At 32.5% G+C, this 144179-nt stretch overlaps 2 protein-coding genes across 11 annotated transcripts; one reads left to right on the forward strand and one right to left on the reverse strand.

The window, feature by feature from the left end:
- The first annotated feature begins 20824 nt into the window (after positions 1-20824).
- LOC120200583 lies at positions 20825-87989 on the forward strand. Of its 10 annotated transcripts, XM_039201380.1 has the most exons (11): positions 20825-20908; positions 21766-21913; positions 22008-22085; positions 22182-22259; positions 22356-22433; positions 22530-22607; positions 22704-22781; positions 22878-22955; positions 23052-23129; positions 23226-23303; positions 23421-23571. In XM_039201380.1, exons 1-11 carry the CDS (start codon positions 20864-20866, stop codon positions 23429-23431), a joined length of 828 nt encoding a protein of 275 aa, XP_039057311.1. In that variant the 5' UTR covers positions 20825-20863; the 3' UTR covers positions 23432-23571. The 10 variants fall into 10 exon arrangements, 9 of the variants coding, with proteins under 9 accessions (XP_039057311.1, XP_039057312.1, XP_039057318.1 ...); XM_039201381.1 differs by lacking the exon at positions 23052-23129; XM_039201387.1 differs by lacking the exon at positions 22878-22955.
- A 36775-nt stretch (positions 87990-124764) lies between these two features.
- LOC120200582 (BURP domain-containing protein 3-like) lies at positions 124765-126135 on the reverse strand. Its single transcript, XM_039201379.1, has 2 exons — positions 126046-126135; positions 124765-125775 (listed from the first exon to the last, which is right to left on the reverse strand). Exons 1-2 carry the CDS (start codon positions 126091-126093, stop codon positions 124987-124989), a joined length of 837 nt encoding a protein of 278 aa, XP_039057310.1. The 5' UTR covers positions 126094-126135; the 3' UTR covers positions 124765-124986.
- Positions 126136-144179: the final 18044 nt, after the last annotated feature.

A 144179-nucleotide genomic window follows, 5' to 3' on the forward strand; every position in this document is an offset into this window, starting at 1 on the left:
TTATGATATATGTTATATATTGTTTAAGAATTGTTTGGGAAAGTATTAGTTATTACATCTTGAAGACGTAACTGTTCAAATATAGAATTTCAAAAGAGAACAACACTGCCTCAACCCCTGAGGCCACTCAATATGTTCAATTGCCATATAATATATTTCTTTAATAGTTTGGGGTGATTACAAGATAATATATGTTTATAACTTTTTTAATATATTTGATTATACATTGCAAATGCAACTGCTTAAATCTAAAAATCTCTAGAAATAACGACCTTTTACTATTGAGTTCACTTAATAAATTAATTATCATCTAATACTTCAGTTACTATTAAAATTCTCACTTGTATAATAAGTAGTCCTATATATAACTATGTATTAATGGTGCATCATATATATAATCTTATATTTTATTTAATCTTGTTTGATATTACACATTGTATACCATCACAAGTGATAACTACAATTTTAATGATTGAAGAGTTTATATCATAATTACAAGATTAGATAATAGATAATAATTGCCGCCTAATACTTAAGTTATTGTTAAAAATTGTCACTTGTATCATATTATTTAATAAATAAAAGTATTTATATTTTACCCCACAATCATTAAAATAACTTGTCAAATATTCAAGAAAGATTTCATTTTGATTTTTTTCTCTATTAGACTAAAACTGTATCATATTACTTTTATGCTTAGTATTATTATTGTTGTTGTAATATAAAGGAGGATACGGATTTTAGACATTTATGAACGATATATGAATATTTTAGACATTGCATGAAAATATATTTTATTTAATTTATTTAAATATTGTATAAATATATTTTGAATCAAATTTAATAGGAATAAAATATGCTTAGAATATGTACCCAAAAAAAACTGCTTCGACTTATTTCCATCCCTATGCTTGAAAACCTACCTTAATCAAACATTTCTTGAGGATATATTTTTGGTTTGAATTTAAAAAAAATGATAAGACATTTATAGTTGGTATAGCTTTTGAGGTGATGACAACACCAGTCCATGTAAAGAAACACAAAATGATCTCATCCCTTGATTAGTTTTCATCCAAGAGCCATCATCTCTTCAATCCTTGTCAAACAAACACAACCCATGTGAGCCATTGATGGAGGGTTAGATCCAAGGGCTAGGAACTTGCCACGTCACCCATCCATGTGAAGAAGCACAAATGAATCTAAACCTGCCTTAATCAAACATGCTCATATTTAAATTTCCAAATTTAATTAACTTGTCAAGCAATATCACATTTGAATTCTTTGATTTCTTTATTTGGAAAAAATGTCAAGACTTTAGTTAATTTTTAGTTAAAATGTTTTTATCTGATCAATTTTATGATATATGTTATATATTGTTTAAGAATTGTTTGGGAAACTATTAGTTATAATTTAAGTAGTAGGTGTTAGTTGCTATTATTTTAACCTTATAAAAAAGGTTCATGACTTGTTAATTGAGTTGGATTTTATAATCACCATTCTTCAACCATTAAATATTATTATTATTATTATTATATTATTATTATTATTATAAATTATTATTATTATTATTATTTACATACAAAACCGAGCCCAATGTTCAAACCCTAGTGTACCATTTCCTGGGTAGCCACTGATTTTTTTGTGAGAGAGATATTTTTAGTTTGAATCTAAAAAAAGGATAAGGCATTTATTGTTAGTGTAGCTTTTGAGGTGATGACATCACCAATCCATGTAAAGAAACAAAAAATGATTTCATCCCATGATTAGCTTTTATTCAAGGGCCATCATCTCTTCAATCATTGTCAAACAAACACAACCCATGTGAGCCATTGATGAAGGGTTAGATCCAAGGGTAAGGAGCTTACCAAGTCACCCATCAAAGTGTATAAGCACAAATGAATCTAAACCCGCCCTAATCAAACATGTCCATATTTAAATTTTCAAATTTAATTAACTTGTCAAACAAGTTAGCTTTTGGATTTTTTGATTTCTTTATATGGAAAAATGTCAAGATTTTTGTTAATTTTTAATTAAAATGTCTATATTTGATCAATTTTATGATATATGTTATATATTGTATAAGAATTGTTTGGAAAACTATTAGTTATAATTTAAGTATTAGGTGTTAGTTATTGTTATTTTAAGGTTCTTGACTTGTGAATTAAGTTGGATTCGATATCCAAAGATTTTTTTATATTAATTTGATATAAAATGTATATATTTTAATTAAACGTTTTAAATGCTAATATTTTTTTAATTTAGAGTGTATTATTTTTATGTAATGAAAGATTATTCAAGTAATCTAAATTTTGAAATGACTTTATTTTATTTGATTGGGCAACATTATTGTATGATAACAGGAATATAAAATTAAACTCATTCAATGGCCTCGATGGTCGAAGTGTGTTATTTTCCTTTGAGAATTTGTGTTCATGTAGCTTAGTTTGCAGAGTGCACATGCATTATCAATAACTAAAAAAAATATTAAACATATATTATTTTATAATTACTCTAGACTATTAAAATAATAGTAATATAAAATTTTTAATAGTTGACCAAGTTTAGGGATAGATAGATAATCTATTACCTCTAATTTATTGGATAATGTTAGATTCTATGAAAATACTACTGATATTTAGATAAATTTATCCTTCAAAATTATAAATTTTATTAACCTAATCATTTAAGCCAAATGAAATATTAAATTAAAAATTTTGGATCACGAATTACACACATATATGCATAAAATATGTTGACAATATAGCTTAATTATATTAATGGTTTTTGAAATTATTTTTAAATATTTTTATATTAATTACATTAATAACATGATAAATTTAAAATTTAGGTTGAGTCCAATAAAAAGAGTTTTATGAATGGTCTATCATATATTTTAATTTAGGATTTGTTGGTTTCACTAGAAATAAATTTTGAAAAATAACTTTTGAACCATGATTTAGATATTTTGAAAAATAACCTTTGAAAATTATTTTTTGGTGCTTAGTTGATGTTGTATAAAATATTTGTTGTTCTTTGGTAAATTTTTTAAATAGATATTAGGGATTATGGTTTGATTTTAGGTTGTCTACGATGACTCCTCTTGTATTATTCTTCTCTTGACATTGGTGAATTTTCTCATCTTCTGCCTGTGGGTTTTCCTGAAAGGGGTTTCCACGTAAAAACTTGGTGTCTCTTTTACTAAGTGTTCATTATGCATATCGTTATCTTCTAACAAATTGGATTTGTAACACCTTCAGACCGATGTGGGTGACCTGATCCGATCCGAGGTGTCACATTAGGGCCACTGGAGCGACCCACAATAAAAATCCAAGATAAATTTAAAATTTTTGTTAATCCATTTAACCGTAAAATAATTTATAATTAAAATATAAGTTCATAAAATCATTTATATATTTAAATAAAATCCTCCAATATCAGTAGTAAAACAAGTTTCAAACTCAAATATAAACATAACACAACCTACATGCCCCCAATTACATGCACCGTACTCCGCAAGCAACACCGGTGGAACTCCTTTACTGATGTCGGTATAAGAACATAATCAAACTCTTTAACTTGAAATGACAAGTAACATAACGAGCTTTGGAAAACTCAATAATACATAACAACCAGATGAATACAATAAGTCATCGGTAAATGGTAAAACATAGATTTCCTGGACATCATTAGATTCTATCGATGATTTCAGATTTCATTAGCTAAGTCTTCAGTTACAAGTAGGGATTCACGGTCCGAAGGAAGTTTTTAGAGAGACATATTTAGAAGATTAAATTGAGGATTCTAGTGTGTTCCAACAAAACAGAGAAATGTATACAAATCCTTTAAAAACATTAGTAGTTTAAAATATATTTCAAAACCACAATAATACCCTCGAACCAAACACCGATATGCAGTTCCCCAGAACTGCATACATAAGGACTTACCCTAAGCACACAACAAATGAACCACCCTAAGGGAGTACCTTGGGGCCTGTGGGCCTACCCAAGGGTCTCCTTAGGTCCAAAAAGAATTACCAGCTTGATCAGAGCTGAACCTCCATACTCTTGAATCCTACCCATACAATATCCAGTAGAAATCAGATTGAGCAGTAACTTTAATATCAAAATCATGATACAATATAATGTTGTAAAATGACAATGTGGTTATTTAAATCACATGAATGCCCTCCATCCATACATCAAAATGTTCCGCCTAAGTCAATTCATATACACACACAATCCACAAAAGCCCTTTCTCCTCAGCAGCATCTGTAAAACCAAATAAATTTTTCCTAGGCAAAACTTATTCACCATATGCAATTATAACCTAAATGAAACAAAATGCAACTTATATGCTATGACAACATTGTTTAGACGAGCAATAACTTAAGTAAAAAGACTAAAAATAGAGTCTTTTTTTATAGAGTTATCAGGTATCGATACTTAGGGTAAGTATTGATACATTAGGTTTGGTATCAATACCAAAATGTAGGTATCGATACCAACTTGGAGGAATGGCTAGAAAACTTTGTTTCAATGAAAGACTTGAGTAAGAAGTTTAGAGATGTCTTGAACACTATTAAAAGCTTGAAAGTGGAAACATTGATTAAATGTATGCGATTAAAAATAAGAATATTATGAGGTAAGATTCTATTAGACTTATGCATTTGTTTAACACTCGTGAAACGTTAAGGAAACCCAAGTTACTTGTGTATGAAAATCGTCTTGTTTGTATGATAAATATTTGAATATATCCAAATTAGTATTATGGTATATATAATGCTAGTCGGATGTTACTCCAATGTTCAGGTTACCCAAACTTATCTAGAATACTCTAGAGAAATAGACTACTCACGTATTAGATGTTGATGCTATGTGACCTAGATCTTATCTAGAGTACCTTTATCATAAGCTAGAGGGGTGTGAGTCTCATTATGTTGAATGACCTCGGACTACATCATGATGCTTAGTTATGTTTTGTACGCGTGAAGCATATATATTGTTAACAACAATACTTGTTGGCATGCTAATATGATGAATGCATGTAGTATAGTAGAGTTATTTGTGCGACACTAAGCTCGTTAGTCAAAGTTTGAAATGTGTTTCTGTCCACGTGTTCTTAGGTGGACATTCGATGAACTTATTGTTGGATTCGAGATTTCATATTGATCGAGCTATTAGAATACGTCTTGGATATTGTCATAGGGCATGTATTATTCATTGACTTTATGTATATTTGAGTGGTAACTTTGTTTTGATATATTTATTATTATATTTTGGGATGTAATGTTTGGAGCTTCCCTTTCAAAACTTAGTGCTTGTGGATATTAAACTTATTATTTTACTTATGATTATGGTTATGACTATTATATTGAGTAAATGGTTTAAAAATGATTAATCACTTTGATGGTTTCACGTGACACTTAATCCTTCAGATTTGGGGTGGATCATATTAGATTATTTTATATATTCATAAAGAATGTTTGAAAGTAGAACATAGATGATCAGTGATGAAGAAGATGAAGAGATAGCTAACACAAGGGGTTAGAGTTTAGGCAAAGATGAAGAAAAACATATTAAAAAAGATAAATTAAAAACTTGTCTCACTACAAGAAAATATACCTTTAATGACTCACAAACGATGACACACGCTAATTTATGACTTGCAAAAAATGTGTGTCATAAAAAAATGTCATGTTTTTTAAAATCTGAACGATTTATGACTTACAATAATGTGTGTCATATTTAATAGTCATAATCTAAAAAATTTACAAAAACATGGAGTACACTTTTTAATTGTGTGTCATCTGTAAAAGTCGTTTTTTAATTTCCCCATTATTTTCATCCTTTCCCCTTCTTCTTCCTCCACCAATTTCAATTACTTCCATTACGCATCTGCTATCTCAATTTTCACTCCAAACGCGGTTGTAGACCAAACATTTTCTCCTTCTCATCAGCGTTTCTACTCTTCATCGGTGGCGCCCTCTCCTTTTCCCTCATCAGACTCCGTTTTAAAGCTAGGTTTCTCGCTAACAAATCTGATGCCTTTCGGCCTTTAACTTTCACAGCTAGTGATGCGATCCAACTGGCTCGTCACTACGGTCAGTGTTACTGGGAGCTCTCCAAGGCTCGTCTCAGGTTAAACCTCAATTAAGTTTTTTAGGCAAATTTTGAAGGTTTGATTAAAAAAGTTGACTTTTTTGGGTGGTTCGATTTACTAGTATACTGGTGGTGACGACTTCGGGGACTGGATATGTGCTAGGGAGTGGAGACGCCGTTGATTTGGCGGGTCTTTGTTGTTCTTGTGCTGGAACCATGATGGTTGCTGCTTCGGCTAATTCGTTGAATTAGTTTATCTTTTAAATATTTGATTGTTTTCATTGAATGCTTTGTCATGCATAATTTTATAATGCTAACTAATAGGTTATTTGTCATGCACGATCTTTTAAATCTTTTCTTGAGGAGTTAAGGGTTCTTAGATATTTGATAAAATTATTCTTTCTTAGATATTCGGAAGTATGTTTTGTAAAGAAATGTGAAAAAAATTGGAGAAAAGCATTATTATTCTTGAGGTTTGCCTTTCATGTAATTCTTTCATAACAAAAGATGCACCTTTTAGGTGCAAAAGCTTACACTTTTGTAAAGGCCCTTATGTTTTGACATTCTTTTTTCTTTCCTTTTTATTAACCTTGGTATAAACTAGGACCGGGACGGATGTACAGACATAGCTTTTAGGTGCAAAAGCTCATTGGTTATGATTTAAATCCATCGACATAGCTTTATTGATAGAAGTGATAGATAAGTACCCTGGTAAAAGGGGATAGGGAAAGAAACAATTATAAATTATTTGATATTCTAGGAATCGAATTCATGACTTGCAAATTGTAATTTCTTCTTACCTTTTTTCTTGAACACTATGTTTTTCTTACATTTGAGTTGGTCAATGTTGCAAGGATGTGACAACATGGTGGTTGTATTTTAAGTTACTTTCATGAATTAACTAGATAGACTGACATTTTAGTTAACCAATGGTATTCATGCCTCCAGGTTTTTGAGATAAATAATGATGCAAAAATGAAGCGAACAAAGCTAAGACCTCTACCTTCAGGACGCATTAGGAAAATTAAAAATTAGTTTCGGCCGCTATTGCTTTGAAAGAACTCGGTGCTATTCTATTTGTATTTGGCTATGGCTTTGGAGTCTTCCTCCTGGTGAGATTTTTGTTTCTTAAGAGTGATTATTTTGGTTCCGTTTGAACTATGAAGTTATATGTTAATTCCACCGAGCAGTTACGTTTGATTCTACTTTTGTGTCCCATCTAATTGTTATTTCCTTTGCCGTAGTTTGTGTATTTGCTAGTTAGCACTCATCTTCTCTATGACTTCTACAACTATCGACCTGAAGAGCCCCAGTACGCTGCTCTGCTCGGTGATTTTCTGCAGGTATTTGCATGTCCATGTCTGAAGTGTTTCCCTATGCATTATGAAATACAACGTGCAAACTTCATTGATTCTTTCATTAATGACAGTCTGTTGCGCAATGCGGTGCATTATTGTTCTTCTGGGGGATGAAGAGCTTGATCACAAAGAGGCAACTAAGGAAGAAAGTCGTGAAGCCGAAAACTGCTTAGATATATCGAAGTGGTAGCAGGTGAAGATTGTTGATTTGCAGTGCCGGGTAATATTTTGCAAGATTATCCGTTACCGAACCGAACTTAATTTTACTCCAACCCTTTACATTTCAATTCCCTCTCGTTCAGCGAACAACGGATTTAAAGACTTCTTACTGTGGAACGTCTCCGAAAGAATTATTCGTGGAAACCGTATGTACTTAACATATTTGTTTGTTTTCTTTTAGTTTTCTTTTATTTATTATTTATGTTGATTTAAAGACTAGTTCAGGTATCTTGATATGCTTCCCACCACTTTTGGGAATCCGTTATGGTTTACCGATGATGAATCCTGGAATTGAGAGGAACAATCTTGTATAGAGCAATTGAATTGCGAGTAAATATAAGCATATAGTTTAACGTTTCTCTTAAAGATGAAATGCATGTAATTTTACTACCCATGATGATGAAAGTTAGTGTAATTGCTTTATAGAAAAAGGATTTGATTTCCGTGTACGAAGATAAAGTGAAGGGTTTGGTGAAGAAACTTCTTGCTCTTGATGGAGTTTTAGAAAGGTCGGTATTAATTACATCGAATAAAATAGGAATCAAGTGTGTTTATGTTCCTTTTTCCCAATTATGAATTGTTGTTAATGCTTCTTTTGCAGTGAGGTATGCTTTGAAGATTTCCTTTGGTAGGGATCTCCTCAAAATGAACTCTTTCTTATTCTCTCTCAAAATGGGGTGGGTGGAGACAATGAAGGAGATTGACTATGATATGATGACATTCCTTGCACTTCGAACTTTGGTGGTTAATACTGCATAATTTCTGTAATGCTAGGGCAAATTATATATTTTGGTCTCGTGCTCTGAACCTTCCTCTTCCACATTCTTATGTATTTCCCCAAATTCAAGAAGATATCGAGACAACCTGTCCAGTTGAAAGAAGTTCTGAGGTGACCATCAGTCATAGTGGACTAAGTGGAGAGCATGTTAATGAAATTGATGGAAAAAGTGAGGTTACACTTTAGTTCTTACCACTTTTGTGCCTGGGTCTTTCCTCTTATTTGCTTTCACAGGTGAAAGTTTACTGTATTAACATGGAGCTGAGGTTAAATATTTTTATTTATTTTGGGTTTATATCAGGATTTGAGGGTCATGAGAATGATAACAAAGTCAATGGAGCAACTTCCACATCGAAACAAGAATAAACTGTCTGGGTGGAGGGTCTTCTCCCTGACATTGACTTTTACAACCATGGTATGTTAGTTTTTATTAGTCAGTGGCTCTCTAGTCAATTGGTTAGAGTCTATTCTCATTGAATTTTTTGGTTGTTAATTTTATTTTTAGACTTGAAGGCAATGGCAATATGGGAAGTTCCTGTCCCAAAGGTAAGCATTAATGCATTATTATTTGTAATCAATAAGCTTAATTCTTAGTATTATTGGAAACGTTCTTTAATAAAATGTAAGTTCCACTGTCAATATGCCTTTTGTTCCTAATATTTTATGTGTTGTTAATTAGTTCCCTTTGTTTGGGGCTCTGCTGCTATGCTTTTAACTTATCTATTAATTTCTTGTTTTTTCCTTTATGATATCCTTTGTATATTCTATTTTTCATGCATATAGCATCGCAAGCCTATTTCAAAGTTAAATTACTATTAATAGTCTATTCCCGAGGACATTTAACTTATATGTGACTTCTGTGGTTACCAGCTGATCGATATATAATTTAGTAATCTAATTTGCTAAATCAGTGCGATTGAGTAATTCATGTTTCCATACTTTATGCATTATTGTTCGTCTTTCCCACCTTAGATGTAACCCCCTCAGACCGATGTGGATAACCCGATCCGATCCGGAGTGTCACATTAGGGCCATCGGAGCGACCCATTGTAAAGTATTACGAAAAATTTAAAACTTTTTTATCAAAACATAAACTTATAAAATTATTTATCATTATTCAGAAATAAAATAGATTTTCAGACTCGTATATAAAACAAAATACCATCTACATGCCCCCTAATCACATGTACCATACTTTGTAAACAACGCCGGAAGAACTCCCTTACTGATGTTGATAGTTGTACTGGTACAATTCTTTTAACCTGCAATGGTGAGTAATAGAGTGAGCTTCGGAAAGCTCAGTAATACAAAACTACCAAGTGATGCTAAAGGACATGCAGATAAATGTGAAGCCATAAATTCCTTATTGAATCAAATGTATACCAGTTTGCAAGATAATTTGGGATTCCATTAGCAGTTCATCGAGTAGAAACCATGAAGATCACAGTTCATAGGAATCATTTATAATATGATGTTTTCAGGAGATCAAATATGATGTCTAGTGTGTTCCAATCAAAACCAGTGAAAATATATAATTCTTTTAAAACCATAGCGGAACCCTCCAACCAAACTCCATTATGCAGTTCCCTAGAACTGCGTCCATAGGGCTTACCCTAAGCACACAACAAAGGGAGCCAACCTAAGGATATGCCTTGGGGCCCAAGGGTATTCTTATGTCCGTAAGGTCTTACCAACTAGATCAAGGTTGTGCCTCTATACTCCAGAATCCTATCCATATGAAAATCTGGTAGAAATCAGTTTTAGCCATAAATCGTAAATATGAAATAAATCGTATAATTGATTTCCACCTGTACAGCATAAATAGTCCAATGATTAACCCAAGGGAGTGCCTTAGGTCTGAGAGCCTATCCAAGGATCACCTTAGGTCTGTAAGGAATTTCCAGCCTGATCAGAGATGTACTTCCAGTCTACCCATATAATTTCCCAATAAACAATTCCATTAATAACCAGTATTTTTCATGGTCCATAAAACAATAACCATCATTTCATTCCAGTGAAACAAGAAACCTGATAACACATTTCAAGTACCATAATTCATAAACCAATAGTTTCCATGATTCCATAAATTAGTAAAAAATCATATTTTTCGGTGAAAACCATAATTGGAGATCACATACAATGTTGCCATAGTTCGTAAACCAGTAAATCAATACTTTCGTTAAAACTTATTTTAAAACATATAAAACCGTCATATAGTACATATGGAACACACTAGAGGATCCAATTATTTTTCAGAGGTGGTTTGTAGTTATCAGAATGTATAACAAGAAACTTGTACAATTTGATCGGATTCCAAGAACGAGGTTCTATTGAAGAGAATCGATTAATAATCGATCTAGTTAGACATTTAAGGTTGATACTTTAGAATCCCACTATGATTTCATGTACATCAGGAATAACCGGAGTGATTTGAGTTGATAAAGAAGAAACGAATATTCAGGGCAATTACCATCCATGTCAATTGATCGGATTATCGAACAACTTGAGCTAAACAACTCTTAGAACTAATGTCTGTTGACTGATCAATTCATTTCCCTTCCTGGTATTCACTCTATAATACCAAAAATCCTTGTCCATAGATCATATTCAGAATCATCACTGAATAGATCTTAAGGAGACGAACATATATTCTAACGGTTTTTAATTCATTTCCATGTTTCAACTATATCAGAAAATACTGACGTACATAATTTATGGTTCATAACCCATAAGGATGATACGTCATGTAAGTTTATTCGAGTTTCCAGACTCATCCCAATCACTTACTTAATCTTCAGTCCTTGAGGTTATTTAGTTCATTTAGCATTCAAGTCCATTCTAGTTACTTCGGGGTTTTTAAGGTAATCCAGACGTTTCTGAATTTCGGATACTTATTGTACTTTCGTTCAATTAAATTTGGCCTTCGAGATTGATTTGTCTAACAAATATCAAATTCTTAGTACTGAATGCGATCTAGAGTTGAGCTGAGCTAAGTACTTTCAGAATTATTATCGATCCAAACTTGTGAAGACGAACACGCATTCAAGTGATATCTATTCCATTCAAGTACTGACATAGTATTATCATTGATCGGCCCACATAATGTGTTTTCCATAACTTAGGGCAATGTCACATTCATATTTATTTGAATTTCTTAATGAATCCAAGACATTTATTTAGTCTAGACCATAAGAGTATTTTGGTCATTTTAGTGCTCAGTGTTTTCTATTCATTTCAAAACTTAAGGATAACCATTCATTCCTGGGCTTGGTGATATTCTTGGGTCATTCTCATTCCAGGGGTATTTTAGTCATTTTACATATTTCGAGTATTTAAATATTTTCCTTCCGTCCAATCTTATTACTTAATTTAAACTTATCATCCATTCCAATCCTTTCTAACAATTCTTATAAAGGAGCACCATTAATAATTTATTCTTCAAGTATATGCTCTTAACTCGGAGATTTTCAGGTCAACTGCCTTCTTAGATGTTACAAACAGGTTATCCGAAATTTTCTGTACAAAGACGGATCTTAACCATTACATCTGTAATTTATTGAGTTAAGTACGAATCCTTAAAGTACTCTCTCATTTAGGGTTAGGTCAGACTATTTTACCTCTCAAGGGCATTTTCATAATTTCTTAACCAGACAATTTCAGTTATTAACTCTTAACCAAATAATATAATTTAGAGATCCCATGATTAATTTCTTTCCTGAACATTCTCTGATATTGAAATGATTCCCTTAACAGACTCTTAGATTCTTGATCAAATCTTCTTGGGTTAAAAACCGATTATCTATATTTTCTAAGCAAAACTAGCGTTTCTTATGCACATCAGTAGTTTCATCAGATCAACATGTCTTTAAAACCTCTTATCCAACTTTCATAGTCAAATCTTGTCTTTTTATAACATAAGGGTATTTTCGTAATTTTACCCTATCGGAGTATTCTCATAATTTCTCATCCAAGTACCTTTAACATTTGACCTTTGATGGAATAAATTATAAGATACAAATCCAGATTGATTTCTTTATTACCAAACACAAAACTTGAAATTTAATTCTAACAATTCCTCAATTTCTTATAAAAGTCCTCTGAACCATAATCAATTACCAAATCTCTACCGTATTCGAATCGAGTGTAGAAATTAATTAACTACACAAATGAGACCAACATTATCTTATTCATGTATTTATCAATATTCACATGTTCCATAAAGCATAAAGAGGTAGTAAAGTATTACCTCGATTTTCGTGCAATACTGCTCGACCATAAAAATTCCATTTGAACGCCTTTGTTCTTGAAATCATCTTCTAATATTTCCTTCGATCCATATCAACAGAAATTACATAAAAAACGGAGCTTAATTCTGAAAAAACGGATCGAATCAGATGATAAATCAGTCAAAAACATCTTACCGGGTTTGAATTTGGCGAAACGGACTTCGGATTCGGATTTAGGACATCGAAAGCATAAAATATAACTTTTTGAAAATTTGGAATTTTCGGTCAAAATCAAAGTCAACGAGTTTGATTGGCAATTTTGAGGCCTTCGGGTTCGAATTTTGAAAAACGGACTGCGGAATCGGATTTGGAACGTCGAAAAATGTTAGGATAGGTATACTCGGTCAAAGTCAAAGGTCGTTTAATGCCCGATCAAAGCCAGTCAAAGTTTTGGTCAAATGTGGTCAATGCCAGTCAACAGTTAATGGGTCGGTCAAAGGTTTGGGTCGGTTCAACGGGTCAGGTTGGAATCGGTCAAACCGGTCAAAACTGTTTCAAAACCGGTCAAACCGGTCATTTTGTCCTTCCCCATGAGCAGTGGCGGCGCATGGGGGCACGTGGGACCCCTTCCGACAGCCTATAAATCACGAAAAGATTCTTAAAAATTATTTTAAGCAATTTTGAGGCACTTACAAAGCTTGGTTCACAATTTTGAACGGTGGAGTGTTTGATTTCAACAAATCGGAAACTTTGACCGCTTCACCTCCTCACGCGCCGTTGTCTACGGAGACCAAGGATGATACCGGTGAACTCGGAACGACACAAGGAACTCGATGGTGCAGGAGGTGTCGTAAACAGATGATCGGATCGTTGTGAATCAACGAAAAACCAACTGAAATCGAGTTATTACCGACGATACTTTCGACTGAAATTAACGACGATAGGCGATGATTCACGATGAAAGGTTTGAGGGGTTTTGTTCCTCGATCAACAACGAACATGATGGTGGTTTCGGTTCATCGATCGGACGTCGGACAGTGAGTAAATCGGAGTTGGAAGGAAGGTTGAGGGAGAAGAGAAACTGGAAATCTGCAGAAAAACATACCGGAATGGGTGTTATAATTCATCCCAAAAGAAAAATGGTCAAATCATGAATCTAGCCACTAAATTTCTTGCACTTCTTAAAACGGTCTGCCAACTTTGAAATCTTATAATTTAATCCTCAATTTTCTTCCAAAATACCAATTAAATCCAGTACTTTATAATTTCTTAAAATTTATCCCCTAAATTGGGGTGTTACATTAGAGGGATTGTAATTGGAGTTCTATGTGCCAAGGTGGGTATTTGAGTTGTACTATATTTTCCGTTTAGAAGTTGTGAATTAAGCATGTTGATAAACATAATTGAATTATTTTGATTCTTAGTTTTGACATAGTTGGACTGCTTAGCGTTGTACTATTCTTGTTCCTTATCACTTCATTTTCAATTTTCTTTTGCAGATATACAATGAGCAAATAACAGATTTATTGGATTCAAATCAAAGAAACCTGTTTCAACAGTTCTCGACTCTGAAGAAGCAACTTCAAAATTGCAGAAGAAGCTAGAGGAGTTGCATCTAAGATCTTATAATATGTTAGTATCATATTAGATTATTTTATATATTCATAAAGAATGCTTGAAAGTAGAACATAGATGATCGGTGACGAAGAAGTTGAAGAGAGAGCCAACACAAGGGGTTAGAGTTTAGGTAAAGATGAAGAAAAACATATTAAAAAAGATAAATTAAAAACTTGTCTCTATGTTGTTTTAGTTTTACAAAAAGGCTCATAATTAGTATTTTATCTAAAATTCGGAAGTCAAAATAAAAATTAAACCATTTTATTAATGTGCCACATCACATCGTAACGACATTCAACATTCAAGTGACCAAAATTTAATAAAATGATAATGTAAGTGATCAAAATTTAATAAATGATAACGTAAGTGACCAAAATTTAATAAAATGATAATGTAAGTGACCAAAACTTGTTAAACAAGATTTCATTTTGATTTTTTTTCATTTCTCCATTTGACTAAAATAGTTTCAAGTTTCTTAGTCCCATATTTTATTTAATCTCGGTTGGTGGTGCAGGGGTGAGGTAGCAGCATGGGTTGCTGTGAAGCTGCAACCGCGGATATTGAGGGATTTACTTCCCTCATTTTTTTGGTCTTAAATATATTAGTAAATTGGTGATGACATATTCCGTATGCCATAATCAGTAATAATTAAATTTTAATTTTAATGAATGAAGATTGTATATCACATTTATAAGATTAAATAATAGATAATAATTTCCATCTAATACTTAATTTATTATTATAAATCGTCACTTGTCTAATATATTATTTAATAAATAAAAAGATTTATCTTTTACTCCAAAGTCATATACTAATATAATGGGTCAAACATTGTACACGTGAGGTAATATAAGATTTCTAATAGTGGACAAAGTTCAGGAATACAATGATAATCTTTTTACCTCTTATTACCGCAGAAAATGAAGAGCTTCAAGACTGTCAACTTCAAGAATGACGTTTTTAAAACCAGCTTCCCAAGCCAATAAGAGACCAATGGAAGCACCCCAATGTTCAAGATTGTCAAATATTCAAGCAAGATTTCATTTTGATATTTTAAATAGGAATTTCATATATTTTTAATTGAAAGCGGCTTCGAATCGCGGGATTAATATCGAACTGTTTTATAATAAGGACCTGATTTATCACAAGTAACAAGCGAAAGAACATTCAATGGCTTCGAATCAATCATGGTAACTCGGCAGTGATCAAGGGATAACAATTTCGCTAAACAGTCGACTATTATATTGAGTAAATGGTTTAAAAAATGATTAATCACTTTGATGGTTTCAAGTGACACTTAATCCTTCAGATTCGAGGTGGATCATATTAGATTATTTTATATATTCATAAAGGATGCTTGAAAGTAGAACATAGATGATCGGTGACGAAGAAGGTGAAGAGAGAGCCAACACAAGGGGTTAGAGTTTCTGCAAAGATGAAGAAAAACATATTGCAAAAGATAAATTAAAAACTTGTCTCTATGTTGTTTTAGATTTACAAAAAGGTTCCTAATTAGTATTTTATCTAAAATTTGGAGGTTAAATTAAAAATTAAACCATTTTATTAATGTGCCACATCACATCCTAACGACATTCAACGTTCAAGTGACCAAAATTTAAGAAAATGATAATGTAAGTTATCAAAATTTAATAAATGATAACGTAAGTGACCAAAATTTAAGAAAATAATAATGTAAGTGACCAAAACTTGTCAAACAAGATTTCATTTTGATATTTTTTCATTTCTTCATTTGACTAAAATAGTTTCAAGTTTCTTAGTCCCATATTTTATTTAATCTCGGTTGGTGGTGCAGGGGTGAGGTAGCAGCATGGGCTGCTGTGAAGCTGCAACCGGCGGATATTGAGGGATTTACTTCCCTCATTTTTTTGGTCTTAAATATATTAGTAAAATTGGTGATGACATATTCCATATGCCATAATCAGTAATAATTAAATTTTAATTTTAATGCTTGAAGATTGTATATCATATTTATAAGATTAAATAATAGATAATAATTTCCATCTAATACTTAATTTATTATTATAAATCGTCACTTGTCTAATATATTATTTAATAAATAAAAAGATTTATCTTTTACTCCAAAGTCATATACTAATATAATGGGTCAAACATTATACACGTGAGGTAATATAAGATTTCTAATAGTGGACAAAGTTCTAGAATACAATGATAATCTTATTACCTCTTATTACCGCAGAAAATGAAGAGCTTCAAGACTGTCAACTTCAAGAATGACGTTTTTAAAACCAGCTTCCCAAGCCAATAAGAGACCAATGTAAGCACCCCAATGTTCAAGATTGTCAAATATTCAAGCAATATTTCATTTTGATTTTTTAAATAGGAATTTCATTTTTTTTAATTGAAAGCGGCATCGAACTGTTTTGTAATAAGGACCTGATTTATCTCGAGTAACAAGCGAAAGAACATTCAATGGCTTCGAATCAATCATGGTAACTCGGTAGTGATCAAGGGATAACAATTTCGCTAAACAGTCGACCACCATATTGCATTAACGTGGAATCTAAATAAACACATTTTGATTCTTTTATTACTATTAATGTTAAAATATAACTTAAATCATATAACTTTTTTATACATTGTTATTAGAAAACATTATCAGTCAGATAATATAAGATTTTTTTAATAGATGGGGTGATTACAAAACTGTATCTGATCAGAATTTTCTTAACTAATTAATAATACAACAACTCGAACTCAAAACCTATAAGGAGAACAACATTTTATTTTACCACTGAAATCGCTGAATGACTTCAGATAATATAAGATTCCTAATTGTTAACAAAGTTTTTTAGGAATACAATAGTAATCTCATTACCTCTTATTTTCTTAGATAATATTACAACCTCTTATTTTCTTAGGTATTATTACATTTTATGAGAGTAACAATAATTAGACAATTTCATCCAACAATTTTATTGATTTTATCAATTCAATCATTTAAACCAAATAAAACTAAATTTAAGAATTTAAACTATAAAATATTGAGACATTTAATAAACCTAATAAAAAATATCAAATAATAAAAAAAGTAGTAAAAACATAGAGTAAAAATAAAATAAACATAAAATAAGGACCTAATTGCATATATGTGAAATTACTAAACTAAATGGGAACAAAATAAACATAAAATAGGACTAAATTAAAACAAATCAAATTTTGAAGGGTAAATCGAAATAAAATAAAAATAAACAGATTTAGGGATTAAAATGTAAAAAACACACATAAGTTACAGGAACTAAAAGGCAATTATACCATTTATTTAGGCATAAAAATATTATGTTAAATTAAAAGGAAAAATTACAAAATCAGTCTACTCAATTTTAAAAAATTTAAAAGGCCACTACACATGACTAAAGTGTAAAAACACGCTAAAAGTAGGGGACTAAAAGAAAATTGTTCCAAAAATTATAAAGCATTGATAGAAATGGTAAAATCACAAAATCAGTCCCTTCCAGTGACAAGAATGCAAAAACGCGCGAATTGTTAGGGGCACCTAAAAGCAAATTTCCCCTAAAACATTTTATAAATACAACTTTTGGCTTTTTTTTCTTTTGCAACGTGCTTTTAGAAAAAAATGAGAGAGATTCTCTCCTCTCTCGCCTGGTTTCGGCCGGCCCACTGTCGGACACCGCTCCACCTCCGGCCACCAAAAACCCCAAAGTTACCCAAAATGCTCCATAAATGTATATCTACAATGTTAGGTCCTTTTTAGGGGTTAAAACCACCTAAAAATAACCTGAAACCCCCCGAAACCCTTCGGGTTTTGCTGACTCCGGTGACACCTATGATGACTCAGGTAAGCCCCGATCTAACCCCCTTTTATTTTTAGTTTATTTTATTATGAAACTGGTTATTATGGTGATTATTCGATAAAAAAACTTTATTATTATTTTATTTCATTTTCAAAATGTTGTTAGTATTAGAAACAAAACTAGAAAAAAGGGTAGTGTTTTATTTTGAAAACAAAAAACTATCCCTTTTTTACTGATATTTAGAACCAAAAATAGTACAAAAAAATAAAAGGGCTAAAAGCGATTCGAACTAAAACAACAGAAAAAAGTAACCTTGACTGCTTGTGGTTTTATTGCTTTGAAAAAAGAAAATTACAGTGTGCTTGACCCCTCTTCCTTTACAGTTACATGCATGGGTCTTTATACTTATCTTTTACATAATGAAATGATTCAAAACTTTGTTTTTTTCTTGCTTGTTTCTGCAGGTGATGGAGTGTTGGCAAAAGTGGCATGCGTGGAGGTCTCGACTGGGATTAGGGAAGAGGAGGGCAACTGCTGATTGGTGAATGAGGCGGCTACCCTAGGGTTAGGGTAGACCCGGGTCGGGTCTAGTTTTGGGCCCTAGGTCATGTATTAAATCTGGGTTCTGGTTGGGTTTGGATCTGGTTGGGTCTTGGGCACTGGTTTAGGTTTTACTTTGGTTTGTGCCAGGTTTTGTAATGGGTTGGATTGAGGTCCGAGTCTGTTGGTTGAATTAGAAAAATGGTGCTTACAACTGTCCCTTTTTTCTCATTGCTGTGAAACGGGAATAGAGCAAAGACACAAAGCACCATTTTTCAACGTGGTCTCTTATTGTCAAGCTGTGAACTCTTCGCTGGGAATTTAAATTATTCTCTTTCTGCGACGTCCAGTCCTTACTGCAAATGATGTCATCTTGCTTCGTTCTCTTGGTTGAGTCTCCATCTTCAGTTCTTCAAGCTACAGGTTCTTCTCATCATGATATTTCCACTAGAAATGTTGATCCCTTGAGAGATGCGTTGTTGATTCGAAGTATTGTGAATCGAGAAAAGGAAATGTGAACCCCTCTGGTAGGGCGTTACTGATTCGAAGTGTTGTGAATCGAGCAAAGGAAATGTTGAAAACACCCTACCTGAAGGCCTTTTGGATGGCCCGAAGGACTTATCATCTTGCTCGAAAGACTTATAGATGACCCGAAGGATTTAAGCATCATGCTCGAAAGACTTACTGATGGCCCGAATGACTTAAGCTGATTCGAAGTGTTATGAATCGAGTAATAGGAAATGTTAACCCCTCTGGTGGGGCATTGCTGATTCGAAGTGTTTTGAATTGAGCAAAGGAAATGTTGAAAATATCCTGCCTGAAGGTCTTATGGATGGTCCGAAGGGCTTATAGATGACCCGAAGGATTTAAGCATCATGCTCGAAAGACTTACTGATGGCCTGAAGGACTTACTCATTAAGAAACCCTTGAAAATCAAGCTTAGTTTCTTAAAATATTTCGTTTACAATTATCATAAAGAATCCCCTAAAAATTAGGCTTAGCTTCTTTAAAAATTCTTTGGAAATAATCATTAAGAAACCTTTGAAAATCAGACTTAGTTTCTAAAAAATCATTTGAAAATATCAAGAAACCCCTAAAAATAAGGCTTAGTTTCTTTAAAAATTCTTTTGAAAACATCATGTCGTTTGGGTAATGTGCCCCCACATCGAAGTATTGATTCTTCTTTACTGGACTCCTCAATCCTTGATGCTTAGTCACTTTGAACAAAAATCCCTCTATTCGAGGCTTGAATTCTGTCTTTTTCTTCTCTTATTTTCTTGAAAAATCTGTAAAAATATGCTTTGATGCTTGAAATGTGAATTCAATAGATATGTATCTAAATGTAATGCATGGCTTTCTTATGTGCAAAAATGTTTATCAGTAATTCTCTTTTGACTTCAAAATGGAGATCTCGGTCCTCCTCCACTTGATCAATCTTGTATTAACATATTGTCTTGTAAAAAAAAAAATTAGGCCCAAAATCCGTTTGTCAGGACCCATATCTATACAATAAGAGATTATCCATCCACATATCCAAACGCATTTTCTCTCCTCTCATCCTATATTCCAGCTTCTTTGTACCTTAACTGATCCCTTAAACCATATTTGATTTAAGTGTCACACGGTTTATCAAAGGGATTAATTTTTTTCTTTTAAAACCATTTATTCAACATTTTAAAATAATTAATCAAATATGGAAAGCATAATCTCTATATATTCACTGAATCATCATCATTGTACTCTATTATTTCATATTAACAAATTTAAAAATATAAATTAACAAATTAATGAATATAAATATTAATTTAATTAGAGACTTAAATCAAATAATCTCTTTCTCTTAAAAAAATTCTCATTTTTCATAAAAAATAATTTATCATTTCTTCTTTTTCTTCTTTGAAAACTCTGTAATTCGCCACCAGTGTCAATAGCCCTTTCAGAGGAGTCATCATAACCAATTAAAATTATAAACATCATAGAAATATTTATTCGATTATTTAATTTTTTTCCTAATAATATAATCGAACGTGACTCTTACTTATCTTTTTGTTCAATTAAAATATAATATCTACAATTTGCTATTTAATATTGGTTAGGTGACACTTATTTAAAGATATTATTATATTTCTTTAATTTTTAATTGATATCTTCCTTCCTATATATATGTGTGCGTGATACAACGGATATCGCAGTCAAGCTATCCTTGAAAAGCTATTTGGTTTTCTTTGCAATCATGAAATCTACTCTTGTATTCTTCGCTTTCCTCTGCATACTTTTGGTACATTTTCTTTTTCCTCATTATTTTCTTTACATTCCTTAAGCATTTATGTTTGAAAAACAAGTAATTAATAATCCATGTAGTGGTTTTAGTTATAAAACTAGGGATTGGTACGAGATTCGAATTTAACATGTTTAGTCTTGACCAGATTTTGTTGGGCCAAATTTAAAAAAAAATAAGTTCGGATCAGATCAAGTTCAAATTTATTGTGAACAATATATGATTCTAAAAATAATGTAATCATATCTTATATATTTAGGGATAATTATAATAATATCTCTCTATATTTTTTTTCAATTAGATTCCTATTATATCAAATAAAATTAATATTTTTTATAAATATATTTATTTCGGGTCGGGTGAAATCACATTAAGTTCAAGTCGGGTCAGATTTCGGGTAGTGAGTGCATACTTTTTTGGGTCGTATTGGGTTGGTCAGAAACCTAACCCGACCCATGCCCATTACTAAGTAAAAATGATTGTTATTCTCCCTAAAGATCCTGAATTCGAATAGTTGCATCTATAGGATGTACAGGTTTATCAAATCTAGGACCTCTGAAAATGATAATTTTTTTCTTTTACTAGTGAGATCCTTGTTGAGTTTTAATTTTTTTACTTTGACTCATTTAATAAAATATATACTTTTTATTATAAAATAGTTAAATTAATACAAAATAGTATTTGATAAATAAAAAGTTAAATTTAAATTACTATACTATCCACGTACAACGTTACATCTAAATATCTAATTTTTATAATGAATACAAATTTAGTCAAAATTAAAGTAAAATAATTACAATATCAAATATTGATAAAACTCATGATTAAAAACTCTCAATTGCTTAATTATTATGCAGTTTACTAACACAATCGCAGCAAGAAAAGGGCCAGGCGAGGGATATAATGATGAAACGAAGGAAAAGTTTCACACAGAAACAACTAAAGAAGCAAAACAACAGTCTGTTATAAACCCAATTCCTGCTATCTACTATCCAAATAAAGTTGGTAAGTTAGTAACAATTAAAAATGGATAAATCTTTTGTTAAGAAATTAAATTTTGATCGGTCTATAATTCTTTTATTTTATCTCTTATAAAAAGATGGTCAAGAAATGGATAATACAGGAAAAGAATATGTTATAAACCCAATTCCTTTTTTCTACCATCCGAAGAAAGTTGGTAAGTTTCAGTAACATGTAGAAATAGATAAATATTTTGCTACAAATTTAAATTTTGATCGGTCTATAATTCTTTTATTTTATCTCTTATAAATAGATGGTCAGGAAATGATCAATGCAGGAAAAGAATATGTTATAAACCCAATTCCTTTTTTCTACCATCCGAAGAAAGTTGGTAAGTTTCAATAACTTGTAGTAATGGATAAATATTTTGTTACAAATTTAAATTTTGATCGGTTTATAATTCTTTTATTTTATCTCTTATAAAAAGGTGGTCAGAAAATGGACAATGCAGGAAAAGAATATGTCATAAACCCAATTCCTTTTTTCTACCATCCGAAGAAAGTTGGTAAGTTTCAGTAACATGTAGAAATGGAAAAATCTTTTGTTACAAATTGAAATTTTGATCGGTCTATAATTCTTTTATTTTATCTCTTATAAATAGATGGTCAGAAAATGGACAATGCAGGAAAAGAAAATGTTATAAACCCAATTCCTTTTTTCTACCATACGAAGAAAGTTGGTAAGTTTCAGTAACATGTAGAAATGGATAAATCTTTTGTTATAAATTTAAATTTTGATCGGTCTATAACTCTTTTATTTTATCTCTTATAAATAGATGGTCAGGAAATGGACAATGCAGGAAAAGAATATGTCATAAACCCAATTCCTTTTTTTTACCATCCGAAGAAAGTTGGTAAGTTTCAGTAACATGTAGAAATGGTTAAATCTTTTGTTACAAATTGAAATTTTGATCGCTCTATAATTCTTTTATTTTATCTCTTATAAATAGATGGTCAGGAAATGGACAATGCAGGAAAAGAAAATGTTATAAACCCAATTCCTTTTTTCTACCATACGAAGAAAGTTGGTAAGTTTCAGTAACATGTAGAAATGGATAAATCTTTTGTTACAAATTTAAATTTTGATCGGTCTATAATTATTTTATTTTATCTCTTATAAATAGATGATCAGGAAATAGATATTGCAGAAAAAGAATATGTTATAAATCCAATTCCTTTTTTCTACCATCCGAAGAAAATTGGCAAGTTTCAGTAACATGTAGAAATGGATAAATCTTTTGTTACAAATTTAAATTTTGATCGGTTTATAGTTCTTTTATTTTATCTCTTATAAATAGATGGTCAGGAAATGGACAATGCAGGAAAAGAATATGTTATAAATCCAATTCCTTTTTTCTACCATCCGAAGAAAATTGGTAAGTTTATGTAACATGTAGAAATAGATAAATCTTTTGAGACGGATTTTAAATTGGATCAATCTATAGTTGATTTGCAGAGACTGTGAATTAAAGAAGTTTGTTGTTGACTTTCAGGTTCAGCTTGAAGACTATGTTCATCAAAAGAGAAGTAATCGTTTAATAAAATATTGGGCTTTCAAGGAAGAAGAATCTTATGTATTCAAAGTAATATATGTGTTGTATTTATATATATATATATATGGCCAGAAAGATCAATAATTGAAGATGGGTGAAGCATTGTCTCCTATTTATATTTCCAAATTGATGAAAAATTATTTCATTTGGACATAAGCTCTGTGTAAAAGTGACAAAAAGAAAAGAAAAGAAAAACATTAATTAAAAAAACATATTCATCTTTTGCACTCAATTTTTTAAATAATATTTTGATTTTTAATTTTAATTTTTTATTAAATTAAACTATGTTACACGGGTATGGTAATCTGATACCATTTTAAGTACTTAATATGTCTCCGAGATGAGTACAAGATGGACATAAGTATAAGTATAACTTGGGTATACGTCTCATGTTGAATGGGTACGATTATAGTTAACCCGGGTATGTCAGAGAGATTTCTGTGGACCTATCGGGGATGACGTTTGATCTTCACACACGTATTCATGTTTATTTTTGAGATTTAACTTAAAATAAATAATAATAATTTTGAAAAAGAAATTAAAGTGGATTTTGAAGTGAATATCAAGCGACTTACAATGAATTTTTGGATGATATTCATATAGTTTTGGGTTGAGATGGTGTCTTACGTATGAATGGTCTTTCAGTTATCTTTTTAACAATCTTGAATCGCCTCAATTGAATGTCGGAAATGCAATATATATTCGTTTTAACGAAAATAATACAAACAGAAAACTTGATATTGATCTAAATCGTGATTTTGTAGTAATTAATGATCGGATTATTGAGACTCTAGGATTGATCTTTCGGGTTATGGATGATCGGATTAACATTATTAAGTTGGTTGATTTTAAAGGTGAGTCGAGTTCTTGTGGATCATTGGCTGATTGGCTGACAACTAATAGTTTATCTAGGGATGCTATCTTTAAAGCTAGGTGATAATCGGGTTAGGGCTGGAGTGGTTCAGTTATCTTGCTGTGCGTGTAAGGGATTGGTCTCCTCGTCCAAAACCACTTCTCTCATCGTTGTTTAAGCTTTGGTCGGCAATGTCGTGCACCGCCACCGTCGTTGGGATCGTCGGTGCCGTGCGATCAAAACCCCCATTATCCCTTGCCTTGATATGTTGACATTTGTTGAGAATCGACATTTGAAGCGTTCGATGGGAAACCAAGCCACCACCTTCAATTTCTTTAAAAATACGTCAATTACGTCCCCGTTGAATTACACGACCCTCACCATCGAGCTCCCCATTCAGTCGCAGTCAGGGCCCAGTTGGTAGTGTCCCTGTCGTCGTGTTTTTCTCCGGTCACCATTGGTAATGAACTCCAATCGCTCCCTTTCTCATTTTTATTTGGTTTTAGTTGATTATTGGTATTGATTTGGGATTGCTTTGGTGTGAGAATGCTTCGGGAGTCTTCGGCCGTCCGTTCCGACCCTTGTTGCCGCCGTACAAGCCGTCACGCGCCTATAGTGCGCGTGAGATTTGTCCGCCGCTCCAGGAAGCTTCTGAAACCGATCCAGCTAGATCGAACCGGTCCAGTCAAACCATCTATTCTCATGTTTCAGTTTTGATTATTGGTATTAATCTTCTTAGAGCTTTGAAGAAAACAAATAACATGTAAATGATGATATGGCATAAAATTTAAATGATTTTCTATAAAATTTGAGGACTTAATTATTTTTAGGTTAAACTAATTATTTGTCACCCATCTATTCTCATGTTTTTGTTTTGGCCACTCAACTTTTTTTTTCACAACCATTTCTAACACTACGTTTCTATTTTTGTCTCCCAATGTTCAATTTGACTATAACGAAAATGATGTTATGGCATAGTATAATAACAATATTAGTCATCAAAACTCACATATTCTATTAAATTCATCATAATTTGAAATAATTCAATAAAAGCTCAATATTTCAAAATCCTATTAATTTGATTCATATTTTAATTTAAAATATTTTTTAAATTTTTTAATGCTTGATGTAGGATTTAATTTATTAATACTTGATGGCGGATTTACGAAAACCATGACTCGTGGTGCATGCATGTAACCGAATAAGACATCACTTTGCATTCAGTAAATTTCCAAGTTCTTGTTCCAGAAAGCCAACTATAATTACCCATGGAAGATATTGTAACTTCAATTCGAAAGGGGTTTTAGCAAAATTTTAACGAGACCGTGGCCAAAATTTGACAGAAAGTCAAAATTTTAACGACAAAAGTAATCTATTGAATTATTTAAAATTATGACTAATTTAATACACTGTGTAAATTTTGAGGACTAAAACTATTATTAAACCATGAGATATCATTGTTTTCGTTAATTTAACTACCAAACTAAATAGTAGGTGACTAAAATAAAACAAAACATAACATTAAATATAATTTTAAAGAAAAAATAATTGGAACATCAAAACAAAAATAATTTAATCTATCTTCTATAAAGTTTTTATTACTCGAGACAACACATGTCTCGCAATAAACACAAGTACTTCAAATTTAATTGTCTGGAACAAGAACAAAGTTGTCCACCGAGAAGAAAAGGCAGACAGGAAGTGTCCCAGGTTTGATCCCCATCACGCGAAACGACACATGGTTTCGGTTCCACTGCAAAGTATCCATGTGACAACAGCAAGCGCGGTCACCCGATCACCATTCTTACAACCCAATGATACCTTAAAACTCTGTTCTCCATCAACTGGCTATGGCAATACAATACGACATAAGGGTAGGGTTTGGTGTGACACGACACCATCACCGGAGCCAGTATCTATTCCGATGTTTCTAACACGGTATAGTTTTGGAAAAGTGTCATCAACTTCGTATGATGTTCCGTCGCAACGATCTTGAAATCGGCATTGGATTCGAAGATGCTGGTTGCGAAATCGAGCATCAATTCCAAAGAAGTAGTGTAGAATTTGGCGTGACACTTAATCTTTCAGATTCGGGGCGGACCATATTAGATTATTTTATATATTCATAAAGGATGCTTGAAAGTCGAACATAGATTATCGGTGACGAAGAAGATGAAGAGGGAGCCAACATAAGGGGTTAGGGTTTCGACAAAGATGAAGAAAAACATATTATAAAAGATAAATTAAAAACTTGTCTCTAAGTTGTTTTAGATTTACAAAAAGGTCCAAATTAGTATTTTATCTAAAATATGGAGGTTAAAATAAAAATTAAACCATTTTATTAACGTGTCACATCACATACTAACGACATTCAACGTTCAAGTGACCAAAATTTAATAAAATGATAATGTAAGTGACTAAAATAATATTCGTGTCACTTATGTTATCAATTTATAATTTTTTGCCACTTGTGTAGTTGTGTTATCGATTTATAACATTTTGATCAATATAACGTTAAATGTGGTTAGGTTGATGACGTGATACATTATTTTAAAAAGGGTGTAATTTTTAATTTGAGGTTAATTTTAAATTTAATCCTTAAACCTGAGATAAAATACTAATTTGACCCATAACTTTAAATACCATTTTATCTCTAAATAATTTTGGAATGTTATCGTTTTATTAAGTTTTGGTCACTTAGACGTTAAATGCCGTTAGTTTGATAACGTGACACATTAATAAAAATATTTCATTTTATAATATATCTTTTCTTCTCGGTAGCTTGATTAAAGGTAAGAACTTTTTTGTCCAACATTCCTAGTCCAAGTTTACAAAGATAAATAATATAATCTCCTCACTTAAAGCTTCAATTCAAGCTCTCTTTCTATAAGTTTGGCCATGGTGAGGGTTTATAATAGGTTTTAGAACCCTTGAACTTAATCAACCCATTTTGATTGTATTTCAGTATCTAGGAAGTTTCTTTGACTTCTTTTCAAGTTCCTAGATAAGTTAATAACTCGTTTCTTTCTTGTTGATTAGTGAGAGAAGTGGGACAAAGCTTTAAAGATAAGAACAATGAAATGTTTATGATTGGTTAAGCTAAGAGGGATTCTGGCTGTTTTGGAGTAATGTGTCACACTTCTAACTCAACTATAACACTTGTAGATCAACATGTGTAGCTTGTTTGCTTGTATGAGTGTGTGTAGCATAATGTGTGCATTTTTCTTGGGGATTGGTTTGAGAAGGATTTGTTGTTATTCATGTATAAAAATGATATATTATGGCCCCATATGATTCTCATAAGATTTAAACATCACCATAAGGCCTTAGATACGTGATTGAGGAGAGTTGGGATGAGATTCCCATAACATACAAGATATTTATGTGCTTGAGTAATGATACTGAATGATTTAGTATTGATATTGTTCATACGAGGGTCAAGATTTGAGATGTAGTTGGATAGTATCGATACAATGTTCTTGAGGTATAAATAATGTACGTCGAGTATCGATACCAAAGGTAGTGATATCAATACATGATTTATTTTTCAAACTTCAGGGCTTAAATTGATATTGATACTTAGGGTTGGTATTGGTACCATCAGGTGAGTATCAATACTCTGGATAAGGGTATTGATACTAGGTTTATTTTGATAAACGTTGAGAGCTGTTTTGTTATTGATACATCTGAAGGGTAGTATTGATACTTGTGTGGAAGAATCGATACCATGGGTATTAAATTGAACTTTAAGGTGTTTTTTGGTATCGATACTTAGGGTAAGTATGGATACCTTAGGTTTGGTATCAATACCCAAAGGTAGGTATCCATACCATCATGGAGGAATAGTTAGAAAACTTTGTTTCAATGAAAGACTCGAGTAAGAAGTTTAGAGATGTCTTGACCACTATTAAAAGCTTGAAAGTCGAAACATTGTTAAATGTATGCGATTAAACATAATAATACTATGAGGTAAGATTCTATTAGACTTAGGCCTTTGTTTAACACTCGGGAAATGATAAGGACACCCAAGTTACTTGTGCATGAAAAACGTCTTGTTTGTATGATAAATATTCAAATACATCCAAATTAATATTATGGTATATATAATGCTAGTCGGATGTTACTCCAATGTTCAGGTTACCCAAACTTATCTAGAATACTCTAGAGAAATAGACTAATCAGGTGTTAGATGATGATGCTATGTGACCTAGATCTTATCTAGAGTAACTTTGTCATAAGCTAGAGGAGTGTGAGTCTCGTGATGCTGATACGACCTCGGACTACATCATGATGCTTAGTTTTGCTTTGTATGTGTGATGCATCTTTATTGTTAACAACTACACTTGTTGGCATGCTAATATGATGAATGCATTTAGTATAATAGAGTTATTTGTGAGACACCAAGCTCGTTAGTTCAAAGTTTGAAATGTGTTTCCGTCCACATGTTCTTAGGTGGACATTCGATGAGGTTATCGTTGGATTCGTGATTTCATATTTGATTGAGCTATTAGAATATGTCTTTGATATTGTCATATGGCATGCATTATTCATTGATTTTATGTATATTTGAGTCATAACTTTGTTTTTATATATTTATTATTATATTTTGGGATGTAATGTTTGGAGCTCCCCTTCAAAACTTAATGCTTGTGGTTATTAAACATATGATTTTATTTATTATTACTGTTATGACTATTATAGTGAGTAAATGGTTTAAAAATGATTAATCACTTTGATGGTTTCACGTGACACTTAATCTTTCGGATTCGAGGTGGATCATATTAGATTATTTTATATATTCATAAAGGATGCTTGAAAGTTGAACATAGATGATCGGTGACGAAAAAGATGAAGAGAGAGCCAACACAAGGGGTTAGAGTTTCGACAAAGATGAAGAAAAACATATTAAAAAAGATAAATTAAAAAACTTGTCTCTAAGTTGTTATAGATTCACACAAAGGCCCAAATTAGTATTTTATCTAAAAATCGGAGGTTAAAATAAAAATTAAACCATTTTATTAAAATGCCACATCACATACTAACGACATTCAACATTTAAGTGACCAAAATTTAATAAAATGATAATGTAAGTGACCAAAACTTATTGTGAGCACCATTTTATTTACAAACCAAACCCAACTAAATATAACCCAAAACCCCTTTTACAAAATAGCCCAAACCCGCATTTACACCATAAACCAAAAAAACCATACCCGAACCGGATCCAACCTGATCCGGGTCTACCTTAACCTAGCTGGCAGCCGCCCACTGCACCCAACCAGCTTCCACTTCTTCCTGCCCCAACTGAAGGCTACCCCGATTCTGCCCTAATCCCATCTACCCAATGCACATACGCCAAACCCCTGCAAAACAAGAAACAAGAAACAAAATAGGAATTATTTATTTTCAAATGTAATTGGGTATTTAACCGAAGAATTAATCTATAACAAAGGATGGAAAATCCTCCAAAAAACATTGTAACACTTGGTTCAAATGTAATAAACAACCAGTTTGAAGGTTTTTTTCTCTGTTATTTTTTTACATTCGAACAATTTTTTTATTTTATTATTTATTTAGTTTTCTTCTTTTCGTGCATTTTATTTTCTGTTTGAATTTCAGTAGATTTTTATTTTCGAAGCAAATCATGGCTTTATTTCCCCCTAAAAACACTAATATATTCACGTATATATTCAAATAAAAAAACAATCAAAATATTTTTTTGTTATTTATTTCGAACCTAATCAACCCAACTAACTAGAAAATAATATAAAAAATAAGTAGAGGGATTCAGTCTTACCTGGGTCGTCAGAGCGCATATGGAGTCCATAGGAGCTGAACGGTTTCGGTCGAATTTCGTGTGATTCGGGGTTGTTTTGGGTAGTTTTATGCTTGGGCTATGTTCGGGGTCGATAGATCTATATTCAGTGAGATTTCGGGGTCGTTTTGGGTTTTCCTATCGGAGCTGGCTAGGGGTGAGCGACCTATTGCCGGCTGGGGGAGAAGGGAGAACACAAACTTTTTCCCCTTTTTTATGGTTTTGGTCGAAATGAGAGATTCTAAAATAGGTTTGATATATATAGGTTAAATTAATGGGTTATTTGTGTTTTAAATCCCTAAAACTTTGCCGTGTTTTTGCATTTTGGTCCCTGTAGGGACCAAAATTGATATTTTACCTTTCTCCTATGCATGTTTTTAACTTTTTGGTTTATTCACTGTTTAGTCCCTCTTATTTTAGCATATTTTTACATTTTTAGTCCTTTAAGGATTGTTTTTTGATTTATCCATTTTTATGCCTGATTTTTTATTTTTAGGGTTAATTTCATTTAGGTCCCTTTAAGTTTGTCATGTTTTTGTATTTTAGTCATGTGTAGTGACTTTTTTTTAAATATAGGAGGTTTGATTATGTAATTTTACCTTTTTTATTTAACAGGTTACTTTTAGGCTTAATTAAAAAATAAAAAATTACTCTTAGGTCCTTGTAGATTACGCGTGTTTTGTATTTAAGTCACTAGTTTGTTTATTTTATTTCATTTCAAATTAAGCTTTAAGTTTTAATTTATTTTAATTTAAACCCTTTGTATGTTTAATTTTAGTTTAGTAATTTAAAATTTGTGCAATTAGGTCCTTGTTCTTGTTTTTTTTCTATTTTGTTTTTGCTATTTTTTATTTTTTTTTATTTTTATTATTATTTTAGTATTTTAATTATGTTTATCAATCATATTGATTTTTCATAGCTTTTTTCTTAGATTTAATTTTAAGTTACTTTAGCTCAAATCAAACCTAGAAATTAGGATGACACTTTAGTTTAATTAGAGAGTAATTCGAGTCGAGTTTTCACATAAGATGTCCGAGTACTCGAATCGATTGCTCGATTTTTAAAATTTATTGATAATTTATATTGTCTAAGAAATATTTTAGTTTTAGTAATTTAGGTAATTAGGTTTTTTGGGTTATTAATTAGTCCTCAACCTTAGCGATTATTAATTTAGTTCCTTAAGATTTTTAGATCTTTTAGAACTCGATATTATAGATCTTGACATTTAGTCCCCAAACTTCAATTAGAACTTTAATTTAGACATAATTAAATAGGTTAAATAGAGTCTCCACTTTTAGTTAGATTTTAAACTAGTCTTGTAATTTAGGGAATAATTAGAGTTAGTCCTCGCCTAAATGCTCGAGGGACCATCTCGATTATTTGATTTAATAATTGGTTTAAAATCAAATAGGGTTAATATTAGAGCCTACATTTAGCTTTAATCCCCTAGGTTCCTTAATTTTCATAATTTGACACTTTACGCTAGAAAAAGCCTTAATTTACCCTTAGCGTAATTAGGATGAACAAAAATTTGTTTGATTGCATTTTATTTTTTAAACCTAAGACATTGTTCACTTATTAAGGAATTAATAATATATCTCCCGCAATCATGCTCCGTGGGTGACTACTGGTAATTCCCGAAATAAGTCGACATCATTTTCAAAGATCGCATCATGATTTTCTAAAAACGAGGCAATATTCGGTTATTAGGCACTATAGCTGACCTCCTGCATTTACGCTTGGGAGCGAATGCTATCAGTCTCAATAAACGAATACCCTTTCAACTTTGCATCCGTAATGATTTTCAAATTAAACAAAGATCGAATTCAAAATTTCCAATTTTAAATATAGGTTAATCAACTAGGTACCAATTTTTGGGCGCTTGTGGGGGTGCTAATCCTTCCCCACACGTAACCGACTCCAGAACCTGATTTCTGGGTTTTCACATACCCTAAAACTTGGTATTTTGATAAAAATAAAATATTTTATTAAAATCGTCCGGTTTTCATGGTATCCTAATCGCACCTTAAATGATTGTGGCGACTCCTCATATTTCGAAACCCTTTTCAAAGAGAAAACCCCCAAGTCAGTATCAATATTTTCCCGCCCAGGCAAAAACCAGTGTCGACAACTTGGCGAAGACAGAAGAAACAAAGTGGGAATGATTTCATTTTCTCTGTAAACGGGTATAAAACCCACACAAATAATCTATAAAACTCTCTCAACAATTCCTGAAAAACACTGTAATCTCTCTGTTTTTTCATTTTCCAGAAGCAATAAACCGAGATATTCATGGTTTTTCTCTCTTTTTTTTCGATTTTGAGCAGTGTTCTCTTTTTTTAGCTTCGATTCTAAGTAGAGATAATAAATAAAAAAATGTTTTAATCACCTCAATAACAACATCAACCAAACACCATTCTTTTACAAAGAAATATTTTTTTTATTTCAGTTGAATAAGATAGCAACCAGTCATTTTCTTTTATAGTAAAAAGATACAAAAAAAATAAAAAGGATAGATTGAAGTTACCTTGGGTCGTCGGAGGAGTCACCGGAGCCTGCAAAGTTGAATGGCCTCGGCCGTTTTTACTGTGATGGAGGTCGTTTCATGCGAAACCTAGCCTAGATCTGTGACGAGGAGCCTGAGACGAGCCCCCTGGTGATTTTTGCTGGCTGACGGCCACCAGCAACGGCGGCGGCACAGCGACCAACGGCGGTCGACAGCGATCGAGATAACGACCAATGATGGCCCGATGATCGATAACATTCGGATTTCTAAAGAGAGGGGAGACTCTCTCTCTATAATTTTTTAAAAAAATGAAAAAATGAAATTATAAAAAGAAAAGAAAATGATTGTATTTATAGAAAAATTTCAGGGGAAATCGCGTTTAGGTCCCTCCAAAATTTTTCATGTTTTTAAAAATGGTCACTAGAAAGGACCTTTTATAATTTTTCCTTTTCTGTTAGTGCTTTGAAAATTTTGGTATAATTGTTGTTTAATCCCCTTACTTTTAGCGTGTTTTTACACTTTGGTCATGTGTAGTGACCTTTTAATTTTTTTAAAAATACACGTGGACTAATGTTGTAATTTTCCTTTCTTAATTTAGAAGATTATTTTTAGCCTTAAATAAAATGAATAATTATATTTAGGTACATTTAGATTACGCATGTTTTGTATTTTAGTCACTAATATGTTTATTTTTATTTTATTTCGATTTAGTCTTCTAATTTCAACATGTTTCAATTTAGCCCCATTATATGTTTAATTTATTACCTTTTAGTTTAGTAATTTAATATTCATTCAATTAGGTCCTTGTATTTAGGTTTATTTTAATTTTTATGTTTTTTTTCTGTTTATTTATTGTTTTATTTTTTTAATTAGGTTTATTAAATGTTTCAATATTTAATAGTTTAAATTATTAGATTTAATTTTAAATTAGGTTAACATTCGAATTGAGCTTAGAAATTTGGACGACACTCTAGTTTAATTAAGGAGCAATTTGAGTCGAGTTTTCTCATAAGATGTCCAATTACTCGAATCGATTGCTCGACTTTTAAAATTTAATAATAAATAATACTTTCTAAAAAAATACTTTAGGTTTAATAATTTAGATAATAATTAGGTTTTTTAATTAGTCCTCAACTTTATAAACCATCAATTTAGGCCTTAAACTTTTAAATCTTTTAGGAATCAATATTTTTAGATCTTGACCTTTTTAGTCCCCGAATTTCAATTAGAACTTTGATATTGACATAATTAAATAGGTTAAATAGAACCTCCACCTTTAGCTAGATTTCAATATAGTCCCCTTAATTTAAGGAATAATCAGAGTCGGCCCTCGCGTAAATGCTTAAGGGACCACCTCGGTTATTTGATTCAATAATTGGTTTAAAATCAAATAGGTTTAATATTAGAATTTACAATTCTAGGTATGAGCCTTTAGGTCCTTTAACTTTCATAATTTGACACTATAAGCTAGAAAAAGCCTTAATTTAATTTTAATAAAATTTGTTTGATCGCATTTTTTTTAACCCCAAGGTAATGTTCACTTATTAGGGAATTAATAGTATATCTCCCGCAATTATGCTCAAGGGGTGACTACTGGTGATTCCCAAAATAAATCAACATCATTTTCAAAACCGCATCATGATTTTCTAAAAATGAGGCAATATTCGGTTATCGAGCACAATAGACGATCTCTCGAGTTTATGCTAGGGGCGAATGCTATCAACTTTAATAAACGAATACCCTTTTCAACTTTGCATCTGTAATGATTTTCAAATTAAGTAACGTTTGAACTCAGAATTTTTAATTTTAAACATAGGGTAACCAACTAGGTACCAATTTTTGGGCGCTTGTAGGGGTTCTAATCCTTCCCCACGCGTAACTGACTCCCGAACCCGATTTTTGGATTTTCACAGACCTTAAAACTTAGTTTTTTATAAAAATAAAAATGTTTTATTGATGAGTGTTCAGAATCGTTAATCTTTGATCGTTATTTCTTTGATTTTGTTGAATTATTACTGCTGATTTGGTTGTGTTATGCTATTTTCGTGTAGGTCCTTACTTTCCAGAATTAGTGATAAAACGGGCGAATTCTACATTTTTTTATTATTTGGTCACGGATGGAGACATGGGCACGACTCTGGGCACGACGTGGTCTGACGTGGGAGTTTTTAGAAGGTCCAGTCAGTGGCTGTTTCTAGAAGACTTCCTCCGCACGCCTTCTGGAAGATGGACGAGCAGAGTTACATTAGGAGACTTGTTTAAAGTTTGAATTTAAATAAAAACAATTATCTTTAGGACTATTTTATTTATTTTCTTTGTTTATCCTTAGGCTTTGAGAGGTTATAAATACCCACTTGGGGTAAGCCTAAACTCATCGCTCAAATTACAATCTTCTTTTATCTCTAGTTTTATTAAAGCTTTCTCTTTTTACTTTTTCAAGTTTTCATTTTTTCTTTTATTTTCAAGTTTTGTTTTTAATATGCTAAGTATGGCTTTTTTCATGCGTAGCTAAATTTTTCATAACCCGAGAGCTGAAGCGATGACTCAATTCCAACGGGAGAATTGAAATAGACCCTTAATATCTTCGGAATATCTCTCTCAATCTCTGCGCTTACTTTTCAAAATAAAAACAGTTTTCAAAATCAAAGATTGACTTTGGTCAAGAGGTTGTTGTGATTAAATGTGTGAGAGGAAGATTCGGCTTATAGAAAGCACATTCGACTTTTTGGGAACACACTTGGCGAGATAGCTTCGCCAAGAGGGATTTGAGATCGGAATTGACGGTTATAGAAGCAACAAATCCGAGTCACTCGCCACAAAATTAAACTGTAATTGATCTATGGCAATTGATGTTGATAGAATCAATTTTCGAAGCCGGAATCAAAGATTGCCTTGGGTATTCGGTATACAAGATAGAGTTACAGGGATAACCCTTGTAGACAAAGTAACCGACGTGAATCCCAGAGGGAAAATCTTATTCGATGATCTAAAGGAAATTAAGTCAGATCAAAGCTTGAGGCTATTTTTACCGTATTTATTCATAAACTTTACTCTCTTATTTTTACTTTAATTGCTTTATTTATTTAATTGTTTTTACTATTTAAATCACATACTACAAAACCCCATTTTTACTATTTATGCCTGGCTAGAACCATTCAAACATAAAATTATGATTTTTTTAAGTCCCTGAGGAATCGACCATTATTTCTCTATACTATGTATTTTTGTATTTATTAATTGAGAAAAAGGAATTTATTTGACATCATAAACGACAATTGTCATTTATTAAAATCACCTGATTTTATGGTGTCCCAATGGCACCTAAAATGATATGTGGCGACTCCTCACATTTTGAAAATTCTTTTCAAAAAGGAGAACCCCCGAGTCGGTATCGATCTTTCCCCACCCGGGTGGAAAAAGGTGTCGATAGCTTGGCGACTCCGCTGGGGACATTTTGTTTTTAAAACAACTTGAGAGTCGAGTCACGAGTTGGTTACCCTATATTTAGGATTCTAGAAATTACGAGTTCGGTCTTATTTAATTTACAGTTTATTATGTTGTTTCAAGAAAAAGATTTTCTCTCTAGTTAATGCTTACACTTCTGTGAATTTATTTAAGATGAACTGATCAACATTTCTAATGGAGAGTTCATAATGAGAAGAGGTCATCCGACAGAGGGAGAGAAAGTTCATAATGAGAAGAACTTGTTCGACCTATTGCTCGATTCAAAACACTTCGAATCAGCAACCCCTCGCTTGAGGGATTAACATTTCCAATTAAGAGTTCATAATGAGAAGAACTCATCCGACAAAGGGAGAAGAAGTTCATAATGAGAAGTACTTGTTCGACCTATTGCTCGATTCACAAAACTTCGAATAAGCAATGCCTCGCTTGAGGGATTAACATTTCCAATGGAGAGTTCATAATGAGAATAACTCATCCGATAGAGGGAGAAGAAGTTCATAATGAAAAGAACTTGTTCGACCTATTGCTCAATTCAAAACACTTCGAATCAGTAACGCCTCGCTTGAGGGATTGACATTTCCAATGGAGAGTTCATAATGAAAAGAACTCATCCGATAGAGGGAGAAGAAGTTCATAATGACCTATCAGCAACGCCTCGCTTGAGGGATTGATATTTCTGATAGAGAGTTCATAATGAGAAGAACTCATCCGAAAGAGGGAGAAGAAGTTCATAATGAGAAGAACTTGTTCGACCTATCGCTAAATTAACAACACTTCGAATTAGAGACCCCTCACTTGAGGGATCAACATTCCCAGTAGAAAGATCACGATGAGAAGAGCCCGCGACTTGAAGAGCATAGATTGAGTCAAAAATGGCGCTCTATTATCTTTGTTTCATTCTCGTTTCATAGCAATGAGCAAAGAGGGGCAAGTGTGAGCACCATTTTTTCATTTTCATTATTTTACAAAACCAAACCCGACCAAGTCCAAACCCAAATACAAACCCAAAACCCAATCAAGCCTCAAAAAGACCCAAAATAAAATTAACCTAACCCTAAATTAAACCACACCCGGGGCCCAAAATCAAACCCGACCCGGGTCTAACCTAGATGGGCAGCCACCCACTTTACCCAACTGAATGCCATCATTTTCACCCCAATCAACGTGCGCCCTTTTCCACCTCACTTAGAAGCTACCTCCCTCTGCCCCAATACCTACCAAAGACAGCTCCAGGACGCTAAGCCCCAGCTCTACGCCACTATACAGAACAAAAGACAGAAGAAACAAAGTGGGAATGATTTCATTTTCTCTGTAAATGGGTATAAAACCCACACAAATAATTTGTAATACTCTCTTGCAAATTCCTGAAAAACACTGTAATTGTTCTTTCATTTTCTAGAAGCAATAAACCGAGACATTTAAGGTATTTTTCTATTTTTTCGATTTTGAGCAGTGTTCTTTTTTTTTCTTTTTTAGCTTCGATTCTAAGTATAGATAATAAATAAAAAACGTTTTAGTTTCGAAAATAACCTCAATAACAACATTAACCAAATATCATTCTTCTATAACGGAATATTTTTTATTTCAGTCGAATAACATAGCCGTCGGAGGATAGATCAGAATTACCTTGGGTCGTCGGAGGAGTCACCGAAGCCTGAAAAGCTGAGCGATCTCAGCCGTTTCGTGTGAAACCAAACCCAGATCCTTGATGAGGAGCCCGATATGAGCCTCATGGTGATTTTTGGTAACCAACGACCTCCGACGGCGGCGGCGGCCGATGAGGGCCCGGCGTTCGGCAACAACCGAATTTCTTGAGAGAGGGGAGACCTTCTCTCTTTAAGTTTTTTTAAAAATGAAAAAAATGAAATTATAAGAAATGTTTGTATTTATAGAAAAATTTCAGGGGAAATCGTGTTTTAGGTACTCAAAACTTTCCCATATTTTTATAAAATGGTCACTAGAAGGGGCCGTTTTTATAATTTTTACTTTTCTCTTTGTGCTTTGAAAATTTTGGTATAATTGTTGTTTAATCCCCTTACTTTTAGTGTGTTTTTACACGTTGGTCATGTGTAGTGACCTTTTAATTTTTTAACATACACGTGGACTAATGTTGTAATTGTCCCTTTTTAATTTAGCAAATTATTTTTAGGCTTAAATAAAATGAATAATTATATTTAGGTCCCTGTAAATTACGTGTGTTTTGTATTTTAGTCACTAATCTATTTATTTTTATTTTATTTCGATTTAGTCTTCAAATTTCAACATGTTTCAATTTAGCTCCATTATATGTTTAATTTATTCCCTTTTAGTTTAGTAATTTAATATTCACGCAATTATGTCCTTGTATTTAGGTTTATTTTATTTTTATTTTATGTTTTTTTCTATTTATTTATTGTTTTATTTTTTTAATTAGGTTTATTAAATGTTTCAATATTTCATAGTTTAAATTCTTAGATTTAGTTTTAAATTAGATTAACATTAGAATCGAACTTAGAAATTAGGACGACACTCTAGTTTAATTAGGGAGCAATTCGAGTCGAGCTTTCGCAGAAGGTGCCCGATTACTCGAATCAATTGCTCAACTTTTAAAATTTATTATTGAATAATACTTTCTAAAAAAATACTTTAGGTTTAATAATTTTGATAATAATTAGGTTTTTTTAATTAGTCCTCATTTTTAGAAATCATCAATTTAGGCCTTAAACTTTTAAATATTTTAGGAATCGATATTTTTAGATCTTGACCTTTTTAGTCCCCGAATTTCAAATAGAACTTTGATATTGACATAATTAAATAGCTTAAATAGAACATCCACCTTTAGCTAGATGTCAATATAGTCCCCTTAATTTAGGGAATAATATGAGTGGGCCCTCGCGTAAATGCTCATGGGACCACCTCGGTTATTCGATTCAATAATTGATTTAAAATCAAATAGGGTTAATATTAGAACCTACACTTCTAGGTTTGTGCCTTTAGGTCCTTTAACTTTCATAATTTGACACTTTAAGCTAGAAAAAGCCTTGATTAACTTTTAGTTTAATTATGATAAATAAAATTTGTTTGATCACATTTTATTTTTAACCTTAAGGCAATGTTCACTTATTAGGGAATTAATAGTATATCTCCCGTAATTATGCTCAGGGGGTGACTACTGGTGATTCTCGAAATAAGTCGATATCCTTTTCAAAATTTCATCATGATTTTCTAGAAACGTGGCAATATTCGGTTATTGAGCATAATAGCTTATCTCCCACTTTTATGCTAGGGGGTGAATGTTATCGACTTTAATAAACGAATACACTTTTCAACTTTGCATCTGTAATGATTTTCAAATTAAGTAACGTTCGAACCCAAAAATTTTGCTTTTAAATATAGGGTAACCAACTAGGTACCGATTTTTGGGCGCTTGTGGGGTGCTAATCCTTCCCCACGCGTAACTGACTCCCGAACCCGATTTCTGGATTTTCGTAGACCTTAAAACTTTGTATTTTTATAATAATAAAAATGTTTTATTAAAATTACATGGTTTTATGGTGTCCCAACCGCACCTAAAATGATTTGTGGCGACTCCTCACATTTCGAAAATCTTTTCAAAGAGAAAACCCCCGATTCGGTATCGGTCTTTTCCCCGCTCGGGCGAAAAAAGGTGTCGACAGAAGAAAGATTTCATTTTGATTTTTGTTCTCTATTAGATTAAAACAGTATCATATTACTTTTATGCTTAATATTATTATTGTTGTTGTAATATAAAGGATGACACGGATTCGAATGTACGTAATATGTTACAATTTATGAACGGTATATGAATATTTTAGACATTGCATGAAAATATATTTTATTTAATTTATTTAGATATTGTATAAATATATTTTGAATCGAATTTAATAGGAATAAAATATGCTTAGACACGGTACCAAAAAAAAGCTTCGACTCATTTCCATCTCTATGCTTGAAAACCTACCTTAATCAAACATGTCCATATTTAAATTTCCAAATTTAATCAACTTGTCAAACAAGTTCATAATTGGATTATTTGATTTCTTTATTTGGAAAAAATGTCAAGACTTTTGTTAATTTTTAATTAAAATGTTTATATCTGATAAATTTTATGATATATGTTATATATTGTTTAAGAATTGTTTGGGAAATTATTAGTTATAATTTAAGTATTAGGTGTTAGATGCTATCATTTTAACTTTATAAAAAAGGTTCTTGACTTGTGCATTAAGTTGGATTCGATATCCAAAGATTATTTATATTAATTTGATATAAAATGTATATATTTTAATTAAACGTTTTAAATCCTAATATTTTTTAATTTAGAGTGCATTATTTTTATGTAATGAAAGATTATTCAAGTAATCTAAATTTTGAAATGACTTTATTTTATTTGATTGGGCAACATTATCATATTACAACAGAAATATAAAATTGACCTCATTCAGTGAGTTCGTCGGTCGAAGTGAGTGTTATTTTTCTTTGAGAATTTTTGTTCAAGTAGCTGAATTTACAGTGTGTGCATTATCAATAACTAAAAAACTCTTGAACATATATTATTTTATAATTACTCTATACTATTAAAATAATAGTAATATAAAGTTTTTAATAGTTGACTAAGTTTAGGGATAGATAGATAGATAAATATATATATCTCTCTCACACACATATAAAATATATTGATTATATAGCTTAATTATATTAATGGTATTCAAAATTATTTTTATATTTTAATTTAGGGTTCGTTGGTTTCACTAAGAAATAAATTTTTGAAAAATAATTTTTGAACCATGATATAGATATTTTGAAAAATAACCTTTGAAAATTATTTTCTGTGCTTAGTGGATGTTGTATAAAATATTTGTTGTTTTTTTGTAAATTTTTTAAATAAGTATTAGGGATTATGGTTTGATTTTAGGTTGTCTACAACGACTCCTCTTGTATTCTTCTCCTCTTGACATTAGTGAAATTTCTCCTTTTCTTCCCATGGTTTTTCTTGAAAGGGGTTTCCAAGTAAAAACTTGGTGTCTCTTTTATTAGGCGATCATTGTGCATGTCGTTATCTTCTAACAAATTGGATTGCAACACCAGATTCACGTTGCGGAAGGTAGATGTACGAAAATTTGTAAAAGCTCTCTTATTCTGATGAAAGAGCAGAGAAAGATTGTTAGGTTTTATATTTTGTAGGGTTCATGTAACATCTACAAACTGATGCGGGTGACCCGATCTGATCCAGAGTGTCATATTAAGGCCACCGGAGCGACCCACAATAAAAATATTTGAAAAATTAAGATTTTTTTTAAAACATATAAAATCATTAAACAATTTATAAAAAATACAAGTTCGGAAAACCATTCATATATTACAGACAAAATTAAAATCATACATGTTCATACTCATTTTAAAATCAAATGTGACCTACATGCCCCTTAATTACACTTGTATAATACTTTTCATCCCAAACCAAAGGAACTCCCCTTTGCAGATGTCGATAGCTGAAGTGGATCAATTCTTTTAACCTGAAAAGGTGAGTAAAATAGTGAGCTTTGGGAAGCTCAGTAATATAGAACTACCAAGTGATGCTAAAGGACATGCAGATAAATGGAAAAGTATAAATTTTCCTTATTGATTCATATTTCTACAGGTTTTCAGTTTGAGCAAGGTTCCGCTAATATTTCTTCGAGTAAAAGACATGAAGATTTCAGCTCATAAGAAACATTCAGAGGACCAAAGTCAGGAGATCAGAATAGGATGTCTAGTGTTTTCCAATAAAATAGAGTAAGATATATAAATTCTTTTAAATGTTTATAGTTTAAAACATATTTTAAAAACACAATAATACCCTCCAACCGAACACCATTCGTAGTTCCTCATAACTGCATCCATAAGGACTTACCCTAAGCATACAGTAGAGGAACCACCCAAAGGGAGTATATTAGGGCCTATGGGCCTACCCAAAGGTCTTCTTAGGTCCGTAAATATTTACCAGCTTGATCAGAGTTGAACCTCCATACTCCAGAATTATACCTGTAATACCCTAATTTTGTCCGGGCCATTTAAATTTGCTTGAAAATGTTTGAGAATTAATTTGGCGATAATCATGCTCAAATGAAGATCTAATTCAAAGGATGAACGAAAGCTTGCATTTGGGGATAACATGCAAATCAAGAGACTTTGGCTTTAATTGGATCGACATCGTATATGTTTCATTTTTGAATCCGAAAGATAAATTAAAGTCGATCCAAAACCCGAATTAAGTGTCTAAAGTCCGCTTACAAGCCCAAATTAAATTACAAGTATTTATGGCCCAATTGCAACCCGATTATATCAAGCCCCGAGTCAGCGGCTTGATCCAGACCTGGTTGCAATAATCCAACCCGGGCGGCCCAGCAGTCCCACGTGAACCACACAACCGAGAGGACTCGTTCCCAGGTTAGTTGCTGCCCACGTGAAGCCCTCGGGGCTATCACCCGCACCCAACAGCTCTGTTGTCCATTCTTCTCACGTGGAGAATCGAGCAGCACGCCCATACTGCTGAAGCTCCACTGCCCGTGCCAACACTGCACCCGAGCAGACAAGGCTCGGTTCCCCGTTACCACTGCTGCCATCGAGACAACCACCCACGCCCGACATAACCGAGTGGCAGCCCTACCAAGCACTACAACCGAGCATCCCCGTGAAGACCAAGACAATGGCTCGGCTCCCCAGCTCGTGCCCAAAACTATGGCACCATCGAAACCTGTTGAGGGAATAAACAAATGGGAAGCATATTCAACAGACAAAAAGGAGGAGCAGCAGTTAAAAAGCAACAACGATTCATGAAAAGAAAGGGGACGAACAGAAGGGGTTCCATCAGAAAAAAAACGAAAAAAAGCAGTTTAACTAGAGAGGGATTTCCCCCGTATTCGAAAGCAATGTAAACGGGGAATCCTTCCATGATTTTTGGCAGAGTAATGAAAGGATAGAAATCATTTTAAAGTTGTTTTCCCAATTTCTTCATAAGTTTTTTTCTCGTTTTTACAATCATTCTAAAAAATGAAGAGCTCTAAGTGAAATGTCATCCAAAACTATCATCAGCAACAACCTAACCGCACAAAGCAAGGCATTTTCAAGAATAACAGTGAGGAGAGTAAAGCTTTTACCTTTGTCGAGTTGTCACCGGTCCCTGTGTTGATCGTTGCTCGGTTAGAATCCTTAAGCTTGCATGTGATGATGGGAGCCTTGGGATGAGGGTTTCGACTGAGAGTGTTGGCCATGGTTGTTTTTTTAGCTTCTGACTTGTTGTGTTGAAGAAGAGATAAGGAGATGGGTAGAGATGAGAGAACGGCGCCTTGGTGAGGAGAAGAAGAGGTTGCGGCTGGGGGGAAATGAAATGAAATTAGGGTAGCTTTTACCCTAAAATTATATATATATGCCTGTATCAAAACGGCAGAGTTTAAGAGAACTAGGGGTCTTATTTCACGCATGGGTTATCTAGTGGGTGAGCCATTCGAATTTTAGCTGTCGTTCATTTTGGTCCTTAAACCTAATGTTTTCCTGTTTCCAATTTTGCATCTTTATTTTATGCGTTTTAATTTTCAGTCCCAAATGTTATGTTATTTAGTTTTTGTTATTTTACACATTTAACTTCTGAATTGTTGCATGTTCGTTTTAGTCCATAAATCAACATTTGCATGTTTATAGTTTTGTCTCTTTATTCTTCCCGCATTTAATTTTAGTCCTAAGTAGTGTTGTAGTTGAATCCTTGCTGTTTTAAACATTTGACCCTTATGTTCTATATGTTACATTTTAGTCCAGAGTGGTAATATACTTAGTTTATGTTTTCTTAGACTTTCGACTTTGAATGTTTTGCATGTTCTGTTTTAGTCCATTTAGTGTGTTTCATCAAATTTTGCATTAATTGTGGTTTTGGCCCATTACTTTTAAAATTTTATTTTGAGCCCTTTGTTTAATATTTTATGCATGCTTGTAAGATTAATTTAAGTTGATTTAAGTGCATGCATGTATATAGTATTTTGAGCGTGTTGTTAGTACGAATATATTTAGGTGTATTTTTTAAAGCATGTTAATATCATGTGTATGACCCGGCATCATTACATAATCTGATTAAGGGTAATGCTCTTTTAATCTAAAACGATTGGAACGACTTATCTTAACTTACTAGAGGGTCGTTTTGACGATTTTAAATTAAAAACGTATCCCAACAGTGTCACCAAAAGAATTGATAAATCACTTTAAAATTTGGGAATGAAAGAAAAAGAAATATTCGGCTATTTAAATTATTTGAGAAATGATAGTTAGAACTCACCTAAAGATCTGGTCTCGATATTTGTAAATAATCGAATATCCTTTATCTTTCTAATGACTTGGTAATTTTAAGTTAACCTATTTTGTTGCTTTTCAATGTTACAAATTTGCATTTTTGTTGTTTTAAGGGATCATAAATCAAATTAAATTCGAACTTGTGAAATTCGTTGCAAAGACATTAATTAATCGACTAGGTACCGATTTAGGGCGTTGTGGGGGTGCTAATCCTTCCCCACACGTAACCGACTCTCGAACTTAGATTTTGGTAACGTAGACCGTAAATTTGTCGTTTTAATTAAAATTAATTTTTATTTAAAATGACAACGTTTTTTGGGTGCCCAATCACACCCTATTCAAAGATTGGTGGCGACTCCTCGAACCTTATATTTTTACCGTAAAGGAATTTCCAATTTTTCGAAACGAAAGGTTTTTTACAATCGCATTTGTTTTTAATTAATTCGATCGTAAAGGGAATAATTAAAGATGACGCGGTTTTCCAAATCTCGTTACCCACACGTGGATAAAAATCGTTTCGACAGCTTGGCGACTCCACTGGGGACCTTTTTTTTTAGAGAGTCAGGCTGATAGTCGATTAATTAACTGTCTTTGCAAACGAAATTTATAAGTTCACTTTAATTTGATTTTTGATCCCTGGTTTGTTTTAAATTGTTGTTTGCATTTTAATTTACGCTTTGATTAACAAATAAATAGTTGTACTAACGTGTGATTTACATGTTTTAGTTTTTGACCTTCACTTTGGTTTGTTGTGTTTCTTGGATCGGGGTAGAGGATTATGAGTTTCCCCTCACTGTCGTTACAACCATTTCGATATTTAGAGCCTTCTTATTGTGCTCTCTCCCGTTAGGTAGGGGTGAACGCTACGCTTACGTGAGAAAAATTACTTTTCTCCGCATGGGCTTTAGCAAGTAACCTCTGGGGCACATGCCTTATGTTTACGAGTGAAACATTGAGTTTCCTCGCATGGATATAGGGAAATGTATCCTCTCGAATTGAACTTGATCGGTTTTAAGCCTATAATGGGTGAGGATCGAGGGTCTGGCAAGCTTAAGGGGGCACCAGCAAAGGACAATTCGAGGACCCTTTTAGAAATACTGAAACTCTGCCCATCTTATGTTGAATCTCTGTCCACATACACAAAGGGGAAACTCATTCTAACCTTTTCCTCGAATTTATTTTTGCAATAAGCATGAGAACTAGAAAAGCATGCGGTTAGGTTTTATATTTTCGCACAAAGCATGTGAATTGGATACCATGAGGTTAGGATTTTTTGTGAATGACAAAGCATGTGGGTAGATATCATGTTGGGTAGGATCTACTAAAGCATGATTGGGTAGTCAGCATGTGAGGGTAGGTTTTATTTGATGTTTACTGTACCTACTATTTTGTTGTTTATCTTATGTGCACTAACCCATTTTTGTTCTCTATCTATTTTATTTTGATTTTATTGCATTTTCATCCTCATGTCATCGTGGGGTGTTAATTCACAAGTGATTGACTAAGAAGAAGGCTGACCATAATGAGGCAAGAAATTCTCCATTATGTAGTCAAAACCAGGAGATCCAGAGATGTTCATACGATCCATGAAGAAGGACACTCGATGAATAAAGAGATCCGAAGCTGATTGAAGAAACTGTAAAGGCCAAGATGTTGAGTCAAGGGATAGATACGATCGTACCAAGGACGAGAAGAGCATTCATCAAGACGAGAAGGCAATTCATCAAGACGAGGAGACTCTTCATAAAGACGAGAAGACCTTCGTAAAGACGAGAAGACCACTTCGCATGGAAGATAAGAATGAAGATTTCAAGATTCAAGACATCCGACGTCATCAAAGGTGATAAAGTACGCCAACAATTTTGGAGGTGCAACCATATCCCATGAAGAGTACGACTCAAGGAAATGAAGAGATGAAGACTCGCAGTTGTATTTTGATTACATGGTGTACTTACTGAATTCTTGTTGTCTAAGTGAATGGTTGTTCTAAAAGTGGTCACTTTTGGGATTAACACCTCGTGCATTTGCATTTGCATTGCATGTATTTGTTTAAGCATTTTTACATGCATTAATTATGGAAATATGTAAATAACTTATGAAAGATTATGTGACAGAAATAACAAGATCATTCATTCATTTTGTTCCTCATCGTCATGAACAAACAAATGGAAGCGATGAAGCAAGTTAATGAGAAATCACAAGATCCGTTGCAAGAACAGTTGGTCGGGTTACAACAAGATACAAGGAATCAAGCATCGGGGTCTCTGCAAGGTACATCAAATCAAATGATCCAGATGCTGGCAACCAAGGCTGTTGGTAGAGAGGAAATCGCTGATAAAGGACACCAGTCTCATCAGAGTAATGCATCAAGAGTGATACTTTGCCCCAGAGCATCTAACTCAAACCAAGGGAAGAGCCTCATCAATTATGAGCCATTTGAAAACGAATTCAAGTGGTTGAATGAAGCTGTTAAAAATATGAAGGTTGTCAATGCCACTCACAAGGAGTTAGAAGCCAGAGAACTCAGTTAGGTCCCTGATTTGGTCATCCCATATGAATTTAGGGTGCCTAATTTTGAGAAATATGATGGCACCAGTTGCCCCCTATTTCACCTGAAAATGTTTTGTAGAAAAATGGAAGGGTACTTAGATGATGATAATCTCTTGATTCATTACTTCCATGATAGTCTTGCTGGGCCAGCTGTGGTGTGGTATAACCGGTTGAACAAAGAGCAGATCAAGACGTGGGTCAATCTAGCTGATGCTTTTCTAGGGCAATATCGATATGTTGAAGGCTTAGCCCCAAAACGTCATCACCTTCAAAAGATAAGGATGAAAGCTACTGAGAGCTTTAAAGAGTATGCCCTAAAATAGAGAGGAGTGGCAGCACAAGTTCAACCTCCTTTGCTAGAAGAAGAAATATCATGTATATTTCATGATTCTCTCCCAGCTCCCTACTTTGAGTTAATGTTGGGAAATTCGATGAATGGCTTCAAGGATCTTATGGTGGCTGGAAAAGCAATTGAAGATGCAATCAGCAAAGGAAACTTGAAAGTCACTTCCAAAAGACCAAAAAATCAAGAGGGAAAAGTTTATGAGATGAACGAATGTCACATCCAGAGCTCTCACAACCGCAAAAGAAAAGGGGCGGTGGGTTGCTCGAGTCGCCCAAAGAAGGTCCCACGATCAAAAGATACTCTGAAGGTGTTCGAAATTCCTATCTCAGATTTGTACCCACATTTGATTAAATATCAACATCTTAAACCAAAACCAATGAAATTACCACCAAACCATTCTGGCCACAATTACGATCCAGATAGTGTCTGTAATTTCCACTTAGGGGCATTGGGGCATGCGACAGAGAATTGTAGGATGTTGTTCAATGAGATAGAGAGGCTAGTTGAAAATGGGACGTTGACACAAGAATTGGTGGAACAATGGATGACGAGCTCGAGTGAGGCACCACAACCCAATATGTAGCACCTAATCGAATTAAACACCACTACATCAGAAGAATAATGGGGGTATCCTGACTGTACAGAAGTCATTTTGTTCATCGTGAAACTTTTTGTCATTTGCAACATCTTGTTTGAACATGTTTTTGTCGTTTTTCTCATCTTTCTGAAAGGATTTTTAAATGAACTTACGTCGTTTTCCAAAGGTCATGAGCAATGAATCAAGTTTTGATCTTGCAATTATTTATTTATTATTTTTTTTAAAGGTTGTTTTGTTATTTCATTAATTATATGCTTTTGACAAGAGGCAAGATTAGACCTTTCATGTCCCATCCAAATCCGAAAGAACCATTGGTGGATTCCTTACCCGAAATAACACATAGACTAATCATTGACATCAATTCCCCAACCTTAATAAATCCTAGGGGCATGACGATGACCTTTCCTGCAAGAAAGACAAGATGGAGCGCAACATATCAAAGGCATGCTAGGACCATAGAAGAAGAAGAAATAAAGGGAAACATTGAAATAATTCCATCATGCATTAATTATATTATTTTCATGTAGATAAGGTTAATCCTGAAAATTCGTCCCCCTGGGGATACCTCTTTTATGAAGACTTCCATGTATGAGATGATGAACGGCTTTGTTTCATTTATCCTTATATATATATATCCCTTGTGGTCCCCTTTTGAGCCTATAGTTTTTTTTATAATTCAACCCAAACCAAGGATCACCCTCCACACTGGAGGGCAAAGGTGAAGAACATCTGCTCGCAAGACTGAAGATTATCAATTCAGATTTCGCTACAGAAGCAAGTCATGACACCATGAGACTAACCAAATACAATGCGCTCTAAGATCAAATTGAGCTGATATCATGAAGAGAAAGAAGAGAAATGTAGAAAGAGAAAAAGAAAAGAAAAGAAGAAATTGAAAAGGAGAAAAATGAAAAAAGAATGAAAGAAAATCGATCAAACACCTCAAGACGAGTGGTTCAAACATTTCAATTTTATTCACCCGAAGATCGTGAAACATTGAAGGAAAAAAGAAGAAGAGAAGATGGACGAGCAGATTCAAAGCAAGCAGAACAAGGTGGAAGACAGTAGAACAAACTGATCCTTGGTTCGATGACCCTTAAACACTTGTTTGAGCCTATTTATCCATTTCTTTCATAACCGTGAGCCATAGCCTACGTTATGTGCCTGAAAAGTCCCTTCTAATCATACATGGATTTCTAAGTGGAGAGGCTATCTTCATACTTCATTCCGCCCCTCAGGGTTAATTTTATTTGTAAATAATTTTTTAAAATAAAATCTTTAATGCATGATAAGAAGAAGAATAAAATGAGGGTTCAAGATGTAAAATTTTAGATAAAGTCTTGAAACCAAAGGAGAGTTCGAGTTTAAAACCTGAAAAGGCTGCTCGAACACAAAGATCGTCAACCAGTGTACAGAAGGGTGATATTATATATCTCTTGACAAAGCATTGCACATTCCAAAGACGCTCACGAAGGCTGAGAACCAGTAAAAATTTCCAGAAGAGAAGCAAAATGGTTGCCTGATCACAACAATAAAACACCAGAATCAATGATGCAAGAAGCTAACCTGAAACACATTACCTTCCCAAGTCAGCCTAAGCCTTTTTTCGGCATTAATCTTTACTCTTTTCAAATGTATATAACTTTTGAAGGGTTGAAAAAGAATTTGACTTATTTGATATTCATTGAACTCTTATTTATTATTTGTTTTGATTGTGAGTCTGAAGAAAATGACAACATTTTTGAAATTTATTCATAATTTTTTCACATTCCCTAAAAATAAGAGAATGGATAAAAACATTTTCAAACAGGACAAGTTTCAAACGTGAAAAGTCCTTGCAGCTGGAGAGGCTCATTATGCCTCCATTGGAAGAAAGAGAATAAGCGGTGCCATAACATGAAGCATTTCGCGACCTTGAAGTAGAAGGTCCAAGAGATCAGAATAGATGAAAGATAGAACTGACAACATTTCTTTGTGACATTGTCAGTAACCCAATAAGAAGAAGATTATCTCATCATTCAGAAGGGACACATATCTCAGCCCGAATGAAAATGAAAGACATTGTGTTAGAAGGGTTGATCACTTCTTAAGTAGCATGAATAAAAGCCCTCAAACTATTTGACAACACTACTGTGTAGTGACACCAGAATGAGAACATTCGTATATGTTAGGGAACGACTGAACCCACATCATGTTGAGATGATAAGATTTAAACAAAAGAGGCATTAAGAATGAGCCTTACAATTTGAGGTGTTGGGGCATTTTGAAGGCCCGTACCAGTATAAGATAATGTTGGGGAAAGACTGAACCCACATCATGTTGGGATGACAAGATTCAGACCATGAAATTATTGAGAATGAGTCTCACAACTTAAAGTGTCAGGGGCAGACCAGGAATTTGAGCTGAGCATACCTTGTAAAGTAAATCAACTGCATCGATCAATGGCAGAGTCCTGAAAGAACAACTCTGAAAGCATAGTTGAGCTGAAGACAGAAATGGGACAACAGTCGTATTTCTGACTATAGCAAGATATTGAGAGAGAAAACACTCTCTCCGAAATGAAGACAGAAAATAAAGATGACAAGAAGATAGAAGAAGATCAGAGAGCTCTTCCAAAGTGCAAATTGGAAATTATGAGTTGTTACACGGGTATATGAAGCAAACCCATGAAAAGAATGATCAAATGGAAGAAGATCGAGCTCACCACCCTGGAGCCAAGTGAAGATTAGTTCAACATTTATGCATTCATGAGAACATCATCTGCATAAAAGAAAATGCATGACACGGATACATTTAATTGCATTCATGTTTTATTCATAAACACATGATTTTGGCAGGTCTTCCATTGAAAAAAGAAGATGCAGAATGTTAAAATCCCCATGATTGAAAGGAAGATTTCAAACCTCAAATACAAAGAGTTATATTTAAAGAGGCATACCATGAAAAACAGAGAGGTCTAATCCATAGAAGAAGCATTGCTTTGAAGTGAAGACCATCAGATATAGAAGAAAAACAAAGATTTTCGTGTATGAAGAGAGACTTGCACACATGAGATTGGAGCAAAGTCAATCTTAAGCCTTCACCGAGGGGTAGTGAAGCAAATCCATCCATAAAACCTTCGGGTAGGATGTTTTCATTGAATTTGAAAATGAAAAAAATGATGATTTGAGAAGATGAAATTTTGAAAACGAAGAATGCGAGTTTCAAAATTTCACAATGTATAAGTCCTTCGGGCCATCAGTAAGTCTTTCGAGCATGATGCTTAAATCCTTCGGGTCATCTGTAAGCCTTTAGAGAAAGATGATAAGTCCTTCGGGCCATCCATAAAACCTTCGGGTAGGATGATTCAAATGAATTTGAAAGTGAAAAAATGATGTTTTAAGATGATGAAATTTTTGAAAACGAAGAATTTGAGTTTCAAAATTTCACAATTGATAAGTCCTTCGGGCCATCAGTAAGTCTTTCGAGCATGATGCTTAAATCCTTCGGGTCATCTGTAAGCCTTTAGAGCAAGATGATAAGTCCTTCGGGCCATCCGTAAGACCTTCGGGTAGGATGTTTCAAATAAATTTGAAAATGAAAAAATGATGTTTTAAGATGATGAAATTTTTGAAAACGAAGAATGCGAGTTTCAAAATTTCACAATTGATAAGTCCCCCGGGCCATCAATAAGCCTTCCGAGCATGATGATTAAATCCTCCGGGTCATCTGTAAGCCTTTAGAGCAAGATGATAAGTCCTTCGGGCCATCCATAAAACCTTCGGGTAGGATGTTTTCATTGAACTGAAACTGAAAAATGATGTTTTAAGAAGATGGATTTTTTGAAAACGAAGAATGCGAGTTTCAAAATTTCCCAATTTATAAGTCCTCCGGGCCATCAGTAAGCCTTCCGAGCATGATGATTAAATCCTTCGGGTCATCTGTAAGCCTTTAGAGCAAGATGATGAGTCCTTCGGGCCATCCATAAAACCTTCGGGTAGGATGTTTTCAATGAATTTGAAAATGAAAAAATGATGTTGGAGTTTTTGAAAACGAAGAATGCGAGTTTCAAAATTTCCCAATTTATAAGTCCTCTGGGCCATCAGTAAGCCTTCCGAGCATGATGATTAAATCCTCCGGGTCATCTGTAAGCCTTTAGAGCAAGATGATAAGTCCTTCGGGCCATCCATGAGACCTTCGGGTAGGATGTTTTCAAATGAATTTAAAAATGAAAAAAATGATATTGGAGTTTCTGAAAACGAAGAATGCGAGTTTCAAAATTTCCCAATTTATAAGTCCTCCGGGCCATCAGTAAGCCTTCCGAGCATGATGATTAAATCCTCCGGGTCATCTGTAAGCCTTTAGAGCAAGATGATAAGTCCTTCGGGCCATCCATAAAACCTTCGGGTAGGATGTTTTCATTGAATTGAAAATGAAAAATGATGTTTTAAGAAGATGGATTTTTTGAAAACGAAGAATGCGAGTTTCAAAATTTCCCAATTTATAAGTCCTCCGGGCCATCAGTAAGTCTTCCGAGCATGATGATTAAATCCTCCGGGTCATCTGTAAGCCTTTAGAGCAAGATGATAAGTCCTTCGGGCTATCCATAAGACCTTCGGGTAGGATGTTTTCAAATGAATTTGAAAATGAAAAAATGATATTGAAATTTTTGAAAACGAAGAATGCGAGTTTCAAAATTTCACAATTTATAAGTCCTCCGGGCCATCAGTAAGTCTTCCGAGCATGATGATTAAATCCTCCGGGTCATCTGTAAGCGTTTAGAGCAAGATGATAAGTCCTTCGGGCCATCCATAAAACCTTCGGGTAGGATGTTTTCATTGAATTGAAAATGAAAAATGATGTTTTAAGAAGATGGATTTTTTGAAAACGAAGAATGCGAGTTTCAAAATCTCCCAATTTATAAGTCCTCTGGGCCATCAGTAAGCCTTCCGAGCATGATGATTAAGTCCTTCGGGCCATCCATAAAACCCTCGGGTCGGATGTTTGCACATGAATTTGAAAATGAAAAAATGATGTTTTAAAATGATGAATTTTTTGAAAACGAAGAATGCGAGTTTCAAAATTTCACAATTTATAAGTCCTTCGGGCCATCCATAAGACCTTCGGGTAGGATGTTTTCATTGAACCTAAAAATAAAAAAAATGATGTTTTAAGATGATGAAATTTTTGAAAACGAAGAATGCGAGTTTCAAAATTTCACAAATTTTAAAATCCTTCGGGTAATTTTTAAGCTTCACAGAAGAGTAGTGAAGCAAATTCATCAGTAAGTCTTTCGAGCATGATGAATAAATCCTTCGGGTCATCCATAAGACCTCCGGGCAGGATGTTTTTCACCAAGTTAATAAGTTATCCGAGCCATTTTTAGTTTTTTTTTTCAGAAAAGTGCTGAAGCAAACCATCAGGTCATCAGATGTGAGAGGAAATCGAAGATTCTCGAATATGAAGAAGTAGAACAATCGATTAAAATGGCTTGTGCAAGTGAGATGGAAGTGAAGGTCAAAAAGAATATTGAAGAAGGGAAGAAGACGATACAGTCAGACAAAATTAGGTCATTTTTTGTCTTTGCTACGTTCTTGTGTCCACAACAACAAGCAAAGAGGGGCAGCTGTAATACCCTAATTTTTTTCGGGCCATTTAAATTTGCTTGAAAATGTTTGAGAATTAATTTGGCGATAATCATGCTCAAATGAAGATCTAATTCAAAGGATGAACGAAAGCTTGCATTTGGGGATAACATGCAAATCAAGAGACTTTGGCTTTAATTGGATCGACATCGTATATGTTTCATTTTTTGAATCCGAAAGATAAATTAAAGTCGATCCAAAACCCGAATTAAGTGCCTAAAGTCCGCTTACAAGCCCAAATTAAATTACAAGTATTTATGGCCCAATTGCAACCCGATTATATCAAGCCCCGAGTCAGCGGCTTGATCCAGACCTGGTTGCAATAATCCGACCCGGGCGGCCCAGCAGTCCCACGTGAACCACACAACCGAGAGGACTCATTCCCAGGTTAGTTGCTGCCCACGTGAAGCCCTCGGGGCTATCACCCGCACCCAACAGCTCTATTGTCCATTCTTCTAACGTGGAGAATCGAGCAGCACGCCCATACTGCTGAAGCTCCACTGCCCGTGCCAACACTGCACCCGAGCAGACAAGGCTCGGTTCCCCGTTACCACTGCTGCCATCGAGACAACCACCCACGCCCGACAGAACCGAGTGGCAGCCCTACCAAGCACTACAACCGAGCATCCCCGTGAAGACCAAGACAATGGCTCGGCTCCCCAGCTCGTGCCCAAAACTATGGCACCATCGAAACCTGTTGAGGGAATAAACAAATGGGAAGCATATTCAACAGACAAAAAGGAGGAGGAGCAGATAAAAAGCAACAATGATTCACGAAAAGAAAGGGGACGAAGAGAAGGGGTTCCATCAGAAAAAAACGAAAAAAAACAGTGTAACTGGAGAGGGATTTCCCCCGTATTCGAAAGCAATGTAAACGGGGAATCCTTCCATGATTTTTGGCAGAGTAATGAAAGGATAGAAATTATTTTAAAGTTGTTTTCCCGATTTCTTCATAAGTTTTTTTCTCGTTTTTATAATCATTCTAAAAAATGAAGAGCTCTAAGTGAAATGTCATCCAAAACTATCATCAGCAACAACCTAACCGCACAAAGCAAGGCATTTTCAAGAATAACAGTGAAGAGAGTAAAGCTTTTACCTTTGTCGAGTTGTCATCGGTCCCTGTGTTGATCGTTGCTCGATTAGAATCCTTAAGCTTGTATGTGATGATGGGAGCCTTGGGATGAGGGTTTCGACTGAGAGTGTTGGCCATGGTTGTTTTTTTAGCTTCTGACTTGTTGTGTTGAAGAAGAGATAAGGAGATGGGTAGAGATGAGAGAACGGCGCCTTGGTGAGGAGAAGAAGAGGTTGCGGCTGGGGGGAAATGAAATGAAATTAGGGTAGCTTTTACCCTAAAATTATATATATATGCCTGTATCAAAACGGCAGAGTTTAAGAGAACTAGGGGTCTCATTTCACGCATGGGTTATCTAGTGGGTGAGCCATTCGAATTTCAGCTGTCGTTCATTTTGGTCCTTAAACTTAATGTTTTCATGTTTCCAATTTTGCATCTTTATTTTATGCGTTTTAATTTTCATTCCCAAATGTTATGTTATTTAGTTTTTGTTATTTTACACATTTAACTTCTGAATTGTTGCATGTTCGTTTTAGTCCATAAATCAACATTTGCATGTTTATAGTTTTGTCTCTTTATTCTTCCTGCATTTAATTTTAGTCCTAAGTAGTGTTGTAGTTGAATCCTTGCTGTTTTAAACATTTGACCCTTATGTTCTGTATGTTACATTTTGGTCCAGAGTGGTAATATACTTAGTTTCTGTTTTCTTAGACTTTCGACTTTGAATGTTTTGCATGTTCTGTTTTAGTCCATTTAGTGTGTTTCATCAAAATTTGCATTAATTGTGGTTTTGGCCCATTACTTTTAAAATTTTATTTTGAGCCCTTTGTTTAATATTTTATGCATGCTTGTAAGATTAATTTAAGTTGATTTAAGTGCATGCATGTATATAGTATTTTGAGCGTGTTGTTAGTACGAATATATTTAGGTGTATTTTTTAAAGCATGTTAATATCATGTGTATGACCCGGCATCATTACATAATCTGATTAAGGGTAATGCTCTTTTAATCTAAAACGATTGGAACGACTTCTCTTAACTTACTAGAGGGTCGTTTTGACGATTTTAAATTAAAAACGTATCCCAACAGTGTCACCAAAAGAATTGATAAATCACTTTAAAATTTGGGAATGAAAGAAAAAGAAATATTCGGCTATTTAAATTATTTTAGAAAAGATCGTTAGAACTCACCTAAAGATCTGGTCTCGATATTTGTAAATAATCGAATATCCTTTATCTTTCTAATGACTTGGTAATTTTAAGTTAACCTATTTTTTTGCTTTTCAATGTTACAAATTTGCATTTTTGTTGTTTTAAGGGATCATAAATCAAATTAAATTCGAACTTGTGAAATTCGTTGCAAAGACATTAATTAATCGACTAGGTACCGATTTAGGGCGTTGTGGGGGTGCTAATCCTTACCCACATGTAACCGACTCCCGAACTTAGATTTTGGTAATGTAGACCGTAAATTTGTCGTTTTAATTAAAATTAATTTTTATTTAAAATGACAACGTTTTTTGGGTGCCCAATCACACCCTATTCAAAGATTGGTGGCGACTCCTCGAACCTTATATTTTTACCGTAAAGGAATTTACAATTTTTCGAAACGAGAGGTTTTTTACAATCGCATTTGTTTTTAATTAATTCGATCGTAAAGGGAATAATTAAAGATGAAGCGGTTTTCCAAATCTCGTTACCCACACGTGGATAAAAATCATTTCGACAATACCCATATAATATTCAGTAGAAATCAGATTTAGCAGTAACAATAGTATCATGATTGTGATCTAGTAAAATCTCGTAAGAGTGGCCATGAAATAAACCACATAATTGTCCTATACCCGTACACCATATGATGTCCCATGATTTATCCAAAGGAGTGCCTTGGGGCCTGAGAGCCTACCCAAGAAAGTTTCTCGGGGCCTCAGAGCCTACCCAAGGGTTACCTTAGGTTTATAAGGATTTAACAGCTTGATCAGATCTGAACCTCCATACTCCAGCCTACCCAGATAATGTCCCAATAAAACAATTCAAGTAGTAACCCGTAGGTTTCATAATACATAATTCAGGAACAATTATATTTTCCAGTGAAAACATGTAATCAGATAACATATTTTAGGTAACCATAGTTCATAAACCAATAGATTTCATGATCCATAAATCAGGAACCATTGTATTTTCCAATGAAAACACGAAAATCATAGGACACATATCATGTAGCCATAGTTCATTTAAAAGTAATTCAAAACATCAGTAAATCTGAAATTTTAGAAAACCATGCTTTAAAACATGTAAAACATTTACATGTCACATAAGGAACACACTAGAGGATCCAAATATTCTTCAGAGCTACTTGGTGATCAGAAAGGTATTTACAATCTTTTGCATCAGAGTTACTTAAGTTTTCAAGTATGATAGAAGCACTTCCATTATTCAAACAAATAGGGGTATTTCAGACATTTTGATTCTTGGAGAATTCTCAGTAATTTAACTAAAAAAGGATATAGCGATTGAACTATATATCCTCAATACTGCGATACTTGTCAATCATTCAGACTGTGATACCTTACTATTATTCACTTCTTATTACTGACTGTACCAGTTGATCTGGTCAATATCAGAATCATTCTTGATCAATTCTTGGGGAGACGAATAGGTATTCTATTGGTATTTATTTCATTTCCACGTTGTAATAGTATCAAAAATTTTCGACGACTTGGGTCGTGCTCTATAACCTTTTGATGTAGTACATCATTTAGGTTCATTGGTGTTCCCATTATCTATCCAAAGATATTTACTTAATTCAAGTCATAAAGGTATTTATGTCATCTTGATATTTGAGGTTATTTTAGTCATTTGGGGTCCAGACACATTAGTTATTCCAAAACCTAAGGATAATCCATCATTTAAAAACTTCAGTGACGTGTCATATTTCCACTAATCGAGTCTTCAATTGATCATTCAAAAACAAGGGGATCAAGTATTAAGGATTTTTAAATGTAGAATTTTATTTTTGGGGTTTTTTAAATATATAAAAAATTTAATCAGTGATTCCAAGGTTCAAGTGAATCAAAATGTGAGTTCATAGGTTATCTCCATTATCATAGCCATTCATAGTCCTTTTACACTTTAAGGGTATTATCATCATTCCATTCCATTATGTCCGTGATATTACGTCCGATAAATTAGGCTTCAAAGTATTATAGTTCCTTTAGAGTTAAGGGTATTTTGGTCATTTGAACAACGAAGGTTATTTTAGTTATTTCGTAGCTCGATGACATTCTGATAATTTAGATCAATCTAAACATATGTACGTTTTCTGGTAATTTGGTCAGATATATCTATTCAGCGTTATTTTTCGCTCTTAGGGGTAATCATGGTCTTTTTATAGTGTAAGACATTTTGGTCAAATTACAATTCAAGGTAATTCCAGTCCTTTCCTTCCATCTAGTCTTTCCATTTAATTTAATTTTTCTGAATTATTCAAACAATATTAGTACTTTCGCTCTCAGGTCAGTCCAGGCCATTTTTACCCTATAGGAGAAATTTCGTAATTTTATACTCAGGTGATTCTGATATTAAACAATTTAACGAAAATAGTTAGAATTTTATAATTCCGAGGTTATTTGCTCTTCAAGCTAATCACTGCACTTGAAATCATTTCTTATCAGTCTTCCAATTCTTTTATGTAATTCAATCGAGTCTTAATCAATTTATCACTTAAACCGTATTTGGTTCGAGTCCATCCATAATCAAACATGCATAAAAAACCATTCATATATATCCATGCATTTGTCCATTATCAACATGTTCCATAAAACATCTAAAGAGGTAGTAAAGTATTACATCAATTTTCGTGCTCCACCGATTGAACATTTAAACTCTATTCGATCAATCTCGAACTTAGATTCAACGTCTAATAATTTCTCGGATACAAAACAAATGAATTTACGTCAGAAACTAAACTTAATCGAAAAACCAAATTGAATATTAAGATAAAACACTGAAAAATGACTTATCAAGTGCGAATTTAGCAAAATGGACTTCGGATTCAGACTGAGGACGTCGAAAAACATGAAATATGACATTTCAGAAAATTTGACTTTTTGGGTTAAAAGTCAACGGGTTGACTTGAACGAGTTACCTCAGTTCTGGTTGACTCAGTCGGGTCAAACAAACCTTGTTCAGATCGAGTTAGTCGATTCAAGCCGGTCTAGACCGACTGAATCAGTTCTAGAAGGTTTCCAGGGTAGGTGAAGAAGCCCACACGCACGTGGAGGTGCGTGGCGGTGACGATGGGCTCGGAGTGATCAGTCGATTAGTCCTACAACTTCAATTAACCAATTACAATCAATATATATCCATGCATTAGCCAAAAATCCATTCAAAAATAAAAGAAAAAAGCTGAAACGCTTACCCACGCTGGCGATCAGTGAAACTGGCGATGTTGACGTGACCCACCAGTTGGGTTTTGAGCAGAACAAGCCGAGGAACACGTTGGTGACAGCGGTAAGGCAAGACGGCCACCATATCAATCAAAATTAGGGAGAAAAATGGCAGCGACGAAAAGGGTTTCCTCCATTCGATTAAGGATGTTCGACGATCAATTGGGATCGCTAACGACTGGGGACTGGTCTGCAGAGGACGCCAACCATGCTAGTGGTGACAATGCACACTGACGAAGGTCGGATAGAGCGGATCGAGAAAGGGAGGCGTCGACTAGGTTAGAAAAATTTTGGGATTTTGGGGTTGATTCCCAAACGGGGGAGGGGTTTATTTTTCACCCTTGAGCTCCCTAAAAATTCAAATCTAGACTACAAGGTTATGAATCTTTCATTTTAGTCCATAATTTCATTAAATATGGGGTGTTACAGTTCAACAATTATAGAAGACGATCTATTATTTTCTCTTTTGTGTTAAAGGAGGATTTTGTGTAGAACAAAACAACCGTGGGCATAACAAATTTTGGGAGTAAAAAATAATTTTATTACGTGGGAATAACATATTTGAGAACAAAAAGAGAGTTCAATTCTTTGGTCCTAACAAATTTGAGAAGAATAAAATTAAGTTCCGTGAGTGTAACATAAAAGATAGAATCATCATTTACGATCGAAATAGTGTTGTGCATGATATGGCTCGTAGTGAACTAGTTGTGAGCAAAGTTAGCACTTATGATTTTCTTACTGTTGTGGAGACTAAGTTCAAGCTTGGGCAAGATTTGAATTCAATTAGTAATCTTTGTTGAAGAATACTATTTTAAAGAGTTTCGTGGAAGAAGCGTAAAATATGTTCTCAAGGTGGAGAACTTGTTCGTTGATGTGAAGAATTGATATTGTGTTTAGTTTACGTGTTTCATCGAATTTGGGATTGTCTCAAACTTCTTACACTTTTAGAATTCGTGTCAAGGTGGAGATTGTTAGAATTTGACCCAAATTCCATTTGGCTCAATTAATTAATAGATAATTAAAGAAAGTAAAAATCCTAATTTGATTCAAAGTGTGAAACTTTTTTTTGTTTTATGTAGAAAACCTACATTGAGTAGATTTCTACTTTATAAGTTTTATTTGTAAATCAAGTATTTATCCCTATAAATATATACTAGGGATTATGGTTAGATTTTAGGTTGTTATGATGACTCCCTTGTATCATTCTTCTATCAATATTAGTGAATTTTCTCCTTTTCTACTTCTGATTTTTCCTAAAAGGATTTTATACTTCAATTTTTGGTGTCTCTTTTATTGGACGATCATTGTGCATGTCGTTATCTTCTAATAGTCTGCAAGTAAAAGAGTAAAAAGGGAGTGTTGGTTGCCGAACATTAAACGAAAATGTTCACGAATAATAAACAAATATGTTCACTAACATTAGATGAAGATATTCATGAATGTTAAACAAACCGAACACTAACACCCTTAAAAATAAATAAACAAACACGATATCAAAAATTTAAACAAACACGGAACGAACATGAACACCTTAAAAAATAAATAAACAAACATAAATACAACTTTTTTCATTCAAGCACAGCTAATTTACACCTCTATTGGGATTTTATAAGGATCTTAAGTTGGCTTGTTCGATTATGAGAGATATCATACGTAGTTGATTTTCAATGTGAAACAAACATGATTATTGATGACCTGATCAAATCTACTAATTTTTTTAATTTGATTCTATTCCTGATTATTGCAGGACAGTTTACCTAAAGATTTGTATGACTAAATTACTTACGTTAGACCCTATTTAATATAATAGCCCTTAGCCTTGTTATTAAAAAATAAAATGTCAAAATGATAATTGTTGACACCTATTTTCGCTCTGATCGTTGTTGTTATTATTATTATTATATTTTATTTTGTTTTTGTTGTATGCTAATTATACAAGGCTAAACTACAAACCCAACTAGGCCCAATTACAACTAAAGACCCGGGCCCAATTCAAGCAACACATACTCGAAGCTCAACAAACAATCCAGCCCAAACCCGGAGTCCAGTACCACCATGCCCTGCACACCAACTCAGCAGTAGCCTCCCCACCAGCCCATGTTGTTGCTACCACCAGCTGTCTGCTCCTACACGCCCATACTGATCCACTGTAGCCCCATGGCCTATGCAACCATACTTCTCAGCAACCCCTGTCAACAAGCATCCAACAACCACAACAGCAAACAACGTCAGCAAATCACATGCAATATGAACCAAAATTTTAGGATTGTAATGGTTATATAAACCCGATGAAAACGAAAATGGGAGGACTCTCCCCATTCGAAAAACAACAATATAAAAGGGAGATTTTTCTTTTTCGAATGGAAATAAAACCAACAAAAAAATTCCAGTTTCTTTCTTTTTTTCCTCATTCGATATATGTTTTTTCTAAGTATTAGTAGAGTAAAAAAGGAAAAAAGAAATAGAGAGGAGGAAAATACCTCCCTACTGGATCTCTCACCGACGATTATGGCCTCTGTTGCCCAATCCGGATGGTGAGAAAGCGTAGTGTATCCCCGGGAGCAATATACTCCTGTAAGGCGATCCAACGACTGACGGAGGAGATCGGTGAGCCAAAAGTCGAAGAGTTTTGGCCCTATTTCATGGCTTTGGAGGTTGTTTCATGCAAAACTGAGCCCAAATCAGAGACAAAGTGGTTAAGGAGAGCCACCTGGTGAAATTTGGTGGCCAACGACCACCGTCGACAGCGGCGGCACTACGACCGACGGTGGTCGACGACAGTAAGCGGCCGACGATGGGTCGATTTCTAGAGAGAATAGAGATCTTCTCTATATATAATTTAAAAAAAATAAAATAAAAAATAAAGAAAAGAAGATAAAGTGACTTTTTTGAAAAACTTTAGGGGAAATTGCACTTAGGTCCCCTAAGTTATGCATGTTTTGGTAAAATGGTCATGTGTAGGGATTGTTTTCATAATTTACCCATTTCTATTTATGCTTTGTAATTTTTTGTTTAATTGTTGTTAGTCCCCAAGTTTAGATGTGTTTTTGCATGTAGTCACATGTAGGGACTATTTTTGTAATTTACTCACTTTCATGAATGATATATATTTTTAGGGTTAATTATTGTTTGGTCCCTATATATTTAGCATGTTTTTACATTATGGTCATGTGTAGTGATTTTTATATTTTTTTTAAAAAATGATTATGGATTGATTTTGTAATTTTCCCTTTTTTATTCGAATGTATATTTTAGGCTAGGAAAAAAAGGAATATTTAGGAATTAGCCCATGTAGTTTCTGCAGGTCTATATTTCGAACCTTAATCTATTTTTTATTTATTTTAATTTGTCCATGAAATTTTAATTTATTTTCATTTAGTCTCCATGATTTATTTATTTTTATTCTTTGTAATTTTAGCACCCAATATTAAGCATGCTCATTTTAGTCACTTATATATTTTATTTTAATTTAATTTTGACATGATGGTATGATTGTTTATGTTTTAGTCCTATTTCTAGTTTATTTTAATTTTTTCATGTTAGTTCATTTTAGTCCTTAATTAATTTTGCATGAAACTCTCATAAGCATCTCTTGACTCGAATTGAAATATATTGACTAAGAGTAATATTCATACATTTTAATGTTGTCGTAAAGTAATTGTCTTAACGTATAAGAAAATTACTTTATATAATTTTAAAACGAAAGTATATCCCATTTAGTAACATGAATTGAATTAAATTCATTTTAAAATTTGGGGATTGGGGAAAATCATGTTCTTTTAATTAAATTCATCGAGAAAAGACTGTTAGATCGAATCTAAGGTCTCATCTCGAGATATTTAAATAATGAAACATCCTTATTCTCTTTAAATATTGGTAAAATAAATAATTAATTACTTGCTTTATATGCTTTTAATTTGCTTTATTTTTTCATGTGATTTGAAATGGGTTTTCAAAATAATAACATTCGAATCGATATTGAGAATAATAATATCTTTTCATTTTGGTTGGAGTAATAAATGAATGCTTTAAGGCATGAGATGTCATTTATTCTCGATTGAAAATAATTTGATATTATCGTTTTCTCTCGAATTAATATTGATTTTCAAGATGGCATACTGATATCTCTTCATTTCGATTGGAACAGTAAATGACTACTTTAAGGTATGAGAGATCATTTATTCTCGATTGAAAATTATTAGATAATATCATTTTCACTCGGATCGATATTGAATTTTAAGACAAAATAATGATATTTTTTCATTTCGATTGGAGTAATAAATGATTGTTTTAAGATATGAGAGGTTGTTTATTCTCGATTGGAAATAAGTAGATATTACTATTTTCTCTTTTAAAATTATTTTGCGAGTTGTTATTTTGAATTTATAATGAACTTTAGAATGGAATTTTAATATTTATTTATTTCGATTGGAGTATGAATCGATTGCGTTAATGTATGAGAGACCGATTCTTCTCGATAGGAAATAATTAAATATTATCATGTCCGTCCAAAAATTTTAAGAATATTGTTTTTAGGGGATCTTAAATTAAATTAGACTCGAACTCGTAAATTTCATTCCAAAGATAATTAATTAATCGACAAGGTACCGATTTAGGGTGCTATGGGGTGCTAATCCTTCCCCACACGTGATTGACTACCGAACTTGAATTTTGATAACGCATATAGCAAGTTTTTGTTTTAATTAAAATTAATATTTTATTAAAATGACAAATATGTTTTTGGGTGCCCAATCACACCCTAATCAAAGATTGGTGGCGACTCATCGAACCATGTTTGATCATTAATCGGTCATCAAAAATTATTTCGAAACGAGACCCCCTTTTTCCCTTTTTGAAAAAACCGTTTCGACAGCTTGGTGACTCCGCTGGGGAATTTTTTAGAGAGTCAGGTCATTAGTCGATCAATTAATTTTCTTTGTAAATTAAAATTACAAGGTCGTTCTAATTTGTTTTTTGATCCCTTGTTTGGTTTAAATAATTGTTTATGATTTGATTAAACAACTAAGTAGTTGTACTGATATGTTTGCTAATATTTTTAGAGTAAATAATTGTTTAGGGTTTTGAGTTTTATGTTTGGCATTGTTTGCTTTGTTTTAACTTTTCCTCACACAATGCACAACCACATTTACATAACATGAGCTAAAACCCCGCTCCGTCCTGTTTAAGTAGGAGTGAGAAGCTACTATCTCGTGTGGTTTTCACCTCCGTATGGAATAGTGAATCGCTCATGGGGCTCGTGCCTTATGGTCCACGTGATGGTTTTCATCTTTGTATGGCCATAAAGAGGTGTGTCCCCTTGAATTGAACTCGATCCGAAAGCTTGTGATGGGTGAGGATTGAGGGTTCGACAGCCCAAGGGAGAACCGACAAGGAAATTTCGAGGACCTCCTACTTTAGAACCAAACCCAACATGTAGTAAACTTAGAATCCAAGTAGAGCCTTACCCAGATCATAAGAATCCCGTGAGGAGAGTAAACAAGGAAAAGCCTTTTTGAGCCTTTTAATTTTTGTAGTATAATTTTGATTCCTAAATAAATGTATGCAAACTAAAGATCATGCGGTCATGTTTATTTTTTCGAATAAGAATGTGAACTAGATGGCATGAGGTTAGGATTTTCTACAAACGAAACATGTGGGTAGAAATTCTATTTGGATAGGATCACTAAAGCATGATTGGGTAGTCAACATGTGGGGTAGGTTTTATCGATAAATTATATTATGTTCGATTAATTCCTTAATGACTACTGAATAATTTTCTCTTGTCCTTTTGTTTTATTCTATTCTCATTTTGCATTTCACTATTCATCCCATTGGTGTTGATCCATGACAGATGTCCATATAGAAGGCTAGTAATATGGAATGAAGGATTCAAAATGAGGTAGAAGATAATGCAGACGTCTTGAGATGGTCTGAGCACTCCCAACTATTGAATGGAGACAGTTTACAGCCTGGATATGTGTCAGATCTAATTGGGTACACTCACATCAATGTCTGTCAAAATGATCTGAGCAAACTGAAAGAGATTTTGGGAAAGTGGGAAGCATCTGATAAGTAGTTATGTTGAGTTAATCGATTGACGGAATCAGCCAAGAGGGGGGTGAATTGGCAATTAAAAATTTGGTGGAAGCTTTTGCAGAAAATTGAAAGAAATTGCACAGCGATTTAGAGTGGTTCGACTTTATCATCCAAAGTCTACGTCCACTACCTTAGCTATCCACACTAAGGATTTTCCAACAAATTCACTAATTTGTTCTTTCTTTTGAGGCCAAAGAGATAACCTTACAACTCCCTCAAGAATATACCCCAATTCTTGAGAACACTCTTTTCTCAAAGAGAAGATTACAAATTTGCAAACTTACAAGAAAACCTCACAAGGTAACATGTTTGCACAATTCTAGAACAAAGAAAGAACACTCAAGAATAAATACAATTGAGCACAATAAGTGTTCTTGAAAGAAAAATGAATATTGAATGAAAATAGGCTTGAAATGCTCAAACTTGAGGTTTGATGCTTTCTCTTTGATTCTCTCTTGATTCTAGTTGCTTGATATTTCTTGTTTTTGATCAATGGCTCCTAAGCTTGCTTAAATACACCTTGAATCACTTCTGAACGTTGGGAATGATTAGTGAAGATAATATAGCTGTTTAAGTGTGAAAACAATTAATTTTTCTGGGTGGAGCGTCACATGCATCGATGCATGATTAAGGATGCATCGGTGCATCCGTGTAAAATTCAAATATTTTGACCGTTGGGACACTTAGTGCATCGGTGCACTAAGGATGCATCGATGCATAAAATGCATTCGATGTTTGAAAAATAGCCTGGTGCATCAATGCATTGCTTGTGCATCGATGCATCAAATGCATTCGATGTTTGAAAATATTCAGAATGCATCGATGCATGGAGAGTGCATCGGTGCATGAAATGCATTCGATGTTCAATTAAATCATAGGTGCATCGATGCATATACTGATGCATCGGTGCATGCCTTTGATAAATTGATTTAAGGCTTTGATTTTGGTTCAAAATACTTTGTGAAAATTGTTTCAAAAATAGTTTAAGTACAAATCACAATTTTACACATTTAGTAAGGATTAAAATTAATCTTGAAAAACTTGGAGTAGTAATTTGATATTCGATTAATTGAATCGAATATAATTTGTAAAATTATTTGTAAAATCTTAAAATTCATTTAACTTAATTTGTTATATCGAAATATCAAAAATGTTTTCAACAATCTCCCCCTTTTTGATATAACAAAACATTTGTTTTATTTTAAGATTTTCTAAAATTTTAAAAACAAGTTTGAAAAATTTCACTCCCCCTTACTATAACACTTCTCCCCTTTAAAAAACATTTCAAATTTCAACACACTTTTCTCCCCCTTTTTGTTAAATCAAAACCATTAGTTTCATAAAACAATATTCATATAACATGCAATGGATAATTGGTCATATATGTCTAATGATGCAAAGAATAAGAAGATTTAACCAAACTAAATATATATATATTAAGGTCAAGCATTCATAAAATAAGTCCAAACATTCATCAACCAACAAAGTTAAAGTATTTAAAGACAAGCAAACTAGAAATATCAAAATCAATCCAAGTTTTAAATTTAAGAAAGCATGACAAGAAATACAAATCTACTCCATCAGAGGATCGGGAGGAGGATAATGAGCTCGAACTTCAAGAGTAAGAGCATCCATACGATCACGCATCTCCCTATGAAACTCAGTAAGTTGAGACTCCATGGAAGCAAATCGTAGATCAAATGCCTCTAAAAAGGATTGGAAATAAGGTGGTGTTTGATCTTCTTACCGAGCGGGTTCCGGTGCATTAGCTGGATCGTCAATATCTTGAAATATCCCTTGAAGCTCGGGATCGCCATCCGTAGCAGGAGGAGGAACACGAGAAGAGCTAGGAGCAGCTCGTGAAGAACTAGCTCCCGGGGTTTGCTTACCGGGTCGAAAAGACCATAATCCGGTGTTCTCATCCAATTTCCAATCCGATTTCTTTAAGGATGTGATATTGATTGGGTTTTGGAGCAGAATAGGATTGTCGAGGGAGACATCTAGGCCGAGTTTGATAAACAAATTGCTTAGTAGACAACCATAAGGTAGGGTTTCTACATGCTTTGAGGGAATGATGTTTATGATATCGACAAGCGCACTAAAGACAATATGTGGAAAATTGATTTTCTTTTTGTTCTTTATACAGTGCATCCACCATAAGTCTGTAGTACGTAGTGTGGAGTACCGACCTGCGGATGGTCTAAACCACCAAGAGATCATTAAGTGAAGAAATCGATCGTGGTGAGACCTAAAGGTACTGACACTAGCATTAGGGAGATATGTGTATTCCACATCTTCCTTCTCATTAAATAAACCCTCATCATCTAAACCAAAATGAGATGCGATAGATTCATAAGTAACAGTGATATATTGTCCTAAAAGATAGGATCTAATCGCTATAGTACCACACTGAGTTGTGTTCTGAATACAAACAGCATTGGAATAAAAAATGCGAACAAGTTGGTGAAAGACGATGGGTTGAAGAGAAAATAGTTTATCAAACTTCCATCGGTGAAGAATTGAGAGGTATTTAAATTCAAGTTTTATCATAGCTTGTAGAGAAGGAATACGCTCTTCCCTAATACGATAGGATTGGAAGGAGTTCATGTACCTAGAGTACAATTCATCCCTACGGTGTTCTGGCATGTTAAAACAAGTACTAATGAGGGATGAAGGAATATTGGATGGATTTTGGGGTCTAGGAGCGGGAGGACGGTTTTGGTGAGACCGACTCGAGGATGACCTAGGGCATTTGGGATTAGACATGGTTAGGGAAATCGAAAAGAAATATCACATGCAATTTAAAAACACATGTATGCACAAAAATCAATCCCAAAACTCAAATGAGTCCGCAATAATTCAAGGTTCTCTAACATAATCCTAATGGGCAAAGTTTTTGAAAAACTGTTTTAAGATAATATCATAATATGTATAGTTTTTCAATAAAACAACATAATTAAATCAAAACTATCACTTAATTTTCGAAAATAATTTTTTTTTAAATTCGAAATTTAAAAATAATTTTGAAAAATTATGTGTTTCTGATGAAATTCGTTGTAGAAACTAGTTTAGAATCATCATATAACCAATGCCCGATAATTATTTCAAACTGGAACTAATCTAAACTAGTCCTAAGTTCAAAAATTAATAAAGTAGAGTTTTAAAAAAAATACCTTGAAAAATTCGGATTGAGGGGAATGAGGAGTTGTTTTGCACGATTTAATGATTGTAGCAGGTTTGTAGGATGAAAATCTTGAAGAATTCGATGATTTCCCGAAGATTTTGAGCAAAAATAGAGATTTGAAGGAGAGAGGGGTCGAATGGTCGGTTTGGAGAGTTTTGGGGTTTTAGAATAATGAAGAAGATGAAGCAATTTAACCTAAAACCCGACGGATGCATCGGTGCATGGTTTTATGCATCGATGCATATTCAAGGCATGCATCGGTGCATCATGCGGATGCATCGATGCACATTCAAATGGATGCATCGATGCATTGTTAAGTGCATCGGTGCATTAAGCACAAAAATGTCAAAAATCCGTTTTAAACGCTTAAAAATGCTAAATTAATAGGCTCTAGTGGTATTGGCAACTCATATATCAAAAATTAATTATGTTCAATCAATTAAATTAATCTTTAAAGATTATTTGAACATAAAATTAATTTTCACTAAGAATCATAAACTCCCCCTAACTAATAGCAAGAATGCAATCAAAGATTATTATTATAAGCATTTTTCAATATTTATTAAAAGTGCTAAAATTATTTTAAACACTAAGTGAAGATAGGTCAGTTAAACCTAATTCTCTCCTAAGTGTCCAAAAACTTTCCTTATCTAAGGGTTTTGTAAAAATATCCGCTAATTGATGCAAAGTATCAACAAATTCTAGAGCTACATATTCTTTAGTGACATGGTCTCTAATGAAGTGATGTCTTATTTCAATGTGCTTAGTTCTAGAGTGTTGGATGGGATTTTTAGTGAGACAAATAGCACTAGTATTGTCACACTTGATAGGAATGGTACCTACTTCAATTCCATAATCAAAAAGTTGTTGTTTCATCCATAAAACTTGTGCACAACAACTACCGGCTGAAATGTATTCCGCTTCAGTGGTAGATAATGCAACACAATTTTGTTTCTTTGAAAACCAAGAAATCAACATATTTCCAAGGAATTGACAAGTACCGGAGGTGCTTTTCCTATCTAATTTGCATCCTCCATAATCCGCATCAGAAAAAGCATGCAAGCTAAAGCTAGAGTCTCTAGGATACCAAAGTCCTAAACTAGGAGTGTTCTTAAGGTATCTAAAGATTCTCTTAACAGCTAGTAAATGTGATTCCTTAGGACATGATTGAAATCTAGCACATAAGCAAACACTAAACATAATGTCCGGTCTACTTGCAGTTAGATAAAGCAAAGAACCAATCATTGACCTATATAATTTAACATCTACACATTTACCTCCTTCATCTAAGTCAAGCTTTGTTGAAGAGCTCATTAGAGTGTCATGAGGTTTCCCATTTTCCAGTCCAAACTTCTTGAGCATATCTTTGACGTACTTAGCTTGATTAATGAAGATGCCATCTTTTCTTTGCTTGATTTGGAGTCCCAAGAAAATGAGAGCTCCCCCATCATGCTCATCTCAAATTCACTTTGCATTAGCTTAGAAAATTCTTGGCAAAGAACATCATTAGTAGAACCAAAGATTATATCATCTACATAAATTTGAACTATTAATAAATCTTTACCTTTATGCTTTAAAAACAATGTAGTGTCAACCTTCCCTTTTCAAAAACCTTTTTCAATTAAAAAATTTGACAATCTTTCATACCAAGCTCTAGGAGCTTGTTTTAAACCATAAAGAGCTTTTGTCAATTTAAGAACATGATCCGGAAATTTTGAATCTTCAAAACCTGGAGGTTGTTCCACATACACTTCTTCCTTTATAAAACCATTTAAAAATGCACTTTTAACATCCATTTGATATAATTTAAATTCATGAAAACATGCAAATGCTAATAACATTCTAATTGCTTCCATCCTAGCTACAGGAGCATATGTTTCATCATAGTCTATGCCCTCTTCTTGAGTATACCCTTGAGCAACAAGTCTAGCCTTGTTTCTCACTATATTACCACTCTCATCAAGCTTATTTCTAAATACCCATCTAGTACCTACAGTAGATTTATTACTAGGCCTTTCAACTAATGTCCATACTTTACTTCTCTCAAATTGATTTAATTCTTCTTGCATAGCCATAATCCAATGTTCATCATTTAATGCTTCTTTAATATTCTTAGGCTCTAAGCATGAAATAAATGCAATATAATTAAAAATATTTCTAAGAGAAGATCGAGTTGTTACCCCTTTGGATGGATCACCTATAATCTCACCACCCTTGACATAGTTGTACTCTCTTGGATAAGATACTTCCCTTTCTTCAATGGTTGGATTCTCAAGAGGATCATGAGTTTCCTCATTTTTCGTTTCTTCCTTTGATGATGGTTCTCCAACTTCATGTCTAACGTCATTTGTATTTATAACACCTACATCATCATTCACACAAGAATCCTTCCTCGGAAGGGGATTATCATCGAAAACAACATGTATAGACTATTCTACAACTAAAGTTCTTTTATTAAATACTCGATAAGCTTTAGAATTTAAGGAATAACCTAGAAGAATTCCTTCATCACTTTTAGCATCAAATTTGCCAAGGTTTTCTTTACCGTTGTTTAAAACAAAACATTTATATCCAAAAGGATGAAAATAGCTAATGTTAGGCTTTTTATTTTTGAGAATTTCATATGGAGTTTCCTTTAAAATTGGCCTAATCATTACTCGATTTACAACATAACAAGCGGTATTTGTGGCTTCCGCCCAAAAATATTTTGGCAAATTATTTTCACAAAGCATGGTTCTAGCCATTTCTTCTAAAGTTCAATTTTTCTTCTCAACAACTCCATTTTTTTGAGGGGTTCTAGGTGCTGAAAAATTGTGGCTAATACCAATAGAATTACAAAAATCAATAAATCCAAGATTTTCAAATTCAGTACCATGATCACTCCTAACACTAGTTATGGAGTAACCTTTTTCATTTTGGATTATTTTTGAAAATGTGATGAACTGTTCTAATGCTTCATCTTTAGTACTTAAAAATAGAACCCAAGTATATCTAGAATAGTCATCTACCAAGACAAATGCATATTGTTTTCCACCCAAGCTAGTAGTCCTAGTTGGCCCAAAAAGATCTATATGGATCAATTGTAATACTCTACTAGTTGATACGTCATTAATGGATTTAAAAGAAACTCGCTTTTGTTTTCCTTTAGCACAAGCATCACAGATTTTATCATTATCAAATTTAAGCTTAGGCAACCCTCGAACTAAATCACCTTGAATTAGCCGTTGCAAAACACTCATACTAGCATGTCCTAGTCTCCTATGCCATAACCAACTATCATGTTCATCCTTAGCAACTAGGCACAAATTAGTCATATCAATAGAATCTAAATGCACCATGTATATGTTTCCTATTCTATGACCAACAAGTATATCTGATTAGATGCAATGTCAATGACTTTACAACCATTAATATCAAACAAGACATTGAATCCCTTATCACAAAATTGACTAATACTTAATAGATTATGCTTTAATCCATTCACATATAAAACATTTTTAATTTGTATGGAAGAGGTATTACCAATAGTATCAATACCTTCAATGTGACCTTTTGAATCATCACCAAAAGTCACTTCTCCTCCATTTTTGGCGTTAAGCTTAATGAACCGGCTTTTGTCTCCGGTCATGTGTCTTGAGCATCCACTATCAAGGTACCATGAGTTTGAATTTGTTTCCCGTGCCTTGTAGCAATGCTCCTTTCCTACAAACATAGATTAATTTCTAATTTTTGGTACCCAAATTCTTTTGGGTCCATATTCATTAGTTTCCAAAATTCTAGTCCCCTTAGGTATCCATTTGTGTAGGATATCCTTATCTTTAGTAGTAATGAGTTCTTTAGGAACCCATATTCTTCTAACAATTTTTCCATTAGAGGCTCTTTGGGGACCTCTATGATTGTAGCTTTTAAAACTTTTTCTAACAAAGTTGGATTTCGAATTTTCTCCAATTTCAAAACGTTTGGTTCTAACTTTATCAAAAGAAGTTTTAAGATCATCAATTTTCTTTTGATGATCATCATTGACCTTTGAAAGTAAGTTTTGCAAATCTAAATTTTTCTTTTCAAACTCTTCTAGTTTGATTTGCACATCTTTGATTTTACTTTCAAGATCGTTGTTGGTTTTGGATATGAGTTTATTTTCATTTTTCAATTTTGAAACATCATTTTTATATTTTAAAAATAATTTCTCATAATCCGAAGCCAACCCATTATATTCCTCTAATAACTCATCATAAGATAAATCATCAAAATCAGATGAGTTAGAGGTTACCTTAGAATTTTCCCCGAATGCCATCAAGCACAAGTTTGCTACTTCTTGTTCCTCTTCATCGGAACCTTCTTCATCGCTCCATGTAGCCACATGAGCCTTGTGCTTATTCTTCGATTGACCCTTCCTATTCAATTGTGGGCAATCATATTTGACATGCCCTGGTTTTTTGCATTCATAGTAAATGATTGGGTCCTTCTCTTTTGGTTCATTTTTGAGGCCTTCATTTCGTTTGAATTTTCTTCCTCGGTAAGGTCTAATCATTTTTCTGAACCGTTTGGCAAACAATGCCATTTCCTCGTCATCATCATCTTCATCCGAATCACTCTCATCTTTTGTGGATTTGAGAGCAACTCCAATGTTTTTCTTCTTCTCCTTCTCCTTTGGTGTCTCTTCAATCTTATCAAGGTCCACCTCATCTTCAAGCATCATTTCATGGGTGAGAAGTGAACCGATTAGCTCTTCAAGAGTTAAGGATGTTAGGTCCTTAGACTCGATGATTGCCGTCTTCTTTGATTGCCATGATTTTGGGAGGGAGTAGACTAACTTCCTCACAAGCTTTTCATTTGAAATGATCTCTCCATATGATTTGAGACCATTGACAATCGTTGAAAATCTATCCGTCATAGCTTTGATATCTTCATTTGGTTTCATCATGAAATTTTCATAGCTATGCGTTAGAATACTAATTTTATATTTCTTTACCTCATCGGTACCTTCATGAGTGACTTGAAGTTTGTCCCATATTTCTTTGGCGGTTGTACAAGAAGAAACTCTTTCATATTCTTCTGGTCCAAGAGCACAAAAAATGATATGGATGGCTTTGGAGTTGAGCTGGAACATTTTTGTCTCTCCTTCACTCCACAATCTTGGATGAGTGAGAGGCTTGATGTATCCTTCTACTATGATATTCCATGCTCCCATGTCACTTTCTTGAATGAAATACATCATTCTATTCTTCCAATAGGCATAATTAGCCCCATTGAAGAAAGGAGGCTTGTTGACGGGCATCGAATCCAGACCGGAGTCGAAGTTTGAAGCGGAGACCATTGATTGATTATCGATATAACTCTTCCTGAATCGACTCAAGAGGCGATTAAACCTTCAAATGAGTTAGGCTCGGATACCAATTGTTGAGTTAATCGATTGACAGAATCGGCCAAGAGGGGGGTGAATTGGCAATTAAAAATTTGGTGGAAGCTTTTGTAGAAAATTGAAAGAAATTGCACATCGATTTAGAGTGGTTCGACTTTATCAACCAAAGTCTACGTCCACTACCTTAGCTATTCACACTAAGGATTTTCCAACAAATTCACTAATTTGTTCTTTCTTTTGAGGCCAAAGAGATAACCTTACAACTCCCTCAAGAATATACCCCAATTCTTGAGAACACTCTTTTCTCAAAGAGAAGATTACAAATTTGCAAACTTACAAGAAAACCTCACAAGGTAAGATGTTTGCACAATTCTAGAACAAAGAAAGAACACTCAAGAATAAATACAATTGAGCACAATAAGTGTTCTTGAAAGCAAAATGAATATTGAATGAAAATAGGCTTGAAATGCTCAAACTTGAGGTTTGATGCTTTCTCTTTGATTCTCTCTTGATTCTAGTTGCTTGATATTTCTTGTTTTTGATCAATGGCTCCTAAGCTTGCTTAAATACACCTTGAATCACTTTTGAACGTTGGGAATGATTAGTGAAGATAATATAGCCGTTTAAGTGTGAAAACAATTAATTTTTCTGGGTGGAGCGTCACATGCATCGATGCATGATTAAGGATGCATCGGTGCATCCGTGTAAAATTCAAATATTTTGACCGTTGGGACACTTAGTGCATCGGTGCACTAAGGATGCATAGATGCATAAAATGCATTCGATGTTTGAAAAATAGCCTGGTGCATCAATGCATGGCTTGTGCATCGATGCATCAAATGCATTCGATGTTTGAAAATATTCAGAGTGCATCGATGCATGGAGAGTGCATCGGTGCATGAAATGCATTCGATGTTCAATTAAATCATAGGTGCATCGATGCATATATTGATGCATCGGTGCATGCCTTTGATAAATTGATTTAAGGCTTTGCTTTTGGTTCAAAATACTTTGTGAAAATTGTTTCAAAAATAGTTCAAGTACAAATCACAATTTTACACATTTAGTAAGGATTAAAATTAATCTTGAAAAACTTGGAGTAGTAATTTACTATTCGATTAATTGAATCGAATATAATTTGTAAAATTATTTGTAAAATCTTAAAATTCATTTAACTTAATTTGTTATATCGAAATATCAAAAATGTTTTCAACAAGTTATTTTATCAACTCTATGGTGACATCTCGTATCTCTTAGACATTTCGATTGACCAAAATAAGTTTAGAGCTCTGGCCCAGTTCTGGAACCCCGCCTATAGCTGTTTTACTTTTGTCCGAGTAGACATGACACCTACCATAGTGGAGTACCACGCCTTGATTCGTTGTTCAAGATTCTAAACAGACAAGGTGTACACCATGCCGCTAAATACTTTTTCCTTCAAGAAGAAACTACTCCAAATGACTGGCATGAGTGAGGAGTGGGTCGCATGAGGCATAAAAAAAGAAGAGAGATAGCAAGTGCATTACTTGGACCACTCTGAGAAAAGTGATTGACCATCATCCCGAAAGAAGAAAGAAGATTAACCTGTTTGCTCTGGGTATTTATGGGCTAGTCAAATTCCCGAAGGTTCTGGGGCACGTTGATGTATCAGTAGTAGACTTGTTCGAGAGACTGGACTGACATGTGGATCTCGTTCTGGCTATCTTGGTAGAAACCTTCTGTTCCCCAAACTATTGCAGACAAGAAGGAGAATGATGCTTTATAGGGTGTACACCGCTGTTGTTAGTCTGGATCCTCAATCACTTCAAACACATCTAGAGGGCACATGTTCGAGTGTTTCTGGAAGGATTTTCACCTTTGAATGATTTCCTTTCTAGATAATGGCTTGGGGGTTTCACTGAAGAAAAGTGGATGGTCATTTTCAAAGATATCTGAGACGGTGATATTTTATGGCGCACTTCGTGGAACATTTCCTCATACATAATGTATAGATTTGGAGAAAGAGATTAGGCTCTATTACCAGGCATATGGGGTTTTGTAGGGTATGCTCTGTTACTGGTGTCCATGTAGTATGGTTCGAGGCAGTTTATTCTGGCAACTTTGGATTTATCCGGGTATGAGTTTGCATTTAGAGGATAGCAGTACAAGAATAAAGTCAAAGGGGTTGCCGATACATTGTGTTGCATTATCTACCACTGAAGCGGAATACATTTCAGCCGGTAGTTGTTGTGCACAAGTTTTATGGATGAAACAACAACTTTTTGATTATGGAATTGAAGTAGGTACCATTCCTATCAAGTGTGACAATACTAGTGCTATTTGTCTCACTAAAAATCCCATCCAACACTCTAGAACTAAGCACATTGAAATAAGACATCACTTCATTAGAGACCATGTCACTAAAGAATATGTAGCTCTAGAATTTGTTGATACTTTGCATCAATTAGCGGATATTTTTACAAAACCCTTAGATAAGGAAAGTTTTTGGACACTTAGGAGAGAATTAGGTTTAACTGACCTATCTTCACTTAGTGTTTAAAATAATTTTAGCACTTTTAATAAATATTGAAAAATGCTTATAATAATAATCTTTGATTGCATTCTTGCTATTAGTTAGGGGGAGTTTATGATTCTTAGTGAAAATTAATTTTATGTTCAAATAATCTTTAAAGATTAATTTAATTGATTGAACATAATTAATTTTTGATATATGAGTTGCCAATACCACTAGAGCCTATTAATTTAGCATTTTTAAGCGTTTAAAACGGATTTTTGACAATTTTGTGCTTAATGCACCGATGCACTTAACAATGCATCGATGCATCCATTTAAATGTGCATCGATGCATCCGCATGATGCACCGATGCATGCCTTGAATATGCATCGATGCATTGTTAAGTGCATCGGTGCATTAAGCACAAAAATGTCAAAAATCCGTTTTAAACGCTTAAAAATGCTAAATTAATAGGCTCTAGTGGTATTGGCAACTCATATATCAAAAATTAATTATGTTCAATCAATTAAATTAATCTTTAAAGATTATTTGAACATAAAATTAATTTTCACTAAGAATCATAAACTCCCCCTAACTAATAGCAAGAATGCAATCAAAGATTATTATTATAAGCATTTTTCAATATTTATTAAAAGTGCTAAAATTATTTTAAACACTAAGTGAAGATAGGTCAGTTAAACCTAATTCTCTCCTAAGTGTCCAAAAACTTTCCTTATCTAAGGGTTTTGTAAAAATATCCGCTAATTGATGCAAAGTATCAACAAATTCTAGAGCTACATATTCTTTAGTGACATGGTCTCTAATGAAGTGATGTCTTATTTCAATGTGCTTAGTTCTAGAGTGTTGGATGGGATTTTTAGTGAGACAAATAGCACTAGTATTGTCACACTTGATAGGAATGGTACCTACTTCAATTCCATAATCAAAAAGTTGTTGTTTCATCCATAAAACTTGTGCACAACAACTACCGGCTGAAATGTATTCCGCTTCAGTGGTAGATAATGCAACACAATTTTGTTTCTTTGAAAACCAAGAAATCAACATATTTCCAAGGAATTGACAAGTACCGGAGGTGCTTTTCCTATCTAATTTGCATCCTCCATAATCCGCATCAGAAAAAGCATGCAAGCTAAAGCTAGAGTCTCTAGGATACCAAAGTCCTAAACTAGGAGTGTTCTTAAGGTATCTAAAGATTCTCTTAACAGCTAGTAAATGTGATTCCTTAGGACATGATTGAAATCTAGCACATAAGCAAACACTAAACATAATGTCCGGTCTACTTGCAGTTAGATAAAGCAAAGAACCAATCATTGACCTATATAATTTAACATCTACACATTTACCTCCTTCATCTAAGTCAAGCTTTGTTGAAGAGCTCATTAGAGTGTCATGAGGTTTCCCATTTTCCAGTCCAAACTTCTTGAGCATATCTTTGACGTACTTAGCTTGATTAATGAAGATGCCATCTTTTCTTTGCTTGATTTGGAGTCCCAAGAAAAATGAGAGCTCCCCCATCATGCTCATCTCAAATTCACTTTGCATTAGCTTAGAAAATTCTTGGCAAAGAACATCATTAGTAGAACCAAAGATTATATCATCTACATAAATTTGAACTATTAATAAATCTTTACCTTTATGCTTTAAAAACAATGTAGTGTCAAACTTCCCTTTTCAAAAACCTTTTTCAATTAAAAAATTTGACAATCTTTCATACCAAGCTCTAGGAGCTTGTTTTAAACCATAAAGAGCTTTTGTCAATTTAAGAACATGATCCGGAAATTTTGAATCTTCAAAACCTGGAGGTTGTTCCACATACACTTCTTCCTTTATAAAACCATTTAAAAATGCACTTTTAACATCCATTTGATATAATTTAAATTCATGAAAACATGCAAATGCTAATAACATTCTAATTGCTTCCATCCTAGCTACAGGAGCATATGTTTCATCATAGTCTATGCCCTCTTCTTGAGTATACCCTTGAGCAACAAGTCTAGCCTTGTTTCTCACTATATTACCACTCTCATCAAGCTTATTTCTAAATACCCATCTAGTACCTACAGTAGATTTATTACTAGGCCTTTCAACTAATGTCCATACTTTACTTCTCTCAAATTGATTTAATTCTTCTTGCATAGCCATAATCCAATGTTCATCATTTAATGCTTCTTTAATATTCTTAGGCTCTAAGCATGAAATAAATGCAATATAATTAAAAATATTTCTAAGAGAAGATCGAGTTGTTACCCCTTTGGATGGATCACCTATAATCTCACCACCCTTGACATAGTTGTACTCTCTTGGATAAGATACTTCCCTTTCTTCAATGGTTGGATTCTCAAGAGGATCATGAGTTTCCTCATTTTTCGTTTCTTCCTTTGATGATGGTTCTCCAACTTCATGTCTAACGTCATTTGTATTTATAACACCTACATCATCATTCACACAAGAATCCTTCCTCGGAAGGGGATTATCATCGAAAACAACATGTATAGACTATTCTACAACTAAAGTTATTTTATTAAATACTCGATAAGCTTTAGAATTTAAGGAATAACCCAGAAGAATTCCTTCATCACTTTTAGCATCAAATTTGCCAAGGTTTTCTTTACCGTTGTTTAAAACAAAACATTTATATCCAAAAGGATGAAAATAGCTAATGTTAGGCTTTTTATTTTTGAGAATTTCATATGGAGTTTCCTTTAAAATTGGCCTAATCATTACTCGATTTACAACATAACAAGCGGTATTTGTGGCTTCCGCCCAAAAATATTTTGGCAAATTATTTTCACAAAGCATGGTTCTAGCCATTTCTTCTAAAGTTCAATTTTTCTTCTCAACAACTCCATTTTTTTGAGGGGTTCTAGGTGCTGAAAAATTGTGGCTAATACCAATAGAATTACAAAAATCAATAAATCCAAGATTTTCAAATTCAGTACCATGATCACTCCTAACACTAGTTATGGAGTAACCTTTTTCATTTTGGATTATTTTTGAAAATGTGATGAACTGTTCTAATGCTTCATCTTTAGTACTTAAAAATAGAACCCAAGTATATCTAGAATAGTCATCTACCAAGACAAATGCATATTGTTTTCCACCCAAGCTAGTAGTCCTAGTTGGCCTAAAAAGATCTATATGGATCAATTGTAATACTCTACTAGTTGATACGTCATTAATGGATTTAAAAGAAACTCACTTTTGTTTTCCTTTAGCACAAGCATCACAGATTTTATCATTATCAAATTTAAGCTTAGGCAACCCTCGAACTAAATCACCTTGAATTAGCCGTTGCAAAACACTCATACTAGCATGTCCTAGTCTCCTATGCCATAACCAACTATCATGTTCATCCTTAGCAACTAGGCACAAATTAGTCATATCAATAGAATCTAAATGCACCATGTATATGTTTCCTATTCTATGACCAACAAGCATAATCTGATTAGATGCAATGTCAATGACTTTACAACCATTAATATCAAACAAGACATTGAATCCCTTATCACAAAATTGACTAATACTTAATAGATTATGCTTTAATCCATTCACATATAAAACATTTTTAATTTGTATGGAAGAGGTATTACCAATAGTATCAATACCTTCAATGTGACCTTTTGAATCATCACCAAAAGTCACTTCTCCTCCATTTTTGGCGTTAAGCTTAATGAACCGGCTTTTATCTCCGGTCATGTGTCTTGAGCATCCACTATCAAGGTACCATGAGTTTGAATTTGTTTCCCGTGCCTTGTAGCAATGCTCCTTTCCTACAAACATAGATTAATTTCTAATTTTTGGTACCCAAATTCTTTTGGGTCCATATTCATTAGTTTCCAAAATTCTAGTCCCCTTAGGTATCCATTTGTGTAGGATATCCTTATCTTTAGTAGTAATGAGTTCTTTAGGAACCCATATTCTTCTAACGATTTTTCCATTAGAGGCTCTTTGGGGACCTCTATGATTGTAGCTTTTAAAACTTTTTCTAACAAAGTTGGATTTCGAATTTTCTCCAATTTCAAAACGTTTGGTTCCAACTTTATCAAAAGAAGTTTTAAGATCATCAATTTTCTTTTGATGATCATCATTGACCTTTGAAAGTAAGTTTTGCAAATCTAAATTTTTCTTTTCAAACTCTTCTAGTTTGATTTGCACATCTTTTATTTTACTTTCAAGATCGTTGTTGGTTTTGGATATGAGTTTATTTTCATTTTTCAATTTTGAAACATCATTTTTATATTTTAAAAATAATTTCTCATAATCCGAAGCCAACCCATTATATTCCTCTAATAACTCATCATAAGATAAATCATCAAAATCAGATGAGTTAGAGGTTACCTTAGAATTTCCCCGAATGCCATCAAGCACAAGTTTGCTACTTCTTGTTCCTCTTCATCGGAACCTTCTTCATCGCTCCATGTAGCCACATGAGCCTTGTGCTTATTCTTCGATTGACCCTTCCTATTCAATTGTGGGCAATCATATTTGACATGCCCTGGTTTTTTGCATTCATAGTAAATGATTGGGTCCTTCTCTTTTGGTTCATTTTTGAGGCCTTCATTTCGTTTGAATTTTCTTCCTCGGTAAGGTCTAATCATTTTTCTGAACCGTTTGGCAAACAATGCCATTTCCTCGTCATCATCATCTTCATCCGAATCACTCTCATCTTTGTGGATTTGAGAGCAACTCCAATGTTTTTCTTCTTCTCCTTCTCCTTTGGTGTCTCTTCAATCTTATCAAGGTCCACCTCATCTTCAAGCATCATTTCATGGGTGAGAAGTGAACCGATTAGCTCTTCAAGAGTTAAGGATGTTAGGTCCTTAGACTCGATGATTGCCGTCTTCTTTGATTGCCATGATTTTGGGAGGGAGTAGACTAACTTCCTCACAAGCTTTTCATTTGAAATGATCTCTCCATATGATTTGAGACCATTGACAATCGTTGAAAATCTATCCGTCATAGCTTTGATATCTTCATTTGGTTTCATCATGAAATTTTCATAGCTATGCGTTAGAATACTAATTTTATATTTCTTTACCTCATCGGTACCTTCATGAGTGACTTGAAGTTTGTCCCATATTTCTTTGGCGGTTGTACAAGAAGAAACTCTTTCATATTCTTCTGGTCCAAGAGCACAAAAAATGATATGGATGGCTTTGGAGTTGAGCTGGAACATTTTTGTCTCTCCTTCACTCCACAATCTTGGATGAGTGAGAGGCTTGATGTATCCTTCTACTACGATATTCCATGCTCCCATGTCACTTTCTTGAATGAAATACATCATTCTATTCTTCCAATAGGCATAGTTAACCCCATTGAAGAAAGGAGGCTTGTTGACGGGCATCGAATCCAGACCGGAGTCGAAGTTTGAAGCGGAGGCCATTGATTGATTATCGATATAACTCTTCTTGAATCGACTCAAGAGGCGATTAAACCTTCAAATGAGTTAGGCTCTGATACCAATTGTTGAGTTAATCGATTGACAGAATCGGCCAAGAGGGGGCTGAATTGGCAATTAAAAATTTGGTGGAAGCTTTTGTAGAAAATTGAAAGAAATTGCACATCGATTTAGAGTGGTTTGACTTTATCAACCAAAGTCTACGTCCACTACCTTAGCTATTCACACTAAGGATTTTCCAACAAATTCACTAATTTGTTCTTTCTTCTGAGGCCAAAGAGATAACCTTACAACTCCCTCAAGAATATACCCCAATTCTTGAGAACACTCTTTTCTCAAAGAGAAGATTACAAATTTGCAAACTTACAAGAAAACCTCACAAGGTAAGATGTTTGTACAATTCTAGAACAAAGAAAGAACACTCAAGAATAAATACAATTGAGCACAATAAGTGTTCTTGAAAGCAAAATGAATATTGAATGAAAATAGGCTTGAAATGCTCAAACTTGAGGTTTGATGCTTTCTCTTTGATTCTCTCTTGATTCTAGTTGCTTGATATTTCTTGTTTTTGATCAATGGCTCCTAAGCTTGCTTAAATACACCTTGAATCACTTTTGAACGTTGGGAATGATTAGTGAAGATAATATAGCCGTTTAAGTGTGAAAACAATTAATTTTTCTGGGTGGAGCGTCACATGCATCGATGCATGATTAAGGATGCATCGGTGCATCCGTGTAAAATTCAAATATTTTGACCGTTGGGACACTTAGTGCATCGGTGCACTAAGGATGCATAGATGCATAAAATGCATTCGATGTTTGAAAAATAGCCTGGTGCATCAATGCATGGCTTGTGCATCGATGCATCAAATGCATTCGATGTTTGAAAATATTCAGAGTGCATCGATGCATGGAGAGTGCATCGGTGCATGAAATGCATTCGATGTTCAATTAAATCATAGGTGCATCGATGCATATATTGATGCATCGGTGCATGCCTTTGATAAATTGATTTAAGGCTTTGCTTTTGGTTCAAAATACTTTGTGAAAATTATTTCAAAAATAGTTCAAGTACAAATCACAATTTTACACATTTAGTAAGGATTAAAATTAATCTTGAAAAACTTGGAGTAGTAATTTACTATTCGATTAATTGAATCGAATATAATTTGTAAAATTATTTGTAAAATCTTAAAATTCATTTAACTTAATTTGTTATATCGAAATATAAAAAATGTTTTCAACAAGTTATTTTATCAACTCTATGGTGACATCTCGTATCTCTTAGACATTTCGATTGACCAAAATAAGTTTAGAGCTCTGGCCCAGTTCTGGAACCCCGCCTATAGCTGTTTTACTTTTGTCCGAGTAGACATGACACCTACCATAGTGGAGTACCACGCCTTGATTCGTTGTTCAAGATTCTAAACAGACAAGGTGTACACCATGCCGCTAAATACTCTTTCCTTCAAGAAGAAACTACTCCTAATGACTGGCATGAGTGAGGAGTGGGTCGCATGAGGCATAAAAAAAGAAGAGAGATAGCAAGTGCATTACTTGGACCACTCTGAGAAAAGTGATTGACCATCATCCCGAAAGAAGAAAGAAGATTAACCTGTTTGCTCTGGGTATTTATGGGCTAGTCATATTCCCGAAGGTTCTGGGGCACGTTGATGTATCAGTAGTAGACTTGTTCGAGATACTGGACTGACATGTGGATCTCGTTCTGGCTATCTTGGTAGAAACCTTCTGTTCCCCAAACTATTACAGACAAGAAGGAGAATGATGCTTTATAGGGTGTACACCGCTGTTGTTAGTCTGGATCCTCAATCACTTCAAACACATCTAGAGGGCACCTGTTCGAGTGTTTCTGGAAGGATTTTCACCTTTGAATGATTTCCTTTCTAGATAATGGCTTGGGGGTTTCACTGAAGAAAAGTGGATGGTCATTTTCAAAGATATCTGAGACGGTGATATTTTATGGCGCACTTCGTGGAACATTTCCTCATACATAATGTATAGATTTGGAGAAAGAGATTAGGCTCTATTACCAAGCATATGGGGTTTTGTAGGGTATGCTCTGTTACTGGTGTCCATGTAGTATTGTTCGAGGTAGTTTATTCTGGCAACTTTGGATTTATCCGGGTATGAGTTTGCATTTAGAGGATAGCAGTACAAGAATAAAGTCAAAGGGGTTGCCGATACATTGAGGTGCACACGTAGAGAAATCTCTTTATCTTCGACTTAAGGTTGTCACAAGAGTACGAGGAGTGGAGGAGCAATAAAATTAATGATAATATCCCGATTTTTATCCCGAAAATACTCAGCCTATGGAAGAATATCTCAGAGTGGTACCATCTCTGTTAGAACCAGCCAGGCTTGATTTCGAGGTCAAAATGAACAATGGAATAATATGTTACAGAGATTAGAGGTTGCATCGTACCAGAGAATCTTAGAAATTGATATCCAAAAGGGTCGAGCTGGCTGGATTAAAAAAGTAGAGAAACAACTTATATTGGACTTCGATGATCTCTAGTTATCTTACCAGCGAATGGTCAAGGCTCAGATGAACACTAGCTCAAGTAAGTCTCCTGCTGAATGGAGACAAGAAGTAGCATGTTTAAAAAGAGAAGTATGGGAAAACAGTGAAGAGCTTAAGTAGAGTAGACATTATGCAAGGCTACTTTCAAGAGAAAATGGTGCACTAGAGCAACAACTGCAAGAGAGTCAGGCCCAAAATGAGAAATTGAAGTGTAGAATCTTGAGTTTAGATACAGCTTTTTAAAGGTACCAAAGTCGAGAAAACAGGTCAAACCGTGTGAAAGTAAAAAAACTTGAAGAAACATGTGAATGAACTCGAAGCTATGGTTCAAGATTTTCAAAGAAGGGCAAATGAGCTGCTGATAGTCCCCTGTGAAGGAATTATACAGTGGTGCCATCGTTGGGAACAGGCTCAGTGGAGAGTTAAGCAAAGGGATGACCTCATCGCGAGCTACCTGCAGTATGCTCAAGGAATGGCTCAGTACATGGTTGACTTATCACATGAAGCTGATGTTGTAAGCGAAGGGTTGGAGCCCGAGACTGATAAAGCTCAAAGGATTTTAGATTTACTGGAGCACATGCAATAATTAGGAGAGATAACTCAAATTTATCTGTGATATGTTGAAGCCTTGTAACCAAACTTCTTTTCTAATATAAAAAGTTATTCTAAGGAATCGTTCCAGAATCAACACTAAGCATTGCATTTACATTTCATTTACTTTTCGTATTGTATTTTATTCATTAATGGTCATATTTTTTACCTTCATTAATAAAATATTAATAAAAAGTTAATGTGGCAGAATTTCTGAGAGCCAATTAAAGTTACCCAGGGTGTGTCTCTAGAAAGATCGAAAGCGATGAATGAAATATTAGCACGTATTAGTAGGATCAAAAGAATCCAGGAGCAACTAGTAAAGACCCAACAAGAAATGATTGATGAAGCAAGAAAGTTCCAAGTTGAATCCAGGGAACAAATGTCCAAGTTGATGAGCATGATGATTACAGTAATATATGGGGAGAAATCGTTAAAGGAACCTATTATACAAGAAAAGATGAAGACTTTGAGTGAAAATCTGAGTGGTAGTGGTGTAGCCAATGCGATGATGGAAAATGATCAAGAACCTATTGGGGAATGTGGTAATCCAAGTCAATTCCAAAAATCGGGTATGATTCCAAAAAATGTGACATAGATCATGGTGGGAAAAGCAAAAATTGCGGGTGAAACTTCTAATTTGAGCAATTTTTTTATCCATTTTAGCCAACTGTTGTTTTAAACGACTAACTTCTAATTGGGAAGACTGATTATGTGATGACATGTACTGAGATGAACTTGATCCAAAATATTTGGTTGGGTAACGAATGACCGTTGACAGCGAACCCGACCATATCTTTCAGGACCCAAAACTTCATTAATAACTTGATTTTCGATCTCATCCGCATTAACAATACCATGACTTGAAGTCGTAGCTTCATACTTCGCCCTTTTATTCCTCAATTTTTCCAAACAATCAATTCAATAATTATTTTCAATAAAAATGTCATACTATATATATAAATGTAACAAAATTCAAATCTTTTGTCTAATAAATGTACCATAATTTTTGCAGCTTCATCAGTCATAGGAGTGCCATCATTTTTTTATTTGTCATGTCGAAGAGCTTTATTCGTCCAACTTTACTACCAGACGTATTTTCCTACATTGTAGAATAAAAATTAAGTATTGCGAAAAATTAATTAATAATATAAGTATTTTTTTCTTGAGGTTTTTCAATTTAATTTAAATAAGAACCTCTGTTCTTGCGATACGTTTTTCTCTGCTCTCGTGGCACATTCCTTATAATTTTTGGTACGCTTCTCGCATACCTCTACGGTCGTGTTGGTGCTCGCACAAAGATCCTCATGTCTTTTTTTCTGATTGGTTTGTCGGTAGTTACATATTGTCAGATCCCCTATTTGGTAAAAGATTTTTTGCCGATATAATCAGAATTGTATAGCGAAATAGCCTGCCAAATTGTTCGAGTCAATCATCACTGCTTTATCACTTCGTAAAACGTCTCGTTCGACAGAGACGATGAGTTTTATGAAGGTTACTAGGTTCTTTTGATGTTGGACATCATTCTCAATGGAAGATTTCATTTTTCTTCGTATCTTTGGATTTAATATTTTTATTTTATGTATAAGTTGTGACTATTGTCCCATTTTTTCGCTCTATATTCGGGTGCATTGTTATTTTGATTTATTCTATTATTTTTATTAATGAAATCCAAATGACATTGTTAAAAAAATTATTTATTTAACATATTGTCTTGTCAAAAAAATTAGGCCCAAAATCCGTTCATCAGGACCCATGTCCATACAACAAGAGAACATACATCCACATATCCAAACCCATTTTCTCTCCTGTCATCCTATATTCCAACTTCTTTGTACCTTAACCGATCCCTTGAACCATATTTCATTTTAATTGTCACACGGTTTATCAAAGGGATTATTTTTTTTCTTTTCAAACCACTTATTCAACATTTTAAAATAATTAATCAAATATGAAAAGCATAATCTCTATATATTCACTCAATCGTCATCATTGTACTCTATTATTTTATATTAACGAATTAAAAAATATAAATTAACAAATTAATGAATATAAATATTAATTTAATTAGAGACTTAAATCAAATATTCTCTTTCTCTTAAAAAATTATCATTTTTTCATAAAAAATTATCATCTATTCTTCTACTTCTTCCTTGAAAACTCTGTAATTCGCCATTAATGTCAATAATCCTTACAGATGAGTCATCATAAGCAATTAAAATTATAAACATCATAGAACGGATATCGCAGTCAAGCTATCCATGAAAAAGCTATTTGGTTTTATTTGCAATCATGAAATCTACTCTTGTATTCTTCCATTTCCTCTGCATGCTTTTGGTACATTTTCTTTTTCCTCATTATTTTCTTTACATTCCTTAAGCATTTAGGTTTGAAAAACAAGTAATTAATAATCCATGTAGCGGTTTTAGTTATAAAAGTAGAGATGGGTACGGGACTCGAATTTAACTGGTTTTGATTTGATCCAATCTTATTGTGCCAGATTTTTAAAAAAATATAAGTTCAGATCGGATCGAGTTCAAATTTATTGAGAACAATATCTGATTCTAAAAATAATATAATTATATCTTATATATTTAGGGATAGTTATAATAATATATCTCTATTTTTTTCAATTACATTACTATTATATCAAATAAAATTAATAATTTTTATAAATATATTTATTTTGGGTCGGGTGAAATCACCTTAAACTCAAGTCTGGTCAGGTTTCGGGTAGTGAGGGCATACTTTTTGTGTCGTATTGCGTTGGTCGAAAACCTAACCCAACTCATGCCCATTCCTAAGTAAAAAGAATTGTTGTTCTCCCTAGAAATCCTGAATTCGAATAGTTGCATCTATAAGATGTATGTGCTTGTGAAATCCAGGACCACTAAAAATAATATTTTTTTTCTTTTACTAGTGAGATACCTTCATGAGTTTTAATTTTTTTTACTTTAAATCATTTAATAAAATATGTACTTTTTATGATAAAATAGTTAAATTAATACAAATTAGTATTTGATAAATAAAAAGTTAAATTTAAATTACAGTACTATCCACGTACAACGTAACATCTAAATATCTAATTTTTATAATCTATAAATTTAGTCAAAACTAAAGTAAAATAATTACAATATCAAATATTGATAAAACTCATGATTAAAAACTCTCAATTGCTTAATTATTATACAGTTTACTAAGACAATCGCAGCAAGAAAAGCGCCAAGCGAAGAATATAATGATGAAACGAAGGAAAAGTTTAAGACAGAAACAACAAAAGAAGCAAAACAACAGTCTGTTATAAATCAAATTCCTATTCTCTATTATCCAAAGAAAGTTGGTAAGTTTTAAAAACATATAGTAATGGATAAAACTTTTTATACAAATTTAAATTTGGATCGGTCTATAATTCTTTTATTTTCTCTCTTGAAAAAAGATGGCCAGGAAACGGAGTATGCAGGAAAAGAGTCTGTTATAAATCAAATTCCTATTCTCTATTATCCAAAGAAAGTTGGTAAGTTTTAAAAACATATAGTAATGGATAAAACTTTTTATACAAATTTAAATTTGGATCGGTCTATAATTCTTTTATTTTCTCTCTTGAAAAAAATGGCCAGGAAACGGAGTATGCAGGAAAAGAGTATGTTATAAATCAAATTCCTATTCTCTATTATCCAAAGAAAGTTGGTAAGTTTTAAAAACATATAGTAATGGATAAAACTTTTTATACAAATTTAAATTTGGATCGGTCTATAATTCTTGTATTTTCTCTCTTGAAAAAAGATGGTCAAGAAACGGGGAATGCAGGAAAAGAATCTGTTATAAACCAAATTCCTATTCTCTACTATCCAAAGAAAGTTGGTAAGTTTCAATAACAAGTACTAATGGATAAATCTTTTGTTACAAATTTAAATTTTGATCGGTTTATAATTATTTTATTTTCTCTCTTGAAAAAAGATGGTCAGGAAACAGAGAATGCAAGAAAAGAATCTGTTATAAACCAAATTCCCATTTTCTACTATCCGAAGAGAGTTGGTAAGTTACAATAACATGTAGTAATGGATAAATCTTTTGTTACAAATTTAAATTTGGTTCGGTCTATAATTCTTTTATTTTTTCTCTTGAAAAAAGATGGTCAGGAAACGGAGTATGCATGGAAAGAATATGTTATAAACCAAATTCCTATTCTTTACTATCCAAGGAAAGTTAGTAAGTTTGAGTAACATGTAGTAATGGATAAATCTTTTGTTACAATTTTAAATTTGGACCGGCCTAAAATTCTTTTATTTTCTCTTTTGAAAAAAGATGGTAAGTAAACGGAGAATGCATGAAAAGAATCTGTTATAAACAAAATTCCTATTCTCTACTATCCAAAGAAAGTTGGTAAGTTTCAATAACATGTACTAATGGATAAATCTTTTCTTACAAATTTGAATTTTGATCGGTTTATAATTCTTTTATTTTCTCTCTTGAAAAAAGATGGTCAGGAAACAGAGAATGCCTGAAAAGAATCTGTTATAAACCAAATTAATATTTGTTACTATCCGAAGAAAGTTGGTACGTTTCAATAACATGTAGTAATGGATAAATCGTTTGTTACAAATTTGAATTTTGATCGGTTTATAATTCTTTTATTTTCTCTCTTAAAAAAGATGGTCAGGAAACAGAGAATGCAGGAAAAATATCTGTTATAAACCAAATTAATATTTTCTACTATCCGAAGAAAGTTGGTACGTTTGAATAACATGTAGTAATGGATAAATCTTTTGTTACAAATTTAAATTTAGATCGGTCTATAATTCTTTTATTTTCTCTCTTGAAAAAAGATGGTCAGGAAACGGAGAATGTATGAAAAGAATATGTTATAAACCAAATTCCTATTTTCTACTATCCGAAGAAAGTTGGTAAGTTTCAATAACATGTAGTAATGGATAAATCTTTTGTTACACATTTAAATTTGGATCGGTCTATAATTCTTTATTTTTTTCTCCTAAAAAAATGGTCAGGAAACGGAGTATGCAAGAAAAGAATATGTTATAAACCAAATTCATATTCTTTACTATCCAAAGAAAGTTGGTAAGTTTGAGTAACATGTAGTAATGGATAAATCTTTTGTTACAACTTCAAATTTGTATCGGTCTAAAATTCTTTTATTTTCTCTCTTGAAAAAAGATGGTCAAGAAAAAGAGAATGCAGGAAAATAATATGTTATAAACCAAATTCCTATTCTCTACTATCCAAAGAAAATTGGTAAGCTTCAATAACATGTACTAATAGATAAATCTTTTGTTACAAATTTGAATTTTGATCGGTTTATAATTCTTTTATTTTCTCTCTTGAAAAAAGATGGTTAGGAAACAGAGAATGCAGGAAAAGAATCTGTTATAAACCAAATTCAAATTTTCTACTATCCGAATAAAGTTGGTAAGTTTCAATAACATGTAGTAATGGATAAATCTTTTGTTACAAATTTGAATTTTTATCGGTTTATAATTCTTTTATTTTCTCTCTTGAAAAAAGATGGTCAGGAAACAGAGAATGCAGGAAAAGAATCTGTTATAAACCAAATTAATATTTTCTACTATCCGAAGAAAGTTGGTATGTTTCAATAACATGTAGTAATGGATAAATCTTTTGTTACAAATTTAAATTTAGATCGGTCTATAATTCTTTTATTTTCTCTCTTTAAAAAAGATGGTTAGGAAAAAGAGAATGCAGGAAAAGAATCTATTATAAACCAAATTCAAATTTTCTACTATCCGAATAAAGTTGGTAAGTTTCAATAACATGTAGTATTGAATAAATATTTTGTTTCAAATTTAAATTTGGATCGGTCTATAATTCTTTTATTTTCTCTCTTGAAAAAAGATGGTCAGGAAACGGAGAATGCAGGAAAATAATATGTTCTAAACCAAATTCCTATTTTCTACTATCCTAAGAAAGTTGGTAAGTTTCAATAACATGTAGTAATGGATAAATCTTTTGTTACAAATTTAAATTTGGATCGGTCTATAATTCTTTTATTTTCTCTCTTGAAAAAAGATGGTCAGAAAACAGAGAATGATGGAAAAGAATATGTTATAAACTAAATTCCTATTCTCTACTATCCAAAGAAAGTTGGTAAGTTTGAGTAACATGTAGTAATGGATAAATCGTTTGTTACAATTTTAAATTTGGATCGGTCTAAAATTCTTTTATTTTCTCTTTTCAAAAAAGATGGTCAGGAAACGAAGAATGCATGAAAAGAATCTATTATAAACCAAATTCATATTCTCTACTATCCAAAGAAAGTTGGTAAGTTTCAATAACATGTACTAATAAATAAATCTTTTGTTAAAAATTTGATTTTTGATCGGTTTATAATTCTTTTATTTTCTCTCTTGAAAAAAGATGGTTAGGAAAAAGAGAATGCAGGAAAAGAATCTGTTATAAACCAAATTCAAATTTTCTAGTATCCGAATAAAGTTGGTAAGTTTCAATAACATGTAGTATTGAATAAATATTTTCTTTCAAATTTAAATTTGGATCGGTCTATAATTCTTTTATTTTCTCTCTTGAAAAAAGATGGTCAGGAAATGGAGAATGCAGGAAAATAATATGTTCTAATCCAAATTCCTATTTTCTACTATCCGAAGAAAGTTGGTACGTTTCAATAACATGTAGTAAAGGATAAATCTTTTGTTACAAATTTAAATTAGGATCGGTCTATAATTCTTTTATTTTCTCTCATGAAAAAATATGGTCAGGAAACAGAGAATGCAAGAAAAGAATCTGTTATAAACCAAATTCCTATTATCTACTTTCCAAAGAAAGTTGGTAAGTTTCAATAACATGTACTAATGGATAAATCTTTTGTTACAAATTTAAATTTTGATCGGTTTATAATTCTTTTATTTTCTCTCTTGAAAAAAGATGGTCAGGAAACGAAGAATGCAAGAAAAGAATCTGTTATAAACCAAATTCCTATTTTTTACTGTCCGACGAAAGTTGGTAAGTCTCAATAACATGTAGTAATGGATAAATCCTTTGTTAAAAATTTAAATTTGGATCGGTCTATAATTCTTTTATTTTCTCTCTTGAAAAAAGATGGTCAGAAAACAGAGAATGATGGAAAAGAATATATTATAAACCAAATTCCTATTCTCTACTATCCAAAGAAAGTTGGTAAGTTTGAGTAACATGTAGTAATGGATAAATCTTTTGTTACAAATTTAAATTTGGATCGGTCTAAAATTCTTTTATTTTCTCTCTTGAAAAAAATGGCCAGGAAACGGAGTATGCAGGAAAAGAGTATGTTATAAATCAAATTCCTATTCTCTATTATCCAAAGAAAGTTGGTAAGTTTTAAAAACATATAGTAATGGATAAAACTTTTTATACAAATTTAAATTTGGATCGGTCTATAATTCTTGTATTTTCTCTCTTGAAAAAAGATGGTCAAGAAACGGGGAATGCAGGAAAAGAATCTGTTATAAACCAAATTCCTATTCTCTACTATCCAAAGAAAGTTGGTAAGTTTCAATAACAAGTACTAATGGATAAATCTTTTGTTACAAATTTAAATTTTGATCGGTTTATAATTATTTTATTTTCTCTCTTGAAAAAAGATGGTCAGGAAACAGAGAATGCAAGAAAAGAATCTGTTATAAACCAAATTCCCATTTTCTACTATCCGAAGAGAGTTGGTAAGTTACAATAACATGTAGTAATGGATAAATCTTTTGTTACAAATTTAAATTTGGTTCGGTCTATAATTCTTTTATTTTTTCTCTTGAAAAAAGATGGTCAGGAAACGGAGTATGCATGGAAAGAATATGTTATAAACCAAATTCCTATTCTTTACTATCCAAGGAAAGTTGGTAAGTTTGAGTAACATGTAGTAATGGATAAATCTTTTGTTACAATTTTAAATTTGTATCGGTCTAAAATTCTTTTATTTTCTCTCTTGAAAAAAGATGGTCAAGAAAAAGAGAATGCAGGAAAATAATATGTTATAAACCAAATTCCTATTCTCTACTATCCAAAGAAAATTGGTAAGCTTCAATAACATGTACTAATAGATAAATCTTTTGTTACAAATTTGAATTTTGATCGGTTTATAATTCTTTTATTTTCTCTCTTGAAAAAAGATGGTTAGGAAACAGAGAATGCAGGAAAAGAATCTGTTATAAACCAAATTCAAATTTTCTACTATCCGAATAAAGTTGGTAAGTTTCAATAACATGTAGTAATGGATAAATCTTTTGTTACAAATTTGAATTTTTATCGGTTTATAATTCTTTTATTTTCTCTCTTGAAAAAAGATGGTCAGGAAACAGAGAATGCAGGAAAAGAATCTGTTATAAACCAAATTAATATTTTCTACTATCCGAAGAAAGTTGGTATGTTTCAATAACATGTAGTAATGGATAAATCTTTTGTTACAAATTTAAATTTAGATCGGTCTATAATTCTTTTATTTTCTCTTTTTAAAAAAGATGGTTAGGAAAAAGAGAATGCAGGAAAAGAATCTATTATAAACCAAATTCAAATTTTCTACTATCCGAATAAAGTTGGTAAGTTTCAATAACATGTAGTATTGAATAAATATTTTGTTTCAAATTTAAATTTGGATCTGTCTATAATTCTTTTATTTTCTCTCTTGAAAAAAGATGGTCAGGAAACGGAGAATGCAGGAAAATAATATGTTCTAAACCAAATTCCTATTTTCTACTATCCGAAGAAAGTTGGTAAGTTTCAATAACATGTAGTAATGGATAAATCTTTTGTTACAAATTTAAATTTGGATCGGTCTATAATTCTTTTATTTTCTCTCTTGAAAAAAGATGGTCAGAAAACAGAGAATGATGGAAAAGAATATGTTATAAACTAAATTCCTATTCTCTACTATCCAAAGAAAGTTGGTAAGTTTGAGTAACATGTAGTAATGGATAAATCTTTTGTTACAATTTTAAATTTGGATCGGTCTAAAATTCTTTTATTTTCTCTTTTCAAAAAAGATGGTCAGGAAACGAAGAATGCATGAAAAGAATCTATTATAAACCAAATTCATATTCTCTACTATCCAAAGAAAGTTGGTAAGTTTCAATAACATGTACTAATAAATAAATCTTTTGTTAAAAATTTGATTTTTGATCGGTTTATAATTCTTTTATTTTCTCTCTTGAAAAAAGATGGTTAGGAAAAATAGAATGCAGGAAAAGAATCTGTTATAAACCAAATTCAAATTTTCTACTATCCGAATAAAGTTGGTAAGTTTCAATAACATGTAGTATTGAATAAATATTTTCTTTCAAATTTAAATTTGGATCGGTCTATAATTCTTTTATTTTCTCTCTTGAAAAAAGATGGTCAGGAAATGGAGAATGCAGGAAAATAATATGTTCTAATCCAAATTCCTATTTTCTACTATCCGAAGAAAGTTGGTACGTTTCAATAACATGTAGTAAAGGATAAATCTTTTGTTACAAATTTAAATTAGGATCGGTCTATAATTCTTTTATTTTCTCTCATGAAAAAATATGGTCAGGAAACAGAGAATGCAAGAAAAGAATCTGTTATAAACCAAATTCCTATTATCTACTTTCCAAAGAAAGTTGGTAAGTTTCAATAACATGTACTAATGGATAAATCTTTTGTTACAAATTTAAATTTTGATCGGTTTATAATTCTTTTATTTTCTCTCTTGAAAAAAGATGGTCAGGAAACGAAGAATGCAAGAAAAGAATCTGTTATAAACCAAATTCCTATTTTTTACTGTCCGACGAAAGTTGGTAAGTCTCAATAACATGTAGTAATGGATAAATCCTTTGTTAAAAATTTAAATTTGGATCGGTCTATAATTCTTTTATTTTCTCTCTTGAAAAAAGATGGTCAGAAAACAGAGAATGATGGAAAAGAATATATTAAAAACCAAATTCCTATTCTCTACTATCCAAAGAAAGTTGGTAAGTTTGAGTAACATGTAGTAATGGATAAATCTTTTGTTACAAATTTAAATTTGGATCGGTCTAAAATTCTTATATTTTCTCTCTTGAAAAAAGATGGTCAGGAAACGGAGAATGCAAGAAAAGAATATGTTATAAACCAAATTCCAATTCTCTACTGTCCAAAGAAAGTTGGTAAGTTTCAATAACATGTACTAATGGATAAATCTTTTGTTACAAATTTAAATTTTGTTCGGTCTATAATTCTTTTATTTTTTCTCTTGAAAAAAAGATGGCCAGGAAACGGAGTATGCATGAAAAGAATATGTTATAAACCAAATTCCTATTCCTTACTATCCAAAGAAAGTTGGTAAGTTTGAGTAACATGTAGTAATGGATAAATCTTTTGTTACAATTTTAAATTTGGACCGGTCTAAAATTCTTTTATTTTCTCTTTTGAAAAAAAATGGAAAGTAAACGGAGAATGCATGAAAAGAATCTGTTATAAACAAAATACCTATTCTCTACTATCCAAAGAAATTTGGTAAGTTTCAATAACATGTACTAATGGATAAATCTTTTCTTACAAATTTGAATTTTGATCGGTTTATAATTCTTTATTTTCTCTCTTGAAAAAAGATGGTTAGGAAACAGAGAATGCAGGAAAAGAATCTGTTATAAACCAAATTAATATTTGTTACTATCCGAAGAAAGTTGGTATGTTTCAATAACATGTAGTAATGGATAAATCTTTTGTTACAAATTTAAATTTAGATCGGTCTATAATTCTTTTATTTTCTCTCTTGAAAAAAGATGGTCAGGAAACAGAGAATGCAGGAAAAAAATCTGTTATAAACCAAATTAATATTTTCTACTATCCGAAGAAAGTTGGTACGTTTCAATAACATGTAGTAATGGATAAATCTTTTGTTACAAATTTAAATTTAGATCGGTCTATAATTCTTTTATTTTCTCTCTTGAAAAAAGATGGTCAGGAAACGGAGAATGTATGAAAAGAATATGTTATAAAACAAATTCCTATTTTCTACTATCCGAAGAAAGTTGGTAAGTTTCAATAACATGTAGTAATGGATAAATCTTTTGTTACACATTTAAATTTGGATCGGTCTATAATTCTTTATTTTTTTCTCCTAAAAAAATGGTATGGAAATGGAGTATGCAAGAAAAGAATATGTTATAAACCAAATTCATATTCTTTACTATCCCAAAAAATTTGGTAAGTTTGAGTAACATGTAGTAATGGATAAATCTTTTGTTACAACTTTAAATTTGTATCGGTCTAAAATTCTTTTATTTTCTCTCTTGAAAAAAGATGGTCAAGAAAAAGAGAATGCAGGAAAAGAATATGTTATAAACCAAATTCCTATTCTCTACTATCCAAAGAAAATTGGTAAGTTTCAATAACATGTACTAATAGATAAATCTTTTGTTACAAATTTGAATTTTGATCGGTTTATAATTCTTTTATTTTCTCTCTTGAAAAAAGATGGTTAGGAAACAGAGAATGTAGGAAAAGAATCTGTTATAAACCAAATTCCAATTTTCTACTATCCGAATAAAGTTTGTAAGTTTCAATAACATGTAGTAATGGATAAATCTTTTGTTACAAATTTGAATTTTGATCGGTTTATAATTCTTTTATTTTCTCTCTTGAAAAAAGATGGTCAGGAAACAGAGAATGCAGGAAAAGAATCTGTTATAAACCAAATTAATATTTTCTACTATCCGAAGAAAGTTGGTACGTTTCAATAACATGTAGTAATGGATAAATCTTTTGTTACAAATTTAAATTTAGATCGGTCTATAATTCTTTTATTTTCTCTCTTGAAAAAAGATGGTTAGGAAAAAGAGAGTGCAGGAAAAGAATCTGTTATAAACCAAATTCAAATTTTCTACTATCCGAATAAAGTTGGTAAGTTTCAATAACATGTAGTATTGAATAAATATTTTGTTTCAAATTTAAATTTGGATCGGTCTATAATTCTTTTATTTTCTCTCTTGAAAAAAGATGGTCAGGAAACGGAGAATACAGGAAAATAATATGTTCTAAACCAAATTCCTATTTTCTACTATCCGAAGAAAGTTGGTAAGTTTCAATAACATGTAGTAATGGATAATTCTTTTGTTACAAATTTAAATTTGGATCGGTCTATAATTCTTTATTTTCTCTCTTGAAAAAAGATGGTCAGAAAACATAGAATGATGGAAAAGAATATTTTATAAACTAAATTCCTATTCTCTACTATCCAAAGAAAGTTGGTAAGTTTGAGTAACATGTAGTAATGGATAAATCTTTTGTTACAATTTTAAATTTGGATCGGTCTAAAATTCTTTTATTTTCTCTTTTCAAAAAAGATGGTCAGGAAACGAAGAATGCATGAAAAGAATCTATTATAAACCAAATTCCTATTCTCTACTATCCAAAGAAAGTTGGTAAGTTTCAATAACATGTACTAATAAATAAATCTTTTCTTACAAATTTGATTTTTGATCGGTTTATAATTCTTTTATTTTCTCTCCTGAAAAAAGATGGTTAGGAGAAAGAGAATGCAGGAAAAGAATCTGTTATAAACCAAATTCAAATTTTCTACTATCCGAATAAAGTTGGTAAGTTTCAATAACATGTAGTATTGAATAAATATTTTCTTTCAAATTTAAATTTGGATCGGTCTATAATTCTTTTATTTTCTCTCTTGAAAAGATGGTCTGGAAATGGAGAATGTAGAAAAATAATATGTTCTAAACCAAATTCCTATTTTCTACTATCCGAAGAAAGTTGGTAAGTTTCAATAACATGTAGTAATGGATAAATATTTTGTTTCAAATTTAAATTAGGATCGGTCTATAATTCTTTTATTTTCACTCTTGAAAAAATATGGTCAGGAAACAGAGAATGCAAGAAAAGAATCTGTTATAAACCAAATTCCTATTATCTACTATCCAAAGAAAGTTGGTAAGTTTCAATAACATGTACTAATGGATAAATATTTTGTTACAAATTTAAATTTTGATCGGTTTATAATTCTTTTATTTTCTCTCTTGAAAAAAGATGGTCAGGAAACGAAGAATGCAAGAAAAGAATCTGTTATAAACCAAATTCCTATTTTTTACTGTACGACGAAAGTTGGTAAGTTTCAATAACATGTAGTAATGGATAAATCTTTTGTTACAAATTTGAATTTTGATCGGTTTATAATTATTTTATTTTCTCTCTTGAAAAAAGATGGTCAGGAAACAGAGAATGCAGGAAAAGAATCTGTTATAAACAAATTAATATTTTCTACTATCCGAAGAAAGTTGGTACGTTTCAATAACATGTAGTAATGGATAAATCTTTTGTTAAAAATTTAAATTTAGATCGGTCTATAATTCTTTTATTTTCTCTCTTGAAAAAAGATGGTTAGGAAAAAGAGAGTGTAGGAAAAGAATCTGTTATAAACCAAATTCAAATTTTCTACTATCTGAATAAAGTTGGTAAGTTTCAATAACCTGTACTAATGGATAAATCTTTTGTTACAAATTTAAATTTTGATCGGTTTATAATTCTTTTATTTTCTCTCTTGAAAAAAGATGATCAGAAATTAGGGAATAGAGGCTAAGGATCTATTAAGAATCAAATTCCTATAATATATTATCAAAAGAAAGATGATAAATGTCAATAACATGTATAAATTGATAAATCTTTTGAGACGTATGCTGAGTCTTGATAAGTTGCTCTTGGAGTTTCTCAATTCTAGTAACACATGCTAAAATCTCATTCATGGCTCTTATCATTCTCTAGGAAGACCAAGTTGGCTCCATTTTTTTTTATTTTTGTCATGGGATACTCCACGAATTACTCCTAAATTTTCATGATCGAATACTTGTAGAAAAATTTGAAACAAACAAAATGCAAATGTATAATGTAAGAATGAAACTGCGAACATAACGATGCAAAGATGCGAATGCGAATGCAATTGCAACGAATGTGTTGATTCCAAATTAATTGTCATAAAACAACTTCCAAAAAATACACAATGTCTCAATACACTGAGGTAGGTGGAAACTAAAACTCACATCACACTGCTCGACTTCTTCCATTTTGATCGAATATGCAAGAAAACAATTTTTTATCCTTGGATTGATGATAAATTCCAACGCTTCAACTTCTTTTCCGAAAATACATTTGTTGAGCGACCATATCATCCATTGTCTTGTGTTGGTTATCGTTGTTGCTTGATGACTTTAAATATATTATTTCTTTTCGACTAGTTGTATCAACATCGTCGTAGCACCCTTGAAAATCTTGTTTTACTGCATCACCTGAGCTTCATGCATTCGAACTTGGTGTATCTTCTTCAGCTACTTCCTGGAGCACACCTCTGGTACAATGATGCATTTTTACAATTCTACTCTACCTCTTCGAGTGACATTCTTGTAGACACCCATTTTTTGATTGGGATTAAAATATATATTATATTTATTATTATATACTATAGTATGATTATTATTATTATTATTGCTAATATCATTTTATTTATATTTGATGCAGGCCACATACAGACCCGAGACATCTCCCCAGCAGTTTCACGACATGTTCACCAACAGACTGCATCACGTGCACCACACTAGCAGTGACAAGATTCAAGGATGTGGGCACCATCCTCAATTGGATTTATGTGCAAGATAGAAGGATAAAAGGACAAAATTGTTAGTGGAAGTTATAGACCCACGTAACAAAATTCTACCTAATCTCCTAAAGCAGCCGCGACCAATATCAGTAGCCGCCATGTAAGCTAGTCGCCAAGTTAAATCGAAGCCAGCTACCGTCGCCGAATACACCAAATTCCAGCCGAGCCACCGTCGAGCAAGCTGAACCATCATCATCACCATGTTGGTCACCAAACAACAAAATAAATAAAAGATATCAGCAAAGTCAAAAGCAGATCACCTAAATCATACCTAAACTTGTCATTTTCATACTAAACACAAAGAAATTTCAGATGCATCCAAGGAGATTCAGTGAACATATCAACCATAAAATACTCAGATGATTCGAAGAAAAAAGGGGGAGGAACAAAAAAAACACTCATCAAGGGGAAGAAAAAAACCGAAAAAGAACAGAAACGATTCGAGCAGAGAACTTCATCAACAAAAGGGGGAAAATAGCATAACAACAGGGAGCATTTTTAGAAATAGGTGCAGGGGATTATCACAAAGGGGGGAAACAATTTGTAGGGGGTCTTCTGCTATTGGATTGTAACGAGAGAAATACAGTGTAAAAAAACAGGGGTTTCCTCTTCGTTCTTGTAAGGAGAGAGCTCTAAAAGAAATACAAAAAAAATTCTTCCCGTATAACTCAGAGTGATTTTCCGATTTAAAAGTCTAAATATCCATAGAGAATATCACTGTAAGTTTTCTTTACCATCACTTTCATTTTTAGGAACCTTATTGTTTTTTTTGTGTGTTGGTGAAAACTAAAATAGAATAAACTAAAATATAGAAGGGTCTAGTTTCATACCTTAGGAGTTGTTTTCATTCTTCAATCGGGTTACTATCACTGGAGTTGTAAAGCGAAGGGTCGGTTTTATTACATGGTGTTGTTGGTGATCTCGTCGGACAATGGTTGTTCGTCGATCGTATGTCATCGTTAGAAGCTTTAGAGTCTATGGAGTTTGCATGTTGGTTTAGGAGGTTATGGTGAGAGTTTAACAAGTCCTAGGTTTAGTATAGCTTACCTTGGTGTCACGTAAACGAGGAGTAGTCACTGAGAAGGCTGCCGACGACCGATGAAGCGTTGGTTTTTCATGTGAAGGAGACTCTCGGCCGTGAAGGAAAGTAGAAGAAGAGAGCAAAACTTAAGGCGGCTGTGTACTTTAGGTTTAGGATTAAGATTTACTAAACTCAAATAAAACATAGTATATATACTTAAAACCTTTAGGGTTAATTGTGGTACAAACCTTTCATTTTTCCTGTTTTAATAATGTAGTCCCGCATTTTGTATTAATTTTTTTTTATTAATTTTAGTTGCCATGTCTTGATTATATAATTTTACATATTGCACGTGTTAGTAAAACACGGTTCGAGTCCTCATAAGTTTATTGCATTCCTGCATTTTGGTCACTAGTTCAAATCTTTTCTTTTATTTGATTTTAACATGATATCTTTATTTTATTTCAATTTCGTTATTTATTGATTTCGAATTAATCTACTGTATTTTACTGTTATTTCATTTTAGACATTATGCTATTTCTCATTTCCCCCTGTATAATATATATATTGCCGTGTGATACATTTATTGTTTTCCTTAAGTTATGGGTAGAATATGCTATAATTGGTGTATTTGGTGATTTAATATGTGTCTAATATATATATATATATATATATATATATATATATATATATATATATATTGGTATTATAGCCTTTATTATGGAAATAATCATATATGTAATGCAGGATTTAAATTCCATGTTTTCTAACTCTTTAAGTTGTGAATTTTATGCTTTGGTCCTTATGTATAGCGTAGTATTTATGTTAGTCACTATTTCTCTGGTTTGGAATTTAATATTTGAGGTATATTACCCATTTAATCCTTCCTGCTTCGTCGTTTTAGTTTTTGGTCCCCGAATGTGTTACTATCGTTTTTTAATGCTTTATTTTCATTGGTATAATAGATAAGCATATGTTATATTGTTGTTTATTTATGAAATTCTCGAATATGAATGTTAAACTTTTTAAAATCTACATGTATGTACTTTATTATATGTATACAAGTGCATCATTATATATTAAAATTTTATAAGTTCTTTGTATGATATAAGTATTTCATTTACATGTATTTCTTTATATTATAGTCAACAAATATTTTATAAATTTTATGTCTTGAATAAGTATAGGTACATGTCCTTAAATTTTCTATTTTTGCTGTTTTAGCCTCTTAACTTTCTGTTTATACTATTTTTAATTCTTTAAATTCATGTTTTTGCTACATCTCTTATCGATTATAAGGATGTTCTTTTAAACAATTAATTTGAAGAAAATTAATTAAATTTCAATAAATGGATCATAATTTAATTTTATATTCGATTCATGATTTTCACCATTTATGATGACGTGTAAACGACACAGTACCAATTTTGGGCGCGATGGGGGTGCTAATCCTTCCCCACGTGTAACCGACTCCCGAACCCATTTTAATCGAATCTTTGGTAAACGCAAACCAATTTTTGTCTTAAAAACAATTTTTCTTAAAATTGTTTTTTAAAAGACATTTTAGGTATTCGACCTACCTAACCCAAAGGTTGATGGCGACTCTATCTGATTTAATTCAAAATCACTCATATTCCAAAATTAAAAATCATAACTGTTTTTTAAAACAAATAAACGATTGTTCCCGCCGAAAAACGGTTACGACAATTGTTGTATTGAAAGTCTTATAATGCGATTATTAACTTGGGAATCAATATATTCTCTGACATGATATGTATGAAACATGTGTTAATTCCAACATAATTATCCTAGAAGAACTTTCGAAGAACTCACAACGTCCCAATATGTCAAAGCAGATAAAAAATATCTACCCCTTCATGTGGCATTGTCATTTTAAAAGCCTTTTAATTTGATAATTACATGGGAATTAACACCAGGTTTATGCACAAAATAAAGCAACAAAACAAGGAAAAGATGTTACCAAAAATAGTAATCAAAGAGAGGAAATATGTGTTAGTAAAATATGAAAAGATTAAATTCAAATGGTAAATGAACCATAAAATACAGTGAATAAAACACATAGAGAATATTAAAACCCTAACCAAATAATTTCTAGTTCACATGCATTTATTCAAAAATAATCTATTGAATAAATTAAAGAAATGAAGGTTAGAGTTCATTTCTCCTTTGTGTACACTTATTTGGGTACCTATGGAAAGAGTTTCGACATGGTCTTATATCGGGTGGGTTACAGTTTATTATATGCAGAGTTTCGGTTCTATGAGTAAAGGTACTCAAATTGTCCTTTTCGGTGCCCCCTTGGGCAAGCCAGACCCTCAATCCTCACCCATTATAGGCTTAAACAGACCGAGTTCAATTCGAGAGGGTACATTTCCCTATACCTGACACGGAGAATAAATCCTCACGAAGACATAGGGTATATGAACACTGGAAGCTACTTGCTAGGTCTGACACGGAGAATAAATTTTCATGAAGACGTCACTTTCACTCCCACTTAAAGGGGAAAGAGCTCAAGTATAGAGCTTATGTTATGCAATGCAAGTGTCGTGTGTGAGGAGAAATTCTCAAACCTTTGACAAACAACCACACTAAAAATGAGCTTAAACGAATCCAAAAATTCAATATTTTAAAATCAATCAAATACAAACATTAATATACAAGGATATAAATAAAAAAAAATTGAAAGAAATCAAAAGAATCATAAATTAAATAAAACTGAATTCTTAATTTCGAACTATAAAGACAATATATAATCGATTTAGGGCTTGATCCACTAAGTCCCTAGTAGATTCGCCAAGCTGTCATAACTGATTTTCGGCGATACAATGTGTCTCGACTTATTTTTTAAAAATTTGATTTTGTAAAAGAAATATTTTGGAGTCGCCATCGACCTTTACTAATATTGGAATAGAACATCTAGTTACTTTAAGACGATCCTTTCTTAATATTTTAAAATAAATAAATACTACCTTTAATCCAATTATGAAATCGGCCGAGTTATGCTTATGAGGCTTTCATATATATTTGAAATGTCTAGATCTAAATGAACAAAGAAATTTACATGGAAAAGGAGAAAAAATAAATCTTAATAAATTGAGGGCAATGTTGTAATCCATTTACTATGAAAGTAATCAAAATAGGCATAGAAATACATTTAACAATTTTAAAATCTAAATATGCTAAGCAAGGTGAAAAAATATTTAAACAAATTAATTAATCATGCTAATTGAAAAAATCTCAATTTTATTGACAAAAATATAAAAATGAGAAAAACAATGAACCAAATAAATAGCACACATTTCGGGTGCTTAAATGAAATAGAATCATAAATAAAAATCAAAATAGCGAAATAAGACACTCAATATGATAAAAATATGAAACATGCATATATATATATATTCATGGGACTAAAATAAAATAAACAGAAACTAAAGTGCAATAATTAAAGTACTGAAATTAAATTACTGAAAAATAAAGGACAAAAATAAAAGATCAGAAAATTAAAGCAAATAAAATGTAAGGACTAAAATTAAATAAAGAAAAATAAAAGGCATAAATTTAAAGGTGCATAAAATTAAATAACAGAAATAAAAAGTGCAATAAAAATGAATTGTTAGTGTTAATTTTTTAATATTTAACACGAACCGTAAATAATGTGAGTTGTACCCCGGGGCTGGTCATCGCAAGGTCGTACTATGGTTCGGATATAAAATAAATAAATAAATTATAAATTAGCTATTAGTGGTTAGCGATTAGATGTTAGTAGAGTCCGGACCATAATAATGTGGATTGTACCCCGGATCGGGTCACCACAAGGTTGAATCGAATAATAACAATAAGTAAATAAATATAAGAATGGTTAAAATATAAGAAAATAAAAACCAGTGGTTAATTCAAAATAAATAAAAGCATAATTAAATGATTAAATTAAAATGAAACAAAACATAGGGTTAAAATCATAACAAATAAAACAAAATAAAACATAGTGACTAATATGTAAAAACACACATAACTTAGGGGGTTAATTAGTAATTTTCCCTAATTTAAGTGATTGTAATGCAAAGATATATTAAACTAAAAGGGGCCTAAAGGAAATTAGACCTAAACTAGTGACAACAATGTAAATACACGCTAGAAGTACCGGGACTAAAGAGTAATTAACCCCTATCATCAGTGATAAAAGTATAAATGCACTAGAACACGGGGACCTGATACTTGATTTACCCAAAAGTTTTAAAACTAAACCCCCTTTTTACTCTTCCATAAACACGTGAAGACAAAAATATTTCTCCTCCCTCTTTCATTTTCTCTTTTTCCTCCATGGCCAAGAAAGCCATCTCTTCCACGTCGCCGCCGTGGTCAACCACTCACCAACCACCAACTATTATGGTTGACCTAAGCCGAACCAAACTTAAGGCTAACCGAAACAACCCCTCCTTTTCTCATTCTCTCGACCGAAGCTCTCAAAGGTGCAATCACTGTTCGAAACAACCTAAACCAGTGACTGGCAATGACACACGCTCCTCCCCGATGACCGGACCTCGACCAGCCAAGGTAAAACGACCCCATTTTCTTTCTTAATTTTCTTTGCCCTGCTATTTTTTTCGAAATAAAAAAAAGAAAGAAAGAAGGCATGAAAACATCAAAGAATTTTTTTTAAAAAAAGTCACTCATTCACTTCATATATTACTTGCTCAAAATAATAGAGGAAAAAAATCCTCTATTACAAAATATTGCGCCTTTCAAACGGGGGCCATGTTACAATCTATTTTGGGGTTTTTTATAACCCATTTTATAATTGTGAAAAAAATATCACATTTGTTGTTATTGCATGTGTGGCTGTTGAGTTGGTGGGTCGGCAGGGCATGGTGATAGTGTGTGGCAGGAGCTGGTAAGGCATGGGGGGTGGTCTGGTGCAGCAGGGTATGGCTGTAATTAATTTTTGTTTGGATAAAATTGGTGATCACAATGTCGTTAGCCCGACGACCTGATTCAGTCTACAGATTCTGCAAGATACTTCCTCCATGTCATGGTCATAAATTAAAAAGAAAGAAATAAATAAATCAATAACTTGTCGTTAGTCCCCGGTAACAGTGCCATTTTGACACGCGTTGTTTTTCGCGTCAAAATAATTTCTTTTGCTCAATTAATAAATAAAAAAATTTAACGTAGTAAAGGAGAAGAAGGGTCGATCCCATAGAGACTAAGGAGACTTCTTTATTTATTAGTGCTTTGTTTAATCTTTGCGTCAAGAAGTGGATTGAGTGGTATTCAAGTAATGATGGGGGTTTGTAGATGAAGAGATTAAAATAAAATAAAAAGAAGAAAATAAAGAATATTAAAGAGAAAAGTAAAAGAAGATTAAGAAGAAGATTTAAAATAAATAAATTCAATATGTTAAAATCAACCTTGGCCTTTCGCTTTGACTTAGTTTCCTCGGATCATCGAAAATGGTTTTTACTTCGGGATTTACGTCGGTTACTTGTCTACGAGGATCAATCTGTACGAGTATGCTTTGTATATCGAATACCCAAGTTCAACCTTTTATTCTAGCTTTGTAAATTAATCTAATCAACATCAATTATTGTAGATCAAGAACCATTTAAGTCCGTAAAAGATCGACTCGGATTATGTTGCTTCAATAATAACAAATTTTGATCTCAATTCCCTCTTAGAAATCAATTTGCTAAGTGTGTTCCCAGGAAATCAAATGTTCTTTCAATAATTTGATCTGATAGGGAAGCGGTGGCGGATTAATGAACGTTGCTCTTGTTGAACAATCAAACCTAGAAAGCTCTAGACTCAATGAAGAACAATGGGGAATGAATAGGGGAAGGTGGCGACAGTAGCTAGGATTCTTTATGGTTTCTTTTAGGTGCTGGAAAAAAGAACTTAAAAATAAAGTATGATAATCAAGAAATCAAAAGATCTCCCTTGTGAAGGTGGATGGCAAAGGTGATGATGGTGAGGATGGATTTATGGAAAATAGATGAATAATGTCCTATCGAGCCCTCCTAGTCGCAATGAAAAGGCAAACACGATAATATGGCTCTAACCAACCCTCCTAGTCGCGATGAAAAGGCAAATTGGTGTGTGATGATTAATCTCCCTCACAAGAACTTGAAAGAACTCCAGGAGAAGAAGCTTCGAAGGCACAAGGCAATCAACACTTGAAAAAATGAACTCTCGTTGTATTATTAATCAAAGAAATTTCATTTACAAAGTTGAATGAAGCCTCCTTCATATAGGGGAAGAGTTCTAAAGATCCTAAATAACTAATGAATAAAATAATAACAAACTAACCATGTCTTAACTATAATTCCTAATAAAATAATAATAACTAAAAATAATATTTTAACTCAACCTTAATTCCTAATAAAATAATAAATCTATTCCTAAAAGATAATGCATCATCCTATATTAAATTATATTACAAATAATCAATATAAATATTGAAAATTCGTAATATTTACAAAATCATGTATTAATCTCGTATAGGAATTTATGTATGCGCTATCTTCACTAAAATGATCATAAATTGAGTTCCCTATATCGGATTGATATGATTCAAGAACCGTTGGAAAGATAAGAGATACACGGTTGTATCCTCAGAAGACATGTTGACCAAATAAGATTATAATCCTATTCAAAAATTCATTGCAAGTATGTTGTTGTTCTGGTCTTCTTTTCCAAGGCTTGGACGAGACAATCATTTGGAAGAGTTATTACTTCTTCCTTTGATGTGAGACTTGTGATGCACGTACCATTCTCCCTTTCTTCAAAAAAATTCAACCTCGAATCTGAAACATTAAAGGGAACAACATTAGAATCGTTTAATGATTCATTCGCATTATGCTTACCGAATAGATATGCTTCGAATCTTCGAGACTTTGTTTTTCTAATAGGTTCGAGTTGAAACATTAGTCCAAAGAAGCATTTATTATGGAATATGGTGCATGTATCATTCCCCCACTCCTCAAAAGGATTTGTCCTCGAATATGAAAATCCAAGAGAAAGAGAATTAGATGTGTTGAAAGGAAAACTTGTGAAACATTTACCAGAATCAACGTGATGTGTCTTTATGTGTTTTAGTTGAGGTTTATTCTTTGAAGGAACTGATTTCTTGTAGTCTTGAAATCCTCTATTGCATACAAGTCTTGTAATTTGGTGTTTAGGTTGAAATTCAACATGGCAGCGACCACTGTTGGCTTTCTGTATGATTGCTTCAGATAATTTCTCCATAGTTTTACTCGTGTGTGACGAGAATGAGTGTTTAAAAACCATGTCAACTAGTTTGTTAAAGTAATCCCTTAAGTCTCCTAAGTGTGGTTCATGAATTAAGAATTATCGGGATGAGATTTGTGGACTATAAAACATTCGTGGTAGTGCATCGTCTACTGTGTTTTGCTTACCTTGGTCTTTGGAATCTCGTAAATCATGACTCTTCATTGATATAGCATAATGATTAGGGCTTTCAGGTGGTAACCCGTCAGGAGGGTCACCTAGCAGTATTCGACAACTCTTGGTGATGGAAGATAGTGTGGGTCAGTCTCGTGTTGCTTTTACTTTCTCATTATTTACATGGATTCCCTGTGCACAAACTATAAAGCCTGTGGATTTGTTCAAATCATGTTTCGTAATTAAGATTGCGTCACAACTAAGGCTTTCCTGGATGTATCCTTTTTGTAACCAATCTAACTCTCTGGTTTCTTCGAGATTGTATGTTTGACGGGGTATGATGGGACCTTGAATTAGATTGGTTTAGTTTTTCTCTTTTCGGTAGTAATCCATCAGGTGGATTACCTAACACTTCTCGAAAATCATGTAAAAGAGATGGAAACACACTAGGCAAATATTTGTTAATGTTAGAAATCGAAACAATTGATTCCCTAAAGCGAACAAGGATACAAGGTTGTTTGTAAAGAATGTTCTCTCTCAATTCTTTTATGTTCACACATAGATTTTGAGTCACTGTTTTCTTCTCACAATTAGGTTCACTCACCTCCCACGGGTCATTATTCTTTCGGCTTTTGTAATTAGTGACCACTTTTTCTTTTGCCTCTTTCTCAGCTTTTTTCGTTTTTTTCTTTCCCTACCTCCTCACAAATTCTCATTTGATCTTTAGGGGCGGGAGGTGTGTCATTCTTTGCTGGTCGTTGTTTCTCCTTGTCAAGTTTGTCATATCTCGGCTTTTTTTGAGAAGGTGGAGTAGAAGATGATGAAAGATTTAAAGGATTACCTTGGTAAGAGGATGAAGTACCTTGGTAATGTTCTCTGAATTGGAATATCCTTTTGATTTGTGCTTCGATTGTTATTGCCTTCTTTAGTGTATCTTCAAGGTTTTTGTACCTATGAGGTCAAGAAGATCAGTGATGTTTGAGTTCAAGCCAATGAAGAATCTTGACACGGTGTCCTTTTCTTCTTCAATTATGTTAGCCTTATTGAGTAAGGACTGCATCTCCTTGTAGTAGTCTTCAACTGAACTTCTACCTTGTCGAAGTCGGTGTAGTCGTAGTTTAACTTCTCGTGTATAATATGTCGGTAGGAATCACTTCCTCATGGTTTGTTTAAGGTCAGACCAAGAAGTGATTGCTTGAATTTGGAAGTTCTCGATCTTTTCCCTTGTTTGCATCCACCAAGTTCGAGCATATCCTTCGAATTGCATGGTGATGAGGGTAACTTGTTTAGCTTGGGAGGAGTCATGGTATGAGAACATGAGATCAAGTTTTCATTCCAAATCGATGTACCTATCTAGTTTGTTGTCTCCTTTGAAAGACGGGATCGTGAACTTTGGTTTTGCAAAGAGTTCGAGTGCTTGGAAACGTGGTTTTTCTCGCCTGGATACCAAATGTTCATCATTGTTTGGTCTTGGATTCTGGTTTGGTAGATCCAGTTATGGTTCTTGTCATTCTCTTACAATATTGTTAAGTTCATTAAATCTTTCAATTTGAGTTGTGAGTCGGGCAAGTACTGCTAAGATAGTCGTAAGTGTCTTGTTGTTATTGTCACCCATCCTGAAATCATAACACTCAAAAGAAAATTTTAAAGTAAAAAAAGAAAGAAAGATAATTCAACAAAGCAAGAAACCTCACAAGTCACTCCAAGAAAGTAACACAGCGAGAGGCAAGTAAGCCGATCTTGTACTCTTTAAAACTCACTTTACCAAGTAGTCTTCCACAGTTCGTGTCGGAGTTTGATTACTAGTAAAGGCGATAAAAAAAACCTAAACGCTCTAAGAGGCCAAACAGGGTTAGACTCCAAGAGAACGAGAATGCAAAGAAGGAAGAAGTATGCAAACTCTTTAGTCCTACTAAAACAAGAAAGATAATGTGTTAGATAATGCAAAAGAACTATAAAAAGTAAAAACAAAAGAACCTAAAGCACTAAGAGTCAAAGAAAAAAAAAGAACCAAACCAGAAACCTAGAAAATGAAGGTCAACTCAAGAATCGTTTTTAAGGAGGTTAATAGTTTCCAATAATTTTGGAAAATTTCTTGAATATATTTCAATGTGTGTAGAAATCACCTGTAAATTTTCAGAACCAAATACATTGAGTAGTATCCAGTAGTCTCTGTTGAACGGTGAGTCCTCAAACAATCTATTTTTCATGATCACTTTGTTCAAAGGTGTTATTGATCTCCACAAATTCTGATTTTTTTCTGTGAGTGATCTGAAATATATTTAGTTTCAATATGAAAATTTTCACCACGAAATTCCTCCTGTATAATTTTCAAAAAATTCGACAATATTCTAGACAGAATCTGCCGATGAAACTTGAACGATGTATTTGAAGGCTCTAATGAACTCCGCTTGGGGTGAATTTTAGGCTGGAGATTACTCTTATGATGAATATGATATATAGAGAAAAGGATCTATAAATTCCTTCATTTTCAATTTTTTAATTTTTGTTACTTGAAGCGATGAATCTTTTGCGAACTAGCTCTGTTGGGTACCTTGACGATTTTGTGTGCAAGAACAAGCAAGATTGCTTGCTTATTTCCAAGAATCGGCCCAAATCTGGTACCAATTGATAGGGAAGTGGTGGCGGATTAATGAACGTTGCTCTTGTTGAAGAATCAAACCTAGAAAGCTATAGACTCGATGAAGAACAATGGGGAATGAATAGGGGAACGTGGTGGCAACAACTAGGATTTTTTATGGTTTCTTTTAGTTGCTGGAAAAAAATTAAGGAACAATATTAGAATAATATAAACAAAAGATAAAGAACTTAAAAATAAAGTATGATAATAAAGAAATCAAAAGATCTCCTTTGTGCAGTTGGATGTCAAAGGTGAGAATGGTGAGGATGGATTTGTGGAAAATAGATGGATAATGTCCTATCGAGCCCTCCTAGTCGCAATGAAAAGGTAAACACGATAATATGGCTCTAACCAACCCTCCTAGTCACAATGAAAAGGCAAATAGATGTCTTTACCACTATTAAAAGCTTGAAAGTGGAAACATTGATTAAATGTATGCGATTAAACATAATAATACTATGAGGTAAGATTCTATTAGACTTATGCCTTTGTTTAACACTCGAGAAATGAAAAGGACACCCGAGTTACTTGTGCATGAAAATCGTCTTGTTTGTATGATAAATATTCAAATACATCCAAATTAATATTATGGTATATATAATGCTAGTCGGATGTTACTCCAATGTTCAAGTTACCCAAACTTATCTAGAATACTCTAGAGAAATAGACTACTCACGTGTTAGATAATGATGCTATGTGACCTAGATCTTATCTAGAGTAACTTTATCATAAGCTAGAGGAGTGTGAGTCTCGTGATGCTGATATGACCTCGGACTACATCATGATGCTTAGTTTTGCTTTGTATATGTGATGCATCTATATTGTTAACAACTACACTTGTTGGCATGCTAATATGATGAATGCATGTAGTATAATAGAGTCATTTGTTAGACACTAAGCTCGTTAGTTCAAAGTTTAAAATGTGTTTCCGTCCACATGTTCTTAGGTGGACATTCGATGAGCTTATCGTTGGATTCAAGATTTCAGATTTGATTGAGCTATTAGAATATGTCTTGGATATTTTCATATGGCATGTATTATTCATTGATTTTATGTATATTTGAGTCGTAACTTTGTTTTGATATATTTATTATTATATTTTGGGATGTAATGTTTGGAGCTCCCCTTCAAAACTTAATGCTTGTGGATATTAAACTTATTATTTTATTTATTATTATGGTTATGGCTATTATATTGAGTAAATGGTTTAAAAATGATTAATCACTTTGATGGTTTTGCATGACACTTAATCTTTCGGATTCGGGGTGGATCATATTAGATTATTTTATATATTCATAAAGGATGCTTGAAAGTCGAACATAAATGATTGGTGACGAAGAAGATGAAGAGAGAGCCAACACAAAGGGTTAGAGTTTCGGCAAAGATGAAGAAAAACATGTTAAAAAAGATTGTAACACTTGGTTCAGACACAATAAACAACCAGTTTGAAGGTTTTCTTTTCTGTTATTTTTTTACATTCGAACAAAGTTTTTTGTTTCATTTTATTATTTATTTTTTTTCTTTTCGTGTGTTTTATTTTCTGTTTGAATCTCAGTAGATTTTTATTTTTGAAGAAAATCATGGCTTTATTTCCCCCTAAAAACACTAATATATTCACATATATATTCAAATAAAAAAACAATTGAAATATTTTTTTGTTATTTATTTCGAACCTAATCAACCCAACTAACTAGAAAATAATATAAAAAAATAAGTAGAGGGATTCGGTCTAACCTGGGTCATCGGAGCGTATCCGGAGTTCATGGGAGTCGAACGGTTTCGGTCGAATTTCATGTGATTCGGGGTTGTTTTGGGTAGTTTTATGCTTGGGCAAGGTTCGGAGTGGGTAGATCTATATTCGGTGAGCTTTTGGGGTCGTTTTGGGTTTTCCCACCAGAGCTGGCTAGGGGTGGCCGGCTTATTGCCGGCCGGGGGAGAAGGGAGAACACAAACTGTTTTCCCTTTTTTATGGTTTTGGTAGAAATGAGGGATTCTAAAATAAGTTTGATATATATAGGGTAAATTAATGGGTTATTTGCATTTTGAATCCATAAAACATTATCGTGTTTTTGCATTTTGGTCCCTATAGGGACCAAAATTGATATTTTACCTTTCTACTATGCATGTTTTAACTTTTTGGTTTATTCACTGTTTAGTCCCTCTTATTTTAGCATATTTTTACATTTTTAATCATTTAAGGACTGTTTTGTAATTTATCCATTTTTATGCCTGATTTTTTATTTTTAGGGTTAATTTCATTTAGGTCCCATTAAGTTTGTCGTGCTTTTGCATTTTAGTCATGTGTAGTGACTTTTTATTTTTTAAAAAAAATATAGGAGGTTCGATTCTATAATTTTACCTTTTTTATTTAACAGGTTAATTTTAGGCTTAATTAAAAAATAAAAAATTGCTCTTAGGTCCTTCCAGATTATGCGTGTTTTGTATTTTAGTCACTAGTCTGTTTATTTTATTTCATTTCGAATTAAGCTTTAAGTTTTAATTTATTTTAATTTAACCCCTTTGTATGTTTAATTTTAGTTTAGTAATTTAAAATTTGTGCAATTAGGTCCTTGTACTTTTGTTTTTTTTCAATTTTTGTACTGTTTTTTATTTTATTTTTATTATTATTGTTATTTTAGTATTTTAATTATGTTTATTAATCGTTTTGATTTTTCATAGCTTTTTTCTTAGATTTAATTTTAAGTTACTTTAGCATTTGAATCAAACCTAGAAATTAGGATGACACTCTAGTTTAATTAGAGAGCAATTCAAGTCGATTTTTTCACATAAGATGTCCGAGTACTCGAATCGATTTGAATAACCTCCATGGTGTGATCAAATCATGGAGAAAGTTGGAGCTAGACAGGATCACATCATCCTCCCCTTATTTTGGGCGATTTGTCCTCAAATCGAAATGTGACTTCTCCAAATTGTACGCCCATTCATAGGTCATCTTTATGAAATGATTCTTATAAAAAATCACATCCCTTGAATAAGTTCCTTGAGTGTCGATGACCTGAAAAGAGAAAGGAATCTCATAAGTAAGAGAATGATTAATGATAAATAAGTGAAAGAAGTACTCCCTGACTCTGTTTGTTGGACGGTCTAAAGTCATGTCTTTTGAAGACATATTGTCTTTAATGATCATATATCTTGGTACCCCAAAAGACATTTTGTTTGGTTCTTCAAAAGTCATGTCCATTGAATGAAAAGTTATAGCTTTTGGCTCTTGAAAAGATAATTCTCTTAAACTTCCCTAGATCATGCCTCTTGGTTCCTCCATTTGACAAGTTGTGTCCTTTGAATCATCCTTCATGCTTGATGCATCAACGTTGGGTAGGATAATCCCATGTATATGAATTGATTTCCTGCAAATTAAATCAAAGTTAGAATATGAGAAATTATAAACAAAATGAATGGAAATATCAAACCAAGGTGGATGTTTAATGGGAGTTAGTTGCTTAATGATGGAGAACTCCATTGGTTGTTGAATTCCCTTCAATATGTGTAGTGTATTTGGAATGTTAACGGTTGCTACTCTTGGCATTTCAATTGACACTTCCTTTGAAATATCAAGAGACATGTTTTGTGGATCACCAAAAGTCACATCTTTTAGTCCTTTAAAAGCCATGATTATTGATTCATCTCCTTGAAAAGATATGTCCCTTGAATGGTCATGTAAAACAAAAGAAAGGATAGGAGAAGAAAGGTTAGATAAAATTCGTTCTTCGCTCTCCTCTTTTTCTCCAAATTCATTATTCTCATTTTCAACTCCAACGTTTTCTTTTTCCACTCTTTGATTCTCATCATTTTCAACATTTTGTTTGATTTCAAAATTCATTCCTTCATTCAAACTTTCTTCCAAACGTTCTTCTTCAATTTGTTCTTTCATTGCTTCAATGTGTTCATTCAATGAGTTTTGATCTTCATTTACTCGGCTAAAGGATAGTGGTGTCAAGATAAATTTTCTTTTATCGTGCATGAATGAGTAGCGATTTGTGAATCCATCATATATAGCCCGTTTGTCAAATTGCCATGGTCGTCCAAACAACAATGACTCGTACTCATAGGCACCACGTCGCATAGAATCTCGTCTTTGTACTTTCCAATTCAGAATGACACAAGTACTTGTTCAGTGACCTTTAACCCTTCCTCATCATTTAACCATTGCAATTCATATGGGCTGGAATGTTTAATCGTTGTAAGCTCTAATTTGTTTACCATGTATGTGCATGCAATGTTTGTACAACTTCCTCCGTCAATAGCTACAAGACACACTTTACCATCTACATGGCAACGAGTGTGAAATGCATTCATTCTTTGCTGTTCATACTCCATTGAAAAGATGAAAATTGTCAGTGAAATAAAGAATGAAAATGTGAAAAATGACCTTACCAAGAACACTCTCACAAAACCTCACAGTAACACTCCAAAGAAATTAAAATGTCACTCAACACTCGTGTTTGCACTCGGGGATATTTTCTTGGCTTTTTCTTGATCCCCCTTCTGATCTCACCCTCTCATTTGCCTTTTACCGATCGATTCTCTCTTATGGGTCCTTTAAAAGAACTAACTCAAGATTGAGCAAGTTTCTTTAGTTTGTGCGTCGGCTTAAAAATGGTTAGGGTATTGAAATAGTTATGATATAGGGGTAGGATAGAAAAAGATAAGGTAATGAAATAAGAAAAACATGAACGAATAAAGAAATGAAATAGTAATAAAATGAAGATACTTACAACTCAAGTTGCAACAGTTACTATCTTCCTTCACAAGAAACAACAAGGATGCCTCCTTCCAGTTTGTTGTTGGGCAGATTGTTTGCTTCTCTTTAAGTGTACTTTGCAACTTTCTTCACTTCTTTTTCTTTTCTTTCTTTTGCACTCCAAATTTGTTGTAGGAGTCTTTTCTTTTGCTTTTTTTTATTCTTTCTTTTGCTTTTTGTTGCAGCACTTGATTGTCAATCCAACAAAGCTCTGATTACTGCTTGATGTAAGGCTAACCAGGCTTCTTCAATAATGGAGAAGTTGTCAGCCTTGTTGTTTCCCGATCTAGCAGAGACACCAAATGCTATAAAGGAGCAAAGACCTGTTTCTTATAAGTTTTATAAGGGATGGTAGTAAGGACTTTGACCCTCCATCTATAAAGAGATAGGAACCAGAAGTATCAAGGGGAAGGAATGACGCCAAAAACTTAGAATAAGCTTGCTTAATCGATATAGTTCTAAAAAGAACTTGAAGAGAGAATAATCTCACAAGGATTTTATATTATCAAAGGGTTGTGTTTATAATGAAAATACAATAGCCTATTTATAGTTTTCAAAGGGTTTAGGCCAAATAGACACATGATGGCTCGGCTAAGGTTGAAACCCCTTTGAAAACACATGATTTTTTAATGAAAATACATAATTTTAATGAAGATAAATGCTCTTGGCTGAATGGTTATGTGTTGGTTCGGCCCTAAGGATGTTTTGAATGCATTTAGAAGGTATTTGGTTGCCAAAATGAAGAGGAAAGAGTCTTTGGCCGAATAGGAAGCATCCCTTGGTGTTTTGGCGCCAATTTGATGTCACATGGAGTGCACATCTTGAATGATGCACATGGCAGCCTACTTGAACGCACATGGGTCTTCTTACAAGGCTTTGGTGAGGTTGTAACCATAGGATGATGTCTCGAAGTCCATGGAATGAAGATAGTCTCGAAGTCGATGGAATGAAGATAGGTAACAACTAGGCGTGATTTAGCTTCCAACGTGCATCTAGGTGTCATGGTCTTCAATTGGCAGCACCTTGTCATGAAAGGTCACATTTGTGGAAGGTAAGCTTTCATCATTTGAGCTACTTTCCATGTGTTTGAGCTGAAGATTAGCTGGCCATAGATGAATTACAGAAAGATGAGTCATAGGACAGCTCCTTGTGAAAAGACACCTCTTGGAATGGCAACTATTCGCGAAAAGGTACAAATCCACAAAAATTGACATAGACCATATTTGAAGTACTCTGTGTGGTGGTGGTGATGGTGCAACTCTCCAGCTAAAATGAAACCTCTAGCTAGCTCAAAAGTCCAGCTCAAGTCAGCTATGAGCTCGGGGTCAGCTAGCAACTTTGTCCCAAAATATTATTGAGCTGTCCCAGAGTTGTCCTATTCAAGTTTCCTTAGCTCCTGGACTTCGATTCTAGCTTTAAGTCAACTCCCTTTATGTGGCCGAACATGAACCTACAAAAAGAAAGCATAATATAAGATAAGTATTTGATGTAAATAACTTATAATATAAAGATGTGACCTATAGGTTATAATAATAACTTATGCGTCATATGATAATGAATGAATATTATTACAACTATAGATTATATGCTTGAATATCAATCAATGATGCAAACCATATAATGAATGAATGCACATGTTATGATAATTCAAGTATAGTCTAATCTGTAAATGTATGCATATAATAATGTATAGTGCATAAATAAGTAAATATAAGATAAAGTACTGAAGAACTCCCTTAGAACCAGATTTGAATAACCTCCATGGTGTGATCAAATCATGGAGAAAGTTGGAGCTAGACAAGATCACATCAAGGAGAGTTCTGATAACAATGTATACTACACTGATTAAGGATTAGTAAAGGACCCGTATTTCTATAAAATATACTTGAAGATATGAAAAAACTTATGGAAGTTCCATTTCTACAATTCTATGACATGCATTAATTTTGTGGACGAAATTCTTTTAAGGATGGGAGAATTGTCACACCCCAATTTAGAGGCTAAATTTTAGAAATTATAAAGTATTGAATTAAAATGGTATTTTGGAAGAAATTGATGATTAAAATGTAAAATTGTAAAGTTGGCAGACCATTTTAGGATGTGTAGGAAATTCAGGGACCCAATCCTAAATTTACCAATTTTTCTTATGTGTTGAATTATGAACTCTCTCTCCCCCGTACAATTAGTTTTCCATATTGCTTTTTCCCATTTCCTCTCCCCCCTCCCGGTCAACTACTTTGAGCTCCGATTTCTCTACTGTCTGACCACCGTTCGTCGATTCGAAACCACCATCGTGTTCGTTGTCGACCCATGAACAAAACCCGTCAAACCTCTCCTCGTAAATCGGCGTCGTTCGCCATAAATCTCAACCGAAAGTATCATCGGTTTTAACTTGAACGTTATTGGTTTTCCGTCGATTCAGGTTGATCCGGCCACCCATTTTTGACATCTCCCACGCCATCGTGTTCCTTGTATCGTTCTGAGTCCACAGGTGTTCTTCTTGTCTCTGTCGTCTCCGTTGCGTGAAGGGGTGAGGAAGTTAAAGTTTTTGATGTTTCATAATCGAGCTCTCATTCGTTCAAAATTGTGAACCGAGCTTGGTAAGTGTCTCAAAATCCCTTAAAATAATTTTAGAATTTTTTGTGGAATTATTACGACCTCCTAGGCTGCCTCACGTGCCCCTACGTGTCACCCCTGAGAGTGGGGAAAGTCTGGACAGCTTGAAATGGGCTGACCCGACGACCCGACCGACCCTCCTAATCGACCTGCCTGACCCGCTTGACTTGACTGAGTCAACCCGTGCTGAGTTAACTCGACTAAGTCAACTCACTGGGTCAACTAGTTAACTTTGACCGAGTCAACCCGCTGACCGTTGACCGTTGACTTTGACCGAGTCAATCTGTTGACCCGTTGACTTTGACCAAAAAGTCAAAATTTTCGAAAAGACATATTTAATGTTTTTTGACTTCCTGAGTCCGATTCCGAAGTCTGTTTCGCCAAATTTCTGTTGATATGTATATGAGGAATTATTGGAAATTGATTTTAAGATCGTATGGCACGAAAATCGAGGTAATACATTACTACTTCTTTATGCTTTATGGAACAAGTTGATAATGGATAAATGCATGGATGTATATGATTGGTCTAGTATGCCTGTTTGATTATGGAAGGATTCGAACCGAATATGGTTTAAGTGATAAATTAATTAAGACTCTATTTAATTACAAGTTCTGTGATTAAGTGATAAAGGAATCAGTCATGAATATGTAAATTATAATTTATCTCATTAAAGGTACTTGGATGATTAATTATGAGAATACTTCGATTAGGTAAAATTATGAAAATACCCTTATATTGTAAAAAGACAAGAATTGACCCTGGAAGTTGGATAAGAAGTTTTTAAAGACATATTGATATGATGAAACAACTGATGTGTATAGAAAATACTAGTTTTGCTTAGAAAATCTAGATAACCGATTTTTAAACCCAAGATGGCTTGTACAAATTACTAGAAGTTTGATAAGAAATAATTTCAAGTTCAAATATTATCCGGGAAAGCAATTAACCTTAGGATCTCCAAATTATATTGATCCTTGTTAATAGTTTAACACCGAAATTATCTAGTTATGAATTTATAAAAATACCCTTAAGAGGTATAAATAGTCCGAGTTGACTCTGAATGAGTAAATACCTGAAGAATAATTTATCGAGGGTGCTCTTTTGTCAGAATTGTTTGAAAGGACTAAAATAAATGATAAGTTTGAATTAAATAATAAGATCAGACAAAATAAAGAATTGAAATACCTTGGATCTGTAAAATGACCAAAATACCTCTGGAATAGAAATGAATCAAGAATATCACCAAGACCAGAAATGAGTGGATATCATCAAGCTCTGAAAGGACTGAATTAACATTTAGCACCAAAATAACCAAAATACCCTTATGGCCTAGAATAAGTAAATGTCTCGAATTAATTAAGAAATTCAAATAAACATGGATGTTGTACTGTTCTTAAAAGTTATGGAACACAGATTAAGCCGATCAACCAATACTAGTACTATATGAGTGCCTGAATGGCATAGATACCACTTGAATCCTTGTTCGTATCCTCAAGTTTGGATCGATGATAATTATGGAAGTACTCAGCTCAACTCTAGAGCACATTCGGTACTAAGAAATGGATATTTGTTAGATAAATCAACCATGAATACCAAATTGAACGAAACGGAAATACAATGTGTATCTGAAATTCAAAAACATCTGAATTACTCTGGAAAACTCTGAAGTAACCAGGATAGACTTGAAGTCTAAATGAACTAAGTAACCTCAATGACTGAGGATTAAGTAAGTGATTTGGATAAGTCTGTAAACTCTGATGAGTTTACATGGTGTACCATCCATATGGGTTATGAACCACAAATCAAGTATGTCAGCATTTCATGATATTGTTGAATCGTGGAAATGAAATAAAGACCATTGGAAGATCTATTCAGTGATGATTCCGAAGATGATCTATGGACAAGAATATTTGGTATTAAAGAGTAAATACCATGGAAGGGAAATAAATTAACCAGTCGACAAGTATCAGTTCTAAGAGTTGTTCAACTCAGATTGTTTGATAATTCGATCTATCGACATAGATTGTAATGTTTTGAATCTTCATCTCTTCCTTATCATTTCAAATCATATTATGAATAACTGATGATTCTGTCAGTTAATGAACTCTTCCAATAGTGATTCTAACTTCCGGCATTCTATCGGCATGTTGAAGATCCGTGTTTCTCTGCTTGATAAGATTATCCAGTATCTCTGAATAATATCTGTAAACACTAGCGTGTTCCCTAATCACATGAATATTTTATCTGATTTTCGATTTGAATTATGTTCAGATACCTGACCTAGATTCTATTCTGATTTATGATATGGATTCTATTCTGATATCTTATCTGAATTCTGTTTTGATTTATGATATATCCATTTATTGACGGAAAAATGTTTTATTGGGGGGCTATTATTGGAGGAAGTATATTTGCAGGCTAATCGGCTTTGTGCTCAGGGCCTTATTGGTTGTGCAAGGTGTATGGTTATGGGGAACCTACACAAACATATTGTGAAAGGATGGGGGTAGTGTTCATGTTTTAAAAATTAAAAATGTGTTTTAAAAAGATCTGTATCTTTTTACTGGTTTTATGGGAACACACTAGATAACCTATTCTGACCTCCTCAACTCAGTCATCAAAAATATTTCCCTGAACTAAACGCTTGCTATCTGTTACTACCTAAAATATCCGTAGAATCTTCGCTCAGTATAAAGATCTATAGATGTCTAAACCAATAAAGAAATATATGTTTATCTGTATCTGTACATTCTTCAGCATAATCTGGTAGTTCTGTATTACTGAGCTTTCCAAAGCTCACTCTCTATTACTCACCTTTTCAGGTTAAAAGGATTGAACCAGTACAACTATCGACATCAGTAAGGGAGTTCTTCCGGCGTTGCTTGCAGAGTATAGTACATGTGATTAGGGGGCATATAGGTTGTATTTTGTTTTATATACGAGTCTGAAAAAATATATTTTATTTTTTAATACTGGTAAAATTTACTTTTGTATTTACAAATGATTTTATGATTTTACATGTTTTAATAAAAGTTTTCAATTTTTCTGAGATTTTTACGGTGGGTCGCTCCAGTGGCCATAATGTGACACCCCATATCATATCGGGTTACCCTCATTGGTCTAAGGGGGTTACAAAAAAAGGATAAGCCATTTATTGTTGGTGTAGCTTTTGAAATGATGACATCACCGGTCCATGTAAAGAAACACAAAATGATCTCATCCCTTGATTAGCTTTCATCTAAGAGCCATCATCTCTTCAATATTTGTCAAACAAACACAACCCATGTGAGCCGTTGATGGAGGGTTATATCCGACGGCTAGCAGCTTGCCACGTCACCCATCCAAGTGAAGAAGCACAAATGAATCTAAACCTGACTTAATCAAACATGCCCATATTTAAATTTCCAAACTTAAATTTCCAAATTTAATTAACTTGTCAAACAAGATCACTTTGGATTCTTTGATTTCTTTATTTGGAAAAAATGTCAAGACTTTAGTTAATTTTTAATTAAAATGTCTATATCTGATCAATTTTATGATATATGTTATATATTGTTTAATAATTGTTTGGCAAACTCTTAATTATAATTTAACTATTAGGTATTAGTTGCTATTATTTTAACTTTATAAAAAAGGTTCTTGACTTGTAAATTAAGTTGGATTTTATAATCACAATTCTTCAACCATTAATTACTATTATTATTATTATTATTATTATTATTATTATTATATTATTATATTATAAATATTATTTATGAGCCCAATGCTGCTCAAACCCTAGTGTACCATTTCCTTGGTACCCACCGATTTTTTTGGTGGGAGAGATTTTTTTAGTTTGAATTTCAAAAAAGGATAAAGCATTTATTGTTGGTGTAGCTTTTGAGGTAATGACATCACCAATCCATGTAAAGAAACACAAAATGATCTCATCCCTTAATTAGCTTTGATTCAAGGACCATCATCTCTTCAATCCTTGTCAAACAAACACAACCCATGTGAACCATTGACGAAGGGTTAGATCCAAGGGTTAGGAGCTTACAACGTCATCCATCCAAGTGAAGAAGCACAAATGAATCCAAACCCGCCTTAATCAAACATGTCCATATTTAAATTTCCAAATTTCTTGTCAAACAATATCACATTTGGATTCTTTAATTTCTTTATTTGGAAAAATGTCAAGACTATTGTGAATTGTTAATTAAAATGTCTATATCTGATCAATTTTATGGTATATGTTATATATTGTTTAAGAATTGTTTGGGAAACTGTTAGATATAATTTATGTATTAGGTGTTAGTTGCTATTATTTTAACTTTATGAAAAAAAGTTCTTGACTTGTGAATTAAGTTGGATTCGATATCCAACGATTTTTTATATTAATTTGATATAAAATGTATATATTTTAATCAAACGTTTTAAATGTTAATATATTTTTTAATTTAGAGTGCATTATTTTTATGTAATGAAAGATTATTCAAGTAATCTAAATTTTGAAATGACTTTATTTGATTTGATTTGGCAACATTATCGTATGATAATAGGAATATAAAATTAAACTCATTCAATAGCCTCGATGGTCGAAGTGAGTGTTATTTTCCTTTGAGAATTTGTGTTCAAGTAGCTGAGTTTGCAGAGTGCACATGCATTATCAATAACTAAAAAAATCTTGAACATATGTTATTTTATAATTACTCTAGACTATTAAAATAATAAAATAATAGTAATATAAAACTTTTAATAGTTGACCAAGTTTAGGGATAGATAGATAATATATTACCTCTAATTTCTTGGATAATGTTAGGTTCTATGAAAATACTATTGATATTTAGATAAATTTGTCCTTCAAAATTATAAATTTTATTAACCTGGTCATTTAAGTCAAATGAAATATTAAATGAAAAAAATTGGATCACGAATTACACACATATATATGCATATATTGATAATACAGCTTAATTATATTAATGGTATTTGAAATTATTTTTAAATATTTTTATATTAATTACACTAATAACATGATAAATTTAAAATTTAGGTTGAGTCCAATAAAAATAGTTTTACAAATGGTCTATCATATATTTTAATTTAGGGTTTGTTGGTTTCACTAGAAATAAATTTTGAAAAATAACTTTTGAACCATGATTTAGATATTTTGAAAAATAACCTTTGAAAATTATTTTCTGGTGCTTAGTTGATGTTGTATAAAATATTTGTTGTTGTTTGGTAAATTTTTTAAATAGATATTAGGGATTATGGTTTGATTTGAGGTTGTCTACGATGACTCCTCTTGTATTCTTCTTCTCTTGACATTGGTGAATTTTCTCCTCTTCTGCCTGTGGTTTTTCCTGAAAGAGGTTTTCACGTAAAAACTTGGTGTCTCTTTTATTAGGCGATCATTATGCATATCGTTATCTTCTAACAAATTAGATTTGTAACACCATTTCACCGATGTGGGTGACCTGATTCGATCCAAGGTGTCACATTATGGCCACTGGAGCGACCCACAATAAAAATCCAAGATAAATTTAAAATTTTTGTTAATCCATTTAACCGTAAAATAATTTATAGATAAAATATAAGTTCTGAAAATCATTTATATATTAAAATAAAATCCTCTAATATCCAATAGTAAAACAAGTTTCAAACTCGAATATAAACAGAACACAACCTACATGCTCCCAATTAGATGCACTATACTCCGCAAGCAACGCCGGTGGAACCCGTTTACTGATGTCGGTATAAGCACAAAATCAAACTCTTTAACTTGAAATGGCAAGTAATAGAATGAGCTTTGGAAAGCTCAGTAATACAAAACTACGAGATGAATGCAATAAGTCATTGGTGTATGGTAAAGCATAGATTTCCTGGACATCATTAGATTCTATCGATGATTTCAGATTTCATTAGCTATGTCTTCAGTTACAAAGAGGGATTGACGGTCCGAAGGAAGTATTCACAGAGACATATTCAGAAGATTAAATTGAGGAGTCTAGTGTGTTCCAACAAAATAGAGAAATGTATACAAATCCTTTAAAAACATTAGTAGTTTAAAACATATTTCAAAACCACAATAATACCCTCAAACCGAACACCGATATGCAGTTCCCCATAACTGCATCCATAAGGACTTACCCTAGGCACACAGCAAATGAGCCACCCTAAGGGAGTACCTTGAGGCTTGTGGGCCTACCCAAGGGTCTCCTTATGTCTGTAAGGAATTACCAGCTTGATCAAAGCTGAACCTCCATACCCAGTATATATCAGATTGAGCAGTAACTTTAATATCAAAATCATGATACAGTAGAATGTTGTAAAATGACAATGTGGTTATTTAAATCTGATGAATGCCCTCCATCCGTACACCAAAATACAATCCCCTACTAAGGGAGTGCCTTGGGGGCTTAGAGCCTACCTAAGGAATACCTTAGGTCCGTAAGGAATTACCAGCTTGATCAGAGTTGAACCTTCATACTCTAGCCTACCCAGATAGTGTCCCAATAAAACAGTTCAAGTAGTAACCAATAGATTCCATGATCTTAAAACGATAATAAAATGAAAATGTAAACATCATACATTGTAACAGAATAAACATTAAGCATCTAATTTGACTGGAAAAGGTTTTAAACACTTAAAATAAATAAAATATAATTTAAACACTTATTTTTTTATTAAGATCCAAAAATATGAGAAATAGTTCCAAACCAAACTATATTACTTTTATTTTATTCCCAATACATGCATTTTTTTATTAGGCTTATATCACAAATATATACCTAAAGTATATCATCTTTATCATTCAAATACATATAAAGTATTTTCTTGTCAAAGTAAGTATCTAAACTTATATTTTTGGTAAAAAAAGGCACTTAAAGTATTTTTTTAGTCAAAATAGGTATTAAAAATCCAATCTTTTTTACATAAGTACCTAAAATATTCTTTAATTAATGTCATGTGTCAACTGTTTTACAACTTAGATGAAAAAGATTAAATACTTTAAGTACCTATTTTGACCAACAAATATTTTAGGTACTTATTTTGACCAAAAGGATAAGTTTAATTACTTACTTTGACAAAAAATATTTTAGATACTTGGATGAAAAATGGTATACTTTAATTACTTATTTGTAATATAAACTTTTTACTATTCACTGGGGAACCACCACTAGATCATATGCAGGGAAGAAGTGGCAAACTTCGGATTCCCCTGGATTAAGCCCCAGACGAATGAGTGCTTTACTCTCGACACTCCATGGGGAGCTATCCATGTGACAAAGGAAAACGGCATCCACCCAATCACCGTTCTCACCTCTGAGGGAAACCATGAACAATTTGTTATCAGTATTCACTTGGAAATGGCAATAGTACACTGCATAAGGATATGGCTCTGCATGACATGGTATCACCTTTCCAGTTAATATCTCTTTCGATTCCATTATAGTATAGTTTTGGAGAGTTGGAGTCGAGCTCGAAATAAGAGACGATCTTACGATACGGATGTCCGAGTCAGATCCGATGATGCCACGGGCATAATTGGTCAGGGATTCGAAAGAGGTAAGACAGGCCGTGGCCTCTCCTGCGGGGGGATCCCTCTCACAGAACTTAAGAGTCTGCTCTATTGCCGTGGCTTGCTTGGAACCAGGGAAGACGGAGAAGTATCGATGAAGCTCGGGAATGGCCTTGGATGAGAAAGGAATGTGATGGGTTTTTTCTCTTGGAAGGAATTGGTAAGGGGATAGATCTTTTATGTAGGGAAAAGAGACTGGTATCGTTTTCCCGACCTGAATATCCTTCATGACAGTAAACGTGGGATCATAATTGGCCAGGCTTACTGTATTCATGTGGAAGTGTGATGAGGAATGACCATCGTCTTCTTTTTGATCAACCAAATCCATGCTGGGGAGTCGCAGAACATTGGAGGATACACCAGGATCAAGCTGCCAGAAAAAAAATTGATTAATATACATCATCGTTGATCAATGATCCGTTTTAGGAACAAACTCATAATTTTATGTTAGGGAGTTAACTTCGAACATTTTAGAGGATGAACTTTAATTATTAATAGAAATACAAAGAAAATATCTAAATTATACGAGAACTTAAAATTTTCAAGACTTCGATTAATTCATTCTTGATTCTAATATATTATGAGAAACACAATATCTTAAGATCATAAGATGCACAAAGTGTATTTGAAGAATAATTACCGTGAGAAAAAGTAGAAGGAAGATGCAAGTAACAAATTCATTGCCCATTCTTTCTTCAAATTTGTCCACCCTTTCACCTTTGTTCTCCGTTTATAAAGGAGTGAGCTGATTTCGGATGGTACGAATGAAAAACACAAAAGGGTAAACTATCAAAATGGTCACTTTTGTTTCGTAAGTATCCCCTTTTGATCATTGAATTTTAAAAAATAATATTCTTGTCACTTATGTTATCAATTTATAATTTTTTGTCACTTGTGTAGTTGTGTTATCGATTTATAATGTTTTAATCAATATAACGTTAAATGTGGTTAGTTTGATGATGTGGTACATTATTTTAAAAAGAGTGTAATTTTTAATTTGAGGTTAATTTTAAATTTAATCCTTAAACTTTACGTAAAATACTAATTTGACCCATAACTTTAAATACCATTTTATCTCTAAATTATTTTTGGAACGTTACCGTTTTATTAAGTTTTGGTCAGTTAGACGTTGGGCCGTAAACGAGCCGATTTGAGCTCGACTCGAAAACTCGCAAGCTAAAAATTATCAAGCTCAGCTCAAACTCGAAATATAATATTGAAACTCGACTCGAACTTGAAAAGGCTCGAACTCGAAAAGGCTCGAACTCATAAAAATTTCAGGAGCTCGATTGAAGCTCGAACTCAAACTCGAATTTGAACCTACAAAAATCTTATATTCATTTAAAAATATATTTTTAAAAATTTATAATTATCAATAATGTATTTTTAATATATTTTTAATAATGTAATTTTAAAATATCTAAAATTATAATATAACATTTTTTTCGAGTAGCTTGCGAGCTTTTCGAATCGAGTATTAAGTAGCTCGTTTTAGCTCGTTAAGAAGTCGAGTCGGGTTTGAGCCCGAGTCGAGTTCATTCGATTCGAGTGTTGATCGAGATTTGACTGAGTCAATCTCGAGTAGCTTGCGATCTGTCTCGTCTCATTTATAACCCTACTTAGACGTTAAATGTCATTAGTTTGATAACGTGACACATTAATAAAATGATTTCATTTTATAATCTATCTCTTCTTCTTGGTAGCTTGATCTAAGGTAAGAACTTTTTTGTCCAACATTCCTAGTCCAAGTTTACAAAGATAAAGATTATAATCTCCTCACTTAAAACTTCAATTCAAGCTCTCTTTCTATAAGTTTGGCCATGGTGAGGGTTTATAATAGATTTTAGAACCCTTGAACTTAATCAACCAATTTTGACTAGATTTCAGTATCTAGGAAGTTTTTATGACTTCTTTTCAAGTTCATAGATAAGTTAATAACTCATTTCTTGCTTGTTGATTAGTGAGAGAAGTGGGACAAAGCTCCAAAGATAAGAACAATGAAAAATTTGTGTTTGGTTAAGCTAAGAGAGATTCTAGCTGCTTTGGAGTAATGTATCACACTTCTAACTCATCTATAACACTTGTAGATCAACATGTGTAGCTTGTTTGCTTGTATAAATGCATGTAGTATAATGTGTACATTTTGCATGGGTATTGGTTTGAGAAGGATTTGATGTTATTATGCATAAAAATGATGGATTATGGCCTATATGATTCTCGTAAGCTTTAAACATCACCAGTAGTCCTTAGATATGTGATTGGGGAGAGTTGGGAAGGGATTCTCATAAAAAAAAACAAGATATTTGTGTTCTTGAGTAATGATACTAAATGATCTAATATTGTTCATACGAGGGTCAAGATTTGAGATGTTGGTTGGATAGTTTCGATACAATGTTCTTGAGGTATCAATAATGTACGTCGAGTGTCGCTACCAAAGGTAGTGATATCAATACATGGTTTATTTTTCAAACTTCATGGCTTAAATTGATATTGATACTTAGGGTTAGTATTGGTACCATCAGGTGAGTATCAATACTCTGGATATGGGTATTTATATTGGGTCTATTTTTGCAAATTTTGAGAGCTATTTTGGTATTGATACATCTGAAGGGTAGTATTAAAACTTGTGTGGAAGAATCAATACCATGGGTATTAAATTGAACTTTATGGAGTTATCAGGTACCGATACTTAGGGTAAGTATTGATACCTTAGGTTTGGTATCAATACCCAAAGGAAGGTATCGATATCACTTTGGAGGAATAGTTAGAAAACTTTGTTTTAATGAAAGACTTGATCGCTTGTAAATGTATATGCTAAGGCAAGCAATTTTGTGCAAGTATACACAGTTGAATCAAGTAATAAAGGGTAAGTGAGTTATCGTCTCCTCATGGATTGGTAGGGATTTTGATGTTTCACCACAACTAGAACTAGGTGTCACGAGCTAGTTCCTGAATTCTTGTCAAAATAGAAAAACAATTAGCAATGGATTATACGAACATGTGTCAAAGCGTTACTAAAGCAAAAGAATATTATGAAGTATGGTTGTAGAAAAGTTTGGTCGAGGTAAAGTAAATATGCAAAAGTAACAATTTAAAATAGACAAGGCAAAGAAAAGTGTTGATTCAAAATAACCTCACATATTCAGACTTTTCACAGAGCACTCAGGTTAGTCTTTTGCTATGACAATAAATTATTCTAAGTTTGGAAGGATTTGTTATGATATGTTTAGGCTGCCTGACATGATTACTGAGTATTCTAAGACAGTTGCTATGGCAATACTACTCAGCGTAAACTACAACCCTTGGTTTGTCAGACTGTTGTTATAGCAATATTCCTCAGTGTGAACTATAGTCGTTGTTTATCCCACTCAAGCGTCTATCTCTTTTAGTCTATTGAAACCTTCTCCTTATCTCTAAGGTAGGCAGGTTAGAACATCACCATCCCAAATCCATTCCATTGTTCACGTAGATTTGTCTTAATTCTCTCGAATCTAAGAATCAATTTCTAGAAAAGCGACAATCTCTCAAAAGCTCTTACAATGTCCAACAGTGTTTCACCTAAGCACCAGGCAATCTCTCGAAAGCTCTTACAATGTCAAGGTAAAATATTGAAACAATGAACAAAAAAGACATAAGAAAAATCATAATGCATCATTCATAAACCATAAAATAATTATCTCGGCAAAAAAAAACCAACACCAAGTAAAGCAATTCATGGTGTTGCCAAAGACTCATCCAAGATTATCATCATTTAATACAAAACCCATAAAAATTAAAAAATTTAGAACAAAGAAAGAACGAATCCCAAAATAGGGGGTTCTACAGTGACATCTCTGACCAACACCTCGTCTGCTCTGGCGGCCAGCCTCTCTCGAGGCCTGACCGCCACTCTACTATAGCCTGGCTATGGAGGACACCAAGGATGGTGGGTTGGAGAATGGTGGAAGGTAATGCACTGCAGCTGTTTACTCCACGCCTCAAGTAAATTTTCTTCTTTGCCTCCTTTTTTTGATGGTTGTGACTGGGTATTTATTAAGAGAATTTTCCTAGGGTTTTGCATAATTAAATATTCCCTAAATATCCGTGTTAAATTGTCCAAGCTATAGATGGAAAGGCGGCTGGATATTGTAAGAATCTTGGGGGCTTGATTGCACGTGAGGTCAGTCGTACAGCTGGCAGGTGACATAAGCAATTCGTCAGATTCGCTTCAGACTTGTAAGATAAATATGTTCCTCACTGTCTTTGTCTTCTCTGTTCCACTGGCCCTTGCAAAATATATTATCACGACTGAAATGTTCCTCCTAAGTCAATTCCTGCACACACAATCCACAAAAGCTCTTTCTCCTCAACAGCATCAGTCACACCAAATAAATCTTGCCTAGGCAAAACGTATCCACCATATGCAATTATAACCTAAATGCAACTAAATGCAACTTATATTCTATGACAACATTGTTTATACGAGCAATAACTTAAGTAAAAAGACTAAAAAATAGAGTCTTTTTATGGAGTTATCATGTACTGATACTTAGGGTAAGTATTGATACCTTAGGTTTGGTATCAATACCAAAAGGTAGGTATCGATACCAACTTGGAGGAAAGGTTAGAAAACTTTGTTTCAATGAAATACTTGAGTAAGAAGTTTAGAGATGTCTTGAACACTATTAAAAGCTTGAAAGTGGAAACATTGATTAAATGTATGCGATTAAACATAAGAATATTATGAGGTAAGATTCTATTAGACTTATGCGTTTGTTTAACACTCGGGAAACGTTAAGGACACCCAAGTTATTTGTGTATGAAAATCATCTTGTTTGTATGATAAATATTTGAATATATCCAAATTAGTATTATGGTATATATAATGCTAGTCAGATGTTACTCCAATGTTCATGTTACCCAAACTTATCTAGAATACTCTAGAGAAATAGACTACTCACGTATTAGATGTTGATGCTATGTGACCTAGATCTTATCTATAGTACCTTTATCATAAGCTAGAGGGGTGTGAGTCTCGTGATGCTAAATGACCTCGGACTACATCATGATGCTTAGTTATGTTTTGTACGCGTGATGCATATATATTGTTAATAACTATACTTGTTGTCATGCTAATATGATGAATGCATGTAGTATAGTAGAGTTATTTGTGCGACACTAAGCTCATCAGTTCAAAGTTTGAAATATGTTTCCGTCCACATGTTCTTATGTGGAAAGTCGATGAACTTATCGTTGGATTCGAGATTTCATATTGATCGAGCTATTAGAATACGTCTTGGATATTGTCATAGGGTATGCATTATTCATTGACTTTATGTATATTTGAGTGGTAACTTTGTTTTGATATATTTATTATTATATTTTGGGATGTAATGTTTGGAGCTTCCCTTCCAAAACTTAATGCTTGTGGATATTAAACTTATGATTATGGTTATGACTATTATATTGAGTAAATGGTTTAAAAAATGATTAATCACTTTGATGGTTTCACGTGACACTTAATCCTTCAGATTCGAGGTGGATCATATTAGATTATTTTATATATTCATAAAGGATGCTTGAAAGTAGAACATAGATGATCGGTGACGAAGAAGGTGAAGAGAGAGCCAACACAAGGGGTTAGAGTTTCTGCAAAGATGAAGAAAAACATATTGCAAAAGATAAATTTAAAACTTGTCTCTATGTTGTTTTAGATTTACAAAAAGGTTCCTAATTAGTATTTTATCTAAAATTTGGAGGTTAAATTAAAAATTAAACCATTTTATTAATGTGCCACATCACATCCTAACGACATTCAACGTTCAAGTGACCAAAATTTAAGAAAATGATAATGTAAGTGATCAAAATTTAATAAATGATAACGTAAGTGACCAAAATTTAATAAAATGATAATGTAAGTGACCAAAACTTGTTAAACAATATTTCATTTTGATTCTTTTTTCATTTCTCCATTTGACTAAAATAGTTTCAAGTTTCTTAGTCCCATATTTTATTTAATCTCGGTTGGTGGTGCAGGGGTGAGGTAGCAGCATGGGCTGCTGTGAAGCTGCAACCGGCGGATATTGAGGGATTTACTTCCCTCATTTTTTTGGTCTTAAACATATTAGTAAAATTGGCGATGACATATTCCGTATGCCATAATCAGTAATAATTAAATTTTAATTGTAATGATTGAAGATTGTATATCATATTTATAAGATTAAATAATAGATAATAATTTCCATCTAATACTTAATTTATTATTATAAATCGTCACTTGTCTAATATATTATTTAATAACTAAAAAGATTTATCTTTTACTCCAAAGTCATATACTAATATAATGGGTCAAACATTATACACGTGATGTAATATAATATTTCTAATAGTGGACAAAGTTCAGGAATACAATCATAATCTTATTACCTCTTATTACCGCAGAAAATGAAGAGCTTCAAGACTGTCAACTTCAAGAATGACGTTTTTAAAACCAGCTTCCCAAGCCAATAAGAGACCAATGTAAGCACCCCAATGTTCAAGATTGTCAAATATTCAAGCAAGATTTCATTTTGATTTTATGAGAGTAATAATATTTAGACAATTTCATCCAATAAATTTATTGATTTTATCAACTCAAACATTTAAACCAAATAAAATGGCAAACTAAAAAAATTAAATCACTAATTAGACATATATACATATATAAAATATATTGGTAATATAATAAATTATATGAATAGCGTGTAAATTATTATTTTTTAAAATCATTGACTTTATTAATTACATTCATTATATGTTAATTGTAAAATTAAGGTAGGGTCCAATGAAAAGAGCTTTATGAATTGTCCTATCATATACTCCAATTCAGAGTCCACTTGTTATTAAAAAATAAATTTTGAAAAATAATTATATACCCCAAAACATTATTAAGAGATAGAAGTTTCTTAATTTATTAATGATTGAAAATTGTATGTCATAATTACAAGATTAACTAATAGATAATAATTATCTAATACATTTTTCAATAGTGTGTAACGTTTACAAAGTAATATATGTTTATAATTTTACTTAATCATTGACAATGCACATACATCTTGAAGACGTAACTGTTCAAACATAAAATCTCAAAAGAGAACAACACTCCCTTAACCACTGAGGCATCTCAATAGGCTCAATTGTCATCTAATATATTTCTTTAATAGTTTGAGGTGATTACAAGATAATATATGTTCATAACTTTTTTAATCTATTTGACAACACACTCCAAACGTAACTGCTTAAATCTAATTTTTTTTAGAAATAAGAACCTTTAACTATTGAATTCACTTAATAAGTTAATTATCATCTAATACTTTTGTTATTATTAAATTTCTCACTTGTATAATAGGTAGTCCTATATATAACTATGTATTAATGGTGCATCATATATATAATCTTATATTTTATTTAATCTTGTTTGATATTACACATTGTATGCGATCACAAGTGATAACTACAATTTTAATGATTGAAGAGTGTATATCATAATTACAAGATTAGATAATAGATAATAATTGCCGCCTAATACTTAAGTTATTGTTAAAAATTGTCACTTGTATCATATTATTTAATAAATAAAAGTATTTATCTTTTACCCCACAATCATTAAAATAACTTGTCAAATATTCAAGAAAGATTTCATTTTGATTTTTTTCTCTATTAGACTAAAACTGTATCATATTACTTTTATGCTTAGTATTATTATTGTTGTTGTAATATAAAGGAGGATACGGATTTTAGACATTTATGAACGATATATGAATATTTTAGACATTGCATGAAAATATATTTTATTTAATTTATTTAAATATTGTATAAATATATTTTGAATCAAATTTAATAGGAATAAAATATGCTTAGAATCTGTACCCAAAAAAACTGCTTCGACTTATTTCCATCCCTATGCTTGAAAACCTACCTTAATCAAACATATCCATATTTAAATTTCCAAATTTAATTAACTTGTCAAACAAGATCTCATTTGGATTCTTTGATTTCTTTATTTGGAAAAAAATGTCAAGACTTTTGTTAATTTTTAATTAAAATGTCTATATCTGATAAATTTTATGATATATGTTATATATTGTTTAAGAATTTTTTGGGAAACTATTAGTTATAATTTAAGTATTAGGAGTTAGTTGTTATTATTTTAAGTTTATAAAAAAGGTTATGGACTTGTGAATTAAGTTGGATTCTATAATCAGCATTTTTCAACCATTAAATATTATTATTATTATTATAAAATATTATTATTATTATTATTATTTACATATAAAACCAGGCCTAATGTTTAAACCCTAGTGTACCATTTCCTGGGTAGTCGCCGATTCTTTTGGCGGGTGAGATATTTTTGGTTTGAATTTCAAAAAATGATAAGACACTTATTGTTGGTGTAGCTTTTGAGGTGATGACAACACCAGTCCATGTAAAGAAACACAAAATGATCTCATCCCTTGATTAGTTTCATCCAAGAGCCATAATCTCTTCAATCCTTGTCAAACAAAGACAACCCATGTGAGCCATTGATGGAGGGTTAGATCCAAGGGCTAGGAACTTTCCACGTCACCCATCCATGTGAAGAAGCACAAATGAATCTAAACCCGCCTTAATCAAACATGCCCATATTTAAATTTCCAAATTTAATTAACTTGTCAAGCAATATCACATTTGAATTCTTTGATTTCTTTATTTGGAAAAAATGTCAAGACTTTAGTTAATTTTTAGTTAAAATGTTTATATCTGATCAATTTTATGATGTATGTTATATATTGTTTAAGAATTGTTTGGGAAACTATTAGTTATAATTTAAGTAGTAGGTGTTAGTTGCTATTATTTTAACTTTATAAAAAAGGTTCTTGACTTGTGAATTGAGTTGGATTTTATAATCACCATTCTTCGACCATTAAATATTATTATTATTATTATAAAATATTATTATTATTATTATTATTATTATTTACATGCAAAACCGAGCCCAATGTTCAAACCCTAGTGTATTATTTACAAGTCATTTGAATTTCAAAAAAGGATAAGTCATTTATTGTTGGTGTAGCTTTTGAGGTGATGACATCATCAATCCATGTAAAGAAACAAAAAATGATTTCATCCCTTGATTAGCTTTTATTCAAGGGTCATCATCTCTTCAATCATTGTCAAACAAACACAACCCATGTGAGCCATTGATGAAGGGTTAGATCCAAGGGTAAGGAGCTTACCAAGTCACCCATCCAAGTGTATAAGCACAAATGAATCTAAACCCGCCTTAATCAAAACATGCCCATATTTAAATTTTCAAATTTAATTAACTTGTCAAACCAGATAGCATTTGGATTTTTTGATTTCTTTATTTGGAAAAATGTCAAGATTTTTGTTAATTTTTAATTAAAATGTCTATATTTGATCAATTTTATGATATATGTCATATACTGTATAAGAATTGTTTGGAAAACTATTAGTTATAATTTAAGTATTAGGTGTTAGTTGTTGTTATTTTAACTTTATAAAAAGTTTCTTGACTTGTGAATTAAGTTAGATTCGATATCCCAAGATTTTTTTATATTAATTTGATATAAAATGTATATATTTTAATTAAACGTTTTAAATGCTAATATTTTTTAATTTAGAGTGCATTATTTTTATGTAATGAAAGATTATTCAAGTAATCTAAATTTTGAAATGACATTATTTTATTTGATTGGGCAACATTATTGTATGATAATAGGAATATAAAATTAAACTCATTCAATGGCCTCGATTGTCGAAGTGTGTTATTTTCCTTTGAGAATTTGTGTTCATGTAGCTTAGTTTGTAGAGTGCACTTGCATTATCAATAACTAAAAAAAATATTAAACATATATTATTTTATAATTACTCTAGACTATTAAAATAATAGTAATATAAAATTTTTAATAGTTGACCAAGTTTAGGGATATATTACATTTTATGAGACTAATAATATTTAGACAATTTCATCCAATAAATTTATTGATTTTATCAACTCAAACATTTAAACCAAATAAAATGGCAAACTAAAAAAATTAAATCACTAATTAGACATATATACATATATAAAATATATTGGTAATATAATAAATTATATGAATAGCGTGTAAATTACTTTTTTAAAAAATCATTGACTTTATTAATGACATTCATTATATGTTAATTGTAAAATTAAGGTTGGGTCCAATGAAAAGAGCTTTATGAATTCTCCTATCATATATTCCAATTCAGAGTCCACTTGTTATTAAAAAATAAATTTTGAAAAATAATTATATACCCCAAAACGTTATTAAGAGACAGAAGTTTCTTAATTTATTAATGATTGAAAATTGTATGTCATAATTACAAGATTAAGTAATAGATAATAATTATCTAATACATTTTTCAATAGTGTGTAACGATTACAAAGTAATATATGTTTTTAATTTTACTTAATCACTGACAATGCACATACATCTTGAAGACGTAACTGTTCAAACATAGAATCTCAAAAGAGAACAACACTCCCTTAACCACTGAGGCCACTCAATAGGTTCAATTGTCATCTAATATATTTCTTTAATAGTTTGAGGTAATTACAAGATAATATATGTTCAGAACATTTTTAATCTATTTGACAACACACTGCAAACGTAACTGCTTAAATCTAAATTTTTTCACGTAATAAGTTAATTATCATCTAATACTTTTGTTATTATTAAATTTCTCACTTGTATAATAGGTAGTCCTATATATAACTATGTATTAATGGTGCATCATATATATAATCTTATATTTTATTTAATCTTGTTTGATATTACACATTGTATGCGATCACAAGTGATAACTACAATTTTAATGATTGAAGAGTGTATATCATAATTACAAGATTAGATAATAGATAATAATTGCCGCCTAATACTTAAGTTATTGTTAAAAATTGTCACTTGTATCATATTATTTAATAAATAAAAGTATTTATCTTTTAATTCACAATCATTAAAATAATTTATCAAATATTCAAGAAAGATTTCATTTTGATTTTTTTCTCTATTAGACTAAAACAGTATCATTTTACTTTTTATGCTTAGTATTATTATTCTTGTTGTAATATAAAGGAGGATACCGATTTTAGACATTTATGAACGATATATGAATATTTTAGACATTGCATGAAAATATATTTTATTTAATTTATTCAGATATTGTATAAATATATTTTGAATCAAATTTAATAGGAATAAAATATGCTTAGACTCTGTACCAACAAAAAAATGCTTCGACTCATTTGCATCAATATGCTTGAAAACCCGCCTTAATCAAACATGTCCGTATTTAAATTATCATCCAAGGGCCATCATCACTCAATCCTTGTCAAACAAACACATTCCATGTGAGCCATTGATGGATGGTTAGCTCCAAGGGCTGGGAGCTTGCCACGTCAACCATCCAAGTGAATAAGCACAAATGAATCTAAACCCACCTTAATCAAACTTGCCCATATTTAAATTTCCAAATTTAATTAACTTGTCAAACAAGATCACATTTTGATTCTTTGATTTTTTTATTTGGAAAAAATGTCAAGACTTTTCTTAATTTTTAATTAAAATGTCTATATCTTGATAAATTTTATGATATATGTTATATATTGTTTAAGAATTGTTTGGGAAAGTATTAGTTATTACATCTTGAAGATGTAACTATTCAAATATAGAATTTCAAAAGAGAACAACACTCCCTTAACCCCTGAGGCCACTCAATAGGTTCAATTGCCTTCTAATATATTTCTTTAATAGTTTGGGCTGATTAGAAGATAATATATGTTTATAACTTTTTTAATATATTTGATAATACATTGCAAATGCAACTGCTTAAATCTAAAAATCTTTAGAAAGAACAACCTTTTACTATTGGGTTCACTTAATAAAATAATTATCATCTAATACTTCAGTTACTATTAAAATTCTCACTTGTATAATAAGTAGTCCTATATATAACTATGTATTAATGGTGCATCATATATATAATCTTATATTTTATTTAATCTTGTTTGATATTACACATTGTATGCCATCACAAGTGATAACTACAATTTTAATGATTGAAGAGTGTATATCATAATTACAAGATTAGATAATAGATAATAATTGCCGACTAATACTTAAGTTATTGTTAAAAATTGTCACTTGTATCATATTATTTAATAAATAAAAGTATTTATCTTTTACTCCACAATCATTAAAATAACTTGTTAAATATTCAAGAAAGATTTCATTTTGATTTTTTTCTCTATTAGACTAAAACAGTATCATATTACTTTTATGCTTAGTATTATTATTGTTGTTGTAATATAAAGGAGGATACGGATTTTAGACATTTATGAACGATATATGAATATTTTAGACATTGCATGAAAATATATTTTATTTAATCTATTTAAATATTGTATAAATATATTTTGAATCGAATTTAATAGGAATAAAATATGCTTAGAATCTGTACCAAAAAAAATTGTTTCGACTCATTTCTATCCCTATGCTTGAAATCCTGCCTTAATCAAACATATCCATATTTAAATTTTCAAATTTAATTAACTTGTCAAACAAGATCTCATTTGGATTCTTTGATTTCTTTATTTGGAAAAAAATGTCAAGACTTTTGTTAATTTTTAATTAAAATTTCTATATCTGATAAATTTTATGATATATGTTATATATTGTTTAAGAATTATTTGGGAAACTATCAGTTATAATTTAAGTATTAGGAGTTAGTTGCTATTATTTTAAGTTTATAAAAAAGGTTCTTGACTTGTGAATTAAGTTGGATTCTGTAATCATCATTTTTCAACCATTAATTATTATTATTATATTATTATTATTATTATAAAATATTATTATTATTATTATTTACATATAAAACCGGGCCTAATGTTCAAACCCTAGTGTATCATTTCCTGGGTAGTCGCCGATTTTTTTGGCGGGGGAGATATTTTTTGTTTGAATTTCAAAAAATGATATGACATTTATTGTTGGTGTAGCTTTTGAGGTGATGACAACACCAGTCCATGTAAAGAAACACAAAATGATCTCATCCCTTGATTAGTTTTCATCCAAGAGCCATCATCTCTTCAATCCTTGTCAAACCAACACAACCCATGTGAGCCACTGATGGAGGGTTAGATCCAAGGGCTAGGAACTTGCCACGTCACCCATCCATGTGAAGAAGCACAATTGAATCTAAACCCTCCTTAATCAAACATGCCCATATTTAAATTTCCAAATTTAATTAACTTGTCAAGCAATATCACATTTGAATTCTTTGATTTCTTTATTTGGAAAAAATGACAAGACTTTAGTTAAATTTTAGTTAAAATGTTTTTATCTGATCAATTTTATGATATATGTTATATATTGTTTAAGAATTGTTTGGGAAACTATTAGTTATAATTTAAGTAGTAGGTGTTAGTTGCTATTTTTTAACTTTATAAAAAAGGTTCTTGACTTGTGAATTGAGTTGGATTTATAATCACCATTCTTCAACCATTAATTATCATTATTATTATCATATTATTATTATTATAAAATATTATTATTATTATAAAATATTATTATTATTATTTACATAAAAAACCAAACCCAATGTTCAAACCCTAGTGTAACATTTCCTGGGTAGCCGCTGATACATCACCAATCCATGTAAAGAAACACAAAATGATCTCATCCCATGATTAGCTTATATTCAAGGGCCATCATCTCTTCAATCCTTGTCAAACAAACACAACCCATGTGAGTCATTGATGAAGGGTTAGATCCAAGGGCAAGGAGCTTACTACGTCACCCATCCAAGTATATAAGCACAAATGAATCTAAACCCTCCTTAATCAAACATGCCCATATTTAAATTTTCAAATTTAATTAACTTGTCAAACAAGATCACATTTGGATTCTTTGATTTCTTTATTTGAAAAAATGTCAAGATTTTTGTTAATTTTCAATTAAAATGTCTATGTTTGGTCAATTTTATGATATATGTTATATATTGTATAAGAATTGTTTGGGAAACTATTAGTTATAATTTAAGTATTAGGTGTTAGTTGCTATTATTTTAACTTTATAAAAAAGGTTCTTGACTTGTGAATTAAGTTGGATTCGATATCTAAAGATTTTTTTATATTAATTTGATATAAAATGTATATATTTTAATTAAACGTTTTAAATGCTAATATTTTTTAATTTAGAGTGCATTATTTTTATGTAATGAAAGATTATTCAAGTAATCTAAATTTTTAAATGACTTTATTTGATTTGATTGGGCAACATTATTGTATGATAACAGGAATATAAAATTAAACTCATTCAATGGCCTCGATGGTCGAAGTGAGTGTTATTTTCCTTTGAGAATATGTGTTCAAGTAGCTTAGTTTGCAGAGTGCAGATGCATTTCCAATAACTAAAAAAATCTTAAACATATATTATTTTATAATTACTCTCGAATATTAAAATAATAGTAATATAAAATTTTTAATAGTTGACCAAGTTTAGGGATAGATAGATAATATATTACCTCTAATTTCTTGGATAATGTTAGATTCTATGAAAATACTACTGATATTTAGATAAATTTATCCTTCAAAATTATAAATTTTATTAACCTAATCATTTAAGCCAAATGAAATATTAAATTAAAAAATTTGGATCACGAATTACACACACATATATGCATAAAATATGTTGACAATATAGCTTAATTATATTAATGGTATTTGAAATTATTTTTAAATATTTTTATATTAATTACACTAATAACATGATAAATTTAAAATTTAGGTTGAGTCCAATAAAAAGAGTTTTACAAATGGTCTATCATATATTTTAATTTAGGGTTCGTTGGTTTCACTAGAAATAAATTTTGAAAAATAACTTTTGAACCATGATTTAGATATTTTGAAAAATAACCTTTGAAAATTATTTTCTGGTGCTTAGTTGATGTTGTATAAAATATTTGTTGTTGTTTGGTAAATTTTTTAAATAGATATTGGGAATTATGGTTTGATTTTAGGTTGTCTACGATGACTCCTCTTGTATTATTCTTCTCTTGACATTGGTGAATATTCTCACCTTCTGCCTGTGGATTTTCCTGAAAGGGGTTTCCACGTAAAAACTTGGTGTCTATTTTATTAAGTGATCATTATGCATATCGTTGTCTTCTAACAAATTGGATTTGTAACACCCTCAGATCGATGTGGTGTGACCTGATCCGATTCGAGGTGTCACATTAGGGCCACTGGAGCGACCCACAATAAAAATCCAAGATAAATTTAAAATTTTTATTAATCCATTTAACCGTAAAATAATTTATAATTAAAATATAAGTTCATAAAATCATTTATATATTAAAATAAAATCCTCCAATATCCAATAGTAAAACAAGTTTCAAACTCGAATATAAACATAACACAACCTACATGCCCCCAATTACATGCACCGTACTTCACAAGCAACACCGGTGGAACTCCTTTACTGATGTCGGTATAAGCACATAATCAAACTCTTTAACTTTAAATGACAAGTAACATAACGAGCTTTGGAAAGCTCAATAATACATAACAACCAGATGAATACAATAAGTCATCAGTAAATGGTAAAACATAGATTTCCTGGACATCATTAGATTCTATCGATGATTTCAGATTTCATTAGCTAAGTCTTCAATTACAAGTAGGGATTCACGGTTCGAAGGAAGTTTTTAGAGAGACATATTTTAGAAGATTAAATTGAGGATTCTAGTGTGTTCCAACAAAACAGAGAAATGTATACAAATCCTTTAAAAACATTAGTAGTTTAATATATATTTCAAAACCACAGTAATACCCTCGAACCGAACACCGATATGCAGTTCCCCAGAACTGCATCCATAAGGACTTGCCCTAAGCACACAACAAATGAGCCACCATAAGGGAGTACCTTGGGGCCTATGAGCCTACCAAAGGGTCTCCTTAGGTCCATAAAGAATTACCAGCTTGATCAGAGCTGAACCTCTATACTCTTGAATCCTACCCATACAATATCCAGTAGAAATCAGATTGAGCAGTAACTTTAATATCAAAATCATGATAGAGTATAATGTTATAAAATGAAAATGTGGTTATTTAAATCACATGAATGCCCCCCATCCGTACATCAAAATGTTCCTCCTAAGCCAATTCATGTACACACACAATCCACAAAAGCCCTTTCTCCTCAGCAACATCAGTCAAACCAAATAAATTTTTCCTAGGCAAAACTTATTCACCATATGCAATTATAACCTAAATGAAACAAAATGCAACTTATATGCTATGACAACATTGTTTAGACGAGTAATAACTTAAGTAAAAAGACTAAAAATAGAGTCTTTTTTATAGAGTTATCGAGTACCGATACTTAGGGTAAGTATTGATACCTTAGGTTTGGTAACAATACCAAAATGTAGGTATCGATACCAACTTGGAGGAATGGCTAGAAAACTTTGTTTCAATGAAAGACTTGAGTAAGAAGTTTAGAGATGTCTTGAACACTATTAAAAGCTTGAAAGTGGAAACATTGATTAAATGTATGCGATTAAAAATAAGAATATTATGACGTAAGATTCTATTAGACTTATGCATTTGTTTAACACTCTTGAAACGTTAAGGAAACCCAAGTTACTTGTGTATGAAAATCATCTTGTTTGTATGATAAATATTTGAATATATCCAAATTAGTATTATGGTATATACAATGCTAGTCGGATGTTACTCCAATGTTCAGGTTACCCAAACTTATCTAGAATACTCTAGAGAAATAAACTACTCATGTATTAGATGTTGATGCTATGTGACCTAGATCTTATCTAGAGTACCTTTATCATAAACTAGAGGGGTGTGAGTCTCGTTATGTTGAATGACCTCAGACTACATCATGATGCTTAGTTATGTTTTGTACGCGTGATGCATATATATTGTTAACAACTATACTTGTTGGCATGCTAATATGATGAATGCATGTAGTATAGTAGAGTTATTTGTACGACACTAAGCTCGTTAGTTCAAAGTTTGAAATGTGTTTCTGTCCACATGTTCTTAGGTGGACATTCGATGAACTTATCGTTGGATTCGAGATTTCATATTGATCGAGCTATTAGAATACGTCTTGGATATTGTCATAGGGCATGTATTATTCATTGACTTTATGTATATTTGAGTGGTAACTTTGTTTTGATATATTTATTATTATATTTTGGGATGTAATGTTTGGAGCTTCCCTTTCAAAACTTAATGCTTGTGGATATTAAACTTATGATTTTACTTATGATTATGGTTATGACTATTATATTGAGTAAATGGTTTAAAAATGATTATTCACTTTGATGGTTTCACGTGACACTTAATCCTTCGGATTTGGGGTGGATCATATTAGATTATTTTATATATTCATAAAGAATGCTTGAAAGTAGAACATAGATGATCAGTGACGAAGAAGATGAAGAGAGAGCCAACACAAGGGGTTAGAGTTTAGGCAAAGATGAAGAAAAACATATTAAAAAAGATAAATTAAAAACTTGTCTCTATGTTGTTTTAGATTTACAAAAAGGCTCATAATTAGTATTTTATCTAAAATTCGGAAGTTAAAATAAAGATTAAAACATTTTATTAATGTGCCACATCACATCGTAACGACATTCAACATTCAAGTGACGAAAATTTAATAAAATGATAATGTAAGTGATCAAAATTTAATAAATGATAACGTAAGTGACCAAAATTTAATAAAATGATAATGTAAGTGACCAAAACTTGTTAAACAAGATTTCATTTTGATTTTTTTTTTCATTTCTCCATTTGACTAAAATAGTTTCAAGTTTCTTAGTCCCATATTTTATTTAATCTCGGTTGGTGGTGCAGGGGTGAGGTAGCAGCATGGGTTGCTGTGAAGCTGCAACTGGCGGATATTGAGGGATTTTGCTTCCCTCATTTTTTTGGTCTTAAATATATTAGTAAAATTGGTGATGACATATTCCGTATGCCATAATCAGTAATAATTAAATTTTAATTTTAATGATTGAAGATTGTATATCATATTTATAAGATTAAATAATAGATAATAATTTCCATCTAATACTTAATTTATTATTATAAATCGTCACTTGTCTAATATATTATTTAATAAATAAAAAAGATTTATCTTTTACTCTAAAGTCATATACTAATATAATGGGTCAAACATTATACACGTGAGGTAATATAAGATTTCTATTAGTGGACAAAGTTCAGGTATACAATGATAATCTTATTACCTCTTATTACCGCAGAAAATGAAGAGCTTCAAGACTGTCAACTTCAAGAATGACGTTTTTAAAACCAGCTTCCCAAGCCAATAAGAGACCAATGGAAGCACCCCAATGTTCAAGATTGTCAAATATTCAAGCGAAAGAACATTCAAGCGAAAGAACATTCTATTAGTGGACAAAGTTCAGGTATACAATGATAATCTCATTTTGATTTTTTAAATAGGAATTTCATTTTTTTTAATTGAAAGCGGCTTCGAATCGCGGGATTAATATCGAACTGTTTTATAATAAGGACCTGATTTATCATGAGTAACAAGCGAAAGAACATTCAATGGCTTCGAATCAATCATGGTAACTCGGTAGTGATCAAGGGATAACAATTTCGCTAAACAGTCGACTACCATATTGCATTAACGTGGAATCTAAATAAACACATTTTGATTCTTTTATTACTATTAATGTTAAAAT

The sequence above is a fragment of the Hibiscus syriacus genome, unplaced genomic scaffold (assembly GCF_006381635.1).
Source record: "Hibiscus syriacus cultivar Baekdansim isolate YM2019G1 unplaced genomic scaffold, ASM638163v2 tig00006213_pilon, whole genome shotgun sequence".
Lineage (NCBI taxonomy): Eukaryota > Viridiplantae > Streptophyta > Magnoliopsida > Malvales > Malvaceae > Hibiscus > Hibiscus syriacus.

Excerpts from the sequence above, each read along its gene's own strand:
- LOC120200583 (XM_039201380.1), top strand. The coding sequence starts at position 20,864 with ATGAAATCTACTCTTGTATTCTTCGCTTTCCTCTGCATACTTTTG. Across the intron at positions 22,260-22,355 it reads CTACCATCCGAAGAAAGTTG|GTGGTCAGAAAATGGACAAT; the intron begins GTAAGTTTCAAT and ends TCTTATAAAAAG. Across the intron at positions 23,130-23,225 it reads CTACCATCCGAAGAAAATTG|ATGGTCAGGAAATGGACAAT; the intron begins GCAAGTTTCAGT and ends TCTTATAAATAG.
- LOC120200582 (XM_039201379.1), bottom strand. The coding sequence starts at position 126,093 with ATGGGCAATGAATTTGTTACTTGCATCTTCCTTCTACTTTTTCTCACG. Across the intron at positions 125,776-126,045 it reads TCCTTCTACTTTTTCTCACG|CTTGATCCTGGTGTATCCTC; the intron begins GTAATTATTCTT and ends TTTTTCTGGCAG.